This window comes from Apis laboriosa, unplaced genomic scaffold (assembly GCF_014066325.1).
Source record: "Apis laboriosa isolate Shangri-la unplaced genomic scaffold, ASM1406632v1 scaffold54_cov153, whole genome shotgun sequence".
NCBI classification, from domain to species: Eukaryota; Metazoa; Arthropoda; class Insecta; order Hymenoptera; family Apidae; genus Apis; species Apis laboriosa.
Window position 1 is genome coordinate 21,483 of NW_025223693.1, and position 144,179 is coordinate 165,661.

The following is a 144,179-nucleotide window of genomic DNA, read 5'->3' on the forward strand; positions in this document are numbered from 1 at the left end:
TATATATATCTAATTATAACAATTAAATCCAAATATATTATAATTTATATTATTCACTTGTACTTTTATATATATGTATCTACAAAAATTTGATATGAAAATGAAATATAGAATTTGAGAAAGAAACATTTTAATAAAAAAAAAAATAATATATGCAAATAGTTTTTGTACTTCAATGATATTTATCAATTCTATATAATATCATTAAATCATTTGATCGTTCTATTTAACGAATAATTCTCAAAGAATCTACGATTTAATCAACTTGTAATATGTTAATTTTGCAAAATGATGCTGCATTCGAGAGCTAGAAGAATATTGAATATTTTAAAAACATCAATGAAAATAAACCACAGTCAAATCTCCCTTCTCAAATCTCGATCGTCCATAATTGTAAGTGGAAATAAGAAAAATAATATTATAACCAGCCCAATATACATAAAAAAATCTAATCTACATAATATTAGGAATTGCGAATCACCCCATTTCGCCTTCAGAACGATTCATATATCCAATTCCAATCCCCTTTGTCGGAAACTTTTCCATTTTCGTATTAGCCACAGCGACGTTTTGTTTAAACACGGGTTAAGCCGGCGTCCCGTCGACTGGACGCCGCGGAAACTGTCTGGTTTCGAGGGAAAATACCGCGTGAAAACTTTTCCTCCCCCCTGTTGGACGAGAGAGAGAAAGAGAGCTGCCTCCTGGTTCGAGGAGACGAAAAGGTCGAATCTCTCTCTCTCTCCTCTCTCTCTCTCTCTCTCTCTCGTTCCTTCCTTACCCCGTGCAGGAGGGTTAGATGGAGCCGAGTAATGAGCTTCCCGGACCGCTTGTAACGAGCAAAAACTTATCGTCACTCTCCCTCCTGATTTACTCGACCTGCCACGTCGTTAGTTGTACTGCCTCCATCCACCCGATCCTCTTCGACAGTAACTGCGCTAGGCGTCCTAAAAAGCCTTCGACGCATTCTGGATCCGACAAGCATCGAGACGTCGATTCGTTCTTTGCTCTCTTTTTACGAGTTTTTTTTGCATTCCGGTTCTTTGAAAATACGCTACGTTTTTTCGACGGAAGATGGTATCGATGATCACGATTTTTGGACGAGCAATGGCAGGTGATTGATACTCTCGAGCGAGATCGAGCAGATTTTTGAGAGATCTTTCGTAAAGATGTTCTTAAATTGTGCATTTAAGAAAATTTTGTTTCAATTTATCAGAGTGAAATACTTAATAATTTTCAAAATTCTGCAAGCAGAAACTTTAAATTTTGTATTTTCTTAACTTCGCGTTTCACACATATTTACAATTAATCGTAAGATTTTTGAGTAGAGAAAATAAAAAAAAAATGTTTACAATTAAATCTTAGTATCATTAATTTCTTTGTAATCAACAATGAGATATTTCATTAGTCTTCGTTCTATCTAGGGTCGAGATATCTGGCGTTATGTTATCTTCGTTATACACACGAGATATCTTATTCCATTGCATGAATAACGTTTCATCGCGAGGCGAGGTCTATTCGAATCGAAAAATGCAAAAATGAGAACATATTTATTTTATCGTATCTAATCCTTCAAGAATGTTTCTCTTTTGAAGACTATATATGGATCATTTCGTTGATGATTCCACGAAAAGTCACTTTTTTCAAGGAGACCAACGTTCGAGATGTCAGCACAAGAATCTGACCCTGTTCCTTTCTCAGAAGTAGACATCGATAACCCTGTTACGAGAGGTCCTCGCGATGGCCTCGGCTATGCGATAGTTTCAACGGTTGGCTATTTATTGAACCAAGAAGTGAAACAATGATCGTAAATAACAGAACAGATAAGTTCCTATACTAATTGGTGACGGATGCTAAGCCGTGCAACTGCTTGTCCTACCAGGCAGTTTACGATGCTTTTATTACCGATAAAACGTTCCTTTTTTCGTGGAAAATCTTTCGTCGTAATAGTCGCTGAAATTCATTTATATTATCCTGTGATATAAACGAAAAATAAAAGAGGAAGATCAATTAGAAATGCGTGTAAGTAAGTGTGCATTCTTGGAAACGAGGATCGTGGAGTCGAGATAGCCTGGAAAGATTACTGATGAGAGTCAATAGGCGCATAGAGAAAGAAGTAGATAGGGAAAAGATCGAAGGAGGAACGTTAGGGATTTGGGACTCGAATCACGGGAATGCCTGTGAATGCCTCCCTTTCTCGCGAAGGGGAACAATGTTCATTAATAAAAAAGTCGGAACAGGGGATGCTCCTATTGGGTTTACGTCGTCGCGCCACTTTTTTACCCGGAACATCATTCACTCCCTGCCACAGAGCAATTCGGAAGAATATTTACGATCGCATGCTTTGCATTTTAAAGAAAAAAAATTTACGAACTTGAAAAGCAGATAATTTTGTAATAAATTATCGTATATCTGTTTTTGAATACTAAAGCTAAAGAAGTTTCGAATATTTAGAATACAGTGTAATGAATACAATTTAAATCGAATTAAAGCGAAGAATACGAAGAAAGAACTAGAAAAATTTAAAGATAGTTAGAATGTCTGATAAAGGAACATTTTTAAATTAATTCTAAAAAAAATAGGAAGATAATGAAAATTAAATACGATATCGAAGAATCTAAAATCAACATTGAGGACTAGTTAATTTCATATTTCAATCTTATCAATGAATAATCTTTATCAATGAAAAATCGGTCACGATTTTAAACTCTTGAAAAAAAGATTAAGAGTAATGATACAACAAGATAATACTTCACTATTGAAAGTAAAAAATTATAGGAATTAGTGATGATGTAATTAAGAAACTTATCGTTATATATACAGTTAAAAATGGACTTGAGAGCAGTAAGAAATATTTGTAAAAATATATTACAAGAAAAATTTATACGCTTCCAAGAAATAATACATTCTAGAACTGGTGTGAACGAAAATTCCACGTCACAATTAACGAAACGAATGCATTTTAAAATAAACGAAGATCGATAGAGCGTTGGGACAGGCGTGGCCCATATTCCCTTCCCTGGTTACTGGAAAAAATTAGTGGACCCCTCTTTCTTTAGCTCCATTCCATCTTTTTTGGAAACAGGCGTACGTCACGAGGCCGTGCACCCATGATCCGTGAGTTATTTAACTCGTTTGTCTTAATGAGAGTTATTTGATCCCTCGTGTCGAATTGGCGCTGCAGGAGACTCGTAACGCAATAAAGCAAAAAGCTAATGGCGCTCGTTACCGCATTGTTAGGTGATAAAGATCTACACAATGCATAAGGCTTCACGGACGCGCTCGTTTTCGAATGCGTTTCTGCCGTCGACACGTGTTCCCACTCTTCGTTACCCTAATTGCGTAAATTGAGCGCAATCTGTCAGGATGCATCGGGCGTCGCCCTCAAATCGTTTCTTGATAGTTTTGCCACGCTCCGCGCCACGGTTCACGGAACCGCTATCCTCCTTTCCGCAGTTCTGGATGGAAATGGAACGTCTCTCCACCGGCTGATTCCATTTAACAATAGAAATGTCTCGTGGATTCAATCAGCGGAGATTCTCGGGAAAATTTTGTACTTTGTTAACATTCTCGTTCTGAAATTTCGTGACACGCACATAAATATAACGAGAGAATCGAAAGTAAATATACACTTTCGAGGAAATCATTTGGTAAATATCATATTAGATTATAAATATAAATTGTAAATAAGTAAGGAAACAATGAAATACTATCTTTTTCAGAAATTTTTCGTATATAATTATAAATAAATAATTTTTTAATTAAGTGGTAAAATTATCAGTCTTCTCTAACTTAAATTCTTTTCTTCCTTTCATGCTTGATATTGCATTTCTTTTATCAAAACGGATAAAATTTTAATCTATGTTAAATATCATAAAAAAAAGTTTCATAATATACAAACAAGAATTTAATTTTGAAACAATTAAAAATTCAAATATCCCAAGCTTTTAAAAATTCCTCAATCATAATCCATGAAATGAAAATTAAATCTTTTAAATTTTTCTAAAAGTCACAGATATATATATATATATATATATTATTCAATCATGAATAATTCAAACGAGAGTGTACAACTCGTTATATTTCATATTTCTAAGAACTCATATATTCATATTCATTGGAATAAATTCTTGAAATCTTGAAAAAATATTAAATCATTCATTAAAAACGTTAAAAATACGATTCCTAGCCGAGATATCATATCTTTCAAAATTCGTTCAATCGTAACTCAAGAAAGGTCGATGCATACAAGTCCTTAAAGAATCAGAATTCGGATCAAGAAATGCAGCAAGATTCAAAGAGCGATCTTGAAGGGGGAGGGAGACGAGAACTAAAAGGACGGCGAAATAAATTTAGCGGCGACACACAGGCTACTTCTCGTTGGAGCGTATCGTCTTCTTCGTTCTAAAAGCTACCCGTAGTCGCGTCCAATTATGCCTGAAACCAGTTTAACCGAGGGTTGCAACGGCTGCCGACTGGTGGCTGATCGAGACGAGCGGAAGAGGCCGGTCCAAAAGCTTTCAAGATCATCGGGCGGACATCCCGCGGCGAATAGCTACTTCTGTAATGATTACATTAGCTTAGCGTAAATTATACGCGCCGCTGAACTCGTGGAAGAAGTAGGGAGAAAGAGGAGGAGGAGCCCGATTAGAAATGGCCGAGATAACAGGTTACTCGTTTTATCTGGCCGACCGATCCTGTCATGCTTCGCTGCGTTCTCGGTGGACGCTGTTGGATCCCGATGGGAGGAAACGATTTCACGTCGTGCATTCGAGTTGCGAGGCGACTGAGTGATAATGACATTGCTCCCGTCGATGTTGCGATATTTTTTTTCTTTTTTTTTCTATTTTATTTCCTCCAAGAGAGACGCGAGACTGATTTATTCCCTCGTTGCGGATTATTGGCTCTCCCTCCTGGTTGGAATTAGTCGCACATTCGAGGATATTTATCGGTGGAATGTAGAGTCGAGGAGTTATAGAATTTCTTAGATGTGCTGACATGGAAAAGAGGAGAACTGAAGGAAAGACAGAAGAGGAAGAAGAAATAAAAGAGAAGGAACGAAAGAGAAGGGATGGAACAAAAAGTGAAACCGAAAAAAAGATAAAATAGAAAACAGAGTAGGAAGAAAAACAGTCTGAGAGGGGGATAAAATAAACAAGAAAAAAACAAGAAAGAAACAATCTGGTGAAAAGTATATAAGTATTTCGATAAACAAGAGTAAATGTATAATTGTTTTTGAAATTGATTGACGTTCCTATATCATCGTATCTCTATATCGTGTTTTATTTGATATTTTAATTGAACGATCGTATAACTAAGAATGAATAGCAATTATGCTGGCTCAGTGCTATAAGACGGCATACGTAAACCTAGGGATTTCTGTGGAAAAATGGCACGAGAGAAATAAAACAGTAGTGAGGAACGAGGCGAAGTAAAAACGCATAGTAGAGAATAAACTGGAGCAGTTAAGTAGCGAGGGAGCGGAGCAGTAAAGGAATGAAAAATGAGGTCGAGCGAAACAGGAACAGGGAATAAAGAATAAAAGCGGTGAAGAACAGCGGTACCGTAAGCGGAAGAAAATAAAAAAAAAATTATGTAAAATGAAAAAAACAGCGGTGGATAAAAGAACGTATTAAAGCAATCTAGAAACGAAGTATCTTCTGATCTATAAAATTTGGTTAATTTAACAATCATTTTCGTACAATTCCTCGATAAAAATTCTAGGAAAAAAAGAATCTAAATATTTCAATTCCAATTGTAATATTTGAAAATTTCTGTTAAAAACAGACAGACAAAAACGATTCTATCTATGTTAACAATGAAAATATTTATTTCTTTCATTGTTTCAACAAATGAGCGAAAGTTAGTTTATTTTAAGAAATCAATAAAGTTTTTTAAAAAATTTTTGTTCGTTTCTGCGAATTTTTACCGTTTGTTTCCCTCAATTTTTATAATCCAAACCATTTTAACCACCTCGTTTTCCACGCTAAAAATTATCAGCCATTGTAAAAAGCAATGCATCGAGAACAATGCATTTCCATTACCAGGAAGATTGAATAACACGATTGTAGTTTTGATTGCGAGACATTAACTTACTTCACCGAGTCGTTGCCAAAATCATCTTTTCCTAAGATAAGACGGTTAATAATTAGTGGTTCATCCAATGGAGTCCCTTTTGCAAGAGGACGCCGGGCGTCCTGCCAAACGCATCTTTAGCCAATTCTCTCTTTCTCTCTCTCTCTCTCTCTTTCCCTCTCTCGTTAGACTTACAATCCGTTTGGCCAGGATGATTTCTCGCGATTCACGAATCCACTGGGTTGGGAGTGGGATCGATTAAAATACATGACTGCGATGAAAATGGGATGAAACGATGGCGGAAGCAGGGAAATCGTGCTAATGGAAACATTTCCGATGAGATCTCGTTGAACGTGGCTTGTCTTCCATCGAGGCGAGATTTATAATCCACTTTGGGGTTAATTATTCGTTTCCAACGGCGGAACATTGAATTATGTTTGAACCGCCAATGATCTCGCTGGTTTATATCTGACAGAGTAAATAGAATGTCGAATCTTTAATTGAAGTTGTGATCGAAACGTTCGATACGATTTTCGAATATAATATATTAACGTGACAGTTGATCTATGATGATCTAACAGAATAATAGAAAAACGTCCTGAAAATATGAATTGTGCGACAAAATTTATGAATGAAATTTAACTTTGAAGGGATTAATTTTTTATTTCAATATATTTTTACGTGTAATTTTAATAAAAGTAATCTGATTTTTGAATAAAAATTTTGTTATTTCAAATTTTTAAAATGTATATCGTTGGATAAAATATATTTAAACTGAATTGGAAGAAAAAATTTTAATAACTATGCATTAACCTAATTTTGTTTTATTACTTTCATCTTATTATCTGCAGATATTTATTCATTTATATAAAATTTTAATATATAAAATACACATTAAAATAAAAATAAATAAAATACACATATTAAAAGCACCAAAGTATTATTCAAAATATAATAAACACACTATATTTGAATTTGAAGAATAAAACATATTTCTATTTAAATGGCATTTCTTTAATCATATTCACAAAAATTTGATTTTATATAAAAATTTTATTTATTATAAATAAATTAATCTAAATTTTTTTAATATATTATAATATATTCTTTGAAAAATAATTAATTACATATAATGTATCATATATAAAACTGTAAAATTGCAAACACTAAATAGCTTTATTCTTAGAAACTTCGACTGAATGCTACTGATTCAAATAAAATCTATTGATTAAACTTTAATTTAAACATAAAGATGTATTCTCCAATAATGTTCGTATAGTAAAGTTCATAAATAATTCTCGAATATTAATCTACCAATTTCTTCAGTTTTTCAAGAAAAATCGATCCGTAATTATTATGTATTTAATATTCTTGAAAACCAATCCTTGTAAAAAAATATCGAACAATTTACGAACACCTATACAAGGTGAATAAAAATCTGCAGAAATTTTATTCCATTCTAAATAGCTATACATAATTATAAATAATTTAAACTTATATTGTGTTTCATTTCATTTCACTCAGAAAAATCTATTATACTATAAATATGAATTTATTAAATGCGAAAAGATTGTGCGATAATTTTAACTTTTTAAACTTTGCATTACAAATTACGAATACTGGATATACAAATAAATACGCGAATAGATGATTTCTAAAAAAAATTCAATTTCCACACCGGTCGTACTTTTATAGATACTTTTATAGATACTTTTATAGATACTTTTATAGATACTTTTATAGACGTAACGAGACATCGAAGTTCAACAATTCTCCACGTTAATGCACAGTCGCGACGGAAAGTCTCACACAACCAATCGCCGATACCTGTCCACCGTCTCTAATCTCCTATGCACCCCATAGTCCGATAATGGCGGGAGCGATGCACCTGTCGCTAGATTCGAATCGACGTACGCGTGACGCAACTCTCGATACCGTTCTCCCTCTAATTCTACGCGAGTTACCAATTTATAGCGTCGAGGTCCGGTCGTCTACGTGTACCTGAGCCGTGTCTACACGCGTCTAACACGCGTAGCTCATTAATCGAGAGGTCTGTCGCCGGCGATCCACCCACGGAGATGCCCTACCCAAACCCAGCCGTCCGTCCGTTTCTGTTTCCCGGTTGGCCGAACCGCTACGTTTCGTAACCGACTCCTTCGACTCCTTCCTTCGAAGCCCACTGTCGCCGTGGTAACGCAAACCGGCCGCGTGCACCGCGGTCGCCTCGTACACCGTTCTGTGGAATCGCAGAATGGAAAGCTCCAGGGAACGGAAACGGGTTGAGGAAACACATCCGTCTGCGTTTGAACGGGCCAGCTTTTGACGGTACGTACTGTCCTCTCAGACGTAGCGCAAATACGCGCACCTGGCCGGCCGGTCTACGTGCCCGTTTTCCTTTTCCGTGGAAAGTGAGGCCACCACACGATCTTACTCGAGATGACTCGCGACTGTCTGTCTGTCCGTATACTGTCGAGATCTGTTTCTATTCTGGCGGAAGCTTACGGTGAGAATAGTTATTATCTGCGTCCGTTGTTATTGGAAAGTTTGTTCGGAGTTTGGTGTTGAATGGAATTTTCGGGCTTGGATGACATCCACGAGTTTCGGATATTAAATATATTAAGTCTTTGAACTTATTGTACTTATGGGATGGGTATTAATGGTGTGAGATGTGGATTTAATAATTTATGAAATAGAAATTTACGTAGTTTTATTTAGGGAAAAGATTAAATTATCTAAATTATATATTTTTCAATGAAATGCATCCTTTTTTAGAAAAAAATTGGAAAAATATATATATATATATATAATAAAATACATATGTATAATATAATATAATTTTTGCTTATTTTTAAAAACGTTTTGAAATGATTAATAATTTAATATCTTTCATCTAGGATTGAACGAAATTTTCACGGAAGAAACCTTTCAATAATTAATCAAAAAATTTGATGGACATCGACGTAAAAAAATATCGTACAGTATCTTTCAAAATAAGGATATTGACTAATATTTCAAAACTTTAATCACGGGATATGAACTTCGTGAAAAATCTCCTACATCGAATAAACTTGTTATCGTAAAATTTTCTCGTATATATCCTTTCCACGCGCACTTAAACCCTAACTACACGAGAAAGTTATAGAAATATCGCAAAAGTGGAAGATACACTACACCCGTTAAGTGAATCACATCAAAGTTCCCCGCTCGAATCGAAGTCTGAGGGGGGGAGGGGAAGGGTAAGTTTCGCGCACGGAAGTGCATTAAAGCTGCTCATCGATTGTGGCAGTGAGTTACCACCCCGGTTGAAGATTATTAAACCTTTCCTCCGTACGCGATACGGAAGTTTCGCGTAAAGTCGTACGATTTCTCGTATGAAATTGGCGAAGGGCGACGACGGGGCGGGGGTTTAACAACCCCGGCTGCACCCGGCCACCGCTTTAAAACTTTAATGTTTCCTTAGCTCTTTGAATCGCTTTACAGTTTCATTCCCCCGGCAGCGAGAGGGTTCAAAGCTTTTGCGGGGAGTGAGGGGGAGGGGGATCCGCATTCAGATCCATTCTCGCGTCCGCGATCATCGTTTTCGCATTAAACCATTTAACTTCGTATCCGATCCCCTCCTCTCGCCTGTTTCACCGCTGCAACAAATATTTGCCGCGTGTAGTTTGCGTTGGACTTAGGAACCGGCGTGAATTCCATTAAAAGCGTCGTCGATGAGTTCATTCATGGGCGAGTTTGCGGATCCACTCGAGACACGTTCTAAACGAGCTTCGAGAGCGATTGGGTTATTCATTCGAATGGAAAAACATTGGTTAATGTATTCCCCTTGGCGAATAATTGTGAAATCATCTTGGAGGAATGCAGTAAATTTCGGTTCAATGTAAAAAGGTTTCAGAGTTAAAAAAGTCTGAATGAGGGAGAAATCTTTTTCTTGCGCAAATTTTATTATTGTTAATTTTTTTGATATTATTTTTTTATATATATTTTTTATATATATTCTAAAAATTTCTTTACATTTTTTATAGAAAAGTATATTTTGAAAAATATTTAGATGTATGTTTTAAATTATCTGAAATATATTATTAAAACAAGTTTTAAACCAAAAATTCTTGTTTCTTAAATTTAGAAAATATCAGAATATTTTTATGGTACGAAAATTTATTTTTCTTTTCTATTTTTCTTTTGAATATTTCAACAATGATTATGATTGAATCAAAGATTTTGTTTTATAATCTATATAATATTAATATATTAAAAAATATTTTTTTTGCCCCATATATGTTTATTCTAAATATGAAACATAAAATAATTAAAATAATTAAAATAATTAAAATTGTAAAAATATTATATAAACTTGACAAAATCTCGTATTATCATTTCCTAATTTTCTTCAAATTTAACAATTTATTTTAAAAAGTATAAATTCCTATTAATTTTCTTCGTTTCATCATTCCTCTTACAAAATCAGATTTTTTGAATAGAATCAGAATCCTCCAAAATCAGATGCATTGCATGCGACACGATTTCATTTCAACCTCGCTTCATCGCGAACATCTCGATTATCGGGTTTCCCACGAATCGCGAGAAGGCTCTGCGTCCCTATCCACGTCGATCGCAATTAATCCCAGGGCCAAAGGAAAAGATAAATAAATAGTCACGATCGAAGCGTGGCGAGGTTGAAGACGAGCTCTCACACGCGTGATTTACGCACAACAAATCTTCTATCCCATCGGAACGCGTAGGTCGTGGATCGGCCGAGGCGCAAAGCAAGAGGCGGTAATGGGCCCAGTGGCCGACGGAGGATAACAAATCATAAATACGCATAAGGCTGGTGAGGTTAAAAGTGTGCTTAAATCTCAAGCCAGAATAATGGACTTCCCGTTGGTATTAATAACGATCCACGTCTTCGTTGTTTCTAATGGATTTTTCTTTAAAAAAGAGAGAGGGAAAGAGAAGAGAAAAAAGAGAGGGGAGAAAAAAAAACACTGGTGAACAGGATTCTATCTAGAGATAAAACCACCTAGCTGTTTCTCTTTCTTTTTCTTATCGTCTTGGATGATGCACCGTCCCTCTTGAACTCTTGTCACGACTACACTGTTACCCACGGTACTTGGAGCTAGGAGGAGGAACACGTGGCTGGCGTCACTTTAAACAACTTCCTCGTCTCCCCTCGGCCGTGACGCGAGAGAAACGCATCTTCTTTGCGGCTTCTTAATGCCCTACGAGCCTCATAAAGGGTCTAATTGTTTCGAGGATTCGTCGAAAATGGGGCGGAAGCGGTGCTGTTAAATTGCTTCGAGGATTGTTTTCGATTTGCCCGTTTCCTGTATCGAAACGAAGAAAATCTCTCGGGAAGTAGAGTGACGATTGTGTTTGGGAGTTGTTAAATCAGAATTTTGACATATAATTTTCTAATCTGACGATAATTCGAAAGGAAACGAAGAATTTATGTGGAAAAGAAAGCTAATCGGTTCGCCTACGTTTTTGTTCATTAGCATCTACCTCGGTGTTACCTAGGTGGCACTATTGTAATTTCGATCAATTATCTTCTCGCTGCTATTTTCATCGATCTGCCTACACGTCTGTGACAACCTACATGCTTGTTACGCTGGAACACCCCCGATGATTTTCTCTTCACCCCCGAAATCTATCTGCCCACATGGTTGATAGTCTAAGGTGATTTGTGACGAATCGATCGTTATCAATAAACCCACTGGATTCCAAATTATATTTTTATTGATTGTTAATGGTTTATGAGACAATTAGAATCGAGAGAATAGGTCTATAATAAGAGTATTATTATAGAAAGAAATGGAAGAAGAAAATCGAAAAATTGTCGATTGTGATTGCTTTCTATCTTATTTCTCTTTTTGTCTTTCTCTTTTTTTTTCATCATTTCTCTTTCTCTTTTCATTCCAATCGCTGCTTATAACTTCAAAATTCAATTGCAGACTATTCGATGGTCTCCGAGGAATTTGTACTATAATTCTTTGCTTTTCTATCTTTCCAATTGAAACCTCAAGTCTAAAATAAAAATAAATATAAAATAAAATAAAAATAAAAATAAATATATAAAAATAAATATAATATATAAATATATATAAATATATTTATACAATTAATAATAAAATAATAAAAAAAATTTTAATTAATAAATCAATTAATAAATGCAATAACTTACGTTCATGATATTTCCACGCTTTATTTTAAATATCTTATCTTTCTAACCTAATAATCTACGTTTACATCAAATTAAAATTATTTACCATTTCTTTTCTTTCTGCTAAATTATATTATACCCTCATCTATTACATTTTTGTAATATAACAATATTTTATAATATTATTTTATATTATTACAAATATTTTATATTATTATATAAAATTACGATTAACTTTTGAAAAGCGAAGAGAAAAAAATTGATGCGAAAAAATCCGTAGAAATTTTATTTAACGATCTAACATCTGAATCCTCGTTAAGACAGCTTTAGGTGCACAACACAGGCAGATCAAGGTAACGCGATAAACCTTAACGACTATCAACGCCGCGTCACGATGCGAAAACACGCGAGAGCATACGTGCAAGCATTACTATTTCGTGTGCGTGGTCGCCGTTTCCTGACGCGTGCGCTCCCATGCCGTCCTGCTCCGGAACCCGGACACCGATGACGAGGTGTGGGATGAATGGGCGCGTTACGCTTCGCAGCCTTCGCACGTCAGGGACGTATATACTTATACGTATACAAATCCGTGATGATTTTATGGGGCACGAGTGACGCGACGATTACTTCGAGGCGGTACGCGATGACAGGCAGAATGCCGATGACTGATCGTGGGGGCCAGCAGACTTTTCATTCGTCCGTTAACGGATTACTTTACTGGAAGGAATGAGTTTGCGTACGTGGGATGATTGAAAGGGTGAGAGAGGAGTCGGAGGATCAAAAGGGTTTCGCGATTCATTTAAGTGGCTTGCCCTTAGGGCGTGTTTAAGTGCTGTTTCGGTGGATCAATGTTTGGGTTACGAGTTAGGGTATTTAGGTTTTGGTGAATTGAGAGGAATTTTCAGATATTTTAAGTCCTTAATGGAATTATATGAAAGATCAATAGATCGACCCTGTCCTGGAAATTTAAACTTGGTAAATTTTCCCACAAATTTTTCTTTCAAAGTCTCTCAAAACTGTAAGATTAAAAATAATTAAATATAAATATAAATCGAATGATAAGATAATCGATCCAAACGTTATAAAATTATTTATATATCATACCTTAATCATCCTTTCTTTCGCATAATCTTCATTAATATACTTACTTGTACACACTTCACAACACTTTAATTATAATATCCAAAATAATATATATAAAGTAAAATAATTTGACCGTGCAATCCATGATAACCAAAAATTATTTACCTCGGCAAATAATTCCCAAGAATTAATCATCCATATGCGTGTATAGGGGCCAGCGAAACCTTAGATCCGTGGTTGTCGCAACGTGCGGTCAGAAACCGCAAGCTCGAGGCGGATAAACGCCGACAACGAGACACTTCTTTTCCTCCGGGTGGCGCAAGAAAAGGAGGAGGAGGAGGAGGAGAAGGAGAAGAAGGAGGAGGGGGAGAACAGAATAGAGAAAAGAAAGAGCGAGCGACCCACGAAACGACCACTGGATATGAGTCACCCGTCGTCCCGGCTCATAATTACGCTCCAATTGTTGCCTCTCTGCCGCGAAAGAGGAAGGCGAGCTTCTCTCCTCGCGCGCGTTTTAATGCCGTCTGACCGCCCCCGCGGCCTGTCGCTCTGTTGTTCCCCGAGAAGTCAGCTTCTCTTCCCTCTTCTGGTGTACACGAATACGAGTGACCGTGTAGCAAAAATATTCCAGAGGATTGGTTAATAAGTCGAACGGGTAAAAGTTCGTTTCCTCGAGATCGATCTCGTTGCACGGCTGGTACCAAAGCTGAGGGAAAACCGGTAACGAGAAGAAATTTCAAAGCCGACAGTTATGTACGTAAACATCGCGAGTCGATCCATCCTTCAACTGTCGGAATGATTGATCAAGTGAATCTAGTCCGGCATGGTTCTTGCCACGGATATATATATATATATATATATATATATATACAAGACTTCAACCCGTTCCCCGTGCCTCGGGCCAAATCGATCGGCCCTTTATCTCCTTGATGGATCGTTGATGGAATCTCGGCGCAACGTCGAAAACCGCTTCTCGTTGTACGTGCACGATACGTAATACTGCTACTGCTTGTGTTTAGCAACATAGTACGTCGCGTATAGGTGGATTGATCGTAATAATCGGAATCCACTGGTGAACGTTGGCAATTTTGGATATTCGTTTAGAATCGAGTTTATTATAGGTAAAATGATTCATTAAATTAAATTTTGAAATGGAATAAGAGAAGAGAAATTTTATAGAAAAAATTATGAAAAAGTTTCCACTGTAATGAAATTATATTTTTCAAAATAAAATATCAATCTTCCTCCAACTTTCATTTGAAACGTTTTTCGCTGCAAATGATAATATTGAGAAAATCAAAATGTCAGAATCAAATGAAATATTCTGTACATATATCCTTTCATAAATCGTATTTTTTTTTAATTTTCCTGTATTCCATGTACCTGCTTGTTATTAAATAATTTTCAAATATATATAGAATATTTCTTTTATAGAGAATATCGAGCTGTACTGATCGATACATTAAAACATATATAATTCCGTTAAAAAAAATAATAATTAACCTTATAAAAGAATAATAATATCTTCTCTCAAATCGAATTTCTATCAGAAACGTTTTTTTATAAGTAATGATACATATTGATGATTAATAATAATGATACTTACAAATTCAAAATATCAAAATTAGATGAATCACCTATGCATACATTCAATTATCCTTCAATTAATTTTAATAAACACGAAGCTCTTTTAACGTAGAAATTAACGTAATCTTTCTGCATTAAATTCTCATTTCTTCGACAGAGATGAAAATTCTTGGGAATCCTCACTTCCAGGAGAACTTTTAAAAGAGAGCGTAACGGGTGATCCGGTTTCTACGAAAACCATTCCGTGTCCATTATCTATGGTATTGTTCTCGAGCGTCCAGTCTTGGGCGCGGCGATAAATCGCCACGTTCGGCAAAAAATACACCTTCTCTGGGTGGCCGCCACCCCTTTTGGAGGATTCCATCGTGGTCGCGAAGCCAGTAAATAAAATCGGCAAGCGCCACGGCGATTTACGGATACGGAGGCAGTAAAGGTTTCCGCTCGATCGGCCGTAAGCGCGGGTGCTCGATGTACCGATACACGATAACAGCGCTTGCTCGTCGTGGCATCGGCTCACCCGCCGTGAACACGCGCGCGTACACACTCTTTCCACGAGGCTTTATCGCCCTGTCGATGTCCCTTCCACAGGCTACATTTACGAGTCTTAACCCATTGTTCCTCGCGCAACTTCCTTGGCGATTTATTAAATATCTATAGTGTATTTTAACTCCGTATCTTGACCCTTGGTGTAGATGAAACATATATATATATATATATATATTGTAGTATATATTTAAGACGAATGAACGTTCGAGTGAACATTGATGGCTCGATTGAGATGTTTGGATAAGCAGTTGAAAAGGAGTTGGAGTAATAAAGGTTGTGGTTAAAATATTTACGAGCCATCGTCATTCGTACTCGATTCGTAGAATTGGAGAGTGGTTCACATTTCGAGTTCTTATCTGCTTTGTTTTGTGAGGATGGGAATCGCTGCAAATGTTTATTAGGGGAGGAGCTTGAAGCGTTAAAGATGCAAACATGAATTGTATATACTTGGGACTGGCGAAAGAAAAGTATACGAACCGAAATTTTAGATGGACGTGACTAGAAAAGTCTCTCGAAAATATCTATCTTATTTATTTGAAGTATGTCAGAATTGTAAAATAGACAATTATTCATCGAAACTATAAATAAGAACCATCCGAAAAAGATACATTTAACATTGTCGAGGATCAAGCAGAATATTTAAGAATTTCTTCGAGAAAAATATTCCAGAACCGAACCAACCCACATTTTATCACGACTGATCTACAATTCCTTCTACAAAAGAATCTTTTCATCCCCGAGTCACACTCCGTCCACCGAAAGCCAGCAAAACGATTCCACGTGTAATACACACCTCGAGAAAGAAGGACGCACGTCCATCCTCTCATTACCACGTTCTCGAGGTTGTCCTTTATCGGCGTCCAAGACTGTGTCCAGTCGACGGTGTGTTGCGTCTCGCAGAGTGGGCGAGAATTACAGGCATTGTGCACGCTGGTCGTTGCGGTAATGCGGTTCGCTGATTTATCGCGGAGCCAGGCCACAAGGAGGTGTAGCTAATTGTTCTTGCATGCAGATCCACACCGAGGCGCGCCCCTCTCGTCGCGACGCTTCGAAATTAATTGTACATCACCGCCCCTCGCGTCCTCACCTCCCCCTTTTCACCTTGGCCCACCATTTTTCCATTCCTCCTCCACGGTTCTGACGTCGTGCGCGTGGCACGATCTCTCGTCTGGATGCATTCTTCTCCTCCTCGAGGTTCCTCGCGAACCTCTCTTCTCGCCGTAATAAACTCGAGGTTCGTAATATCTTCCCACTGTCATTAGACACGCAAAGAAAATGTTTCGTTTCGCGCATTTTACGAGATTGTCGATTAGTCGAGCGTTCCACGGACGAGATCGTAACGAGATACGGATAATTGTTGGCCGCATAGATAAGATGAATGGGATTGGTCTTCGCGGATATTCCTCCCGTGGAATTCTCGGATTCTCTTGAAACGCAGCTGTTCCTCGGACAACCACGAACCGCGAAGAGGCCACGATTTACGGTGCTTAGGAACGAGTTAGAAATAGAATCGCCGAGGAATCTCGCCACGAGGTTGGCTACGTTCGACGATATTAATATTGGCCCCGGTGCTGGGAGGACGCCACTTCGAGAATTTCTCTTTTATTCCGTCACATTCGTCCACGGCCATCCTAGAGTTTACTAGTATCTCCGTTCTGTAATATGTTATATGTGTCTCTTCGTGTTTCTTCTTTTTAAAAATATTCATCATCGATAAGTGACTAATGATTGGTAGGTTGGAACAAAGTAAAGTTACCGTGTTCAATGTAATAAAAAATGAAGGATCAAAAGAATAGAATTATTTAATTATTTAATTTGAAAACATTGTGAATAAAGTTTAATTATTTTTCCAAAAATTTCCATTTAAGATCAATCTTCATATACTTAATGAATATGTAAATCATAATAGATTATATTAATTATATACAAAATTTGAAAAAAATTTAAAAAGTAAATTGCATAACGATAAAATCAAAACTTTTCACGTTAATGTATAAAGAATTGTGATTGACTATAAAATTATTATTCCATTAATCTCCTTAAAAAATCTTCTTTGATAGATTGATGACATAATTCCCTGACTTAATTTTAAGAATAGATTTTATTTCTTAAATGTGAATACGTACACTAAGTATCTCTGGCCACATCACGAATCAGCAAAATATAGATATATAAATATAACACTTATTGTTAGATGTTGTTCCTTTGTTGTAATATAACTTCTTGATATATTGTTCTAACTCAAAGAATACTATTGTTCGAAACTTACTTCCAAATACACACGACATAATAATTTAATGCATTAAATAATTTCTACAAGGATAATATTTAATCATGGAAATAACGATCTACAACGATTCAATGAATCTCTACACAACTATAGAAATTTCTCCAGAAAAATTAATGCACGCTGACTAACCACTTTTCAGAACCATTTCAACCGCCGCCGTTCATCGTTTTCGTGGATCACGGTTGAAAAAGAAATCAGTGAGTTCTCAGGATCCTCGGTGTCCCCGCCATTTTTCCTCGGCGCGTTCACGAACTCGTCGAGCACGACCGATGCAATTATCGCTAGGGCAAGGCGAAACCCACCAAGCCCGAGAAGAACGAGCAATTTGTTTCGGCGACAAAGCGCGGCGAAACCGCTTGGATTCGATCCAGAAGACCTCTCTCCCTCGAAATATTCCTTTGGATCTTTTCTTCTTCCACGTCCGCTTGTTTCGTTCGAAAGCCGCGCCGCGAGAAACGATGGCCCCTGTTTGTCAAGAGGCATCAGGGAGCAGGCGGCCGTTTGTCAAGGGGATTACATCCCCGGCCCCCTCCTGCCCAATCCGCCAACGAATATTAAAATTCCGACGTATCTCCGTCGCGCGTGGCATCACCACCGTTTTCTTCGCGCCATATCCTCCTCCGTCCACCCTTTCTCGCCACTCCTTCGACCCCTTCCCCTCTTCCGTCTCTCTTCAGGCCCTGCACGCAATAAACGGATCCGAATACGCAACCGAACACTCGGCCTTTCGTGGCTTTTTCCAACCTCCGTTCCGCTATACATGCGCGCGTTTCAGCCCGCTGTTGAATACGAGAGGCAGCTTTTGTTGAATGGAACGCAACGGTACAATGGAGTGGGCTTCAGCACCACCGTGTCGATTACGAGATTCATTCGCCTGAGCCGGCCTAGGGTTAATCGTTTAATTGCGTGAGCTCTATTTTTCCTCGGCTATTTCGCGTGTTGATGAATCGCGTCGGTGAATGGAAGGAAGGATTTTAGTTATGAGCATGTACACACGATTCACGGAGGTAGAAGTTTCATTAGGCGGACTGGAGGGGGAATAGGTATATTGTTCTGTATGTAGGTATATACCGTACAGAGAATTTAACACCTGTGATGTATATGTCTTGTACAATTATTTTGATTAACTTTTCATTCCGGTTTCCACTTTATTTGCATAATAACGTTGTACGAATTTCTGATAGAGTTTTCATTCAATTGTACGTGTATAATGATTTCGGATTAATGAGATTTAATGGAAATTTAATGTCTTGACATTATATTTTCGTTTAATCTTAATTTTTTTATTGCTTCAATTTCTAATACTCCGATATTTCTATTGTATATTAAATTTATCTAATATTTATCAAAAATATTAGAAAGATTTATTGGATTCAAATATTTTACAAGAAAATAAAATATTCTCATTTCTTGTATAAATGCATACAATTATCTGATTGAAGTACAATTTATTTATTTATTTGTATGCTTTTTAAATTAAATTTTATAAAAAGGAAATAGAAGTGTGAGCTACATGCGGTTCACGAACAATAATTTAGCCATAGTGGTTACTTATATAAGTTGAAATAACTAAATTCCTTGTACTTAACTAGTTGACATAAATGATGATTTAGATTTATGTCGATGCGTGTGTAAAATAATGATTATAGCAGACATACTGTTGTTATTTTTTATATTGCAAATACATCATACTGATTTAAAGATTGTCTTAAAGGAAATCATTGCATCCAGAATATTCTGAAACTTAACTTTCCTTCTTCTATTTTCTATTTTCATGAGTATAACAATTCTTTTCTAATAAAGATTAATATAATTCGAACGAATAATATAATATTTCACTGTCACAACTCTTTCTCAATCTCAACTTTTAAATATTATATTTTTATACAATTTCTTCTAACAAAGAATATTTCTAATCCACGAAACAAAAATATCCGTCAATTTTTTAATTAAACAAAAAAAGAAAGAAGAAAATAAGATGAAACTTCAATAATAACTGAATATTTCATAATATTTAATCAAATTAAGAGTGTGCAATCTAAATCTTCCTTCCAATTGTTTTCACCATAATCACTCCCTCGCCTCGCAGCTAAACTCGAAGAATTTCCAATTCAATCGTCGTCCGTCCCCATTACGTATTCCCGCAACAAACGTGCATCTCTCGCGCGGAATCCGCGGGAGCGGCCGCGGTAAAGCGCGCGCTGCTCTCCGTTTTTTCCCCCGGGACGAGTTAATTGACTGGACGCGATTCACGATGAATAAAACGAGGACGTCCAGTTTCTCTTCGCGCATGCCATTCGTCGATGGGGAAAAACGCCGTGAAGTCGAAGCACGCGCGTCTCTGCAACGCGACTCGGAATCAATCGGAGGCCAACCGAAAAGAGAAAAGAGCGGTGAAAATAAAGAGAGAGAAAAAAAGCCGAGGAGGAAACGGAATATCGTTGAAGAGATTCCAAGTTACGCCTTGAAATACCGATTATACGCAGGCCACGCGATTTTATCGAGCAGAACGGTCGACGGAATAATCGCGTTAAGTCGAAACGATTGAATAAACGCGAAATTGAAATGGATAGGAGAAGACGTCTAAAAAGAAATTTCTTCTCGATTATCTCTAGAAATATCTCACTCAGAAACCGAACTATGAAATGGAATTCACTTTTCAAAAAATAATTCATTTAAAGTATTGATAATTAATATTCAATTTTTTGAAAAAGTAATTAATCTTTAACTTTTATCGAGTTATCAATTATATAGAATTATTTAATTATTCATTTCCGAATTGCATCTTTGGTTATAAACATTTTAAATATTTGATTGGGCGAATGATTAGCACAATGATAAAGATTTCAATAAATATTTCAAAATTAAATTTTTTAAGAATAGTAAAGCAAAAATTGCTCGCAAAATTGAATCTATTTATTTTAGCAATAAAATGGAATAAAAAGAAATATTCAGAAAATTTATTTTTACTCTTCGAAATACTCTAAGATTAAACCGCAGTGAAGGCACTGCACATCAGAACTGACCCTGATCGTCGCATTACGTAATTGTAAACTCGCACGTGCGATACCTCGAAATCGAACGCAAAGGGAATATCGAACTCCTTTCCTTCTCATTTTATCAACGAGGGCAACCGGTTTCGCAATATTTCGTCGTATTTCGATACGAAATCTCGTGGAGTGAACTCGCGTTTGCCATTGGGGGATCTGGACCAAGAAACAAAAAAATTCTTTATCACATGTTTCCAATTCTGTGTTATGCGTAACTATAGCTCTTAAACTGTAACTATAGTCGCTTAACGATAATTCGCTAGATTTTGCACTCCTAAATCTTATCTGGATTGTAATAGGAGAACTTGTAACTCTAATTTTGATGAGCCAAAAAGGTTATCGTGGTTGAGTCATTGTTCTTAAGATAATTACACTTATAAAGAATGTATTTTTGATGTTTAATATTTTTTTTTTCTTGCTGAAAAATTTAATTACATATGTGATATTTATACGGATGATATTTTAAATTTCATTGATGAGAATGAGCGAAGGGGAGATTTTAATAGAATTATTTGATGCGTTTATCAAATTCGAATAATTATCGTCGTTACAGATAACGTCAATCCATTTGTATTAGCTAGATATAAGTATATTTTTAAATTAACCTATTTTCATTTCAGTTTTTAAAGTCGACGGAGATGTGCTTCAATTAGGACAGTCTGAAAGATAAAAGGTTATCTGCAGGATGAATCATTCATCAGTGTCTTTCTATATCGTTGATTCATGATGATGTTCTAAAAAATAATTAATTATTTTAACTCTGTTTTGTATGAATTACAAGATGACGTTTCTTCAAGAAGATATATTTTCCATTATTTTGTTTACTTTGTAGAAAAAATTTATTCATTAAAAAATGCAAACTTTCGTGGAAAGTTTTAAAATTTAAAATTCTTGTTAATCTCAAATAATAAAATTTCAAAATATTTTCCAATCAGAACGTAATTATAAACTTTACGAATTAAAATTTTTACAAATTGCAAGACTTAAAATTATTATAGCATTATTTAAAAATATTAGGCGAAAGATCACCGATTCTCACCGAATCGTCGAATCCTTTTATAAATTCTTCTCGACGACAATGAGAAACCTTCCCCCATATTTCATCAAACAATTTTCAGAATATTCCTTCGTTGCTCTCTATCTACTTTCTATCGCGCCATTTCCTGTGTAGGTTTCCAAGCCCAAGTGATTTGTAGCGGGAACATGTAGTATCTCGGCCTCATCGGGGAACAAACGTGCTTAAATGTAACTTCGCGGGCGTACTACATAAACGTCGTCGATACGGCCGCTTGGAATCGTTCCGTTTCTGCACGTGCGAGCGGTCGCTGTTATCGAGGCCCAATAACATTGAAACACCTTCGTGGAACCATTTATCGAACTGGTGGAGCGCACGCTTCTTGGATACTGGATCGGGAAGGGGTCGATTGTTGCCATCGGGGACAATAAGATTAGCAACTTCCTGAGATTACTCCGCGAGGAAAAAGTTGGAAATGGTTCTGATTGAAACTAGCTATGGTCCCTGAAACTTTCATTTCTTCTTCGGGGAAAGAATAACTTCGTGGTCGGCTCTCTTTTTCGCCGAGGATTATTCTTGTTTCTTTATGCCTCGAGATCCTCTTCGGCAGAGAACTTCTATTGCGGGGCAGGGAGGGGGGGAGTTTAAATCGAACTCGGGAAGTTTCGCGTTTTAAGAGGATTTTAAATATATCGAATGGGATATTTTATGCCTTGGTGTGTTGCTAAGATTGAAGCTTCCGCTTCGAGGACTTCGAATCTGGGTTATTAAACGAGTTCTTATATCTTCCGGGATGATAGACGCGGAAAGATTCGGATTTAATAAGTAATCGAAGTTTTCTGAGGGGAAATCGGAATGAAAGAAGAACTTTGAAACTTCTAATATATTAATAGTGTGTATTAAAATTGATAAGTACGTGGGGCAATTATTGAATTGCGAGATGGAGATTAAACTGCTCAATGTATAGAGATTTAAATTGTATCACAGATAAAATCGAAGATAATTTATGAAATGATTATCTATACAATTTTAAACATTAATATTTTTGGTTCTGTACGAACATGAGCTAAATTTCACTTTCGATATTAAGAATTAATTTAAAAACTTATAATAAGATAAAAATATTAGAAACTGTGATAATTATTACAAAAGAATATTCCTCGTCGATTTTATGTCACAGCAATCTGATTTTAATTTTCGAGATTTGAAGAAAATTTTTAAATATTAATCATATATTAAATCTGGCATAAATAATCATTTAAATGTAACTACATTCCTAATAATCTAATTTAAAATTAAAATAAAGAAATTAAAGGATTATAGGATAAATTTAGTTAGATTAAATATTATTTAATTATTATTATTTAGTTAGATTAAATTTAGTTAGATTATATTTCTAAACACTTCAACGATTTTATCATTTTTACAATATATTTGTTATTTGGAAATTATCAACAAGACAGAAAGAATTAGTATATTAAATATCTAAATACATGTAATATCATATTTACTAGATGAAGCAGAATACGGTACATATACTTATAAATCTAACAATAAATTCATTAAAAGTTTTTTGTAAATATCTCTAAAAAAAAGTAAAACTAGAAGAATATTCAAAATCATACTCTCGATAATATATTTTATGAAAATCAGCGAGAAGGATATTCTTTTATAAATATTTAATTATGAATTTTTTAGATGAAATCAAGAGATATGAAAGATTAACCTAAATCTAACCTAAATTAATCTAATAAATTTATGCTATGCATGTTCTTGGATGTTCAAATTTCTTCAATTTCTTCTCTATACGAATATACAATGAATCTGAACAAACAATTCAAGAAGATTCTTTCTCCCATCCTAAGAACCGCAACGAGACTTTTGATGCAAAGAGTGTCTGTGCTTAATTGCCCCTCGATACAAGTCCGGATCTTCACGAACGTTTGCATCTTCGTTTCTGTTCATTCGAAAGGAAGAGTGTCTCGTTGATCGTCGAGTGGTGGCGTCGAAAGAGGAGGAAAAAGGAATCGTTGCAACCGCGACTTTCGCCCTTTCGCGAAAACTTTAAAGCTCTTTTTCTCTCTCTCTTTCTCTCTCTTTCTCTCTCTCTCTCTCTCTCTCCTCATTCAAGAAGTGGAAAGTTCAAAAAGTCAATTAACCGTTCGTGCCGCTTTTTCCGTCGATCGAACAGTAATAAGTGGAAACGAGCGAAGTTGTGGAAGGAGAGAGAGATCTCGAGATAAATATAAAGCAGGGGACCAGAGACACCGGTTTCAACGACGTTTGATTTGGATTAATGAAGTCGCGCCAAGTCACTCAACGCAAACGCCACTGTGTATAGAATGTATAACATTCAACGTAGGCTGCTCTATTGAAAATGGGTCTCCCCGTTCTACGACAGGCCACCGTTCTCCTTTTGCTTCATGACCTGATTACTCGAGGCGACCGTGTTTCACAGCCCCTCACGCTTTTTGAAATGAATACTACTGAAGGGGATGATGTGTGTGTTGGAACAAGAATCCGTAATTGCAGTATAATACGATGGTTACGGTTTTTTAAAAAAGTGTCGGTCTACATTATTTCAATAATTTAAAATGAAATTTAAACCTATTTCAAAGGTCATTTCAAGATGAAAATCATTTTAATTTATGATTATTTAAAGTTCATTAAACTATCTCAAGATTATTTGGAAGATGTAAATGTTAAAAAAATGCTAGTACTGTAATTTTTTGATCACAGACTTTGGTTGGTTATATAATACCTCATCTATGAGATCAATTTCATTCAAACAAGTTTGGAGATCATCAAAATCCATCGTTTATCCATTCATCGTTCACCGACATATCAAGTTTTATCCAACTGTTTAAAAAAGGCGTTCAGAGATCAAAACAAGCTTACCACGTCGCAACCGTTATAAAGTTCAGAACAAGTTAATAAAAGAATCGTTTTCAAATCCTCTTAAAATCACGATACGTGATTTGAACGACATTGATACGGCAATATGTAACAGAGCCCCCAACGAAATTCTGTCGAAATTTCATATCCAATAAACGTGGACGGATCGGCGATGAATTATCGATACGGACCAGGGCGATATGAATTTTTCATTAATTCCCATCGTTCGCGGCCAGGCCTCTCGTTAGCTCTTTATGTGCTTATAATTAAAATTGATTGGCTTAAAAGAAGAAGCCGATATTAATCACACACGTTCGCGTTCGATAATTAAATACACAGGGCTCAAACGCCGCAAATTTCGATATCCACCCCCGGGGGCCTACCTCCGGGGCACGCGAACACTCGATGCATATTTTAGCAGTTACGTTACAAATACCGAAATTTCGCAAAAATAAAAGAGCCACCGTCCCTTCGTCCCGACTGTGGATATCGACGCGATTCATTCACGTCCACGCCAGCCGCTAATTAATAACCCGTTTTAATCATATGCCTGCGCCTATCATGCGCCTGCGCGAGATTTCATAGGTGAAAGAAGTGCACTATAGAGAAAAAAATTAAAAAATAAGTCTGATTTATAATTAAGCGCTTTCTAATTGAAAATAAAAGCGGTATTGAGAAAGAGAGAGAGAGAGAGAGAGAAAGATCGGTGTTGAATCGGGGATAGAGATGGATGCAGGACGAGGAATACTGTATGGATAGAGGGAGAAAGGAAAGAGAGTGATTGACGTTAAGTCGACCGGTTGACTCGATTATCGTTTCCCCGGTCATTAAGGAGAAATGTCATTTACTTTCGAGACCTGGAGCATCCTCCCGCGGATTAAGATAAGCGATTACGTCACGATAGACACCGTCACGCTTTCGAATAAATCAGCCGGTGTCGTTCGACGAAAAGCTGGACCGTTCAATTAAATTCCATTAAATCATTAATTTCCACGTTAGACTTCCCATTCATTTCGTTCCTCTTCTCGTTCCAACGTTTCGCAGGATAAGGGGAAACACTTCGATCGTTATCACTTTATCGATGATCATCGCGTCGACATCCCCCTCCCCCTCTCTTCTTTGTTCTTTTATTATCATTATGTCACGACTGCATGAATTCATCCCTCCCTGATTTAGTCGAGAAAGTTTCTGGAATGAACGTGGATCGTTGCACGCATCGTGCAACCTCCGGAAATTAACGAAGGCAATACGTAATATGCGCGCGGTAATTAATGTGCAACCTCCTTCGTTATTTTAAGTAATTTCATTATCCTTTCCTGTTTACGAGCGTATGGGTAGTAACGTGCCGCGGAACTTAAACTCATCGTCGGCGTCATTAACGGGGGGGAGGAGGGAGAGGGGGAGGGGGAGAGGGGGAGAAAAGATTTTGAGAATCACTGGGCTCCATTGCGTTGGATATATAACGCGAGCTTCTTCGCGCAGGCCGCCATCAATCGCGAAATTACGGTTAACGTGACCAGTTTCCATTCATCAGGGACGAGGCTGAGATCGATAACGACTACCATGGATCACGCTCTCTCGATTCAATTTCTCGCTCGTCTTCGCACGATGCCGCATCTTCCACGATATCGCGAAGCTCTTCTCTTGCTCTTCTTTCATTTTATTTAGAAATTTCTATTATATTTTATCCCGGTGCTGAAGAATTATTAAGTCTGGTGAGCGATACGATGTTGATGAGAGTTTTTGCACCGGTAATATCGTGATACGATTTTGTTTTAGAAACTCGATTTTTTTTTTACCTGAATGGAATGATTCGTAATAAAATAGAATTAAATTATTATCATTTCGAAATAATGCCTATGCCACGTAATCCACGTATAAAAATGTGTAAAACGAATTTAAAAATTTTTAGATATAAATAGTTTTATGTATATAAATGTCAGATTAATTATGAATGATGAGAAAGATATAAGGATATAATACAATTATTGGCTTATTTATTTTGCGAATATTATAAATATTTCAGAATCATATAATGGTTCAAAATGAAAAATAGAATGTAATTAATCTTGCAAACATACTGTAACAAAAAAATAATAAATATTGAAATTAAACAATAATATTTTCTTACATTATTTTTCTTGTCTTATTTATTAATAAAAATAGATCAAAGGTCCTGAAAACAGATTAGCTCTAGTTAATTCTTCTAAACAAATTAATTACGAAAATGTTTTATGATATTAAAAATACTATTCTAAAAATTAAACGATATAAATCGATTTGAGCGATATAAATCTATTAAATATTGTTCTTATTCGTCATTAACAAACAAAATTGCCAATTTGTTTTTCTGAAGAATGTTCTGAATGAATTTTAAAAATCATATAGATTAATATTAAAGAAGTTTTTTAATTGGAAAGACAAGATTTTCTTTTAAAAACTTAATTAAAATAATATCTAAAATATAAAAAATGATCCTTGTAGACATTGATCATCGAAAACAAATTTTTTTTAAAATGATATTATTAATCGATAGTCCAATATTTTAATAGAAAATCCATTAGACTTGGTGATTCATATTTCAATATTTCATTACAAAATATCCCGGTCCACGAAGGGGTCAAAGACCAATATTTATCTTTCGCATATCTATTAGCCCAAAAACTTATTAAAATTTAATCAATCACATTTCGAATTCAGTCGTTCCGCTAATATTAAATGAATTCAAATTAATATTTTACGGGATTTTGCACCAGATTAAAAACGAGACTCTAAAGCAAATTAAGTAGGATAGCACAGGAATCCCAGGTTGTCGTTCGATTTTTCTCTTTCTTCTCGCGGTTCCATTACGGTGATTGCCGAGGTTTTCCACCGGGCGAAGGATATAAAGTGAATTATGGGAATATCGCTAAACCATCCGCGTGCAAAAACCGCTTCGTCGAGAGGTAAATCGAGCGGCATCAATTAGAATTGATGGATGAAAAAGTGCTCGTCGATCGTGACCCGTCCCTCTCGCCTGTGTGTACAAGCCGCACGATGAAAGATGAGCCGCAACAAGAAGATCTCTCCGGTTGGATATTAATTGCCCCGTGTTTGCGGAATTTTCTATTCGCGGTTACATGAATCTCGCCTTGCGCGATGGATGGCACGATGGCGAATGCACAAACACCAAGCTTTCAGACCGGTTGGGTAAGAATCCGATGATTAAGAGTATATCTATGAATTTCTTGATTTTTTCTCGAGTTTTTTATATTTGACAAATTGGAATCGAGAGAGACGAGTGGTAATGATAATTCGATTTGTCTTGATTTATTAAAGGCTATCGTTAATGCAACGCTTCATTTACTATTTATTTGTCGAGTAATTTCTGTTAAAGTCTGATTCTGAATGAGAATTTTGAGAGAATTTTGTAAATATCTTCTTCCATCTAAATGTTTTAATTATTAATAATTATTATATTTTCCGTTGTATTAATATATCTATTATTATTTTAATATTTATAATGATAAAAGGATATATCAAATATTATCGTGATATCATTATTGAAAATCATTTTCGTGCTAAATTAATCATTATACATATATTCAATAATTACAATAATTATTTAAATTGTAATTTCTTAATAGAGAATCATTAGATTTCGTATCATTGGTAACATAATTTGAATTTTAATATTGGAAAATATTTAATATATTTTATTTTATTATCGAATATTTTCAACGAAAGAAAAAATATAAAACATTTTTACTGTTCAAATCAAAAATTAGAGATAATAAATAATCAAAAATATTTTAATAAATATGAAAGAAGAAAAAAAAGACAATTATACTTTTAATCCTATCCGTCTCACATACATTCGAAGATAGAAATGCTTGTATGCAAATCAAAAAATGGGAAACAAACATTAGAAGCAAACAGGAACCAAACTGCTAGATAATCTCAGCCTAGTCGGAAACTACTACAGAAGAAAAGGAAAAGAGAGACAAAAGGTCTCGATAAAGGAAGAAGGCGAATAAGAAGAAAATCCGGGCGTAAAGCGATGCTTTCCATCGCCTCCGACGATCCGGAAAACGGACAGCCATTGTGAGTTTGCGAACGAATTAAGGTCGGACAGATCTTCGCAAACGAGCAAGAAGACCGACATAGCCAACGTGTGCGAAAAAGAAGACTGGCAGTTGAAAGATGAAAAAAAAGAAAAAAAAGGAAAGAAAAACTATCGTCGGTATTGCACAAAGGGCCCGGTGTTGTTCCATGCATTGTGCAACAGCCCTACGTCCTAATACACGAGAAACCACAGGGCTGTCAAGAGAGCAAGTCTCTCTCCAGCCAGGAAGAGAGAACTGAATGAAAAAAAAAAGCCAATGGCATGGAATCATTCGTTACTCTGTGGAAGACGTCAAGGTACATGGACCATAGAGAGGGACAGAGAAAGAAAGGAAAGAAAAAAGAAAGAGAGTAAGGCAAGGGAGTCCGGTAGCCTGCAGCTGCCTGATAGAGCAGTCATCGCTGATGCGCGAAATCGACGAAATCCGCACCTGTGGAACAAATACACAGGTCCAGCCATCCCTTCTGACTGTGGGTGAACTTGGGGACACTCTACCATCAATGGGCGGCTCTTCTGGGACGAGCCAATGTGTAAATTCTATGTTCAATCAAGAAATATTTCCAAGAATTTTCGACAATACTTAAAAACGACATCAAATGCTAGGAATTATAGACTGAATGAACGAAATTCTATTCGAATATTTCTTTATATCAGGAGAATGCAGTTCAAAAAGAGTTGTTTCACATAAATCAAATATCACTCTCATACAAAAACTTTTTATCATTTTTTCTTACATTGCCATTTTTTAGAACATTATAACCCTATTTTTCACAATTTATACAAATTTAGATATCAACTTCTTGAAAGCTTATCCTCTGCCATTTCTAATGCGTTTTTTATTAGTTTTATTTTATTTATTAATAATTCAAGCTGTGTATCATTATTAATCGCAGTATCTCGATTGTTTTTAGTAATCAATTGCGTAAGATGTAATACTTGGTGTCCGAAGAATGTAATCTGATATAATTCTCTCGTTTTTGGAAATATTAAAAAATGTTTCAAATGAAAGCTGTGTGATTTCGAGGGAGGCATGCATTTTAGCTATCTAGTTTTTTATATATAGAAGGATTTATAAAAGGAAATGTTGTTTTTCTATATAGTAATGTACACTTTTTCTTACTCACGATGATGTATCTTGGAATTCTCTACAAAAAGGTACTAAGGCTTACATAGGAAAAAACTTATGGTTTCGAAAATAATTAAATTTAATTAAATATCTTTTAAAATAATGATTTTTTAATACATATGGCTGAGAGATTTTTTATAGAGAATATCGTGATACATCGGCCAATGCATTAAAAATCATATGATTCCATTTGAAGGAATAATATTGACGTTTAAAACTTTTTTATGAGTCCACCTACGAAAAAACAAAGATCACCAGAATATAGCCCTTTCGAAACCATTCAACTTTTATTCGAAACATTTTTTAATATAATGAAGAATAAGCGAGATATTTAAAAATAAACATTAGCATTGAAATTTTCTGAAGATAGAAAAATTTTTGTCCAAAAAGTCGACTTTGTATTAGGAGAACATGATACGATAGGAGGTCGATCGAAAAATTTTTCCAAGAAATGACGTCAAATTCTCGGAATCTCTAAAATTCTTGGAAATGACGTCGAATTCTCGGAATTTCTAAGATTCTTGGAACTGACGTCAAATTCTTGGAATTACAGACCGAATGTACGAAATTTTACACGAATATTTCTTCGTATCAGGAGAACATAATTTAAAAGGAGTTTTTTCACAATTATCGTATGTCTGTCGTTCTCCTGCTTAATTTTTTACCATTTTTTCTTAACGTTGCCATCTTTTTAGAACTCCATAACCCTTTTTTTCACAATTTATACAAATTTAGATATCCACTTCTTGAAAGCTTATCCTCTGCCATTTCTAATGCGTTTTTTATTAGTTTTTTTTTTATTTTTTAATAATTCAAGCTGTGTATCATTATTAATCGCAGTATCTCGATTGTTTTTAGTAATCAATTGCGTAAGATGTAATACCTGGTGTCCGAAGAATGTAATCTGATATAACTCTCTCGTTTTTGGAAATATTAAAAAATGTTTCGAGTGAAAGCTGTGTGATTTCGAGGGAGGCATGCCTTTTTGCTATCTAGTTTTTTATATATAGAAGGGAAAAGGATTTATAGAAGGAAATGTTGTTTTTCTATATAGTAATGTACACTTTTTATTACTCACGATGATGTATCTTGGAATTCTCTATAAAAAGGTACTAAGGCTTACATAGGAAAAAACTTATGGTTTCGAAAATAATTAAATTTAATTAAATATCTTTTAAAATAATGATTTTTTAATACATATGGCTGAGAGATTTTTTATAGAGAATATCGTGATACATCGGCCAATGCATTAAAAATCATATGATTCCATTTGAAGGAATAATATTGACGTTTAAAACTTTTTTATGAGTCCACCTACGAAAAAACAAAGATCACCAGAATATAGCCCTTTCGAAACCATTCAACTTTTATTCGAAACATTTTTTAATATAATGAAGAATAAGCGAGATATTTAAAAATAAACATTAGCATTGAAATTTTCTGAAGATAGAAAAATTTTTGTCCAAAAAGTCGACTTTGTATTAGGAGAACATGATACGATAGGAGGTCGATCGAAAAATTTTTCCAAGAAATGACGTCAAATTCTCGGAATCTCTAAAATTCTTGGAAATGACGTCGAATTCTCGGAATTTCTAAGATTCTTGGAACTGACGTCAAATTCTTGGAATTACAGACCGAATGTACGAAATTTTACGTACGAATATTTCTTCGTATCAGGAGAACATAATTTAAAAGGAGTTTTTTCACAATTATCGTATATCTGTCGTTCTCCTGCTTAATTTTTTACCATTTTTTCTTAACGTTGCCATCTTTTTAGATCTCTATAACCCTTTTTTTCACAATTTATACAAATTTAGGTATCCACTTCTTGAAAGCTTATCCTCAGCCATTTCTAATGCGTTTTTTATTAATTTTTTTGTTTATTTTTTAATAATTCAAGCTGTGTATCATTATTATTCGCAGTATCTCGATTGTTTTTAGTAATCAATTGCGTAAGATGTAATACCTGTTTTCCAAGGAATATAATATGTTATAATTCTTTTTTTTGTAAATATAAAAAGTTTTTTCCTTTGTTTTTAGGGACTTTCATTAAAAATTGTTAATTTTTAATTTTTTTGATGAGAGATTTATTTTTTTTTATACTTTTGAGTATATGTTAGGAGAATATGGTATAATTCTGAAATATATTTTTGTGAATAGATGTTTCTTGAAAATTTATGTATTCTAATGGTATTCGAATCGTGGATATATGTGTATACACACTATATATGTGTGTAATAATACTATTGATTATAATTATTCGAACGAATTTATATATAATTTTTATTGTTCAATTTTTTGAAGTTTTATGATTTATTTTTTGATGGAATAAATTTTTAATGTCATATATTAGTGATTCTTTTCCTAATAAATTATTATATTAAATTTAGCAATAACAATAATGTAGGTTTTATATGAAACACGTTGAATATGTAGAATATATGTATATATATTTATTATATGCTAAATTCCTAATTTGCAATTTTACTTTTGTTTTTTTTTTTTTTTATATATACAATTTCACTCTTATCGTTATATGTGGTAAGGACAATTTTGAACTATAATGTATTTGTGTTTTACCTATTTTTCGTAAAATATATTCCTAAATGATATTTAATACTTACAAAATAAAATTGTAAAAATTTTAGAATTAATTTCACATTCTTTCTACTTTCTTTCGACAAATGCATAATAAGATTAAATAATGATTGCTCTATATAAATTCAGATTTTTCAAAATAGATGAATTTTCTCGTACGATTTTTCATTACTGACAATGTAAAATTATTTGCTTCCTTCTTTTCAAATCTACCACTAATTTATCTTTTTCAATACATTGTCTGAAACAAAAAAAGTTCGAGTCATTCACTGTTACATTAAAATCGTTCAATCTTCCAAGCCTTTTTAAACCCTTCCAAATTCGAGCAACGATCATCTTGCCGAGAAGCTCGTAAGTCGAGAAAGTTGAATGGTCATCGCCAGCCGCATGCTTTCCACCCCTCTCTAAGAAGTATCTTCGAGAGGACTTGCCTTCCGTGGCAACCCCATCCGTCTATTAATCCGATCTTTTGTGCCCGCTATCGATCACGACTGCTCACAGTAGGGGGCATCCACGAAGCGTTCGACAGCGTTCTTTCCTCTGGTGTAGTTCGTGCAGGTATTTTCAGGTAAAGCCACACGCTGCGCCGGCGAAAGGGTACGCGACTTGTTTTCGACCATGGGAGCCACTCGTCGACGGAATATTAATTATGTTAATTACCAGCCCGATGAGACCGTTCAACGAGTGGAACGTGCTAAATGAGTTTCGTTAGTTACGATTGCTCTCCCTTATGGAGCCGATAACGCGTCGCCAGGACGTGGAACACGCGTGCTACATACCTGGATGTCCTCTTATTGTGCACCCCCGAACTGATTCAATCGGCCGGCCTGAATTTATGCACCGAAATTTTCTTGGGATGAGGATCCAACCCAATGAACATACGTAAACTGTCTCGAAAGGTGCTTATGCGTGCCTTTGGAACACGTGCGGCGATTAAAAAAATTCTGTGGAATAATTTTGTATATTTTATTGGGGAAATGAAGAAGAAACGATCGCTTGTACGTGCTCCCTGTAAATATTATTATAACGAGGAATGGATATCTTTATATTTATGACGTTATATAATTGGAGAAAGGAGAGAAAGGAGAAATTAATAACAATGTTAAACGAACGAACAATTTTATTAATTTTAAACAACCAAACAAATTTAAAAATCGATGGATATCGAAGATTTCAGCTTTAATTTTCATGCAAGTATGAAAAAACATTTAAGGGATGTCTCTGGTTTCGTTACTTCGATTCGTCCAAATCTCTGAAACTTAACGTCTATATCACGATTTTAATCCCTCGAAGCCTTTCTCGTGGCGAGTAAGAAGAGGAACGACAGCCAAGGTGCACGAGCAAAGATCAAGGAAGCACAGGATGATGCTCGCATTCCATGGTGGCCATGGAAACAAAAGGAGGCTTCCTCCTTTGTCTCACGAGGGCACACCCTCGTGTGCCGCGGCATTATTCGCCTGTGACTCGATATTATATCCATCGAGACGAGTATCGAAGCGAGCAGGGAGAAGAAGACCGCTCTTCTTCGACCTCTAATGGCACGTTGGTTTTCTGAAAGCGGGCGACGAGTCCTAGACGCTCCTCTAACCCGGCAATTTCGGTGCCCCACAATCTGCCAGATTGCATCCCGCCTAGAAGGCGAATTATCCCTCTCGTTCTCTCCTCCCGTGGCCTTTATCTGTATCGGTATATATCGAAAGAAAGGAGAGGAGAAAGGGCAAATAGAGAGAACTCCACCTTTTCCCGGCTGCCACTTTTGCGCCGTTTGTAATTCCGAAACGAGGCGTTTCTACCTTACACGATTTCCACGATGAATCTTTGCTGTTTGTGTGTGTGTATTCGTTGGTTAGAGTAGTCCTCCCTCTGCCTCTGTCTCCGGTATAATGACAGAGTTTCGTGGGTTTCCGTGAAGGAATGAAGCAACAGATCCTCGTTTGATGTGACGATGAACCCAAAGGATCAAACGATTGCAATTTTATATCCATCGAGTCGAAGAGGAGGGAGAAAGGAGGGAGAGGGGGGGCGTGGTCGGATCCTTTCGTTTAATTTTCATCTTCGTGTCCCTGGATCCATATAAAATTTGAGAAATAAGTTTCCTTCAGGGTTTTTTTCAATAATAATAATTCGTATACTGACTATTTCGATCTGCTCCGTTTAATAGTCTTTGGATATTTTATACGTATATAGGTACGGAAGATTCTTCCAGTAATACGCCATTTTACCAATTTGTTAGAATAAAATCCATCTCTTGCGCATCTTAGTATCTTCAATATGAAACAGAAAGGTCAAACAACGCTTGATGCTTTACTTTTGATCCATTGAAAACTTCAATCTTTCTATCTCTTTCTATCTCCCTGCTCTCCTTGAGAAACGGAAAAGAGATCCTTGCCGCGATTCCTGCGGGAAAAGAAAGAGAGTCTCTTTCGACTTGCCGGAAGAAAGGAAGGCAGGCCTTCTCGGCCAGAGCGAACGTTCTTCACAACAATCCGGACGAGAAGAAAAGAAAGGAAGGAAAGAAGGAAGGAAGGAAACGTCATTCGACGCGCATTCTTGGAACGCGTGCCCGGCAATTTTGCGGCTCGAGGATGCCTTCACAATTAGCGGTATCTACCGAACCGGCGCATTCTTCTTGCGGAAGAGTGTCCAGATCCCACGCGGCAACCCCTCAAGGCCATCCCTATCCTCCTCGCTCCTATCCGCGGTTTTGTCGTTAGGCATTAATTGAGCCCCGGTTCCGTGAGATTACAGAGGATCCTCTTCCTTCGTCCACAAGTATATATAGCAGTATATAGTATATATATATACCGAGAAACCGAATGAATTTCAGCCCGCGATGTCCCCTCTTGTCCCCCTTCCCAATTCTCTTTTTCTCGGCCGCGTTCCTCATTTTCTTCTTCCCTGGCAGAACTGCTCGGGAAGCAACCTGTTATTAAGGGACCCCGCCGATTAGATTGCGCTAATGGCGAACCGCTGTCTCCTCCGGAGAGAAGAAAGAATCGACCGGGCTCTCCTCCACTCTCGTCCCCCGTTTATCCCCGTCTCTTTTTTCCATCCCCACCTCCCAGTAAGATCCCGTGTTCCCAAGGACACGACACGCTTTAGATGGAGGTAAGGGAGGGAAAAAGAAGGAAAAAAGAGAAAAAGAAAATACGTGTATATATATATATCCACGAGACGGAGAAAAAAATTCGGTGTATCTCGCGACGAGGTGAGCTGCTCGTTTCTTTCCATCCTACGGATCAACGCGTAGTAGGTCGTGATTCCATTAAGGGAGGCTACCTTCGTTGATCCTTCGGTATCCTGTCGGAATCGTGGCGATTCCCTCCCGCGCTGGATTCGGCAACACTCTCTCTTTTAAGCGCCTCGTATTTCCCGTGGGAACGCGACAGACCCCCTCTCCTCCCTCCCTGCCGACAAAGGCACGAAAAACGTTTAATAAATAAATTGATCGGGTTTCTCCCTTCCAATTCCTCTTTCCTCTTTCCTCGTTTTTCCTTCTTTGCACGTGTTCTCCGTCCTCCTTTCGTAACCCCGAGCTTCCGTTCGAAAGGTAGACCGATTCCCCCCTTCCCCTCTCCCTTTCCGGAAACGCGACACCACGGAGACCTAAGCTCTCCAACTCACGTTTCATTAGCGAGCTAATACCCGGGCGACGTTTCTGCCTCCGGGAAATTATTTTTATTCGTATTGTTGTGTCGGGTACAATGGGGAGAGACCTGGTTGGTGGCTTCTGGGTATATATATATGTATGTATATATAAGGCATATGGCTCGAAAACGAAACGACGGTGAATTTTCGAGTACCCGATGTTTCACGCTCCCGGATCCTGGTTGATTGTGATGCAGTTTTAACGCACAGGATCTGGGTCGAGTCCCTGGTCGAGTTTCGCCTGGTTTGACCTACCGGTCGATTCGAAATCCGCATTGCGAATTTCGAGTTTCCGGGCTGGCCTAGAAACTCGTAAAGGGTTATTCTCAGGAAATTAAAGAGAGCAAAACGGAATATTCAAATGGATGTTATTTATTAAACTTTTTTATATTCGTAAAATAAATTTCGAATAATAATTTCTGATAATATTTAATTTTAGATATAGTTTTTAGATATAGTTATTGTCTGTAATTAATGCTATTAAAGTTCTCAAAATGATGGATTTCACACTTTTAACATCGAATTTTGATATATGTATAAAATGTTTTAATTAATTAATTTAATTGGTTAAATTGGAAAAGAATTTAATAACTTTCAAAATGTAATTATTCGATTGTAGATATAGAAAAATCGAATAAATTTAATTATTCTGCATTTAATAATTACAAAATATATAATCGATTTCATATTTTATATTATAAGAAAATTCATCATATCAAAAAATTATAATATATAATATATAATTTTATTGAAAGTTTTTATAAAGAGAATAGTTGGTTATATAATTGTATAACAATTTTTTTATCGAAAAATTTCTTTGACTAAAATCATTTCCTAAAATAAATTTTTTCACAGAGTGACAAAATATTAAAAACTACTAATATTAAAAACATTTTAAAATTAAAAATTTTGTTTTATTTCATACTACTACAAAGTTATATTTAAAAGAATAAAGAAACATTAAACGATATTTCGCTAAAAAAAATTTCTATAATTAACGAATGAATATTTTTGTAGAGTTCTTTTTAAATTATTCACAAGTATAAAATAAATTTAAAAATACGCATAAATTATTCCTAAATGAAAAAAATTCATTTAAAATATTTTCAAAAACATATAAAAATTCAAAGAAAACAAATTAAATGGGAAAATTTTTCCAGCCAGAGAACCAATTGATTAAACAAAATATTTGATTTTTTACACGCATATTTTTTTCACATTAAATAATCCCAACCTGTACACCAAACCTATTTCGATCCAAACGGTTGCAGAGAGGATTAAAAGAAAGGAACAAAAGGCTCGTCTCGAACCCCTCCCCTCCTTCTCTCTTCAATACAATTTCGCAATACGAAATCACCTTCCGGATTGTCGCGTTTCACAAACCGCATCCACCGAGCTCGCAAACTAACTGATTCGACTCGCCTCTCGAATATTCGCCATATGCTCGTTCCACTCGACTCTCTCTCTCTCTCTCTCCCCTCTCCCTCTCTCTGAAAAATTCTAAACCATCGCGGGACACACGGTTTCCCCGCGGCGATCGTGCCGACTCGTATCGAGGCGCACAATAACGATCTGGAAAATTAGGGTGTGCGCCACAGCCGGTTGATTTCGAAGGAAAGAAAATGAGAGAGAGAGAGAGAGAGAGACAAAAAAAAAAAGAAATAGCTAGTCGCGCGTTCATTACACGACCGTTTGCGAATCCGTTGCTCGCGATACACAGGACGGCGGGTTGGCAGCAGCGGGGTGACACAATTGTGAACGAGTGGCGAGTAACTCGAGTAGGCACTCGGCCGATCTCTCCCGCTGCGGGATACGCGGCCGCGCAACAGGCTTTATGCGCCCGTTGCACCACTTATGCAATCGTGAATGCACAGCCACCCCGCGAACGCGTTCCTCCGCATTTCAATGGGAGCCCAAGGCTGTGCCCGTGCGGCTATTCAACGCGATTCCACCGAACGGGAATAACGAGTCCTTCCTGCTGACTCGCCGATGCGTTTGTCTTTATCGGGTATGTGTGTAATAATGGACGGTGAAGGGAACTGTAGAGTGAATGGATGAGTTTTGTGATCGATCTGGTTTTAAATTGTTTTCGAGCAGTTCTCTCTTTTTTTTTTTTTTTTTGAGGAAATAAATATAGACGACGATGAACTTTAGTTTTTAAGAACTACTTTATTAAAAATAATAATATAATATAATAATATAATATATTTTTAAGAACTTATTTATTAAAAATAATAATATATTAATAATCGATATTGGTGTACACTTTATGATGAACATGAGTATAGATAAAATTCTACGTAAATAGTTGTAATCTTTTTTTGCAAATATTTCTAAAATTAAGATCAATCGTCCATTATGTATAAAAAATTGTTTAGAATGTTACTCTGTATAAGATATTTAAAAATCATGAATATCGGAAAAGGGATAGTTCTATAATTTCATTATTCTTTTTTCCGTACAAAATTTGAAAAAGAAAGTTTCAAATTGAGAAATTAATTTTGATTAATTAATCATCGATGAAGAGAAATATAATAAGAATTATAATAAGAGGAAAATTTAGATTTTATAAACGGATTAATTTGATTAAAACAAATAAGACTTCGAATGGTGATTTGGAAATAATTTTGCTTAATTAATTAATTGTTGAAATGCTTGAAAGGAATTTTGATCTTATGAATTGATCGATTTGAATTATTTTGACAGAGTTTTCAAAAATGTTGGAAAATAATTCTGATTCAGTTAGTCATCCAATTCTTTGAAGATAGAGTTAAATATACATATGTATAGATGGATAAAATAAATTTGAATAAATTTGGTTTTAAACGATTTTAAAAAAATTCTTCCTTTCTAAACAGAGTGTGTGATGAAAGAAGAAAAATTCTAAGCCTTCGAAATATTGGGAGATATTTTCAACAAAAGATAGCTCTTTCTACAAATTAGTCACCTAAATTCTTTTAGAAAGATGATTTTAAAGAAATTCTTTGTTCATAAAGTAAACTTCGAGGAGAAAAGGATCACTTCAAAGTCTCAAATACTGAAGATACTGTTTATTAAAGATGATTATACAAATTAGTTACTTATCATATTTTTCTTAGATTTTAAAATGTTTTGAAGAAATCCTTAATCTTTGAAAATAATAAAGAAGATTCTAAACAGACTATATATAATATAAAATACAGCCATATAAATTAGTTGCCAAAACCACTCTACCAAAATAGAATTAAACATATATATATTATCTGAGTTAATCTCGAAGGATAAGTAGGAATCACGGCACCATTTAACGACGGCGAATCGAAAACGAGGCAATGTCGTAACGCGTTTTCGTGTTTTCAGTGTCGAAAGACGGTTTCATTCGAACGAAAATAATCTTATTACCCATAAAAGCAACGTTTGATGCGATCATAAAGATCTCTTACGGAAGCCGTAAAAAAAAAATAAAAAAAGATAGAAAAGAGATCGAAACGACGATGAAAGGAAAACAAGAAATTTAGATCGAAGTCGATATCTTTTTCCGCCTTTGCACAATATGAGGAAGGGACGATAATGAAGAACGAACTCGTATCTCGAATTTATATCGACTTTTATACCGATTTTTTATTTTTTTCAGATTTTTCCTACGACTTATCGACTCCATTAAGAACTATTAGCAAGCTGAAACCAAAGTTGCCTCGAGAAAGAGAGACAGGTTCTCTCGAACGGTCAATGGGCTCTCGACTTTGCTTACCTGTTCGTCCAGTCCCGTCTTCGAGTGGATTCATTTGTTTTAGGACCAAAGAGGACGATGGAGATTCGGGCCGAGAGATAAAGGAGTCGATTCCCTGAGGTCTTCAGGATCTATCTTCGAATATTTCGAATTTGTTCCCCCGTGAAAGATGACTGTGCTCTTCTCTACGTATGAGAATCGATTCCATTCGATTTATTGTCAGCGAGTAATTAATATTCCTTTCAAGACAAAAAATTTACTATAAAAGATAATTTTGAAAGATAATTGATGTTAATTGATTTTACCAATATTTTTTCTATCATCTTTAAAGTAAATTATTGATGAGTTAAAATAAATAATTTTACTAATCGAATATTTTCTGATAATTCTGATTAATATTTTTTATTAATAATTAATACAAAAAACATTTTTCATAATGAAATGGAGATATTTGAAAAATTTGCAATGAAATAAAATAAATCATCGAACATAGCAAAGAAGATTGATAATGTCTTTAAATGTTCCTTTCTTCGATTCTTCGTAGTTTCAACGTATCCATCACTGTCTCCATTTGAGATTTAAGATATATTTATCCCATTTCACCACTCTTTTGCATCGTAACAGTGGCACACTTTGGATAAATATAATCAACGTACCAAGATCCAAATATCCCGTTAAATTAGCCATGCAATTCACATTTCATCTCTTTGTTCACTCAGAATAAAATAACACGTTCCATTTTCTCTCTTTTCCACAATTTCCAACGAGAAATATTCGTCTTCCCTCCCTCTTTTGATATCTCGAGGAAGCCCTCGAGACAACCGAGCTCCTCCACGTCCAGTTCCTTTTTCTCTTTTCTTTTTTCATTTCTTTTTTTTTTCTATTCTTTTCTTCCATCTTCCATTCTCTCCTTTTTCCCTTTTTAATCCGCCCTCGCGTGCCCCTCCTCCCCTCCTCCTTACAAGAAATGGGACAGGCTCGGATTTCACCGGTGGACTCCTCTCGAGGAAGGCTCGCGTCGTAACTCTAGACAGGCAGCGTCGATTTTTCCCCGGGAAAATTAATGGACCCGCTGACAACCCGCGTAAAAAAGAAGAAGAAAAAAAAAATACTCCCTCGTATATACATCGATTTTCTCGATGCGAGCTGTTCGCAATTTCGTCTCGCGCGGTGACTCGCGAGGAGTCGAGGAGTCTTTTTTCCTCCAGCTTCGTTTCTTGTCCCCGCTTGATCGATCGTTTGTCTCTGCTAAATCAAACTTCGTCGACCGGTTTCGGTTTCGGTTTGGGGAGGCAATGCGTGAATCGCAATGCGTTTCGAATTCTCGAATTTTAGAAAAGGAATTTGGATCCTTTGGGACAGGGTAGGGAGGTTATCGCTTACGCGGTCTGTCAATTAAGGCTATCTCTCCGCAGAAAATCGGCCACTTTGATCTCCAAGAGGAGTGATTTGCTTTCCTTTCGAGTGGAACGAGATATCCGGGGAAAGGACACAGAAATGGTTGATGGGAAATATTTCGGTGTAAAAAAATCTTTACTTTAAGATATTGTCGAAAGAGTAATCGAAACGGGTCTAAAATAATTTGTGGTCGCCTTAAGAAAATATATAAATCTACCTGTTTGTCTTTTATTTCTCGAAGGTCTGAGAACATCTACCTGTTCGTCAAACATTTATTTTCCCAAATTTTAAAAGATCTTCCATTCCCAGAATTCTTTTGTCCTTTAAATTTTAATTCCTTCTATTACGTGTTTCTCATTCTCTCTTTTCTAATAAAAGTTTATTAGAAATTCATTTTGATTAATTTCAAAGATCAAATCAAATTTTATCCTCGAAACTCTTTTTCTTTGTGATTAACAATAATTTTTATTTAATTTAATAATTTTTAGATCTTCCATTTCTAATAAAAATTCATACTGATTCTTTGATTTTGAAAGATGATCTAACACATCTTCATTTCTAAATTTTAAAATACATTTGATTTCTTTTCTTTCAATTTCGATAAATTTTAATTCGACTCAATAATTTCTCAATTCTGATAAAAAATCACCTTCCAATAATTCTACGATCCAATCGTAGAATTTCGCTGGTTAAGAAACGATGGAACGACCAGGAGGGTTGCGTTCTCAAGTTCCTGGCGGTATCCTGGCGAAACGGAACAAGATTTCCCTTACAAGATTTCCCTCTTAAGGGAAGCAACCTACAAAAACGAGCACTCTGGAAGACTCTCGTGGAAAAATCGCGAGCTGAACTGATTCTGGAAAGGTGTGCTCGTTGAAGAACGTGGAAGGCAGGAACGTTTCCCTCCTTTCTCATGCAATTCCTCGACGAGCGGATCCTTGGCGAGCAGATTTCTTCCCTTCTGACAAAACTTCAGACCAGGAATCTTTGTTCGTTCGCAAAAGTACGTGAGGAGGCAAGTCGTTAGCGCCATTGAGATTCGAAAACGAGCTTCTGTTCCGTGCCCGATCGCGTCACGTGCTCCGTGTGGAATTTCGTGGACGAGACGTGCACGACACGTGTTCGACGCTGCTGGACCCGCATCTCGTTTCGAGATCCACGGACACTTGAGGAACGGTTTGGAGAACATCAAAGAAGCCCTCATTGATGACACAGGGGAAACAAGGAGGAAATTTAGCGGAAGGCACGAAAATAAACTGAAAGGAATCACAGTACGTGGGTAAACAAAAATACAATGGCCAGTTGTTTATAGAGTCCCTAATTCGAACGAGAACAAGGATGAAGATGTAATAGCTATCCGTATTTATTAATAAAGAGTAGTTTTATTACGTTCATTTTCAATTATGTTGATACATTTTCATTATATTAAATTATTGCAGATACGAAATATAATGTATTTGTTGAAATTATATTTTTATGAATCATCTTCAATTTTATATATATATATATATATATATATATATATACTTATTATTTGTTGATGAAGAAATATTTAATTGATCATCTTCGATAGATTAAACGAACGTTCCTTTAATTTATCTTTTTTCCTTTCCACAGCTAATATCTTTGTTAAATTTCCCACCCAAAATATCATCGAAAACCAAATTCTCGTTCGAGCGGAAACAACCCCTATAAATATTCCGGATAATAAATACATATTTTCCTTACACTACATTTCCTCCACAGATAAAAGAGTTCCAAAATTTACGTATCGAGAAATCTTATTTTTCTCGATATAATAAAAAGCCATCGTAATATAAAATAATATAAATAAATAAACTTCGTCAAAAATCGACCTGCTCACCATTTCCTTTCATCCACGGGGAAAAACTGGATTCCGTGGGGAATGTGACCGGTGCGGACCCAGGACAGGGGCCTGGAAGGGCTGTATCATGCACCGGGTGACCCCCGCTGGGTGCTTCTGCTCGATGGTACCACGGCAGAAGAGGGGGTGTGGCACCCCTCGGGATCCTGCGGTCATCCCTACCCGTCGGCGGCCCTTAGAAGCGGTCGTGTACACGCACAGCGTGGCATTATGCAGGCCCCGTGTTCTACAGGCCGTTACGGAACCGCCCTGTAATGGGATAAAAATAACCGTGTTTATATAGGATTACGAGACGATCATCTTCCACTGGGCCGAGTTTCCACGGTGGGATGGGCAAGGCCTTGAAGTAGGAAGGGTGGAATTTTCATCGAGCCGATTCACTCTCTCCGTCTCCATTGTCTACGCCTCGTGAAGCAGTACGCGGTTAATAGATACGTGATAGAGAGATACGTGACGTTTTGGGTACGTGGAAAGATAGGTGATGTCGAAGAGTTCATTGATGTCAAAGGAATTCACCTTTTCTGGAAATTGTCCTTCTCTTTGTTTGAGAATATATATCGTGGAAGAAATGTGTTAAATTCGCATAATAGAATCAATAATCATTTAAAATTTAATAATTAAAGTATTCTTTTTTATTAAAAAAAATCACTATTTTGAGATTAATAGATTTGTTCAAATGGATCAATTAATCTTTTGCGAATAAATACTTTCTCGTCTCTGGTTTTTGATAGATCAAGAGAATATTTTCCGAAACAAAATCGAAAATAAATCTGTATATTAGAAATAAGGAAAAATATATATATCGTTTTGCAAAATATTATCACTAGAAATTGAATATTGTTTACATTAGAATTTAATTTGATTTGATTTAAAAAAATGGAAATTTATAATAGATTTATATATCTTCAAATTTTATACTTTTATATTATATATACTAAATAGACGCAATAGTTGTATTAGACAATAATAAATGTATATTACGCTAAAAAAAAGATTAAAAAAGAATACGAAAAACATAATACTTAACCTCTCGCGGCCCAATCACCCAATCAATCAATCCCCTCATCATTCATCGAAGGGAAGAAAAGGTTACATCGTGTGTTTGCCACGCTGCTAACGAGACAGCAAGCTCTGTCTCGAAATCGTGTCCGTCGATATTAACCATCCGGCTATATTTGATTACAGTCTCAGCTAATTGCGCGTCACCGTTCTCCTCCCATTCGCCGTTCTCTTTCTCACCCCCTCTACAAACCCGCCGATCAATCGGCTATCACGAGTCTACTGTTGAACGACGCTAGATAAACCTCGATCAGGGATCACGCGAAGAATCTGCGCGCGCGTGTGTATATATGTGTGTGTGTGTGTGTGTGTGTGTATGAGAGTAGAAATGATACATCAGGGTTGCAACACAGAGTCCACCCCCGTGTACCATGCGTGTTATTAAATTATTCTAGCGTAACCCGGTGAATCTACCGATGGATATCTACCCGCAGATATAAATTGATATCGACAACGTCGATTTCGAGCGGCAAGAGGATACAATTGGTGCGCCACGCCGGCTAAATACGCTCGCTCGCGTACCTCCGCAACGGGAGGTTAAATTCCTGTTATTAATGGATTTGTTTGCGGTGCCTACCACGCCGGTCAATATTTATTTACGCCGGGCGAATGTTAGCGTTGCGACGAACGCTCTGCCCAATTCGACGCGCGGATCAGAGAGGGACGAGAAGGCGAAATGGGAAGGATTGGACGACCTGGTTTAAAGAGGGCAGCAGAGTCACGGGAAATGGCAAAGATCGTAAATAAATGTGACGGCTGTATTTATTTGGGGGATAAAAAATAAATTTATGCATCGATAACGCGCGGCAGCGGTGAGAAAGAATTTTTTTGATTTCCTGAACCCTTTTTCTTTTTATTAAAGGTTTCGATCGTGAACCGGTGAGCCCCCAACAGGAAACGAACGTCGTACACCTTTCAAGTTGGGTTGACCTTTTAATGGGAGACGATGAAATTGTGCAGCTTTTTTTTTCATATTCGAATTTCGATTCTTTTTTTATTTGCTCGAAGTTTATGTAGCTTGGAGTATTAAGTGAGACTTGTAGAAACGAAATGATATTTGGTTATAGTTGTAGTGTAGTATTTAGTATTAAGCGATATCGGTATTAATATTGGATATCGTGTGCTCGTTCTCTAACAAAATGGAATAACCTGTTCTTATTTCAGGATCATGATATTAATTCGATATACAGTAATTATTTAAATCAAAACGTCAAGCTGTTCATTATATGGAGTCATAATAAACCTACACGTCTTGTAATTTAAATGCAGCCACGGTATTATATTAACTTCGTGTTTAGTACAAAGAAGAGCGATATTAATATATTCGGAATGTTTAAGTAATTATAAAATTTAATAGTATATATACACAACATTAAAATATCCACGTACGTACGCCCATTTTATTTATTTAACATATCGTATTTAATATGAAACGAAATTCCACAAAAATTTCACAAAATTAATTCTTTTATTCCTCAAAATCACAATACATCTCTATAGTATAATTAATAAATTTTCTATGCTTTCTCAAACTCTCAATTCAAATTAAAAAGTATACTTTCTACCTTGTATTTAAAGATTACAATCCAATTTATTTTCTCCAAGAAACAGAAGAAAAATCACGAAAATGAAAACGAACTTCAATTCTCGCATTCTTACATTTCAAAAATCTCAAAACATTTCGAGAAAATGCGAAATCAGATCCATTCAAATCGAAATCAACGCACCCACTCAAAATCAGCACGATCATCTCCTCAACCTCCAATCATCCAAAAAACAGTGAATCACGAAATCTCCCCTCCCCCCTCCAACAAACATTCTCATTATCCCCACCCACGAATCCCCATAAAACTCATACATACGAGGCCAACATTCACTCCTCCCAGAAGCGTCGATCCGTTTCTCTCGGCAGTTCGCGCGACACTCAGCACGGTTGGCTCGTCGAGGCTCTCCAGCATCCGCGCGCTCCCACCAACGTGGCCGGCTCGAGCGCACGGCTCGTCTCTCCGCCGCTACTGCCACCACCACAGCGGCCCTCCACCACCACCACCACCATCACCACCACCACCACCACAGTCGACGGCGTCTCCACCACCACTCTGAGCGAGCAGCGGAGGAGCCCAAGAGGCGAAGGGCCCCGAGGTTTCTGCGCTCGGAGTCAGTTGGCCGAAATGAGCCGCGCGCGTTGGGGCTCTCGGTGTTCGTTCCCTCGTTAAGGGTGGCAACGCGTACGGTGGCGTGCACCGCTTTTATCACCGTGAGATGTGCGGGGATCGAATGGAATACGCGAATCGCGCACCGCTCCGTCGAATTAACTGTATCTCGTACGAAAGTGACGGAGGTAGATAGTTTTCGAGATCGAGGAGAGAGATTACCACGGTGTCGAAGGAAAGAGATTGGAGGAAGGATAGGAGTGGAAGGGTGTTCGGAAGAAGGGAACCTCTTCTTGCCTCGATACTCGACGCAAGGTGAACTCGATCTTGAGGTTTCAGCTTTGATCGTTGCCAATCGATCAGTGTCAGTGCAGTGGGCTTCTTCTTCTTTTTCTTTTTTTTTTCTTTTTTTTCACTTGTGTCACTTGCGTGGAAACAGTGGTTTTGGAAACATTGAACAACATTTTGTGTGCTCCTCCGTTCCCAAGGTGCAAGCTGGATTTTCCTCGAGGAAGTTCTGCGATTTTCCTCTTTTTTTTTTTTTTGGATCTAAGTTTGCAAGTGAGTCCCGATCGTAGATTTTTATTAGAGCGCAATTTAATTTATTAGAGCGCGGCCAAGGTTTAATTAAAATTTGAACGAGGCCGTGGAAATTGAACGAATATTTCTCTAACGAACTGTGACGAGCGATTGGCGGTTCACAGTTCTCCTGTTACATCGATATTTTTCAGTCGAGGAGAATTTCATTACGTGTTTCTACATGTATATATTTATATATATATATTTTTTTTTTCTTTTTTTGCATGTAACGGGTGATTTCTTTTAATATAAGCAGAAGTAGTCACGGTTGACAGAGCATTTCGAAAAGCTTCGAAATTAGGAGACGGTCGCTTATCTGGCAAGCCGAACTCCCGCTGGGCCACGGCTTAAAGGTCCCCTGGAAAACCTATTTAAAAAGCCGCGGCATCCAGTGAAACTGTTTCCTCCGAGACCGTTCTTACGCTCCACTTGCCTCCCAGCCGTCTCTCGTTATTGCTATTCAAATTAAGTCACCGTGGCCCGCGGATAAAGCGATTCTCGTGTCGGTGATTTCGAGTCAAGAGTTTCGGTGTTGCATAGCAATTGGGAAAAAATTCTGCGAAAGTTCTCTCTGGCGATTTACTTGTTGCTTATCGCCAGTTCCGCTTATAGAGAAGTAGAGTTTGGTGAAATGGATAATTTAAATAAGTTGAATTGTATGATACTGAGCAAGAAAAAAAAACGAATAAATAATCGTCGGTGTATCTTTATCGATTCCATACTCGGTTGATCGAAAATAATTTATTTTAAAGCGTTCGTTATTATTTTTAGTTTGTACAAAATTTTTCACTCGACTAAAAGAATGTTGATATTATCATTGGAAAGGAAATAATTCTTGACGATGTTATTTAGAAAAACAGTTTTCGAGTATTTATTACCCTCGCCATGTGTTTAAAAACGAATAGTAATTCCCTTTTGACATTTAAAACATAATACATTATATTACAAACAACACGATCAACAATAACATATGTCAACCTTCATTTCACTTACATCGAATTCGAAGAAAAATTATCCTCTACAATCGTACAATCATTCCATCATGAATCCCTCAAACTTTCCAATTTACCAATCCACGATGAGTGAAAAAGATACGACGATGATAAAAACTCGAAAACACGTCGTCTTTTGTCGTCTTCTGACACGCTATCGCGTAACGTTCAATTTTAACTTTCGACCGATCCACTCCATAACTCGCAAGAAACTGCTGGTTTACGAAACGATACACCCCAATACGAATAAAATTGCCGACTCCCCGGGGGAAACCGGATGCTCCCGTTTCGAAAAATACGCGAAAGGAAATAGCGTGGCAGCAGACGAACGACTCTCGACCCCCGGCGGATCGTATAATCGTAAAGTGGCCGTCCATGGATGCGGCATCGAGCGGAGATTCGCAAACATTCGGCTTACCAGAATTACGTGGCCTGGATCGCGACGTTCGCTATAAGTTTTCACCGATTTACGCGAAACGTGTGCAAAGGGGGGAAGTTACGAGTTTCCTCGTAAATACACGCAATATGCAGAAGAGGGGTTCGGTGGTTTCTTAGCACTCCTTCTTGGCACGATTATTCGGGGTTCCTGATCTTCGTAGGAAATATGGGAATATGTACGGTTGGTTATAAAAGTTGAATGTGGAACGTTCGGGTTCATCGATCATGGTTGAAATACAAAGGAGTTAATTCATGGAATTTATCTTTGTAAATAAAACATTATGTTCATTCATACGCAGGATTGGAGTTAATGAATGAAAATTTAATCAATCGTTGACAGTCGATTTCGGAACGAGGTTATGTGCTCGTAAAAATTTCTAAATGAATTTTCGTAACCTTTAACGTGTAATTGATATTTTTGTAAAAATTGTAGGCTTTTTCATTGCTTTGTTATTGCTTTGTTATTTAATTTCAAGTTATCTCTATCGTTACGTACTTTTATCGTGACGATATTTCGATCGAAATGAATATTCTGACTGTCGATGAAATTATAAATTTTTCTTGTTGTAAATGTCACATATTTAAATTTTATTATTATTATTAAACGTGTATCGTATTATATACAGCCCTAGAGTAACTTCATCTTTAATTAATGATACACATTAATGGATAAATATTATCCTACATTTATTAAAATTCCATTAATTCCATAATAAATATTTAAACCTGTAATAAATAATAAATATTCCATTCATGAATGATTAAATTCATCATTCACTCCTTTTAAAATGCTTGCTTGATTCTAAGAATTTTCTAACAAATTAAAAATACACGAATAAACATTAAATATAAATATATTACTAATAGAATTTCTAAAATAAACGATTGAGAAATAGCAATATAAATTCAAACCAATAGAAAATGAAATTATATTATAATTCTTCAACATACTAACCATAATTTAAAAACGCAGAATATAAAAAAAATATCAAGAAAATTATTCTTTTCACAAACATCGTGAAAAATATTGCAAAATATTTCGATATCTAATACTTTCGAGGGTAATGCATTTTCCAGACATATACATATATATATCGAACCATCCACAACACAAGCACAAACACCGAGAAACCAACGCTCGCAAGAGCCCGAAGAATCTCTCTCGTCTCTCCCCTACTTCATGACTGGATGGAAGAACGATCGATAATTCACGGTCACAGTCGAATCGACCTGTGCAATTCATGAATAGAGGAACGATTGTCAACCGCGCGACCCCTTTCGTGTTTCGTCTGGCCGGTGGGAGAACGAAGGGAGCGAGGAATTGCCGCGATTTCGCCCTCTACGAATCGATAAACGCTTCGAAATTGCGTTCTGATCGTTTCTCTCGGCGTTGTTTGCGACGGCTTGTTAACCTTCCGATCGAATTCTGACGCCCGATCATAGACGCCGCTAACGAGGATCTATCGCGAGAGACGCGACTGCAATAATCGGGCCTCGATTTCGCGCCCTCCTTTTGTCTCTCTCTCTCTCTCTCTCTTTCTCCACCCCACCTCCTTTTGCCCGTGAATGCAATTAATTAATAAGCCGCGTATCTCTTCCCCTCTCTCTGGCCGGCCGGCCATTGATAGGCGGCCGTGCATTAATCGTCGCCGCGATACCGACACAATAATTACGCCTTTGTCTCCTTTGACGGGGGAACGATGCCCGCGGAAAACGATTCTCCCCAGAGTCGAATTATTTTTGTAAAAAAGTGCAAGAATGGATTTTATGGATGATGATGGTGATTCCGTTGAGGATGATACATACATTGTAGTTTGGGTGGACGTTTATTAATAATTGGGGCTTGGATATATCTTTTTATGTGAATGGATGAGTAATAAAATTGTGCGAGATGGATTCGTGGATTCTTGAATGGAAATTTGTCGGGAGAGTGTTGCTGTTGTAAATATGGGGTAAATATTGGGTCAGCGTATAAACGATTGCTGAGTTTAAAATAATCGAGGTTATCGTGATGAGGGAGATTAAAAAAAAGTAAGGCGATAGGGAATAATTGGAGGAAACGGAGGAAATTAATTAGACGGAGGAGTTATTATCAATGATTAATTCGTGTATTATATGTAAATCTTTCTGAGAAATTAAATACTAGTTATATATTTTCACGCTATATGAAACGAAGAATTTTTATTCAAACATTTCCAAGAATTTCCTTTCGAACAAACGTACAAACAATTTTAATCTTCAAACAGTCTCAACCGGAAGTACAAAATCGCAACAAACGTGTATCATATTTTTACCTAAATTAAACCATCATCTCCACCAACGAGTTTCCTCCTCTGCCTAATGCTCGAAAATGGCCGCCGCCCACGCCTCTAACTCTCGCTTCCCGCCGTTCTTTGACTCTTTCAAAAAAAAAAAAAAAAAAAAAGAATCACCCTCTCCGTCGAAACGTTACGAGCAAAACGATCGAGCAAATCGCTTGATATCGCGCTCGGCTCGCGAAATTCCATCGGCGCGACTTCGGGTCGGCGTTGAAAGAAGCTTCGGCGGAAGCGGTGGGACGAAAGCGAGAAGGCTGAAAAGCGTTGACATTCAAAGGGTCGCGTGTCGTGTTCACAGGAACGACGAGACGACGAGCAGAAATAAGAGGATCCATTGGTGGAGAGTGCTCGCGGTTCCCCGCCCGACTTCTTTATTTTCCGGTCGAACGAGTTGAAAAAGAAGAGCGACTCCTCCTCTCTCTTCATTCCACCGCGGAAGATCATTACTCTGCTCTGCGTAGGTCGGTTACTCGTTAATAACGTCTGTCAAAGTCGAATAACGGTGCGATTCGTTGGCGTTTAGTCAGCTTAATCGAGAGCTCGCGTTCGTAATCGAGACTTCCGATTTTTCTCGACCCTCTCCTCTTGTTTATCTGTTGGGATGAGCTCATGTGGCGCTCGAACGACCGCGTTATCCTCCAATAGACGTTTCCATACGAAAGAAAGTTTCTTTGATAATGAAAATTCCGTTTGACGTTGGCTCGATAAGGGGGGTGGCTGTGTAAGACGATCAGTCTACGGGAAACAGGCGGAAGCGAAGGAAAGGAATAATTCCTTTGGATAGTCTCGTGCCGTTTTTCGGAGACGAGGATCGTTAATCTTGCAGCGAGCTTTTTACGCCAGCTTTACGAGCTCGCGTGTATTCACTTGGCACGCTCGCTACGTATCCCGTAATTATCGAACCGGTGCGTGGTTTTTTGCGTAAATATAGATAGAGATTTCCGTGATTACCCAGCAGGTAATCGTAAATAATCGAGTCGATGCAGTCGACTTAGCGTAGATTATATGCGCATACAATTGAACTCGTTTTCTCCGTTCTTCTTTGTTTCATCATCGGCAAGTGTTCAAGCTCCCACAAAATTGGCAAACGAAATAAACTTGTTTACCAATACACAATTATTTATTTTATTCCTCTTCGCATATTTCGTTGTATATTATATTATTAAATGCAAAAAAGGACAATAACGATCATATCTTTGAAAGAATAAGAACCGATTTCATCAATTTTACAAATTCAAAACAATGAATTACAATTTAAAACTACATTATCTAAGTTAAATTTAGAATTACCACTAATTCACCATCATCTCTATCTACCTGCTTTCTCACACAACGCGATACCCATCGTTATATAATCCCTTGCCGCTTAACAAACTGAAACTCGAGGAATGCTCAAGAAGCGGGAAGAAACGTCGAAGAAAAACTGTTGCCATAGCGAGGAGGAGGAGGAGGAGAGGCAGGAAACGCGATGGGCACGTGATGGGAGTGCGTAAAGCCGGTCGTCAGGCCGCGTTTCGTTTCCCCTGGCCCGCTTTCCGTCGCGGGGCCCCCATTAAAAACTCGGCGATGCGGCCTTATCTCGGCCGACGGATCGATTTTCGGTATCGCGGTCTCGATCGGCTCGCAGGAAACGACGTTGCGTCCCCCCCCCCCCCAGGTGGAGGGAGCAGCGGTGGCGAACAGGGGCCCACCTGGCACGCGTTGCCCCTCCATCTGCTTTCTCACGGATCCTCTTCCTACCTGCTTGGAAACCTCGGCGTGCACGCGAGCGAAACACCAGTGTTCACGCTTCGACGAATAACCAACGGCGATGGATGCCTGTTGGTCGATTGGCGAGGGTTGTCGATCGATGGAGGATGGTTATTTTTCTTTTTTTTTTTTTTTTTTTTTTCTTATGGAGGTTCTTCTGGAGACTTCCGTGCGAGGAGGGAAAGGGAGGTCGGGGGTATAATGGATACAAATCGAATCGAACCGAGATCCATCGGATACAGGGAGATGATACAGGGTTGTAGATAAGGGGAGGAGGGTTGGCACGAGGGTTGGTATTTGTGGCAAATAACGCGTAAATCCGATGGATGGAAAGTTAACGCGTGGATAGTGGGAGATAAGGGAAGGTAGATTGGGGATTATGGTGAACGATAGGTGAGAAACGTACGAGGATGGGTTCGATTTATTTTGCTGGAAATTCTTGGCCTCTCCAAAGTTTGGCCCTCTTCTGTAATTATGTATTCCTGAAATTATGTTTGAGCAACACGTGGACCGTGTATAACCGTGGAAATATTATTATGTGAAATATCATTTGCATAGTAGTCAAGGTAATCGTGTTTCGGGACCGTCGAGACGAAATAATTAATAGAAATATCAACTCATAAGGGTCTGAAATTTTAATTACGATCGTATGAAGAAATTGGTAATATGCGCCTGAGACCACACGCATAGATACGTGCATAATTTATCGGGTATAAAAAATTTTATATTTATGTTACAGTCTTTCCCTTCTTGTTTCCCAATTTGTTTCTTAATACGCCCTCCTCTCCCTCCTCTCCCTGTCATGTCAGAGGCATGAATATGCAATTTAATAATTTATGGAAATTTATACTTCAAACATAAGATATATAATTATCGAAGGAACGAGATTTTTGAGATGACAGTATTCGCTTCAAAATTGTACAAACCGGTAAATTTTTTTTCAATTTTAATATATTAGAATAAAAAGTGATAAATTTCAAAAGGGAAATTTGTGTTTCTCTTTAACACAATTATTGCAAAAATCTAATTATAAGCAGAATACGATAATGTGATTAAAAATTAAATGTCAAAGAAACGAGTCTCTAAATAAACGATAACCAAACCCTCTTGCGAAACGAGATAAAGGAAAGGGGACGAAGCGGGTATCGCGTCGAAGCAATAAAACGCGAACAAGGGACAGCAAGAGAAACAACCCCGACGAGACATACATCACGAAACGTCCCAAAAATGTTGGTAGAACGTACACGCATACACACACATGCATCACGCGTATGCTTGGCATGCATGACGGCGAACGATCGACACGCGAGATTAGAGGGAAAGCGTATCGGGGAAACGAGTTTCTTCTGGCGCTAGGTCCACCACGTCAAGATCGCGCGACAGATAGACCGGTCCAGGGAAAACACGCTCAAAAGGGAAAAAAAGAAAAAAAGGAAAAGGAGAAAAATAACCTGTCCAGATCCTGAATTTTCGCTGGACCCGCCTCCTGCTATCGCGGAGGAGTTGCGTATTCATGGAAAACTGTCAAATAATTCTGCGACGCGATTCGAGAGAAGCGTTTGATCCTCTCCACGAGTAGCGAGCAGCTCGATGGCGTCGTTGACTCGCGCGCACACGTGGCCAACCGAGTATATTTTCAGCGACACACCATCGGTCCAGTCGCTCTTATTCGCGTGACGCGGCTTTAACGAAGCGATCAAAGAAGTTACGAAGGTGTGTTTCGGATTTAGAATTTGTAAATAGAAGAAACGAAAATGGTTTCTTTCATACTTTCGTATCGATTTTCGAATTAATGAATAAAGTAATGGGATATAGTGGAAACAATGTTTCATAAAGATAGTTTTAATAACAGAGATTTCTCTTTAGAGGGAATCCGAGTCGATCGCCATGATTACATTTTAATTATAATTATTTTTAGTAATAATTGGATATAGAAAGTTTATATCGAATATTTGGATTTTTGAAGGATTGCCACGATCATTTCTTGTTGCAATTATGTATACAGAAAATTTTATAATAATTATTTTTAAAGTCGTTTCTCAAGAGTTGCCACGATTATTTTTCGTTACAAGCTTATGCGTGTAGAATGTATGTTGCAATGAATGGATTTTCTGTAGCGATAGATACTGAAAAAAATATTATTCGTCGCTGGTCATACATATTAAATACTTTACGCCACGTTTTCTTTTCATATTTTAATATTTATTTAAATTTTCACTCCCTAGAAATAAAATATTATATTTACTTAACCTTATTAAAACAAGTTAGTTTTGCTATTATAAACGAGGGGTCGCGGCTCGAAGAAGGTCGGGAAATATTGCATAATATCATTTTCCCCTGAGCACACACAAGCACATATATTTTATCCCAGATACAAATGAACGATTGAACGTATTCATTACAAAAAAAAAAAAAAATAATCTACGTTCGAATTTACGCAGCTGTGAGCTCATAAATCTAAATATTAACTCGAAATTTCTTCGAATATCTGGAAAAAAGGAGAACGAACGAGAGAGAACTTATTCGCCAGATTTTCACCAAAGGAACTCCCTCCGTTTGATCATCCACTGAAAAATCCAAGACGCGGTTCCGCTCCACAACTTCTTCTTTCCTCCACGAGAACTTAAACGAGACCTTCTCCCATAAAAATTCACCTTTCCCCTCAACCGTTTTAAAAGTCACGGGCTTTAACCCCTCCTCATCGAGTCACTTTTGACGTGGTTCCTTCGTGGACCTCCTTTCACCACACGGAAACGGAACACTTCGCACGAAGTTGAGACGTAGACGCTTTCGACGCCACGGAAAATCGATGGATCGAAAGATCGTAATGGACGAGGTTACAAGAGGCTCGCAGCGGTGGCCAAGCTGCATTGGATACCCATAAATCGACCGAGCAGGCCACGTCCCACCGAATTGAATCCTCGTAGTAGTCGCAGGTAGCCGCAAATTTGTACACGTTGCGTCGAGGTTTCTCCTCTCTCGTGAACCACTCCTCTTCTGGCAACAAAGTAAAATAGTCATCGTCAATGCGTGTCGTCCCAAAGGTAAGGAAAAGAAGAAAGAGCTAAGAAGGTCGACTCTTGTGGTCTCTGTCAAAGGAAACTTGTATCTTCGGGATCGGTTCAGATCGAGGGAAGATAAGACGCATAGTGCGAACTTACAAGCTTGTTCTCTCGTATTTGATTTAACTAACTAACGGGCCCACTAGACCTTGTATCTCCAAGGATCTTCATTTGGAGGATTATCCTACGTGGTAGGTGAGCAAAGAAGAAGAATATTCTTATAGACGTAAAGTCTATAAAGATGCTCCGCAAACCCACATCCCTCTGCATGGGGGGTTGACATGTTTATTTCGCTGCGTAATCTTCTCGGATTACGTTTGAGGCGTACGTGGAGAGAGGGAAGGAATAGTTCGAGAGAGGGGAGGGTGGAGAATGAAAAGAAAAAGGAATGGAGGAAAGGATAGGGGGCGGAGGCAAGAAGCGCATACCTGGGATCGCACACGTGTGAGCTCGAGAGTTCTCTTGTTGTGAGGATCGTGTACACGAAACGAGTCCTTGAGAGAGGCGACTACGATCGATTTGTAGCGTGAGCCAAGGTGATGTTTGTTTTAGATCTATTCGTTGGTGAGGTATATTGATTAAGTAATTTTCGAATGGTAAAAGTTATGGAAGCTTGTATTTGAAATATTTGAATTAGCAGAAATTAAATATTATATAATATTTTCGATGATATAATTAGGGAGGAATTCCAATATTAAAAATTTCTTTGTATCCCTAAAACTTCTGTTTCGAGTAATTATAATCTCTCTTCCTTCGAGAGAAATTTCTACAAATTCGTTCCAAACAGCAAAGAATATTATTCAAGCCAATGAAGAATAATAGTGGAGAAATGGGTGTTTTCGAATGAAAGAAAATTATTCTCTAGAAAATTTATTACTCCATCCATCGCGTGAATACGCAGAGTGTGATCCACGGAACATACGTGGGTGGGAAAATTGGTCGAGGGATGATTTACCGAGAAATGTCTTTTTTATGGTGTTTGGAAGATTCGTCGGAAAGATACGAGGATGAAAAATAAGGTAGATCGATCTTTGTACCACGGAAAAAGAGAGAGAGAGAGAGTACATTTGGACGTTTATTGTGAAAGACGAAGTTTATCATTTTAATATACACCCTTTTTTTATCATAAAAAGGTTGCTCGTAAATCAAATCTTTCTCTTATCCGTTTCTTATCATTTCGAAAAATTTCTCGTAAATCATATTACCCAATGAAACACAACCCAATGTACGGTGTGTACAGCGGAAAACAGGAGTCTGTCTATCCCAAGAACAAAATACCAGGTTGCAAGAGAGTTGCACTCCTGATTAAGCCATTCGGCCCCATCCTCTCCTAAGCTTTCCTTCCTCGGTCTTCATCCACAGGATACTCGTATATTTTCCAAGCCAATTTCTGCAACCATCTAGCACATCCTTCTTTCTTTCCTCAAGGGGAAAATCGTGGAGAAACACGATCATTCGAACACGGCCTGTTATTCAAGTATTCAAGTATTCGTGGCTGCGTGAAACGCAAAATTCGTGACGCTGTTACTACGTAAATGCATGCAAATTTATTACGACCGGGGGCAGGATGCGTGCGTCGCAATTTACAACGCTGTAAGATAAAATGCGTAATATCCCTGGGCATTAGAAATGTGAAGGAGACGTGGTGGTATAACGCCGCGAGATTACACGGCGGAGAAGAGTCGAGATCGGTCGAGGAAGTTTCTAAATAACACGATGCACGATGGCGTTCCACGTTGTCGAATGAGGGGAGGATCGAGAGAAACAGAGATATAATTGCCCGGTGTTTCACGAATCCAGGGGTTGCAGCAGCTTTTTTTTTTTCTCCAGGGCCTCGATCGATCTGCGTGGATCCTGACACGCAAACCAGGATCAACGATTGATGGGATACGACGATATAATCGATCAAACGTGAAGATGTAAGGGAAGTTTGGATGATCGAGCAGAAGAGAATTAAAGCGTTAAGCTGATGCAAATAAAGCTCATCGTTAATTTTTTAGCGATTTTTATGCGATGTATCTCGCTGTCTCCTCTTTTTATCCTCCTTTCCTTGAATTCTATCCTCCTCTATATCTCTATGGATTAAAGGTTTGAAAAAATGTTGCACGTAATTTCCTCAAATCGAACATTTATCACGCTGTTGTAAAGATAAATAATTAAATTTATCTATTCCAAAGTGATCCTCCTTCTAACCTCTGCCTCATCATTAACATTACTCATTCCTGAACTTCGACCTCTACTTCTTCATCCTATCTTCCACGGCCTCTACCTGAATACTCTCTATTTTCTGACTTTTATAAAAGCCTTATATATTATTCTCGCTTTATTTTCAAAAATTATTTTCCATAATCGGAATATTCGCACGGTGCGTGGTCATAGACCAAAGCGATAATGCCTATGCTATAATTTCGTGCTTGTAACTCGTAAGATCGTTCAACTTCTAATTTTACTTCCTCTGGTAATAAAATTCCAAACTCGGAGTGTAAATTAACAGTAAATCCACCACAATATCCCCGAGATTACAGTTTCTCCTCGACGTCTCGACGAGTGAAAAAGGAAATTCTTAAGAATCACGGAGCCAATATTCGATTGCTCCGGTTATACGGGCTCATTCAATGCAAAATATCGGCGTCCGACTTGTATCGGTGGAGGTTTAACCAGGCTTAATTAAAGTCCAGATGAAACTTTACGAGCGGCGATAAAGCGGTACGCACACTTCCCTCCGTATTTGCACGAACGGTTTGGTGTGTACTCTCGCGGAGGGAACTAGTTTCGCGCGATCGTGTAGCTCGTCGAGCTCGAAGATGGAAATCAACGGGGAGAAACAAACGCGCGAGCGAGTACCACCGCGCACGCATGCCTGCCTGTGTATCGGTGGATTGAAACGCGACAAGCCGGATCGTTTGTCAATGTCGTCCTTCGGTGGGTCCTTTGTTGGTATCGCGGGTTTCGCGTTTGTAGGTGGTGCAAATTATTTCGTTGGAGATCGAAAGTGGCCTGCGTTTGGCCGCACGTGCCTCTGTCGGCGGTCCAAGTAATTATCCATGATGAATTTTCCCGTTGCGTTAAGAAATCGCTCGAAACTGGAACTAAAATTAGATCGAATCTTGGTTCAAATAGCGCAACGATCTTAATCTCGTGCAAGTTTTTAGAGATTAAAAATTATTCATCTTTTGGAAAAGGGGTTTCGAGTGCAATTTCAAATTGTTGGGAAATGGTCACTGCTAAAAATACAGAAATAGACGTATAATGTTACGCGCTGGATATAAATTTATAGCAAATCGTATTGTATCGAGAAATTTGTCTCGTGTATATAACACGAGGAAAACAATCTAACGTTTCAACTAAAGCGGATTTAATTCTTAAATTATAATTCCTGTGTTTATTATTTGTACGGAGAATCGGGACGTTATACGGGAGTCTATTGTAGATAATAATGTAAATAAACATTACTTTCTGTAAACATTAGTAATAGTCGAAAATATTATTGGTATATACGAAACTTTACGCAGTAGACATTTCCTATTACACGCAATAAGTTCACGTTAAGAACGCAGTAATATATTACATATCTTTGCATACTTTATTCCCATATAATTACTATATTCCTCGTTCATCGCATCCAAATCAACTTCTAGGAAGACGTAACGAATGCGATATCCTCAAATGGCAAATTAACAATTGATCGAGAGAGTTTAAAATAGCATCGAATCGACAGTGAGCTCGTTATCCGGGGAAAAGTCGATGAAAACACGGGTGGAACACAGGACAGCTAGGGAAGGTAGGCAGGGCAGGACGGAGAACGGTCTCGGAGATTCATGACGCGGAATAATCCACGGGACGAGGAGAGGAGGCTGTGGAATACCGCATTATGCGAGCGTATCGGCGCTCTTACACAGATTTCCCATCGACGCCAGAAAAGAGACAGAGAGAGAAAGAGAAAGAAAGAGAGAGAGAGAGAGAGAGAGAGAGAGAGAGAATTGGCCGGGTCTAATCCTCCAGGACGGAGGACTCAATTTATAAACGTGCCCAGTATTACCACTCAAAGGCTTAAAACACTCGACACCGAGCAGACGTCGTGATGCCTCGCACGGACGAACACATGGCATTTCACACTGCAATTGCCACGAATGCCTGCCCGCACAGGGTGCGCGTTAGTCGGGGATAAGCGCGAGAAACTCGAGTGCTATTCAACCCTGGTTGGCTGCCCTAGGAAAGCTCTCCTTTCTTTTCACGGGGACCTGTTTTCCAGAGGAGGGTCTTCCTCGCCACTTCACAAGCTGTCCGCTTTCCGTTTCGAGACCGTTCCGTGACGCAATACCCACGCCTCGTCGCTTATTCTTCCCCCTCCCCTCTGTCTTTTGATCCTCCTCGCCTTGAACTCTATCCTCCTTTGGTGTCGGATATGCGGAAAGACGGTTGCGCGCAAGACGGTGTAGGTAGATAGATGTTCGAGGTAAACGCGAGAGTGTGCGATTCAAAAGCGGTTTAAAAGCTTCGAAGGGCGACTTGGGTATCGCGTGACAACAGGTAGGGAGGGGGAGAATCGAGCGGAGCAGGATTCTCTGGAGTATTCAGCGGCTACCGGTTTACGAGTCGTCTCTTCTTCTGCGATGTTTCTATTTCGCCGAGGAAACAGAAACAGACTGTCTGTGGAGCTAGATCCACGCATGTTTACGATATACGTGCTATGTATACGAGAATTGTTATGTGGTGAGAAAGGCTATAGTGTTTTTTTTTTGGAGAGACTTCCAATCGAGAATTCGTTATTGATTGTTCGTGTCTCGCGAGAGCGCGCGAAATTTTGTCGATACTCTTGGGAGGGTGGATTCTATTAGGGTTTGTGGAGCTCGATGGCAGCGAAAGTAGACGGAAAATGTGGTTTTCTTGTACGGTTGAAGGGGAAAACAGGAGATATTTGGAGGTATTATTGATTTTAGTTAGATGATTTAACGGTTTCGTTATAATTAATAATTATAAAAATTATAACAGTTATCATAAAATTTGTGTGAAATGGAATTATTGGGATGTTATAAAATTTCATTAAAAACAGAATGTAAGATTTTATTTTTAATGAAAATTTTTAATATATAGAATATAATAGATTATTTTAACGAAGTATCATTTTATGAGAATTTTTAAAATTTCGATATTCTTTTTAATATATAAGTTTTAATATAACTTATCATTCTGTTTTAAAATATTGACATACGAAATTGCATTTAAAAGAATGAAATCTCGAAAGTTAATTTTCCTTTGAAAGGAATTTTCCAAAAGACAAAATTACTTCAATATATAATTCATTACAAATTACAAAGTTTTATTAAAATCTTTCAATTAACAAAATTTCCTTTTTAAGACATATATATATATATATATGAGAATTTTCAGAGTGACGATACATTCTTTACATTTTTACCAAGCAATCGAAGAAACGAATGGCACGAACCCAGATCAAAATCCACCCTCCAACATTCCAATTATCTCGGAACAGAATTTTTCACGTCAGGTTATCCATCTCTACCAGACGTATCACCATTAATAATTAAAGATCCTCGGTTATCGGGCAAAATTGGTTGCCAGGAACAGAGAAAGACACGAAATTCGAGGGGGCAAACGAATGGGAAAGACAGAGAGGAGAAAGGAGTTGGAATTACAGTCGGGTGGTTCCTCGATCGAGGAAGGCGCCACGAGGAAATTTCGCGTGCGGGAAAGTGGGCGGTGGAATATTTAAATGGCAAGGGTTGCCAACCGGCATCTAAGTGGCACTCTCGCCACTCCTAACCGTCTTTTACGCTTTCCGGTGGTAACAACGGAACCGCCGACCCACGTCGATGTCGTTTCCGCCCTCGCTATCGCGTGCCATGAAGAAATTTTCATATTTCCTTTTTTCTTTCTTTTTTTTTTTTTTTTTTGAGAAAATATGATATGTATAACCCTCGTATTTTTCGCGATGGAAACGCACCCTTCGAAGGGGTGGCTTCCAGCGAATCGACTCCGTTCGAAACCGTTAATTTTTTTCCAAACCCTTTTCTTCTATTTCTCTTTCATTTTTTTTTTTTTTTTTTTCCCCCTCATCTGAAGGATGTATACGGATTTTAAGAAGCTACAAAATTCAAAGCTGAGGTTGAATTTACGAGGAATTTACGAGGATTTCGAGACGAGAGGGTTCAAGAGTGGCTCTTTTGTTTCAATGACGAAATATTTTTGAATGAGGTGGAATTTAGCCGGGATTTTTCATCGCGAATCTCGAGGGGATAATAATAATAATAATGCGGAGAAGAAATAATATTTTCGGTATCGGTTGTACAAGAACTCGTGTATCTGATAATCTGGAAACGGAAGTTTTTATTCATTATTCAATAGCAAGTTTTTAGCCGATTTCACGATGTAATTTTGCGAATATGTAGGTACGTAGAGCGTGGAAATGGGAGAGCAAAGAGTCTAGAAGTCAGTCTTTTTATATGTTCTTTGTATATAATCCGTGAAAAAACTTGCTCGTTCATTTACGTTAATTAATCATGACTGACGGACTACGTGTACCAGCCGTACTCATGCAACGTTAATCCGTTTCCTTGAATACAGCGGAGCACGCTTCTTTAAAACATTCCGCAGAAACGGATAATGGATGCGCGCTGCTTTATTCATTCACGTGGAAACAATCGCATTAACCTTATCACGCAGATACACCCTGATACTATTTCTCTATTAGATGTTAAAAAGTATGAGAATTTATCTGTGAATAGCATACATTTCTTCAAAGTTTAAATTACTAAATCAATATTTCAGTCTGAAGAATGAAACTTTCGGATTTCAAAATTTTAAATTTAAAATTCAGATCTTTCAATTTTAAATCAATTTTAAATCCTTTTTTAATTCTCACTTTTTATTGTAATTAATTTTTAAAAAAAATTTTATCTTTCCGTTACAGGTGCGGTTCGCGACCATCGAAAATTTCACAGTGAAAAGTGTGGCCGTTTCCTTCCATACCTCTGTTCAACGGCGTAAAATGAACGAATGATCGACGAACGACGGTGACACCTAATCCGCGATGAGGCCGAAATCGTGTTCCCTGTTCCTGTTGTTCTGCGTGCTGATGCCGGGATTGGTATGCCCCTTCACATCCGGCGAAGGTGAGCAAACTTCCGCCTCCATAACGAGAAACACAGTTCTCTCCCGCTTTCTATCGATCCAAGAACCTGACTCGTGGCAGTCGGTGACGAACGAAGTTGTCGAGTACCACTTCTTTCGCCACGAGAAACGAATGCTCTTGCCTCGTAGATCGCTCGATAAGGAAAAATAACCGCCATTTTATTATTTCCAACTGATCCGACGCGTGCAATTAGCTGAGAGATAAGGAGTTACTAATGTTTGGCGTTAGATTTCGCCAAAAAAAATCTGAAATAGGTTTCCATTTCCAGAAATTATCCTCTTTTATTTATGGTATAGCATTAACTTGTTCACACTCTAAGCTTATTTATTCTTGATCTCAACTAACAATTTATTACCTAAATTATCTAATTTTTTGAGCGAATAGGTTTTTTAAAGAGTGATGTCAAGATATATATATATGACTTTCATCTCTTCTCCATTTAGTCACAATTTCGAAGATCTTCGGGTCTGATTTCGATTCGAGAAAATATTTCAAGGGATAGAATAAATAACAGAAGAAAGGATATCCATAAATTTTTCAAATAAATCAAAAGAATCTCCAATTCCATTCCATCATCATCATCTGCACTCAGATGATACAATTTCCTGATTCTCGTCCAAAGGGTACGTCACTAATCAACGTTCACGAAGGGGGGGAAATCGAACACGGGCATGCTTTTTGCGATTCCCAATGCACCAGAAAGAGAGAGAGAGAGAGAGAGTCTTTGGTCTTGTGTTCTATGTGCACGAGGCTAGTCACGAGCACGAGTCTCGTCGGGTTGGGTAAAAGGGAAAGGGTGAGCGGAGGGGAGCCCAAGCAGATCTAATTATACGGCAAGTCAGCGTCGTTGATTAGTGGTGGGCATAACCGGCCGGTTACGTTACACCAGCCGTTTTCGATGATGGATTACGCTCCCCTGGAGCTAGTTTTAAAGCGACCTTACGCGAAGGGGGGTGAAGGCTTGGCCTTTCTCGGTTTCTTCGCGCGCTCGCGAGACCACGTGGCCGACTAATTAGCGTCCTCGACATCAACCGGCCTCGTCATCGCTGCGCACAGGGGATGATGAATGGTGTGTGTGTGGTCGACGAAAAGGAGGAAAAAGGAAAAAGCGAAAAAAAAAAAAATCGTTACATATAATAACGATAGAAAGTTCACGGTACGGAGAAAATACAGGCTTGGAAAGGAGCGTAGCTCGAAGCGAGAGCCAATCGAGAGAGAGTGCAGAGAGAATTATTGCGTTCTTTAAATCTTCTTTCTCGAGAAACTTATTTCCCTCTAAGATGACAGTGTTTCAAATTAACATGTTCGCTAAAGTGTGCGTTGCGCTTTGGGCATTGGTAAAAAGAATTTTAAAATGTGGTGGGTGAATGATATGTAGTTTAAGGCAGAGGTCGTTGTATCTGTTTAACATCGAAAACCTGTCGGACCTGTTAAAATTAGTGTGTTTCGAAGATTTTTTTTTTTCTTTTTTTTCTTATTTCTGCGCTTTCAAAATTGTAATCGTAGTTCGTTCGCATTTATCTTCGCGTTTCATTATCGCAACTTTAGATTTTATATTTTAATTTATTATTGAAAATATTGATAAGTACTTTTTAGTGAGATTAATTTTCATTTTTATTGAGATAGAAATGTAAATGTAGAAACTCATTTATATTCATTATGTTACTTAACTATATTTATGTATTAATTGCCTTTAATCACGTTCACGTTGCTTTAACATTAAAATGAGATATTCATTAAACTAAATGATTTTGGAATATAGAAATTTATTCATTTTAACTAATTGTCGATTATCTTAATTGAAATTTGATATAGGAGTTAATTAAATTTGTTTTCTATAAATTTTACGATAATTTAGAATTGTTAACTATGTATGCATCTGTGTATGCATCAATTTTAAATTAAATTAATGATGAAATTAAAAAAAAAGTTCGGTATAGAAACGAAAAAGAAATAATTTTTAAATTTTTGGCTATCGGTATATGTTTTTAACAGGATGATCCTATGTTTTTATCAGGATAATTGATTGTATAAATAAAAATTCAAAATAAAATACGGAATAAAATTTGTTCATATAAGGTTTCATTTTCAAATAAATTTAAACATTTTCCAAACACAAAAATAAATAATTCTTGAAAACTTTTTCAAATAAAAAACAAAAAAATATATTCTATTTTTCGATTATTTTCACGTTTACAAAGAAATTATTAATTTCCATTTGAAAAATTCTCTAATTTTATTTATTCGAAAACAAATTTATTCCTTCCACGCAATTCTCTTTTTCGTTTTACTTCGAGCCATAGAATCTCTTGATCTCATTTATATTGAATTTTAGGCCATTCTGTAAAGACATAATTCGACAAATAATTAAAAATTTCACTTATCAAACTTTTCTCTTATCACCGTTTTATCTATCCTCCACAGTGAATCGCTTAATATCCCAAAATTAATCTCACACAATTTCCATCTCAAATATCTCCTCCGTTATCCTCAAATAACCGCAAAACTCGTGCCTAACAACTCGTCATCAACAACCGTACACATCTCTTCACCAACACACCGACCACACTTTTCTAACACGTAGAGTAATTACGCCTGCCGGGAGAGCAGGCACGGCCGTCCATTTTTCCCCCGTCGAACCGGGCGGAAAGGAGAGGCATCGCGATGCAAATTACACGCGTCGACATTTAACGACTCCGATTGTGTGCACGCGTGTGCAACTTTCCCGCGAACACCAGGTATCGTGGGTATCGTCGATGACGTGGAAGAAACCGGCGCCTAAGAAAATCGTTTTCCGTCCTCGCATCGGCCAACCTACCTGACCGAGTAGAGAGAGAGAGAGAGAGAGAGAGAGAGAGAGAGAGAGAGAGAGAGAGAGAGAGAGGCGACTCACGTGTGCAGGAACGCGCGTGTGAATAATTATCCCGACGATTTATCGCGACGTGATATCGTGTCATAATTCCAGCGAGTCGGCTGGCCGTTGTTCCGCCGCGCCGAGGAAAATATTAGCCTTGTTAATAATTAAACGAGAAGCTCGACGCCAAGCGTCGTTTCCCGCACAGGTCGACTCGCTTGAATCTTGCAACTCGCTCTATTCTTGTAACTTCGCGGTGTCGCCTATGCTCCTTCTATTTTTCAGAGGGGAACGTCCTCCTGTAGGAAATAAGAGGAGAATTTTAGATTACGGTACGCGAGAGAGCGGTCGGATATTTAGAGAGAGAGAGAGAGAGAGAGAGAGAGAGAGAGACTTCGAGTTGATTTCGAGATGATTTATACGATCGATGTGAGAGGATATCGGGTATATAAGATTCCGTGGAACGATTTAGAGAGTTTGCGCGTACATTGATTGCGATTGAATATTTATTTGGGAGGAGAGAAAGAGTTGGAGAGTTTTGTAGAAATGGGTGGAAGGAGCGTTGAATTCGATTTAATGAGTAAATGAATCTTGTTAAAGAGTATCCTGGAGAGTTTGTAATTAGATCGTTGCAAATGAAATGGTCGAATTCTTGATAAGGTTATTGGCGTTTATATCTTTGTTGAAGGGTAATAATTATATCAAAGTTTGGCTCGACAGGTGCGGTGCATCTTATCCATCGGGAAGTAAGGTTAAAATTATTACAATTATTCGATTATTGATTGATTTAATTGGTTGTTGTTAATAATTTTTTATTTATTCTTTTCTTAATATATATTGCAATTTTATATTTAATTTTAAAACTTGTATAAGAAATTATTTATATTTGATATTAATAGTTAAAGTATAGTTCATTCGACTATATGAATAATTGATTTTTCTTCATAAGATAATTGATAAAGTAATATTCACCTATGTTCAAGCTTTATAGTGATATATATGTATATATGTATATTGTAACAAATATTTTAAGAAACGATATTTTTAAATAATTTTATATACAGATTTTTATATATATAACATTATTATTTATAATACATATTGAAGTGATGAATTTTAAATAAATAAATATTTCTCATGTGCGAGAAAGAATTATAAAATTATTGAAAAAAATTATGGAAAGTGAGTCATCATATCACGATTTCATTCGTTATTAATATATTGTAGAAAGTCTTTTTATATTTTAAACAATTTTATTATCTACAAATATAATACAAATTAATACAAATAATCGAATTGATTGAATGAATGTATTATTAAATATATTTGAAGAAATAAAGAATAATCACAAAAAGAAAGTTAATAGGTTATAATTAATATTAAATGTGAATAAACGAATAAACAAATAAATTGAATAAACGAATTTAATTTGAATAAACGAAACGATTGCTTATAACAGAAAATGAATATCAAACATTTATTTCACCAAATAAGAGTTAATCTTGTAAGCTATTTCAAAGGATTTACATTTTCTGATTTGATACGAACTAGAAAATTCTTCCCACCTGGAGTATTAGCCATAAGAACAATGTATAAGAAACTAAGAAATCGTCGAAAGTAAGTTAATAGGTCAAAATTTATAATTAGAACATATATTTTCTCCTAATGAAGAGAAAAATAGAAAATATACATAAATCTTCAAATTTTCGAACATTCCCAATAATATAATTTCAACTGAAATAGATATTCTTTCTACGTGCAGTAAAAGTAACAAATAGAAAATAGGATAGTCTAGAAGGATGAGACTCGTGATCCGGAAAAATCAGCCATTCCAACCGAATTATCCCCGTAACAATATTACGAGGAAGGTCGCCAGATAATACAACATCCATCAAAATTACCGTAGTACCGTTTTCAAGGAGGTCAACCTTTCGAAACCAGGGAATCTACCGAATCTATCGACGTCTCCTCTCTTCCCACGTCTCCCCACGAGCCGGCTTTCGCCTCGTATCCGGTAGCGAGGGAAGAATTACGAGCGGAGAAAATACGAAGCCGATCCTACCTCGATTACCCACCTCGGAAAAAAAATATTTATTTCAACGCGCGAGAAAGCGTGAAATCGCGTCGCCGAATCTCTAGATTTACGATTAATAAATCCTCTCCCCTTCCCTCTCATCCACCCCCTCCCCCTCCCCTCCACACTTCCCTGCCCTCGATAAAAATGGTACACGTATCATTTCGAATTCTCCATCGTCCCTATCCATCCAAGATTTCGAATTCCATCCGTCCAAGGTGTTCCAAGGTGTAACAGTCATACTTCTCGCCCCGACCCCTCCACCGTGAGAACTTATTCACTCATCCGGGCCTTATTACGAGCGTACGATAAGTATCATAAGTAAATCTCGATCCCTGATGATCTTCGATCGCGCAGCGGTTAGGAGAAGAGGGACGAGGATGAAACGATGATAATAGAGAAGGGGAGATTGGGTAGATTGGTCAAAGGATAGGTGGGAGGTCGAGTGGATCTCGCGAAACTGCCCCGAGCAAAAATGCAAAAGCGAGTGCTGGTTGGCGGGTTGGCTCGAACGAGCAATTACCGTGGTTGGTTCCACGGTCGGAATGGGGCCCCTTCCCGGGGCCCCAAAGGTTGCGTTGGGGAACGGAGGCAGAGGAAGAGAGGAGGGGGGAGGGAAGAGGGAAGCTGTGGTAGAGTCGAGCGCGAGGAAGAAGAGAAAAAAAGAAAAGGAAACAGGGGAAAGAAGAGAAATGTAGGGAGAGAAGTGGAGATGGTGGGGGGAAAGACTCTTTAATCTTTCGTAGTCTCTCATCGGCACCACTGGCCGACCAGCGGTATATACCGGCCTCTGTTCCGCTCGTTGCAAGCCTCTCTCTCCGTTTCTGTCATTCTTTCACCCGCCGTGACGAAAGGTCGGGTCAGCTTTAATTATCGTAAATCAAACGAGAGAGTGGTGCGCGTGAGAGGAGGAGGAGGAGGAGGAGGAGGGGTTGTGCAAGCTCGCGCGCGCCGCGATTATTGTTGAAATCGCGGAGAACGACGAGTAAAAGAATGGACTGGTGTAGAACGCAGCGGCCTGTGGTAACCGGGATCGTGAAATATCGACCGATCGAATTACAACACAGACGATATTTTTCCCCTGCCCCCCTGAACTCTCGCTATCTTCGGTTGGCCAAAGAGTATCGGTTATAGCGGAGACGAGTTGCGAAATTTCTCGATCTTCCCCCTCGCATCACGTTCGAAAGTCGAATACATCCTTTCTGTCCGGTGATTCTTAATTGCGGCTTTCGACGGTATGAAAAGCGGCTTTGCTTGACCAGTATCTTGAGGAACGAGTTGAGTAAAACCCAGTTTTATGGTTAATCTTTGGAAAGCGAGGATCGCGGAGAACATAAGATATTTTTAGTCGATGGTTAATTCTTTTTAATTGGATTGTAAATTTCGTTTTACGTTTTGATAAATTGTCAGACACAACTCGATATCTTCGCGTCCGATTATGTTTTGTACGTTACTTTTTTTCTTCTTTTCATCCAAAACTTTATTGATATCTTTTCTTTTTTGTGCGAAAACAAATTTTGAATAAAATTATGAATATATTTTATATATCTATAAAATTTCTATTAGTTTGTCAGTTCTTTAAAATTCTTCACGTTTCTCTTAAATTATCTTCGTTCGTGTTCATCCTCATTTCTTAATTTTCTCTTTTAACTGGATTTTTATTGTAAATCGAGTCATAAATATACTATTTAAAATCATTCGACCAATATCAAACCAATCAAAACCGCCTTCTGAAAAGACTTTTAAAAAAAAATATTGATGAATTTTTCCACAACAAGAGGTCAACACGTAGGCGCACGTATAATCGAACGAGTGCCCACGACGAGTATGGAGCGCGAGTTTTCCCGCGCCTCGTTCGATCCCGCCTCGTCAGAGATTCGAATCTTCGGTGCCCGCAATTTCAATGCAAATCGGTACATGGGGCCCCATTGTGTCTCTCAAATGGAACGATGAATCCGCAAAAAAAGCTTGGCACGTGAAATTTTGTTCCAATTCTCTCTCTCTCAAGGAGAGATCGAGCCACAATGGACGATCGGCCGAAGGAATCGGCGTGACGCCGATTCGAGGGCGGCCGATTATCGATATCGAGAAGGAAAAGAAGGTGACTAGAGGGAAGGGGGGAGGAAAAGGAGAAGGGAAGCGTGCACACGCAGTCAAACAGTCGTATCTGATTCTGTTACTCGGTTAATTACACGCCTTGAACGTGGGCCTCGCTTCAATCGATTCGTGTAATGCGCATCATCGCCCTCCGCCACTTCCGGGAGGGGGGGACAGGGGGGGCCCCCGTTTAATATTCACCCTTCCGTACGAGCTGGCGCGTTTTTCGACTCGTTTCGTTGGTTTAATTCGCGCTGCTGTGCTCTTCGCCCTATCCCCCCGCCAGATTTTCGTCGAAAAATTTCGCGCGACGATTAAAACAATCGTGTAGGTGTGCGTGTGTGTGTGTGTGTGTGTGTGTGTGTGTGTATGAACGCGTGACGGATGAAATTCGATGAAGAATCGAGTTAAACGCGTCGACCACGAGCCGGGATGATAGGTTCGATCCGAGTGGAGGAAGCGGAGTTTTGATGAAGTGGAGGATTATCGAGGATTAATATGCAATGGAACGAAAGTGGCGAAGAATGAGAAAAATAAAAATCTCTAATTTTCGATCCAGTTAATAAATACATTAGTAAAGTAAATCGTTTCGTTTAAATCGATCGTTTAAATTATTAGAAACGAGAAAGTTTTATGAAATTAAAATGTCTCGATAGTTTTTCGAGATATCATAGGTGATATTTTTTTTATTTAAAAAAAATAAATCTGCATTGTTTATCCGCGAAAAAAATACAATGCACATCTGGACAATTCATCTCCATCCTTTAATATTTTTTTCTATTTTTCAATCGAAAAACAGATATGTTTTCGTTACGGTCACGAGTCATATAATACGTTTTAACAAAAACGATCGAATTTCTGCGGTGTGTATATGAAGATCTTTATGAATGATACATATGAATGATACACAATAGTACATTGAAATATATTCTGTACTAATGTACATATATACGAATCATACGAAACGATTGGGATAGATTTGGAGCGTGTTGTTGGATTTACTTCGATTAACATTTTCCATTTTTCGAATCTTTTGAGCTTAAATAAAAAAGCAGTAAAAAATGGCATACGGAATAATCAAATACGCCTAAAAATTTTTTCTTTCATTTTTTATTTCAACTGTATTAAAAACTGACTTGTGAGGTACAATTTAAAAAAAGAAAACATTAACAGACAACAATGAATCGATATATAGATTTGTCTAAATATCGAAAAACGTATGCGTAAAATGCAATATACGTATACATTGACTCGAAATATTACTCTTGTAGGAATATTTTCTCGTAGATAAGTCGTTCTCGAGTAGTAAGACATCTGAAAAGACGAAGGCCCCTTTCGAGTGACTCTTAACCCCGGATTATCCGAAACGATACTTATTCCAGCGTGGAGAAGTCAACACCAGGTGCGAGACAAATATTTTGAACGACTTTCGGCGAAAAAGGTGGCGAAAGGCTGTCGGTGGAGAATTAACGTTTCCCATGAATCGGTCCCTTAGAAGTTGAAAAGAGGAGGACTACTTCCGGTCTCGAGGGTGTACTGAAATATATAATAAGACGGCGCCCGGTCGCCTCGAGTCGCCATTGTATTCCACTCCATTCACGGTTCACGACCTTCGGGCCCCAAATAATACCAGTCAAGCCCTCTGTCGGTCGGGGTAGCCCGCTCCCAGGGGACTTTGTTCTATCGTCATTCCGTTTAACGAGAGATATACGTCGACGAGTGGACCCCGTCCGTTTCTTCATCGATCGCTATCGTAACGGACGAGCCGGAGAGTCTACGATCGATACCAGATCGAGGATGAGGACAGAGGGATAAGCGAAGGAAGGAGGAATCGATGGAAGGCAGTGTGCTCCTTTCCTCTCTCTGATCGTTGGAGAACGAGGTTCGAGGCTGAGATGAAATCAGGTTGAACCTCCCTCGATTCGTTCCGTTTGGACAGCCGCGCATTATCTCGGAACGGTGCGCGACAACAGCCCCGCATTGTATTCGGAATCGTGGTCAGAGGTCAGAGTTAAAGGGCGGTCAGTGTACCCGGAGGATAGAGACTTCTCAGGTGGCTGGGGAGCTGATTCGCAAGGGACGACAGTTTGTCTTCCCGCGATATTTTGAATGGAAATAGAAATTGTGATAAGTGAATTCTAGATGAAGGATATTTCAGACTGATGAAAGATATTTGCCGTGTGCGAGCTTAACCTTCCTTGTCGACCTTTGGGCTCTTAAATAGCTAGGAGGATCTTGAGATATTTATTTCGCGGTATTTTATATCGTGCGTTGAATTTTGGAATATAAAGATTCGAATAAGAAAGTTCGTTTAAATTATCTAATATAAATTTGTAATGATAAAATGTACAATAATAAATCACAGAAGTGATTTCATATACTTTACGCGAATTCTATTAATAAGTTGTGTTATCAAAAGTATAGACAATTTTTGTTTGATATGAAACATAACGATGAGAATATAATGAATTATACGTAAAATAATTATTTTATTAGCAGAATATTATTTTACAGAGACAAATTTTAATGCTTTATTACTTTTTATAAAAAATATTTCCAGATCAGAAATTTTAGAATTAATTTTACACCTTCAAAGAGATTTTTCCGTCGAAAAATATATACGTATACGCATATTTTCATTAAAATTAAATTTTTCAAAATAAATAGATTTCCTTGTAAAATATAAGTGTATAAAAACTTTCTAGATTGAACTATAATTTTCTTCTTAAATTCTCTAAGTCAAGATATTTCAACAATAACGAATATTCCCATTTATAAATAAATTTAAACCAAAGATTTTTTCTTAAATAATTCACATAAATAATCTCACAAACGCATACTACGACGAAAGATTTAAATAAATTTCTGTCTGGAAAATATTATCAAAAGCTTTTCAAAACCCGTGAAACCAATTATATTATTCTGTTATCGTTCAAAACTCGACACGACAATTTCCCCTGCTTCCTCTAATTTCCGGCAAAATAAACGAAATAAAATAAACTCTCCTGCATATAGAAGTTACATTCTGCGTGGAATAGTAGTAACGTTGATCACGCAATAAACGTGTAGCTTCCCGGGAACCGAACTTCCTGGAAATTCAATTTCCTCCTTTCGATTTTTCCCGGCAAATTAGCACCCTTCAACCTCCGCCGCCGGTGTCAAGGTGTCAACGAGGGTCGCCGGGCACCTTGATTTCGAGGCTCGTTAGGCGCGTCGAGGTTCACAAGAGGGATTCTCGCGTACGCGTACGCCACGGAAGAGGCGGAAGAGTCAAGCGGCGGGGTCAATGAAGCCCGGAGCACGAAGCGTTACTCTCTTTGGCCGGTGTTCGGCCTGCTAAAATAACAAGGCACGTGACGCGAGAAAACAAGGAAGCTCTTGTCTTTTCCTTCGTTTCTCCTCCTCCTTTCTTCGTTGTTCTCCGAGTTTGCCTTTTGGTCCTCTTTCCATCTTCCCTTACTCCTCTTGTTCGATTTGTGTATTATGTTGTTGTACACGTGGGAGGCTGAACAATTTATTGGATATTTTTCTCGAATATATTCGCTTTCTTGTTAACACGGCTGATCGTCCGGGGGGGGATTTCGTACGTCTTATTCACGGTGTTGCTGTTGGTTATTTCTGCACTTTGCATTATGGTAGGCAAATAGAATTGTTTATCGGAGAATGAAGTTGCTCGAGAGATTTATACTGCACTTAGCATTATAAATTATTGCGATATCGTGTGATGTGTAAGTGTCGTGCGAATATTTTGGATGAATAGGACGGATTAAGTAAACTTTTCGATCTATAATAATTATGACTTCGATATTTCTTTCCCATATTTTTATTTCCAAATTCGATAGTAGATAACTAAACTCATATCTAATACTACGATATTTATGTTAAGTTAATATCGATTTTGATTAATATTAATTCAAATTCTCTCAATATTCTTACGAATATCTTCTATTATCTTACGATCATAAGAAGCCAGTACTAAATAACCCCATCGATTAGTATGCAGATATTATACCAATTAGTATGTAAGTAGTACATTTTCTATCCACCGTAGTGTCATTCTTCCCATTCACTGTATTCCTGTAATTCCATTATATATCTTCCACCACAAAAAGCTGAGAACAATAATTAATGGACTCGACGAATAAACTAGACAATATTCTTTCCCAAAGTATCAAGCCTCGTATGAATGGAACACGTTTCCAAGGACGGAAGACATTGACCAGCGCCGCCTCGAAATAGAGTCGTCGCCGTTCAAGTCCTCATTGTTCGCCACTTTCACCGCCATAAATAACCCAGACCTAACACCCCTCCCGACACCTCTCGCCACACCTAATCCACAACCCGTACACCGTTCACCGCGAGTCGAAACAAAAATACACATCTCGAAATCTCACCCGCGCCCGATCATCATCCGGCATTTCTCTCTCTCTCTCTCTCTCTCTCCTTCTTCCGATCTTCTCGATCTCTGGCCAAGCACGTCCTCTAATCTGCATCCTCCTTCGCTTCCTCCTCCAATGCGCGCACGTTCCATCGCGTAGCCGTGCAAGAGGAGCCGTGGCGCAGGTACCTTTGTTAATTAAGAGGCGTCATGTGTGGTCCCCTCGGTCGTATCGGTACACGTTGAAACTGTACACGCTCGTGTCTCTGGCCGGCGTAATACGTGGTCAACCCACGGTAGTAGCCACGCGATATGTCTCTCTCGCGTGTATGTGTACACGTATATGCAACACGCGCGTGTACATAGGTGTACAGGGAACTCGTATCCAGCCAGGAGACACGGCCAACTATCCAGCTACACCGGCTAACGAGAGGCCTCGAGCGGAGGAGGCCTCGTGATTCGATGGATACACCGTTTCGTTCCGAATTATCGGAAACCGATGAACCCGATTTTCCCCTTGGAACAGTGGCACGAGGCTCGCGTGTCGCGTGACGTTGCTCAATTAAGTTCGTAATCTGCCTCCCCTTCTCTTGCTCCTTTTTCGTTCCTACACTTCTTTGCATGAAGAGAGAGAGAGAGAGAGAGAGAGAGAGAGGAGGGAGGATTGTTTAGACATATATTTGCCAGGAAGAGAAAAGTTGATGTTGGAGGTTTTGGGATAGATGTTGGAAATCTTGTCGCTTGATGGAGATTCTATGGGATAATGGTTGGTATTGTGACGCTTACGAGGTGAATAGGATACGTGTATGAATATATTTGAAAGTGAGGGATTGTAAAGAATCGTCAATATCCTTTGGAATCTTTTGAAGAATTATTTCGAAACGAGTGGAGGGAAGGATCTGTTTGATGAACAATAGAGAAAGTCGATAGAGAAAGATCGTATGAAATATCTTTTTCTGTTAATCAAGAAATCATTGTGACAATAAGAATTATTGTTTGTTATAATTTATTATTATTTACTAATAATTATTTTATTATATATTGTTAATAATAAAAGATTTAAATTACTTGTTCAGAGGATAATATAATGGATAATTGTAATATTAGTGAGTGATAAAATTGTGCATTAGTTATTTCTCCTTGAAGATATTAAATAATTACGAGTGTGTTCTGGCTTTCTTTGGGTGAGCACAATGAGTATATTTAGCTTTGATGAAATAAGAGAATACGTCACATGGCAATTTAAGATAGATAATTAGAGGAAAGATATCGTCCTATATTCGTTCCGAGCTCTCGATTCGAAGCTCTAGTAACTTTCTACCAGATTCAATCTCTATATCATGTAAAAAGAAATAAATTGAAACTAATAATTTTTAGAAATCCAATCAATTAAACCTGTTAATTCAAAATTTTATTTGTAATTTTTTCCTTTCGCTGAAACAAATTTGAAAATTCAATTCATTATCGATCTTTCTTAAAGAATTCGATCGTGAAAGACTAAGATTAGGGGGAAAAAATCAACTTGTATAAATTGGATATTTTGTTCAATATTATTTCATAAATTCAACATTATATAAAATTTAATTAAATAAATTTAATTATATAAAATTTAAATTTATATAAAATTTAAAAGTACGATAAATTTTTAATATATATTCTTCCTGTTCCAAGAAAATATTTATTACTCTGCTTTCATTTTTCAATAACGCAAGCATTCACGCAAGTTTATCACGCAACTCCCCTAATGAATAAAATTTCCTAATCATGCCTTCAAGTTTAAAACTTCATCAAAGAATTATTTATCCGCCATTAAATAAACCAAGAATTGAAAGCGTGAAGAATAATCCACGCGCAAAAGAAGCAAATATACGCGTAACACAGCTCGATTTCAAGCTTCCCCTTTATCATCCCCACCATCCCATTTCACCCAACTTCCTTTTTTCCTCGAGTTCGTGTTATATCGCTCGATTAAGCGCTCATCTGGTTACTTTAGTTTCTTTTTCTTTCTTTTTCTCTCTCTCCCCCTCCCCCCATCCCCTTCTCGTAGCCTCTCTCGCGATGTCGAGAGAAGGGAAAAAGAAGAAGCTTCGGCCCTCGAGGGGTAGAAGCGAGGGGGTGGCGCGAATTAGCGTGGTGTACGAGCGAGCAATCAAAGAAAAAAAGAGGGGGAGGGGGGAAAGGGATACGGTTGTGCTCGAAATGGCCAGCCTGGAATTTATACGAACTCGACCAGAGGAATTAGGCGGAGGAGGAGGAAGGGGGGAGAGATGGAAACGATTCCGCGGAACTTTATCGGGCAACCGATCAGCGGAATTATCGGAAATCGATGGAAATCCTCTTTTCGCCGGCTGTGTCTCCTCTTGGCTTCGCTCGATTGAGTCCCTTCTTTCTCTCTCTCTCTCTCTCTCTCTCTCTCTCTCTCTCTCTCTCTCTGGGTCTTCTTTCTCCACGTTCCACGTTGTCCATTCTTTTTTATGTCACGCTCGACTCTCGCCATCGTATGTTTGCGTACGTGTGCACACATTGGAAGGAAAAGGATGATTTTGACTCGGAGGAAAGAGAAAGAAAGGCGCGAAAAGAAAACATTGTGGACAGACGACGACGGATGTTCAGTTTGTTTTAATCCGTGGAAATCGATGTTTTCGGAATATTTGGAATAAATGGTTTGGAGAGATGATGAAAAGAACAGAAAAGGTTTGTATATATTTGATACAAAGATTCTTACAGGTGATTTAAAAATGAGTTTGATCTCGTATTTGAGGATATGATGTATTTTTATTTAAAGAAGAGAATTTGTCGATGATACGTTAAAATGGAATATTGTGAATGGAACAAGTTAGAGTTACGAAATAGGTTATTTCAATATACAGATTATCCGTTTTAATTGTTTAATCTTAGGATGCAGATAAATCCACAGCAAAGAATTTTTGCTCTTTTAAGAAGGGGATTCTGATCTAAACTATCATAAACACACACATATATATATATGAAGCTAATTATGTTGAAAAAGATAAAATTCTTATTCATCAAATTCGAATCCAATGCTTCAGTTTTATTTCATAATATAATTCAAGACAACTGATAATTTTAGTTAACTTTACATTTTAAAAAATGCAATGTTTCAATGTTTATATTTATTTCACTAATACTTTATAACAAGAATAATTAATATAATATTATAATATAAATTAAAACAAAAAACAGAGTAATAATTATAAAATATAGCTCGATGAAAAACTGCTCGTTTTCTATCTTTCGATACGATGAATTTCGCGTACAAATTTATCAATGATACGTGAATATTGATATAAAAAAAAAAAATCGAAAGAAAATAAGGGAAAAATCACGATGTATAAAAACGATATATTTTCTTTCGATCAATATTCCCAGAGTACTGTAATAAATGAGAGAAAAATCTGAACAATATGCGGTTTATTCCGAAGTAAAAATCGGAGATACAGAGATACAGAGGTTGTATGCGCTTTAGAAAACAATCGATTTTCACGATCAAATATATTCGAGAAGCGAATGAACGTACCGATATTGACCATACACCATTGGTGGGCCATTTGTGAAAAGATTGAACGAGGGGGACGGTAGGAAAGGCGATGTGTGAAAAGAAAACATCGGGAAATGGACGTACTTCATGGTGCACGATATTCGTTTTAATCGACCTAAACCCGCAGAAAATCGACGTTGCCAGCGTGGTGTCGATATGGCTGGTCGCGGTGGACCAAAGTGGCTAACGACGATTCTCCTACGAACCGATTCGCGTACAAGGGGGTGGAGGAGGGGTTTAAAAACTGGCCGTACCCCATCGGCCACTCGATCGGGATCCATTATCGAAAACCGATGAAAATTCTCTTTTAGCCGGCGCTTCGATTCGCCATGGTAAAAAATTTTTTCTCCCCCCTCCCCTTTCCCATCCCTTCACCTTTTCTCATTCTATCATTTATATATATATACTATATATACTATATATAGTATATATATATGTATGCACGAATGTCTTTTTTTTTATTCAACTCGTTCGTTCATTCGTCCGCCGACGCTTCTCATTTGCCCGTTGCTCGATTTCTATCTCCGCGGTCCGGATATTGGAGGTATCTGTTCGCCATCGGGTATAAATTCTGACAATTTTTTCGGCGCGAGAGATGGACTTTTGTTTTCTCGCTTTTTTTTTTTTTTTTTTTTCTTTTTTTCCTCTCCGCAATTCATTCGAATGCTTCTCGTGAACCGCGTGAAAAATAACGAACGTCGATAACGATAAAAAGCTGCTGCTCCAACGCGACGTCGATCACGATTTCCATTACGTAAGCCGCGTTCGATGTTATTCGATAATAATTTCTTTTTTTTTTTTTTCAATTATACTTGAATAACGTAACGAAAATAATTGATAATAATTATACACTTGATGTAATCAAAGTGACAGCTATTCGTTTATAATTTTCAACGAAAGATTGATTATAGACGGTTAATAAGATGATAAGATAAGGGATATGAATGGAGAACATGGAACTGGGCCAATAATTTTTATCACCCTAATTGTTCTCCTTGTATTCCTGCCCGTTGACAGAAGATCATTATATTTCAGAAATAATTACTTCGTATATTGATAGATTTTCTTATATTTAAAGGAATATATTAAAGTATGAAAGATTATTTACAAATTTCATTAATAGAATCTATAATCTAGATTGTGGATATATTAATGCAAAATAAAATTTATATAATTGTGATTAAAGAAATAGATTTAAATACGTACTATAATTTGACAAAAATTTAATTTAATTTATTTATTTCTTATATTAGAAAGTATATATTAGAAAGTATATTTTTGGATACATAAATATATCGAATGTATATGAAACTCGACTTCAAAACTACCATTCTCTTTTACCTCTTTTACGTTCTCCTTTCCAATTTCCTGCCCTCAAACAGGTATCGTTACAAATAATATTCTAAGTAAACTTATCAAAGTTCAACTCCAAATCTAATCCCTTCCCAATTATTTCCCACCAACGTGCCTTTTACAGCGCTACATCGAACCATCATTATTACGAGAAATCCAAGAGCGCGCACACCTCTTAATGAGAAACATATACCTTCCTATCCACCCCCTTCCCCCTCCAACCTATACGCGCCATATACGAGCGGTTCGTTTCATTATTATTTTTTTTTTTTTTTTTCCTTTTTTTCCCTCGAAAGCAGGAGCGAAAGAAGACCTGCTATATGGAATCCCGAACGATTATCTCGATGAAAATTGTGGCCCCCGGCCAAATGTCGCACGGGGATAAAGGTTTAACCGGCGGTTGGCGGAAAATGCATCGAACTCGCGTGCACCGGTGCGCCGCGTAAATCCGAAAATTCATTACTGCAGCGAAAAGCGGGCAAAAGCGGGGCCGATTGTCCGCGGCGAGCGAGCGGACCCGTTCCAAGCGAGCGAGACCGGGCAGGCATTAATGGGCCGGCGCCAGGATTTACAAGAGGATGGGGGGAGAGGGGGTGCGTACTCTGTCCATTGTTGACAAGCAAATATAGAATTTTCACGATTCCGATGGAACGAGCCCCGGGGCCGTTGAATAAAGCCCAGCGCGAAATTAATAACTCGATCGTAAATTACGATTATGCCGGGGGACGAGGAGGGGAGGGTGTGTGTGGGAAGGGATGTAGTACGTGTATTTAGAATTCGAATGACTGACTGCGCGTTCCAATCCTGATCCTGCCTTGATTGCCGCCTCTCCTCTTGCCACGCGTTAATGACGTTAATCCAATTCTATGAATTTATCACGAGCCGATAATAAGCGGCGCCGTTTGTTTCGATTCGGATTTCGGGATTACCCGTCCGACTTTTAACTCGATATCGGGAAATATCGGTAAAGATTTTATTGTGGGTTTGTAACAAATACGCGTATGATACAGATATTTTGTCGAATAGTAATTGGTGTACAGGTAATTCGTATATAATGGGTTTCTATATCAATGGTATATACACATTGATATTAATTTCACTTATTATATAATAATTGATTATATTTTAAATACGTAAGTAGCGAGAGGAATTCAATTTTTAATTCAATTCAAATAAGCAATGGCAATTTGTTGTAAAAATTGTAAAGAGAACATTTCTTTTATAAAATTTTAATAACAGTTCGCAAATACCACATTTGATATATATCCTGAACAATATACAGGACATAAAGCAGGGTATCCATTTCGTATTTGCGTATCGTATTACATCTTCTCCGTTGTACTCCGTCTATCATTCTACGATATTTTATATCTATTTCCAACGAGTATCGTTATCCTTCTCTACCACTTTTCGAATCGAATTTAAATAATTAATATAAAAAAATTACTCGATAATATATATATATTTTTTTCAGAAGGCGAGGATGCCGCAGAAGACGAGGATTCCTATCTCTTAGAAGAGGACGATGTGCCTTCGGCGACGATAGCCACTGACACAGAGCTGATCTCTGAAGCAGGCGGTCATCTACCCGTGTTCCTCACGGAGCCGGTCGATTCCTTCGTGGTGAAGAACAAACCAGCCACGTTACATTGCAAGGCCGCGCACGCGTTGCAGATCTATTTCCGGTGCAACGACGCGAGGGCTGAGGATTCTCAGCAACAGGACTTCGTGGACCCGCACACGGGTACCAGGATAGTCGATTGCGAGTTGAACGTAACGAGAGATCATATCGAAGAATATTTCGGCAGAGACAAGTTCAAATGCGAATGTATCGCCTGGTCTGGTTCGGGACAGATTAAGAGCCAACCAGCGACCGTTGATGTCGCTTGTAAGTATGACAATAATGCATTCGTTCCTGGAAATTGTTCTCTGTAGCATTAGTGGATAATCAGAATTAATTTGGAAATTTTTCACGGAAAGGAAAATAAATAAAATTGAAAAGACAGCTTTCTGATGAATATATTATATGAAAGAATTTCTCGTATACGATGTGACGTCAAAAATTATTCGAGCACGCTTTAATTACTTTGTGCTTAACACAACGTTTTTAAAAGCAACGCGAGACATCTCAATTCTTCCAAGAATTTCGTCGATAAATATTCGGCGGTGGACAGTTGTTTGCCCCTCTTGTCCGTACAGCCACGACTTTCGTCTTACTTCTGGCCCCTCGTAATTATCTTGATTCTCCTAAGGTCATTATTTAATTCCGACCCTTAATGCGAGGCAACACAATGATCGAGGCACCCACGGAGTTTCTAAGAGAATCAATTTAGGAAAGGACCGTTTGTCCGGTGCTTGCGCTTACGTAACTCTCTTTGGAATAACTACGCGAAAATAACTACGTGGATAAATCAATGTAATATCGATTCTCAATTAACTCGAGTAATAAATCGTGGATAATTTATGCAAATTAAAATTTTTGTAAATATTATTACAGAACTTAAATTGAAATTTGTTTTATCCCTTAGATGCTATTATACATGATGTTTGAATATTTTATATACATATATTTTCTTTTTTGTACATCACTTGTAATTTTTCTCAATTGCAAATTTAATAGATCATTATATTAAAATACTTATACATATTTATAGATTTCTTCAAAAATTTCACGAAAACCTTCTTTAATTATTTTTAATTGCTATTACTTTCAATTCGATATCTTTCTATTTTTATAACCTATGAGAAATTCTCGAATTAACTATTTCTCTCGCCTCGAGGAATTCCGTTAGTATCCTGTTTCTAAGAGCCATAAATCCCATTTTCCCAGACCTGAAGAAGCAATTCGAGTCCCCACCGTACTCGGTATCGGTGGAGGCGGGCCAGAGCACCGAACTCAGGTGTCTTCCTCCTGTGGGAGTGCCACCGCCGAGGGTGTACTGGCTGAGAAATAACGTTCCCGTCGACACAGAATCGGACACGCTTTTAGTGTCCAGCGAGGGACACCTTCTTGTTGGCCAAGCGAAACTCAGCCATCAGGCGAATTACACTTGCGTCGCGGAGAACATCGCGGCGAAGAGGCTCAGCGAGCCGGTCAGCTTGACAGTTTACGGTGAGTTTCTTGTTCAATCTTCTGTTGCCAAGTCGTGGACAAAATTAAATGGACGCTTATTAAGAATTAATTATGTTAAGAAATTCATTGTCCAGATACGAAAATAAATTTGAATTTTTCGATATAGAATATTTTTCGGGACATCGAAAGTTATATGTACATAAAATAATATAATAATAAATAATAAATATATATAAATATAAATAAATAATATATATAAATATATTATAAATAATATAAATAAATATATATAAATAAATAATATAAATAATAAATAGTACAAATAAAATAAATAAATATATATAAATAAATAATATAAATAATAAATAGTACAAATAAAATCATAAAATCAGTTCCTATAATTACTTATACGTATTTGTTTATATATTTGAACTTTAGATCGTGGACAAATTTAAGTAGACACGTAGAGAGTTTCGCGTTAACAGAAAAACAGTGTAAATAAACATTGAGATTATCTCCCAAATATATTTGGATCGTCAGTATTCGTAAAGCCTTCGTGTTGGAAACTTTAATATTATTAAACTAATGTCTAATAGAACAAGAAGTTTGTGCTCAGTTACGAAATCTAATTGTCTCTGATTGCAAAAATAATAAAAGTTATCGTTATATATATTAGGAAAATATAATGTTTTTAAAAATACTGTTCATAAAATTTATAAAAAATATTTAGAACATATAGTATTAATAATTCAGTGGTCGAGGATGAAAATGTAACACAAGTGTATATCTCGACGTAATCCAACATCACAACGAACGAAATATCGTTGAACAGCTACGATTAAATGTATCTTCAAGAATTTTAAGATGAAGATTAAAAGAGGCAAGTTTAAAGAACTGTGTAACTAGATGCAATTCATATATCACTAAAATACGAAAGAAGAAACGTTTAAATTTCACCAAAAAGTATATAAATAAGCCATTATCATTATGGAAACAAATAATTTGGACGAGAGTAAAAAATCCTTAAAAAAACAGTACAAATTTTTAAAAAAAGGCAAAAAGCGTAAAGAAATTAATAACAATTCAAATATAAGTACTATCCTTTTCGAAAAAGATATTAAACAATAATTATAAAAGAAATCATTTGGTTTAGTTTAAATAATGTTAATTTGTTTAAATCTTTAAATTCTCTACTTCATTTTCATTTAATAAATTCATTTCGAAATCTAAAATTTCGTCAAAGTTTTTTGGAAAATCGAAATGAATAAAAGAAACAAATATGAATATGAATAAACGATGGTGTATCCAAAAAATGAAATTCATATGATAGAAAAATATTCTTGAAGCAATAACTTTATTAAGTATCAAAATTAAAGTAACGATTCAACGATGGGAAAAAGTCCCCCTATCCTCTTTAAAAATAAAGAAAAAATAATTTGGTTTCAGTGAAGGGAGGATGGTCGGCATGGTCCGCGTGGTCGGAATGCCACTCGAGGTGCGCGAAAGGGGGTCAAAAGCGAACACGAACGTGCACGAATCCGGCCCCCATGAACGGTGGCCAAACCTGCATGGGTCCGTCTACTCAGAAGATGGACTGCAACATCGCCTGCCCGGGTAAGTGTCCGCCGTGAATTCATTATACACGACCCCTCTCCCAGGGGTCGATATTTTCAAACGAGGAAGCATCACGGCTCGTTAACGTTGATACGCCATTCCATTCTATTCCGCGGCCGAGGACAGAGACGTTTCTTGCACAGCTTCTCTTCTCCTCTCGTCTATTTCTAATCCGGTGGCGAAGAAAGATCGCCCCGTTCTCCCCGTCGTTCGATCGTGAACGTTCTTCTCAGGTTCTGGTAACAACCGATATTACCAAAGATATTACGCCATGAGAGGAGGGAAAGGGAAGAGGTTTCCTCGTTTGATTTACGAGCTTCTCTCTCTTTCCCTCTCACACGAGCGCTCACGATGTCGTCAACGTCTCCACGGGAGGCGATTCGACTCCGTTGAATCGTATTCACCTTTCGAAAGTAGCCTCGTGACGACAAAACGAGAAGAAGAAGAAGAAGGAGGAGGAGGAGGAGGAAGAGGAGGAGGCACCTGCACGCACGATGCGCGCGAGGTGTCGTATTGAAAATGGTCGGGGGGGCAATGTCCGAACGGGAAACGAGGCGGGGTATCGAGGAGAATCGACGAGTGAAATATTAACCCCCTTGTCTCCTCGTTGTTGTTGCACTCGCGGAATTTTGATATGGTTAGCTATTTTTAATGGTACTGTAGACGGAGATACGTGGAGAGACGTGAATGTAAATGATAGATAATTCGTACGTCGGCAATTTACTATATTTGCCTTTGTTGTTGAAAGCGAGAATGGAGCTAGACAAGGAGGTTAATCGGAAAGTATTATTGACCGTCGCTTATTATTGTGTGCGCACGTATCTCTCACTAACTGTGTTTGTCCCGCTTTCGATAATGCACCTATACTGTCTTTCTGTCTAACGCTCGCTTCGGAATAGCCGGAACTATGGAGGAGTTCACCAATACTCTAGGTAAGTGTGTACACGTAAATCCGCTTGAAAGTAGCAATGTAAATGAACAGAAAAGAAAAGAGAAAAGAAACGAATTTTATTCCATATTTTATTCCAATTATATTCGAGAATATCGAGAATACAGATCGTATATCATTCATATATATTTTTAATCATTAAACGGTTTCGTGAAAATTTGAATTTGAAATTGATTTTTGGAATTTACAAAGTTATTAATAAACAGAATATAATCGAGCGAATAGTCTCGAAAATTCCTTATCGAAAATTCCTTATCACGGACGATGTCGCGTCTCTTCCGTCGAAGAGAAGGAAGGAAGAAAAAGTAGAGAATGAAATATATATATATATACCGAAAGTGGAAAGAGCCATTTGTAAGTATCGTGTCGCAACTCGAGTCGGGACGGGATTGAACGCGTACACAACCGGGATCCGCTTTTTTTTTTCCACGAAGGTACGCCCGTACGAGTCAATTAAACGGGGACGAAGCGAGGAAGAATCTCGCGGCCGAATTGACGAGTACGGGTTTTCGAACAAGACTCGTGGGGATAGGAGACGAGTTACGAGACGACTGTCCCGTTTCCACGTGGCTTTTTACCGTCGCTTTAACGTCGATCCCTTCTCCCCCCCCCCCTCCCCCCCAAGTCCCCTTAACGACCCCGCGAAAGAAAGACGATCCTTCGAACCGTTCGCCTCTTTTTTCTTTTCCCGGGGAACGCAACAGTGGTGGACGGAGGATGGTCCAGATGGTCGGCATGGTCGGTGTGCGGCACAGACTGCACGCACACCAGGAGAAGATCCTGTGACGAGCCGCCACCCAGCCACGGTGGACGACCTTGCCAGGGGAGGGACACCAGCGTGGCGAATTGCACCGGCGGCATGTGCAACAGTAAGTCACGAGATCCTTTCCCATCCACTTGTCACGACTCTCTTCGACGCCCCATCGGGTCATACCCACGTGAAAAGGACACCTTGTTGTTATAGGTTGTTTAGGAAGGTGGATATCACCGTTTTTAGGGCGAATCGATGATAATAGATGGTAGACAGGGAAGTTTTTTCGTGGATCAGATGAGGGCAGAGAGAATGGGGGAAGAGAGGGGGGGAATGTTCGATAGGGAAGCTGGTTGAGTTGGACGTTAGAAGTTCGTTCGAGTTTCATCGAGTTTGACAAAGTCGGATAGCTTGTATCGAGTTGGAATAAATTGGATCGGCGTGTAATTAAATTTGATCAAGCGATACTTTGAGTGAGTTTTCTCGAGATAAATGTTCGAGCAGTTTTATGTTTGAAAAGAGGGAACATTTGTTTTTCTTTTTTTCTTGATAAATAGGCTTTTATTTATTACTTATTTTTTTTTTTTCTTTATCGCTTTCCATCCTCCTTAATTAATATGTATATATTAATTAATTAAATTAAATTATTTAATCAGATTGTACGATTTTATCGATTTCTTCCGTTTCTTTTTCAGATGGCAATACAAAAATGGGAGGCGCGCATTTGACCGAGGAAGGTAAGTTGAAACTCAACGAACTCATTTTTTCTATAATTCTATAACGTACGATACGAAAAAGAGAATCGTGGTATATAATAATTTATGTTCGCGTGGAAAATCATTGGTTTCCGTGGCGCGAAATTCGAAATAAAACACGGGGAATAGGCGCGAGGTGCAACCGGCCACGAAGAAAAAAAATAACTCGTCGCGCGACATTCTTAGATGGATTCTTCACGGCTTGTGAGCGCCATTTATATTCACTGTAGTGCTCGGCTCGCGATCAGATACGATTCAAATCGTTCGTCCCGCATCAGGAAAATAGAACAGAACGATCGTGAACGCCGCTCTGGGAACGATATCCATCGATTCAGATATATTAACGCGATGTCGGAAGGCGTCACGAGTTGTTTTAAAGGGTTTTCGCATTGTCGAACGATTGAAACGGAGAAAATAATTCCAATAGAATCGCCTATCTTCGTGCGATTAAAAAGAATCAATAATTTTTTTCTTTTTCTTTTTTTTTTTTTTGTTCTTTCGATTGATACGAAAATCTTTAGAATTAACTTTAGAATTAAAGTTCGATCCGAAGAGAAGAGACATTTTTCAGTCAAATTGAAATTTCACTTGAAATGAATGCCTCGTATATGATAAATTTAATTGAATATTATTAATGTACGTATAGATACTTTAATGAAATAAATCTCAAGTTCTACCATATTATATTTTATTCTTTGTCAGAATAATTAAACAAATAAGAAATTTGATCCAGAAAGTATACAACAATCAATTATCTATAAAGCAATTAAGTAGAAACTGTTTATACAAAAGACAAAATATTATATAAATAATCAAATTACACACGTTGAAACACGTGTCTTTCATTTTTGCCCAATTTAAAACCCTTCCTTAAACTCCTTCGTCCAACGTCTCTTCTGTTGTTGCTTCAATAATTGCTTTCCACGGTTTCAGCCCGAGGAAAAAAACGCCTTCTCATCTCAGCCAACCCCCCTCATCATCATTCCTCCGCTATTTACAGATCAAGTTTTCCACGCGAACGACCAAAGTACACAGCCGTTCCTCAGTATTTACTTTTAATTACGCGACCGGTTAATTATTGACGCTCGGCAGAGAACGATCGTCGAAGGGCCGAATCTCGGGCGAAACGGTCGCAACAATGAAGTGGCGGGTGGCCCGAGGGTGGCCTATACCGGATCCGTATAGATTCAGACAAAGAGGAGGCCCCCTCCCTCCCTCCCCTTCCACGTTAGCCGGTCGATTCTATCGACCTAACCACATCAAAGTTGCACGCGATACCGTTCGACATAGGTCTCTACTCACCTTCCCGTCCCCTCGAGTCGACGGGGGTGGGCCCGCTTTAATATCGAAGAAAATTATGTAATCGGTAGCCGTTACGCCTTCCGCGCCCTCCTCCCGCCCGTGGAAATTGATCGTGCATGCAAATAAAGTGCCATTATCCCGTGGCGGAGGCCTGAACGTGAGTACGTGGATAGTTGGGTCGAGGGGTTGGCCGGGCCAGAAACCACCCCTCGAGACTTCGATTTTCGCCGAAAGCCACGATAAGACGCGAGAATTGTTCCGAATAGAGCTCCAAACCTCTGATTTCAGTCAGGCTTGTTTTCAGGGAAATGGTTAAGAAGTACACGTGCTTCGAGGATCGCGCATAACGAAAATGATAGAGTTGTAGTAAATTATTCGATTTGATGGATTCTTTCAAACACTTTTTACAAACTTGTTGTTAAAAATTAATATATTCGCTTTTACTTCATCCACTTCGAACAAAGTGTATCCTGGAAATACGCTCCAATTTCGAATATTACAAACTTCGAGCTATAATAAAAGTAATCTTAACGAAATATCAATTCCATAGTAAAAGTAGAATTAAGGATTTTATAAAGTTCTTTCAAAGTAGTTTGCGAAGTTTTTGGAAAACGATAACAAGAAAAAAAAAAAATAAAATCGGAGCCAAGATCCTTTCGAAGGGGGATTGGGGATGAATTATAGGTTTCAGATACATTAGGTCGAGGTTATGAAGCGTTATCAATTGCCAGTAGAAGAAAATAAATCTCCGCGACCCCCTGCACCACTTTTCAACTTGCGTGAGGGGGTGGAACACGCGAGGCGGAGGAGAACGCGGCCTAACCCAAGCTAACGACGTGGAACTATTGCGTTTTAGGGAATACAATCTCCTTCGTATCCCTCTTTCTCTCCCCCTTTTTTCGTTCGTATGCGTTTTCGTCACCGCGATATATTGATGTTCGAAGCACGTGTCCCCGGGACAAGCGTGCGCCAAGCAGGCGCACATGATCCTGCGAACGAGGACCCGGCTCTCTCTCTTTCTCTCTCTCTCTCTCTCTCTCTCTCTGTCTCGAAAGTCACGTACCGGGGTTACAACCGAGAATGGCTTTGACATTCTAAAATTGGAAGAAGCTTAGGTACGTCAGACGTTGCTTTTTCATCCTTATACTGTTTGTCGAAAATCCTCTTGGCCAGACACCCTTGTGATCTTGAGCGTGACAATGAGGCATTGAAGGGTGGAAAGAATCAATTTTTATCGTCCTCCTCTTTTAAATTTTAGTGTGTTTAATCTCGAAGTGTTGGAAATGTTAAAAGTAACAAAGTATTTTTTAATTGATAAATATGTTTTTTTTTTGTACAAAATTATTGTTACGAATTGTTAGATTATAAATATGTGATGTGAAGATTATTATATATGAATATTGTATAAATTGTTATAGAGTTCTTCCTGGAGAGGAATTTTTATGGTAAGATTTCGTTACAGTCAATTTTTAAATCAATAGAATTGCTTTTTATTTTCTTTTTCTTAAATTATAGAAATTAAACCTGTTGTTCAAAAAATAATCCTTTGCTCTTAATGAGTTTTAGTTCAAGTTGGATATTTTTTGTAAAAAATTATTACGGTAGACTTCTTGCATTTTTATGACAGAATCTTTGATTTGCGATTTTAGTAATATTCAATTCTATTTTACATTTTGTATATATAATTCGATAATTATTATTCTTAGAAACGTTAGAGTAATAAAGTAATCCTTTTGATAAGCTTCAGTATTTTTTTTTATGATACATTCCTAAGAATTTCTAAAGTAGTATCTCCATTTGATTTATAATAAATCCAAATTAAAATCGATTGAAATTAAAAATCTTGTTGTACGAGAATGAAAAAATAAGAAATAAATCTTGTAATCGGTCCGTTTCGCGAATCGATATCCTCGAACTATTTACGATTTACGATTCCACGTCGTCGTCCGTCAGATCGAGCATTTACAAGCGGTCAAACCGCGGCAAGAGTTCGCGTCAAGGAGCACCAATGAATTCCCCCGTTACATAATTCATAAAACGCCGCTCGAATCTCGGTGAAACTTTGCATACACTGTAATTCAATCCCGATTTCACGAGAATCCTATATATATACATACAATGACGCAATGCACATCCCCTTCCTATAATATCCTGTCACAACTCGCCGATTATTTTTCGCGGTTTTAATCGCGTCCCACGTCTTCTTTGTTGCCTTAACTCGTGGTTCAACTGCTTCGCGTCCATCGAAGTTATTATTCCATTCCCAGCGTTGAACGCTCCTTTTTTCCCTCTTCCTTTATTTTACGGTGCCGTTTAAGAGGCACGACGAATAATGATCCGAATGTTTATCGCCAGAAAGCGCGGAATAAAACGCGTCACGCGGCTGTAAAACGATAAAACGAAGGGTGGGCGAAAGTGAGACGAGCTCCTGTCTGTCTCCCCTCTCGGCGTAAATGGAGAGGAAACTTAAAAACTCTCCTTCTTAGACGATGCTCGTAATATTTAGCGAGAAACGTTTAAAAACTTGTCCTCTTCTCTTCTCCCTTCGTCGACCAAAATCTTGGTCCACGCGTTTCGTCGTAAAAAAAAAAAAAAAAAAAAAGAAGAAAAAAGGGAAGAAATAGAAGAGGAAGAAAAGAGAGGCGAGAAGAAAGGAGAGGGAAGGAGAAGAAGATCGTATAAAAGTTGCCGCGTAAATTATTCATGAATGGTGGTCGGGGTCCGGCCCGTCCACGATGAGCACGCTTCGCGGATACGCGAGAATTACCGGCGCCATTTGCACGGTACGTCTTAAAACGAGTGGCGAGATCGTATCGCGGAGTGGCCCCTTAAAACGAGGAATTAACGCTCCGTGGTTACTGTAATCTCCGACAGGGCGATAATCTTTCGACGCGCGGTTTAACGCCATGCCGTAACAAAGTCTCTCGAATTAGCGGGTCATGCTTTTCTCGCTTCTGTTCTCGCGTGTTCGAGGGAAAAGATGTTTCCTCGAGGCGTGTGTGCATGAATTCGTGTTGACTCGTGTCTCGAAGGAAACGCGAAATGGTCGATTTGCGGGTGTTAAACGAGCGGATTTAATTAGGCACTAATTAATCGTGCTGTTTCTTCAGATGAATATTGTAGAATATTTTCTTTTCAATCTTTTCCCTTGAAATGTACCTCTTGGCATACATTCATAATTCATTTTTTAAGTCTGTTGAAATTTTTTATTCTAAAATTTCGAAAACGTGTCACGATGAATGTAAATATAATTATTACTTTTAAACTTTAAACTTTGTTTCATCAAGACAGAGATTTATGAATGGATCGAATGAAGTTTTTAAGGTTTTATTTCCCTGTACAACTATAAAAGTATCGTTTTGTCAAGTTTTTAAATTTTTTTAACGCTTTTAACGTAATTAAAGTAGCAGATATAAATTTTAAAACAGCAAAAGTCATTGAATGCAAACTACGTATATAATATTTATCTTTTTTTAACATCATATCTACATTATTAAAAAAAAATAATGATAATTAAAAAAGAAATCGTAAAATTGCGAAGAAAGATCAGAAAGGAACAGCGCACGTCTTCTAAGAAATTGGTACAAGGGAATGAGAAGGAAATAATTAGATTCTATAATAAAGTAATTAACATTCTGCAATACCTGTACCATCATCGTGTCGCGCGTCTTTCTGACCGGTTCACGAGACAGGAATAAAGAAAGGAAACACATCGTTTGATGTTCACAGCGAACCGGCAGATGGACGTGGCTCTCTACGTCGGCTTGACTGTCGCGTGTGTGGTAATCGGCGGCCTGGCATTTTTCTTAGCGAAACTTCTGAGGCGCAAAGGTCGGGACCATTCCCTTTACTCCATGGCCCGTAACGGTAAGCATTTTACAGATGGAAAAAAAAAAAAAAAAAGAGAGAGAAAGAAAACGCGCTGACTCTTCACGAACGAAGGAGCGAGACACGATGTTCCGTGACTAATAACGCTCCTATAATTAAACGCTTCGCGTTTCAGCCAAGCTTCGTGAAAAATGGACTCGTTCTTCGGCCCTTCGTCCTTGATAGATTCGATTAAAACGATACTATTTCGAAGTTTGAACGACGCCACGTGTTCGCTACTTTCATCCGTATGTTACAAAAATTTATCCTTTTATGGTATTCTATCAAGTAACGCGTATTAAAGAATAAAATATACTGTATCGTATATAATGGTCAAGCTACCATTTACGTTCTTGAATTTTTATTATACGTGAAAGTATTAATTCTTTTTTTGATGCAACTATTCATTGATACAGAATTTAGAATTGACGAATACTAAAAATTCTTAAAATATCTGTGAACCACATCCACTAACGACAATAACACAAGATATTTTTGTTTCGTGGACATTATCAGCGCGATATTCATGATACGAAAAATAATACTTTCACGAGCATAACAACAGTTCTATTACGTATTTCACGCGTTAACGAATCGTTGAATGAAAAATCCGATGAAAGTGGCGGACGTGGTTGTGAGCCTTGTGAAGTCGGAATAGTATCACAGCGGCGTCTGTCCGCAGCGCGCAGAGATACCCACGAGCCGTGGCTCGGCGGTGTGCGTTTCAGAATTCCAGCCGGAGTTCTTCCCGGACCAGGACAAGAAGCTGAGCCTTCAGCCGGACGTAACAGCGACGAGCGTGCCGGCCTGTTACGAGTATCCTTTCGACCCGAAGCTGTCGATGTCGAGATCCCTCTCCGAGCACCATTACGACGTGCCCCACCTGTCGATCGCCCCCCAACCGTCTCCAATGTCGCCAACGCCAAGCACGTCGACCCAGGAATCGTGCAGCGACAAGCAGATCCATTCAGATTGCGAGAACAGCGTCACTAGCTCCTATCCGTCCTCCGACTCGACTTACAACGTCGCCTCGGAGAGCGTCCGTCTGCCGAAGCTCGAGACCGGAAACGTTGCAGGGGCGGCGGTGAACACGCGTGGCGCGCTTCTGGTTCTCCCGGACGCGGGCATATCGATGTCGGTGCCCGAGGGAGCCGTGCCGAAGCCGCTCAGGGAGGAGCTCTACCTGGCGGTGCTGAACGAGGATCGGTTTAGGCCTCGATTACCCGGTAAGTGGTGCGTGCATTATTAATTGGCAACCGGCTGTCCGTGACGGTTCCGCTGGAACGAACGCCTCATCGACCCCTCGATTACGATTCAATTGACGCGGACACGGCCTCGATGGAGCGGTTTCCGGGTGTCTTTGCCCCCTCTCCTCGCGTTGCACGCCGTAGCATGTGTAATTAATGTATGCGAGAGGAAATCTCGTAAGGGGGAGGGGAAACGGATTCTACGATTCGATTTACAATTCTGAATACGGTGATTGACCGATCGGGAGGAAGAGACAATTATTTAGACTTAGCTAAACTTTAGCTAAGCTAGATTAGCTAAACTTTAGACCTTTGACCTTATCTCTCCGGTGAAATGTGTGAAAGCAATGCACGTTACCCCATTTGTTTCCCTTCAGACGGTATCACGCAACTGTCCGCGGTGGTTACGTGCGGCCCCTCGTCGGCTACCTTCAACAAGCCCGTGATCCTACAATTCGAGCACTGCGCGATGCTTCACCCGGCCACGTGGGAGCTCAGCGTCTGGGCCTGCGACGGGCTGAGCGTCGAGGATGGGACGGCGGTCGCCTCCTCCAAGGATCATCAATCGATCACGTGGAGCAGGGTGTTAACATTGGGTAACGAGACGATCAACACGCCGTTGTTCACCCAGCTGGACCACGCGGAGGCGTTCATCGTGACGGAACAGTTGAGGGGTTACGTGTTGGCCGGTCAGAGTTGCGAGAACGTGATCGCCACCAAGAGACTGCGAGTGGCGTTGTTCGCCAGCCAGGCTGGCCAATGTTGCGTCCGGGTTTACGCGGTGGAGGACACGAAGGCAGCCATGAAGGCGATAGTCGACAGGGAGTCGCAGATCAGAGGTTACCTGTTGGACAAACCGAGAACGCTGCTGTTCCAAGACAACGGAGAGTCGCTCTGCGTCAGCCTCGAAGAGGTTGGCAACGAGTGGCAGAGCAAATCGCCCACGGAACGGCAGGAGATCTCGTTCAGGGACATGTGGAACTGCCAGGAGAACACGAAGCACGTGACATTCGGATTGGACACAGCTTTCGGACCCACGAGCAGCAGAAGCTACAAGCTTCAGGTGTCGCAAGGGAACTCGGACACCAGGCAGGTGTTCAGGATCGTGTACGACGGCGCCAAGCAATTGATCTCATCCGGAAGCGTGACCAGACCGCTCAGAGAGGTGACCGTGGTCAGCAGCGGGCATGCCAACAACGCGACCACAGATTCCACCACCCTCAGACCGTTTCGGTTTACCAGGTCCCTGAGGAAACAGCTATGCCAGTGCCTGGATCCGCCTAACGCTCTCGGCAACGACTGGAGGATGCTCGCGCAAAGGCTTCAAGTCGACAGGTTAGCAATCTTCTCGAGATTTCCGCGTTTCCTCCGATTTCCTTGCACTACTATGGTAGCTGAATCGAATCTCTGCCCTACGGGGACAGAGATAGTTTCTTCCCTAATTCCACGTTAGGGTGTTTCCTCGAACGATTCGCGTCTCTCGAGAGTTGATTGCTCTTGACAGCCATTGATTTGTGCGGATCTTTTTCTTCTTTTTTCCTCAACTGCGAATACTTTAGATTTAATTGAATTTTGAGAATTTTATAAATATTATATCGAGTTGCAATTTTTAATAGTTATATAAAAAGATACTTCAATTTTTATGATTTTTTTATGATTATGTAATAAAGTCGCGTTGAGTAAACGAAAATTTTATTGAATTTCTGGTTTCGAGCTTTATAGCTAGATCTGGATTAGATTATATTACAACTTTTTAATAAATAATTTGTTGTCAATTAAAAGAAATCATCGAAATTGACATCCTATCAATAACTGTCCCTCGTTAATACAAAACACGCAAATTCCTTTTCTTGCAGGTACATCAATTATTTTGCAACCAAGTCCAGTCCCACGGAGCACATCCTGGATCTCTGGGAAGCGAAACACCACGAGCCAACAGCTGTGACCGATCTCCTGAATCATCTTCGAGTAATGGGCAGAACCGATGCCGCCACGATCCTCGAGGCCCAATTGGGCCCGTGGCTCTGAACGAGCGGAACCCAGCCGCCATGTGACGTTTCCTGTGGTGAGTGAAAGTCGTACGGAACGAACGAGTCGAGTGTACGAAAAGGAAATAGTGGTGAACCGAACGTTTGTTTCGACGCGGGGAACCCGGACGTTCCTCTTCGGACGAACTGATCGAAACACTGCCTTAATTTTCGCGGGGCATTATCCCGCTCGCTCCCCCTCTGTACATAGAAATTTCGTTTCTTTTCCTTTTTTATTTCGCTCCCTTTTTCTTGTAAGATGAACGTTGTTCGAGGCGACATTGTCGAGAGATCTCTATTGAGGAGATCGTATTGTAATAATCACGTGAAACGAAGTAAACACTAGAGACTGTGCATTTAGATGATTATATATGTGTAAATACGTGCTAAGAACTGGCGGAAGAGATACAAATGGATATATCCATTTAGACGGATGTTTATATAAATATAAATATATAAATAAATAAATATATATATATATATATATACATAGTTAAATAAAGAACATCGAGCAAGGAACGAACAAACGAAAACGAAGAATATTGTTCCATACGCGATACAAAAGCTACGAATAAGATAGCGGGAAAAAAAAAATATATATATATATATATATAAAATGGTAAGAAGAGAAAAGGAAGATGTTTTTATCGATTTGTTATACATATACGGATGCACGAGCATACACGCGAGTGGCCACTGGTTTCCTGGAAGGATGATCGTGCCAAAATTCTCACTCTCGGTTTCGAAACTCACGAACCCGTTTCCGTTAACGTTTGTATTCAGATGTTTGTTGAAAGAGAGAGAAAAAAAAAGCTAAATAAATAAATAATGATGAGAAAAAAAAATGTGGAGAAAGAAAAACGCGCCTGTGGTTTTTTTCGTGTGCACGTCGACAATACACTGTCCCGTGCCCGTTACCCTCGACCATGAACAGGAGGAGGGATAACGCGTGAACACGGGGTGGAAGTTCGATTCGCGTAGAACACCACTTCGATTCGCGGTAAAAATCGGATGACTTTTTTTAAATCGACGCAAGTTTATTTGGAAGAATTGTATATTTGTTACTTTCGACGAATAAAATATTCTTGTATACCTCGAGAGCGATTGCTCATTTTCATTTTTCACGTCCTTTTTATCGTTCCTCTCTCTTTCTCTCTCTCTCTCTTGTGTGAATAAAATAAAATTAGCATAGATAGATAGTTTGATTTTTAATTTAATTTTTTAACAGTCAATAAAGATTACGATAATACACACTGTTTGTTGACGTTTGATAAAATATATTTTTATTATATATATTTATTAAATTATTACCACATTTGTTATTATCATTGTTTTTGAAATTTCCTCACGCATTCATATTCGCTTGAAAATTAACAAAATTAGATGAAATACGATTTTTGATCATAAAATGCATTATTATAATTATCAGTATAAAGGATAATACAATTTTGTAAAAAAAATTATTAAAAGAAATTCAATATGTTTAAATTTTGATTCAGCACAAATATTAAGTATTGGATTATATATTAAATAAGCATGGAAGAAATAATTCTCAGGTAAGTACACAAAACAAGCTACCAAATATCTTCACCGAATAATCTCAAAGTATTAATTAATCTAAATATTTATTTATAAAATATAAACATATATTTCCATCTCCTCCAAAGAAAAAAAAAAACCAATAAACGTCCCTCATAAAATGAAGCTTTATAAGATTCGAGATATATCTCACACCGTGACCACAGACTTAGTATTAAATTTCCACGGTAACAGGATCATAATTATGAGCCGAACGTGTTCAGCTAATATTGCCAGGCCTTCGCGCGAAAGACTTCCCTAAATAAGAAACCCTCGAGGCAACGGGTAACACGATACGGGGAACAACGTCCTAATGTCCAACGAGACGCTGAAAGAATGTTGCCTTCACCGGTGTACACGGTGAGTCAGCATCGATCCCGCGGTACTCCCACATTTCTCGCGATCAAATCGTCGCCAAGTTTCCACGTTCCATTATAGTTTCGATTCCGTGATATCGAATAACTGTTTCAGGCGATGCGTGCGCTTAATACGGCCGCGAATTAGTTCGAAACCTTTTATCCGATCCCATCGTTCCCGGAATTACGAATTCGTGCTCGCCACGAAAATGGAGCAACAAACGTAAAACGTAGGTGTATTATCGCCACGATTTTCAACGAAATTACCGTTTTTTTCACTTGTAGATCAATGTAGATTATTTCGTTTTAAAATTTACAGGATATCGTTGGATTTTTAATAAAGGAATGGATCGATTGGGAAAAAAGTAAGGTATGAGAGAGAGAAAAAGAGAGAAAGAGAGACTTTGATTAAATTAATTTTTACAATATTTTGAAAAAAATTTTGAAAAAAATTTTGGAAAAAAATTTTTAAATTTAAAAGTATGTGAGTAAATGTGAGTTAATCGTTTTTTTAATATTTATATTTTATATTTATAATCTTGTTCCGTTAAAATATTTAAAAATTTCAGAAAAATAATTATATTCGTCGTGAAAATATATACGAGAGAGTTTGAAAGCGAATAGATTAATTTAAAAATAAGAATACAGGAAAGATTCTTCTTGTATAATAAATAATATTACATTATCTTTTGCAACATATAGTTTTTTTTAAATTCCTTATTTTTCCCTTATTGTGTATATTTTTCATAATAAAATATGGAGTTTAAAAAATCTTTGCAGATCTTTATGATTGAAAAACTCATAGGGAGTCGAGTTTTAAGAATTGCTTAAGAATTTTAGAATTTATGAAATCAAACTTACTTGTCGTGCAAAATAATTTCATTAATATAACTATATTTTAAAATGTTCTTTCTCTTTTTCTTTTCCACGTTCGAAAATCGAACAAGATCAGCAAAAGGAAGATTCAACATCAATCCTCGAACAACTTTATAAATCCGTGTCTTTCAATGAACACGTTCAAAGGCCGACAGCTGCAAGAGCTCGCTCGTAGGCGCGAACTCCTATATTTCAAGCGCACGGGAGTAAAGAAAATTGCATTTCCTTTGGTAATCGCTTCACGGAACACGATTTGTTGCACGGGCGCATGGCGCATAAATCTAAGTAAATACAGTTTCATGCCGGTTCTAGGTGCACGCAACGCGGCTCAATCAAGCCAGAAGGACGACGAGAGGCGATTCTAGCCGGCAACGATCTATCCGGACACGAAACGCCGTCTGTCACGATCTTTTACGTGAAAGACACAAGTGCAATGGCTGCCGCCAAATGCATTTTATCGACGTGTCGTCGATAATTTCCACGGGAAAGACTCTTTCTACTTTTCCTTTCCTCACACCCCTTTTGCAACTGCCTCCAACTACGACACAGACACAAAACACCGCTTCAATTTCCCTCGACGAGAAGGCGAGAATTGTTGGAGGAGAATATTTCTCGAGACTTTTTACGCCCATACCATTGACATCTCTCTCTCTCTCTCTCTCTCTCGAATAGAAGAGGTAGAAGTATCTACGCCGCGGAAAGAGACACGCGACAATGGACGTCGAACGTAGCAATTTTGAAATGTCGATACCAGTCACACGTATACCTTTTCCAGCCTAGCTACGAACATTGCTTTCTGCTTTTCTTAGTGGTACGACCTGCCATTTTTACGTCTCCTTGAAGGAATATGGAGTACTCTTTTCCTTGATAACCATCGATATTTGTTTGAGCTGAGTGATGTTATTTTGAGGACAATTGGAATTTTTTCCGGTTGAAGAGGATGCGATCCATTGTATGTTATTTAATCTAATTTATAATATTAAAATATTCTTTCCCTTTCGACTTTTTCTTTTTTCTTCGTTCGAAAAAATTAATATTATATATTGTTGGAAATTTTTATTGGTATATATATATATACGTATGTATATTTAATTGGAAATAATTTTACTAGATGTTGTCTGAGAAAGATTGGACGACTGGGTCAACGAGATAACCTTGATTATCTGAAATAAAGCAGTGTATTTCCGTTTGAATGAAACAAATTTACGTGGTATACAGAGAGAGACATACGTTTTTATGAATGATATTCTGAAACGATAGTCTGTTATTTGTATCCAATCGGTCGATTCGAAATTCGTAATCCGACTCGATGCGATAACTCGAGGTTACACAGATAAGACACTCATCTCAAAGCTATCTGTCGATGACAGGCCAATTGAAGGAACGATACTCCGCTAGACGAGCTATCTCAATCTATCTATAGAATATCTCACAAAAATATTTCGTAATTCTCGAGTTTCGAAAAATAAAAATATACAAAATACTAAAAAAAAGAAAAGAGAGAAATAAAATTGTCAACACTCGAACAAAACGAGAGTTACAAACTTTATGAAAACATCAAAAGGGAATGGTCTCTCGTTTCCTACCTCGAAACGTATCCGTCATAAAGAGCAGAAAAGAGGTACCATCGTAGGAATCTCGTCGCGCGATATTTAATTTAAATTCCAGCGTGGAAAAGAGCGTCCGACCATGTGACTCATCGGTCGTGGCTCATAGGTACGTTCATATATACATATATATATATATACAAAAAACATCGAAGTGAGAGAAAAAGAAGGGAAGAAACGTGGAAAAAGAAAAGAAATAGAAGGAAATAAAGAGAAAAGGAAGAAGAAGGGCGAAAACGTGAGTCAGTTTCTCACGGAGCGAGAGATGTCGGCCTCGTCTGAAGGATCTGTGGAGAACAACTATTACGGCGGATCTTTGAAAAAAGAAAAAAAAAAAAAAAAGAAAGAAAAAAAAGGGCCGGAACCGGGCCCCGGAGTGGAAAGCCGCGCCTACTAGAAAATTAAAAAGCCCACCACTTGATCTCTCCGTTCGCGGAACGTGGAGGTCTCGATCCTCTTCTTCTTCGACTTGCGGCGAACACGGTGTGTTGTTCGAGCCACGACGCTGCGTTGCGTAAACGTAACGGAATGCGCACAAGTGTTCTTCAAGTGCTCCAGCATGTTGCCGCACGGAGGAAAGTCTAAGTGCCATAAAAATAGCTCGACAGAGGAACGGTTACTTCTCCCCCTCCCTCCTCCCCCCTCCCGTGCGAAACGAGCGTCGCGTCGCGAGAGATGAACCGCCTTTTACTATTCGCGCAATCGCGACACTGGACACCTCGGTATGCCTAATACTCATTGATATGCGTCTACCGACAACCGTGTCTCGATTACGCTGTTTGGAGGTAGAGGTTCCCAATGTTTTCCAATATATCCCCATATATCGTCACTTCCTCACTCTTCCATAATATTTCCCCCGTTTTGCAAGCTTTTTCGAATTTTTGAGAATTTTTGGATCTTTTGCTTTTCACAATCTTTTCCTTACTTTCATGGATCTTTAGACTTTGCTTGCAATTTTTTGGATCTCTGCACCTTTTCGCTTCGAACAATCTTCAATTCTTTTTGGATTCATTTGCTTTTCCGTGAATCTTTTAGATTTCTGATTTAATTGTGGATTTAATTTGGATTTAATTTTTATTCCTACATAGATATTTAAATCTTTCTACTTTTGTATACATCTTGGATTTAATTGAGTCTGTTGGATCTTTTTGAATCTCTTTGCTTCTCCAGATCATTCTTCAACTTTTGGATCTTTGAATTCTTTTGCCCTTTCTCAAATTCTTTTCGGATAACATTCCCACAGTATTGGCAACCACTGACCAAGAATGTACCGCCGTAGTTTCCATGCGGTGTCGGCATTAAGCGGTCGGATTTTCTAAATGCCCGTCATTACGTGCCACGTCGAATAGCGCGGATTTTCTAACGATCACGAAAATAGGCTCGTTTCGCTTCTCTATTTGAGAGAGGCACTCACGAAGGCTCACCTGGCTTAAACGGAACGTCCTACCTATAATGGGTGATCGGCCAACTGAACGGACTAGTTTCGAATCGACGAAAAGTAAAGTCGTTCCGAGTGTGAATTTAATGCGACCGCTTGAAGACATGGCTCGACAATTCGCCGCGATATCTCGATCGGCCGCCACACTTTCAATATCTATCATGAATCCAATGATTCGTTCCTTTCCACTCGGTTTTATTGTCGAGTGGCAAGAAATAATAAGTAGTTGGGCTCGAAACTGAAACTTTCCAGTTATAATAATTTAAAACGATAAATTAAAATTTTTTATTTCAGTTTTATTTCCGAATTATTTGATATCTAGTAAATAATTCTCGTCTTCTATTAACGGCGATGAATAAGCCGTTTGTAGCAACATTTTGATATCTAGAAATCGGATTGTAAGGATTGTTTGCAAATAAACCACATTTGTAATTCTATGATTTGCTTCTGACGGTGGTATAGTAGTATAATTTATAATACCAGAGTATGTATCTCTGTCCGATTATCATTGGAAACAAGAAGATTAACCATATTTTGATACAAAGTTTCCTCGTTAGATTTAAAGTATACTCATTCCAGAACATAATTGAATAAATCCTTATTTATAAAATTCTCGCTCATATCTCATCAAAACTAAGGGAAAAAATTCTATTCAAATATTTTACGACAATTTTAAATCGTTCCAAAAATTCATTATTTTCATCATTTCCACTCTCCAATAATCCAATCCTTCCAATCGTCGGTCAATTCACGATTTCCAATGATGTAAATTATTATAATAAGTTATAATAACGCGGCGTAAAGATTACGATACTCGCCGTTTATATTTCTCATCCATCCACTTATCGGCATGTCGAATCGTCATTAAGGGCCGGCCCAGTTCGTTTCTCTTCTCGCCGACAAGGTGTCGCGGAATTTTTGTTGCGCGGTCACGTTCCGTGTTCTTGTCACGGGTTTTCTTGTCTCTGGGCGTTGGAGTAGACACACGCGTGACATGGTAACGCGAGAAAGCCCCGGCGATACAGGATGACGGACGATTTCAGTCCTGTCTGCTCGGACTACGAGTTTTCCTCGGTATAGCGTTGTATTATGCGACCCGTACGTAGAATTTTCTATCCTAAGGAGACTATCCTATTGGAGAAACTGATCCTTCGACTTTTATCCGCCGACCTATTTTCTTTCGATAGGAAGATAAATCACCGCGGAGGTGAGCGGAATAAATGGGAGTTTAGAGATACGCGTTGATAGAAATAATTGGAGGATTGTACGGAGCCGGAGGAGTTATCGATCAACGATAATTAATACTTTGCAGTTTCTATGCAATTAGATGAATGTTAATATATTGTACATTTTTTTTTTCTTTTTTTTCAGAGTTTGTTATTCAAATGCGTACGTACGAGAGATTGGTTTGGAAATAACCGTGGAATTTAATAAGACCGGTTGTACTACTTTCATTTAAATAGTTTGTTGGGATGGATTCTTGATTTATGATGTTGGAATCTCTTTTGTTTTCTCTTTATTCAAATTAATAGAGAATGAGAAAATGTGTACGTATATAATGAGTAAAATGCAAATGTAAAGAATAAGAATGTAAGTAAATGTATCTAGAAAGAAATGTGAATACAATTTAAATACAAAAACAAATGTATTAAAACGAAGAATTAAATTGTATTTTAGATCATAAATGTAACAAACATTAAAACTTAAATTCTTCCATATTCCTAATTTCTCTCTTCATCTTTCAAATTTCGAAAATTTCGACAAAATTTCCTTTCGCTCAATACTTGTATTTTTCACATTTCACAAGAATCTTGATGCATCAATCATCATCGATACAAATCCATTTTCTACATCTCCTCCATTATTCCTCACATCTCCAATTCCCCATCCCCTCGAATCCCCCTCCCCCAAAAACCTAACAAACCTAATTTCCTCTTCGTTAACCCACGTTACACGAATCTCGTCCAACCAGCAAGAAACCCAAGAATCTTCCTCGGTCGATAAAACAACGATTCGAATTACCGGCTCGAGCATTCGTTACTCCACCACGGAATGAAATCGGATTCGAATGCATTCTAATTGATCCCTCGCCCCGTAACAAGGCGTCTCCCCTCACCCGTTTTTCTTTCCTCTGTTGACGACGTTTTACACGCGTTGTACGGGCGCCTCGTGCTCGCACACAGCTCGCGGCAAGACAAGACGAGGGACCACGAGAGACGTGGTACACGAGAACATGCTCAAGGAGGTGTAAAATCGGCGGCGGAGAAACGATGAAAGTGAAGGAACATTCCAACGGCGTCGTTTCTCCGAGGCGATTCCCGACCGCCCGCTGTCGTAATGCATGACAAACAATGCCGATAACCTATAATCTTCGTGGCCCGTTAACGTCTCCTTCGTAAAGAGGGAGAAAGAGCGGGAAATGATGTGGAGGGTGAGCGTGCCGCGTTATTTTCCAACGATTCGCTACGCGTCGACATTTTGATTTTACGCTCGTGGAAATCAGGAGATTGAACTAGCCGTGTGTACTCGCGTTTCAAAACATTGAACTAGAAGAATGTTTCATTTTTTCAATTGCTTCATTACTTTATTTAAAAATCGTACGAAAAAAATCGTTGAGAAATGATTAAATTTCATGTTCTTTCGTTTCTTCTTAATTTTTTTATCTATTCAATTAAATGAAATTCTTAAAATTATCTATAATCTCTCTCTGTCTCTCGAATAAAAAAAAGGAACATCAAAAAAGAGTTAGTTATCGCAATCACGTCGATGAATAAAACTGCATCCTGCAGCTGTTCTCGATTAGCGAGGAGAAGAAGAAGCACAGATCTGCATATCTCAGCGTAAGAGGATTAAAAAGCAGAACACTTTTATCATTATTTTCGTTCAATAAGGAAGGGAAAAAAAAAAACGAAACCAAAGCGAGATATTAAAGCGTGAATTCCGTTAAGGCTGTTGAATGGTCAACAAATGCGACAAGACAGCGTCACGAGGGAATGTACCGTAACACCTTGTGTGGCGCCGATCTCCCGGACGTATATTTCGCATGTACGAAGAATTGTTTCTCCCGTCGAAGTCCAACCATTTCCAAGTTCCGTCGTTGTGCCACTATTTCAGTTTCGCATCGTAAGTTGCAGTAACCCATTCGGCGCCAGCCATCCGGATTGCCACTATCTGAGAGTGAACTACTCTCGAATAGTTTTGACTGAGTACATAACTATATTCTTCGACTATGGTTCTTGAGCAATCGCTTCTAGAAATGTGTATTGTTGCTCTTACTTCGTGCCATGTTTCGAAAGATTTATTTTGAATTATTGTCACTTTTTGTTTCAGATGTACAAAGTATTAATATATTTGAAGGATCGACTTTAGAAGTCAAAACAAACAGAAAAGTTGATTGAAATTGTGATGAAGCGAGACGACACGAGGAGTTAGAACTTAAATTGTTTTTAATTTGATAAATAAGCTTCGATCAATATTTTTATTTTGATTTTTAGAATTGAGTTTTTAAAGGTATTGGATTAATTACTTCATATGATTAAAGAAAAAATCGTAATAGAATATTAAATTAGTAATCATGAATATTTATTTCTGTGTTATATAAACTTGTACAAATTAAAATATAAATTTACTTGACACATGTATCACAAAAATCTTTGCAACTCATAGAATTTACTATTAAGTGTTCTCTAAACTTTACTATTTTCGGAATATCGATAGATTATTTGTTATATTATTTATAAAAATACACCGTCATAAGATTAAACATTAAATTTATCAATTTAACATTATCCTTACTAGCTTATCGAACAGAGTTTCTCAAAATGGTCTCGTTAATCATCGACGATCACGATCCATTTCCCGGGAGAGAAAATTCTAACCGACGATTAGAGAGCTGGGACCGTTTGTCTAGAAAACTGAACGGAACTAGAAAACTTGACGTTCCGTTTACTCGGTGTTTCTGTGTGTGTGGTGGCCACCAGTGGCCTGTCTCGTTCGTAATATACGAACGAACGAGAGAAGAAAATTGAAGAAACGCCGCGGGCCTCGTGCACGTACTTACACCGTAATACCACGGTGGAGGAACGGATTGAACAAGACGAGAGGACGAAGTTGGCCGACAATCGTCTTTTGTGGGGACGGTAGCCGAGTAGTCGTCGTGAAATCGATTTCATATACAATGCCATTCCATTCTTGATGTAATAAGACGCCGGTGTATATCTGTACGATATTGTGCTCTCTCGATCGACGAACGATTGTAACGTTACTAGTGTACAGGGTGTTAATACATTCGTCGAATATCTTCGAGAGATATCAGAGTCAAAACGAACACAGAAATATCGATTGGAAATCTTATCTATTAAATTATTTTATGTAATGTCGAACCAAGTATATCACGGATCATTTTATTATAACTTTCAAAAGTGATTCTTAATACAGAAGTTGAGATATTTTCTGAATATTTTTCTGAATTAATTTTAAATATATACGAGACGAAGAAGTGATGAACTCAGCGATGCACTCAAACAGTCTTTTATATTAAGTAAATTGATTGTAATAATTCTTGTATTTATTTTGACATGTAGAATCGATCATTTAAAGGTGTCACGGGAATATTATTATAACACCCTGTATAGCGTGAAACTCGAAGAGGAGCACGCACGATCCTTGAAAGTATTACTCGACGGCTCGTCAAGACGGTGTGTCTCTCCGGCTACTGGGAGTGGTAATCTCCTGTTCCTCGTATTTACACGTATCCTCCCTGCCAGCCGGGGGATTTACTAAATGCGACGTTTTCCGTGTACCGGCTAAGCCGAAGATCGCGTCAAGCGTTTCTCATTCGGATGGGGACTCGTTCGAACGGGACCAGTTTGTATAATACCTGTGAAACGGTTCATGAAGAGGAGATTATGTACGAATAAGGTGATACGCAGTTGATTGGGTGTCCGTATTATTGATGTAGGTGGCGAAGATTCGTAGAATTTGTCGTTTGAATATCTTTATTCAGTTTTAGTTTAAAAGAGAAACGATCTGCGACAAATTTTGATTCACAATATATTATGAGATATTTTATTCATCCATTTAATTTGTAATATAATAAAGAAAAAATTTCAAAGTTTCTAACAATTTTACATCTTATCTTAAATGGCCTATCTTTTTACATAGGATCATCTTCCTGAATCAGCTTGTACACTCTCTATGTATATATATATATATACTACATGTACATCGTCCTAACGCAATATCGAACGAGATCCACTATCCGCTCCACTTACACGCCATTAATCCCAACACCGTTTCCCCTTTGGAACACGGTCCAAGGGACGAAACTCCACCACCCACGCCCGGTCCCATTCGAATCCAGCAATAACCAAGGACCCAACTTAATACGAAACTTCGGATCTCCTGACGATCTTACACACTCGAACATTCGAGAAAGAAGTTTCGATCGGAATTTCATCGTTCGGATCTTTCGATTGATCGAACGATCCCATCCCCCTCTTCCCTCCCCCCCCCCCCTATCCATCTTCGTTGGAGAACACAGAAACACGTTTCCCCACCTATCCTCCTACCGTGCATACATATGTATCCGGTGTTCCGAGCATTGTCAAGACCGGCCCCGAGGGCAGTAGATAAAGAGCAAGACGGATACTCGGTTCTCGAACTTGCCAGCTGCCTTTTGCCCACGCGAATTTGGTGACTCACTTTAGAGACTCCACGGTTCCCTCCTCGTGTGTACATAGCGTATATACCTACGCGCTCGTGTCACTCGAATGAATGCTCGTGCTCGTGTGTATTATATAGTGCCACAGTAGACAGGAACGTAGAGGGGAAAGTCGAATGAAAGAGAATAGGCGGGGGAGGAGGAGGAGGAGGAGGGTATCATATTGTATGCTTGAGGCCTCGGTTCCGATAAGATCCTGAAAACGGTTTGATAGACGATTCCGCGCTCTCCTTTTCCATCCTCGTTCTCTCCCTCCCCGCTCTTTCGCCTCTCCTCTTTCCGTATGTTAGGTAAGGTTCGCGGTGCGCGAACTCCTCTCCTCTCCTCCTCTTCGTCCTCCTCCTCCTCCCCCGATCGTTTCTCTCCGCCCGATACATTGTTTGACCGACGACGGAGTTATTCATATGTATGAGCGCCGGGAGAGAGAGAGGTAATGGGATGCCGGCATGGACGGATTAATAAAAATGTTTGTCATGCTTCTTTAACGGAGGCACATCGAGCGGCAATGATCGAGAACAAGAAATAAACGAGCTCTACGCGGAGCCGAGCCGTGATTATCCTCTGGCTACGAAGGAATTTAACGATCCGCTCGTCGTGAACGTACGGGCTACGACCTGTCCGATCCCCGGACCGAATGGATGAGAGGGGAAGGGGGTGGAACGAGGGGGAGCGAATCGATGCGCTTTGGAAATTTCTATCTGTCCCGAGACTTCCGGAAGCCGTGCCTGGAATCCCATTTAAAGCGAAGGCACGGCTCGTCGAGTTTTTGAAGAAATTTCAATACTTTTGGAAATTTAATTGACGAGGGATGATTTCATTTATCCCTGAATATGGTAAACTTGTACTTGTGAGTAAATAAGATTAATATCATGTGAAAATGATGAATATTGTCGATGAACTGTTGAAATCTTTAAAATCTTTGAGGTAATCAAACGTTGGACAGATTTTTCTCATTTATGATGAATGAATTCTGATAATTATGGTAGTTATTTAAAGAATGGTATGATGATTTCAGATCTTATTATTATTATTAGTGTATATAGAGGAAAGAGTATGAATGTGGGATACTCATTTTATTTTTTGGTATAGAAAGTTTCAGAATAATGAAAAAATTTTTCTTTTATAAATGCTGTTATTTTTGAGAAAAATAAAGGAAACTGTATTGAAAATATTAATTTATGAAAAATTTTACAAATAATAGTGTGAAATATAATAAAATAACCACAATTAGACAAATAATTATTCTTCAAATATTTTATTAGTATATATATATATATATATATATATATTATCATTGTACTATAATTTAAACACTTTTTCCTCTATCTTGTACAAAATATTTTAGCTCGAATCCGTAAAGATCATTGATCAAAATAAACTACAAAATAGTGGACATCTCTTTTCATGCCCGTATATGTCACCAATGTGTACATTAAGTGACTAATCGCTAGAACGATCAAGATTCCAAATATACATTTCTAGACCAATATTTTCTAATAATCCTCAAACAGAAAATATTCGATCGTACAACCCTTAGCCAATCTAATACCCTGGTCCCAGATGAATGCACGCATTTCTTTTACACTGTAACACATTTATCTCGATGTTTAATCCTCGTGTCTGCTCGCTCCAATTGCGACAGTATCTCAACCCGGAGGGCGGCAGAAGGAGGACACACAACTGGACCCGGTGTCGTGCTCGAACGCGTTTTAATACCCTTACAATCGTCCTCCTTTGTTGGCCACATCGACACGTCGCCGTATCAAGATCTATTTCGCCCTGGCAAACGCACCCCTTTAAATGGTAGCATCTCGTTTAACCCTAGCGCGCATCCCTCGCGCTATGACCGCCCCTCCCTTTACATATTTCACTCTCCCTTCCCATTGAACGGATCCTCGAAAGTCCACCTATCCTTTCTACCAATTTTCACACGTGTTTCCTTTATTCATCTCGAACAGGGAGAGAGAGAGAGAGAGAGAGAGAGAGAGAGAGAGAGAGAGAATTGGCGTGTCTCTTTCGAATAGCGATTGTCACATTGCGACATTGGAATGAAACAAAGGAAGAAGCGGTGAAAAAAAAAAAAAAAATAAAAAGAGAGATTGTCGAGGGAAAAATGCGCATCCAGTTTTGCAGAAATGCGGGAAGAGAAGGGAGTATAGAAGGGAGATGACGTTTCAGGGCGGAGAATGTATTCGAGGGTGACTTGACGGCGTGGCGAGGAGGGGGATGGACGCATTGTGCTCTCTGGAACTTTGCTCTCTCCGCAATACAATAAAATCCTCTTTGCGCGGCGCGTCATTGTTTAACGGCTGATTGACGTTGATCGAGGGGCACGCATCGGCTCCCTTCAACGCGAGACTCCGGAAAAAAGTGTCGCCCCATGGAATCTCGCGCCACTGCTCCCGTTAACGGACGTCGAGACGGGCGAATATTAGACGATCGGGAAATTTTCTGTCACCATCGGGACGAACCATCGTTCTCCCGATGAATTTTTACGCGAGACGAACGTCATATATCTTCCAAATACGTATTGGAAAAATAATACTTTTCGAGAAGAAGTTGTGTGAATATACGTATGGTTGCCGAATCTGTCCGATTCCATGTAATTCTGTTACATCCGAGTGATTTCAATCGGCATCAAATATCTTATCAATTCTTATTATTGTCTTGGAAGTTTTCATAAATTTCGAATTATCATATTTCATTTCATTTCATTCACTTAATATTTCTTTTTCTTACTTTCAATCTTGGTTACTTCTTGCTTGGTTATTTCTTCACGTTATATTATATTAGCTTTGTATTTTCTCAAGCTTTTTACTGCATAATACAAAATAATATAATATAATCATAATATAATATATCATAATAATAATAATAAACAATCTATTATAACTTTAACTTAATATATAGAAAATAGGAACGATCTCAACGTCAATATTAGCAATTCGAGTTGATTCTATCCATATGTAAAAGTTTTATCTATGGAAGATAAAACTTTTACATTTCGAACGTATCGGAAACAGATCCCCGGTTCGAAACAAGATTCCCTGACTTCAACCGACTCTTTGACATTCGTCGGCGTCACGAGCATTGTGCGGGAACCTAGTGACGCGTGACACGTCCCTGGAGGGCCGGGGGCGCCGCTAAATAGAACGCCCATTAGTAACGAATACCGCGAGGAATCCCCTCGTGTGCGCCTCTCGTATACATAATGCGGCGACTTTGGCCAGGGCCGGTCCCCTCCGGGAACGATACGTGGTCGCGATAATTTTCTGTTAGCCGGCAGAGGGTGAGGATTTTCGTGAAAGACGCACATGTTCAATATAACTGGGTGCAATGAGATTAATCGGAGAATTTAAAATGGTAAACTTTTTTATTAATTCATTTATTAAAAAATTGAGGGCACCAGTGTATAGCTCGTTCGAAATCATTCAACTTTTATTAGAAGCATTTTCTAAAATTACGAAGAATAAATCTACATACAATAATATAAGTAAGTACAAATCCAAATGTAACTAAATTAATTGTTAATTAAAAAATATGTATTATTAATTGTAAATTATATTCAATAAATGTTATTTTTCAATAAATAAATGAGTTTTTTTATTTAAAAAATATTTATTCCTAAGCCTACATTCCTTCCAATCCTTTAGACTTAAGTAAATTAAATATAAAAATATTAAGTATTAAAAAAATAAGTATATTTTTTAAGTATTACATTATATTAATTAAATTAATATAATATAATTAATTAATTATATTATATTATTTTAATGTATTATATATATATAAGTACAAGTACAAATGTAACTAAATCAATTGTTAATTAAAAAATATGTATCAATAAATGTAAATTATATTCAATAAACGATATTTTTCAATACTAAATTGTGTTTTTTATTTAAAAAACATTTATACCTGATCCTATATTCCTACCAATCCTTTAGATTTAAGTAAAATGTTAAAAAATGATTAAAAAATGTAAAAATTTCGCAAGGTAAGTATAAACGGTAAGTATAAGGTAAGTATAACATTTATTTAAAAAAGTTTTTCGAAATTTTCGAAATTTTAAAACGCTGGCGTCAAAATTTCGGTTTGTTTACAAACATTGGTCTGTTTATTTACATTTTCAATGTTTATTTACATTCTCGGTTTGTTTATTTACATTTTCAATGTTTATTTACATAAAATTTTCGAAAATTTTGGTTCCTTTATAAACATTGGTGTGTTTATTTACATTTTCAATGTTTATTTACATTCTCGGTTTGTTTATTTACGTTTCCAATGTTTATTTACATTTTCGGTTTGTTTATTTACATTTCCAATGTTTATTTACATAAAATTTTCGAAAATTTCGATTTATTTATAAAAATTGGTCTGTTTATTTACATTTTCAATGTTTATTTACATTCTCGGTTTGTTTATTTACGTTTCCAATGTTTATTTACATTCTCAGTTTGTTTATTTACATTTCCAATGTTTATTTACATAAAATTTTCGAAAATTTTGGTTCCTTTATGAACATTGGTCTGTTTATTTACATTTCCAATGTTTATTTACATTCTCGGTTTGTTTATTTACGTTTCCAATGTTTATTTACACAAAATTTCGGTTTGTTTATAAACATTGGTCTGTTTATTTACATTTTCAATGTTTATTTACATTCTCAGTTTGTTTATTTACATTTTCAATGTTTATTTACATAAAATTTTCGAAAATTTTGGTTCCTTTATAAACATTGGTCTATTTATTTACATTTCCAATGTTTATTTACATTCTCGGTTTGTTTATTTACATTTTCAATGTTTATTTACATTCTCGGTTTGTTTATTTACATTTTCAATGTTTATTTACAAAAATTTTGGAATGTTTTTAGAATTTATTTGAAGAATACTTACCTCTACTTACCTTTTATTACTTACCTTTTTACAGCTATGTAATTAATTGTTTTTCAACAGTTTTCTTAATTCTAAAGGGTTAAGGAATATAGAAACACAGGAATATACAGGACTAAGGATTGTGGATAATAGGAGCATGGGAACAGAGGAATATTCAGGATGGAAAAATATGGATGAAGGAGTATAGGAACATAGGAATATTCAGGATGGAAAAATATGGATAAAAGGAGTATAGGAACATAGGAATATTCAGAATTAAGGAATATGAATAACTGGAGTATAGGAACACAGGAATATTCAGGACTATTCAGGAGAAATATGGATAATAGGAGTGTAGGAACACAGGAATATTCAGGATTAAAGAACATGGATAATTGGAATATAGAAACTCAGGAATATTCAGGATGGAGAAATATGGATAATAGAATATAGGAACATAGGAATATTCAGGATTCAGGAATAAGGAAAATAGAAATACATATATTATACTTATCTTTTTACTGCTACCTCCTATTTTTTATAGTTGTCCTTTGTGGCATTAAAAATCATGAAATTTACAAAATATTAGAAACATTTATCATTTATCATTTTTATCATTTAAGTATTTATGACACATAATTTCAATAATTTCTCATCTTGGTACAATTCTTCTTTCATCTAAGTTGATAGAAATAAACTTGATAATATTTTTGAAAAAAATGAACTGAATTTCTTTGAATCTTCGGAAAAGATGTCCAAATACTGAAAATTTCAAAATAATAGAACTAATGAACATTAATCCCATATTTAAGTTCACATACTTATATTTTTTAGCATTCTTCCTATTGTTGTCATTGATTAATACAAATAGATAATTTCTTCAAATAGAAGTGTATATTTTTTAATATTTCAGCAGATGTAACTTGGAATTCTCCATAAAATAGTATTAAGGCATACATAGCAAAAAACTTATGATTTAGAAAATAAATAAATTTAATTAAATATCTCTTAAACTAATGGTTTTTTGCTATACATGATTTGGAGCTCTTTTATAAAGAATATCGTGACAAATCGACTGATATATTAAAAATTATACGATTCCATTTAAAGAAATAAAATTGGCGTTGATAATCTTTTTATGAGTCCACCTACAAAAAAAATAAGATTACCAGAATATAGCACTTTGGAAACCATTCAACTTTTATTCCAAGCATTTTTTAATATTATGAAGAATAAACGAGATATTTAATAAAAAGTATTGAGTACGAAATTTCTTGAGCGATAGAAAAATTTTTGTCCAAAAATTCGACTTTGTATTAGGAGAACATGATACGATAGGAGGTCGATCGAAAAATTTTTCCTAGAAATGACATCAAATTCTCGGAACCTCTAAAATTCTTGGAAATGACGTCCAATTCTAAGAATTTTGGAAATTCTTGGAACTGGCGTCAAATTCTTGGAAATTTCCAAATGTTCGAACGATCGAATCTTTTGGCCAAAAATTCTATTTTGTATTAGGAGAACATGATACGGTAGGAGGTCGATCGAAAAATTTTTCCTAGAAATGACGTCAAATTCTCGGAATCTCTAAAATTCTTGGAAATGACGTCCAATTCTAAGAATTTTGGAAATTCTTGGAACTGGCGTCAAATTCTTAGAAATTTCCAAATGTTCGAACGATTGAATCTTTTGGCCAAAAATTCAGTTTTGTATTAGGAGAACATAATAAGATAAGAGATCGATCGACAAATTTTTCCAAGAAATAATGTGAAATTCTTGGAATCTTTGACGTTGTTTGTAATATCTTCCAATTCTCTGAATTTTTAAATTTCTTTGAAGTGAAATTCTTGGAATTCTTTTCGAATTAATGTTTGATTGAACGAAATATTTATCCAATTTCATTTTGTTTTAGAAGAATATAATTTATTAGGAGTTTTTTTCTAATTCTCATTTATTTACCATTTCCTGTTTAATTTTTTATCTTTTCTTTTTCGTGCTTTAAAGTATTTTTTTTATAATTTACATAAATTTAGATATTTACTTTTTATATATTTACCTTATGTTATGTATACTATCTTTTTTAGTGCGTCTTTAATTATTATTTTAATTATTAGATATTTCGTAAGTACTGTGGACTCTATAATAAATTTAATAATCATCTTTTAATCTAATAGTTTTTTTATATTAATTTTTTTATATTTTTTAATGGAGAATATCAAGTATCGTTTATTAGTGTACTGGAAAACATATTTAAAAATTTTATAGTTTAATTATTTAGAACATTAAACATTCATGATTAAATAGAAATCGCAGAGATTTTTAAAATTTTTCGTTTACAATTTTATCATTTTCAGTATATAATTATACGAGATTTAAATTCAGAGAAAAGAAGAATACAAAAATATATAGAGAAAAAAAAAATATAGAGAATTATATTTACCATTATATCATCCCAATATTTTTATCCCAATATTCCACATGATGAATTCGGAATCTTCTCGGTCCATCCATAAAAAGATTGCAATACCATTTAACGCAGTGGTTCTCAAGCTGATTTCTTCTCTGCCGTATTTATTTGACGATACCTATTTATTCTAATATAAAAAAAAAAAACTTAAAGATAAAACTGTTCATTCTACGATAATAAAACGACGATTAATTCCTCTTTTAATTTTTTTTTATTGTCTGTCACAAATTACATGAATATTTCAAAAATTACAAAAAAAGATCAAAATCTTCGAAAAAACTTATTCTTCTCCCTTCTTAATTCTTCGAAGGACGCTTTACTCAGTCGTTCGTTCAAAATCGTTCGTCACCGGCGATCACAGTGCGATCCGCTGTGCCTTATCCGGAAGAAGAATACTTTCTCCGGTCACGCGGCAATCACTGGAGGCTCCCCCCACCTCGTTCTAGTACTCTGGGACCTTGATCATGATTTCGGGGCCGCGACAAATTGAAAATTACCCTTCCGCGCGTATTCTCCTCCGTCGAAAGAAACATGGAACAAGAAAGGGAACAGTTAAAGGAAACAGTAATGACTTTGAGATGATTGTAAGAAGGAAGTTGTCTTTTTGACATCCTCTAAATTATCTTCACACTTGACACCATTAATTCAAACATAAATTAGTCTCAAAGCTAACGCTTTATATCCAGCGTAAACAAACCAGTTTACTTAATCCATGACTAATTGTGTTAACTGACCGACAAATACGCCCCTTTATGCTTTAACTTCTGTTTTACAAGCCACGATATCAGGAGAAAATATCAGATACCTAATTGAAAAAGTTTTATCCTCTTGTAATGAAAAAAGATATACAATAACATTAACTGTTGAAATTTTGATTATTGAAACAAGATTAAATACGTATGATATATATCTAACACGTTCAATTAAAATGAATTGAAGAAGCATTTCCAAAAAGATCTGTAAATTTAACATCGAGAATTTTATTCTTTCTATTATAGAATAAAGTTTTTCACAATTTTTCTCCCCAATTAAACAAAATAAGAATAGTATCGTCGTAGATGATGACACATTCTATCATTTCGTATCGATTAAGAATCGGGGATATCGATAATTAATATACCTTCTGTTCAATAAAGAGAGACGATTAACAGCGCCACTTTCTCGTCGATTAATATCCCCTGTCCGCGTTGTTTCCATTAAGCCGGCGAGTTTAAGCCGTGGCCGGCAACGTGGCACGATCTACGGCCGACCGATGACAAGTGAAATTCCCGCCAAGCGGAATATCTCCTCGCGCGGAAACCGGGCGGTATAATAATAACATAGGAATCGTTATCCGCCAATTGAGATATCAATCCTGATAATCGTTTAATCGCGATATATCGATATAGATCGTTGTACCCGCGCCGCGCAGCACGCGGTCGCTTGCGAAACGACCGAGCAACGTGCAATTATGAATTTTCACGGATTAACATTAAAGCTCTCCTTGCCGCGGCTGGTTTCGATTACGAGTACGAGTAATCGGCGACCGGTTCTCAAGTGTTCGCGGCACGATGACCGGCTTTTAGATCGATGGATAAAAATTTGGATGGAAATTTGTATAATTGATTGGAGATAATTTCTTCGATTTAAATCTGACGAAGGTATATTAATTTTAATTTAAATTTAACGAATCTCTTCTGTATCTTCTATTCATCTTTTGATATTTTTGCGATACAGTATGATATTAACGATCAATCCAAAGTCGTCCAAAATCAATTATGATAAATATATTCGTTGTATATCTGTCTAAATTGTTCTTGATTATTTATTACACGTATAACCATTACAATGGTTAAATTTTTTACAGCAACTTATCCAAAGTATGACAAAATATTTCGTAAAATTAGAGGCTCGTCGATGAAAAATAAAGAAAAAGATCTGTATAAAAAAACGTTCGAAGGGGAGAGAGATTTTCGTGAAAAGATAGGTAAAATTCGGTCGCGGCCCCTGGTCCAGTTCACCTGAAATTGGCAGCTCGGCCCAACGAGGGTGCTAATTTTCGAGGGTCGGCTCCGCGGCCCTGTAATTAATGGGGTTTGTCATCCGAGTAAAAAAGCCCCGTGGGTGTAGCCCCGCCACGTTCAGCGATCGTTGATTGGTATCGGTAATTGGCCTGATTGTCCGCTGGCCCAATTAATTTAATTACGTTTAATTGCGTGTCGAGCCGCTCTTCCGAGCCCGTTCCAACTCTTTTCCTTCTCCGCCACCTTTCCTCCATTTCCGCCCAACAAACTCTTACGCTCTCCCCTTTTATCTCCTAGAGAACGAGGCCGACGTAGGCGGCCGTCTATCCTCCCGATCGGATTCCATTCAATTTCGCCAATCGGCCGATAAAATTCGCTCGGGCGAAAAATACGGGGGCCCCCGATTCCGGTTTTACGTGGGCAGCCACCAACGACGCGAAGCGCGCGCCTTTATGCCCCGTTTACAACGTGCCCGGCGTTTACACTCCGTGTGAGAGAGAGAGAGAGAGAGAGAGAGAGAGAGAGAGGAAGGAGGTTTTGGAAGGGAGGGGAGGAAAGGAATCGCAGTTTATGTCGAGGCGGGCCGCCCTCTTCGCTCGTTCGGCCGACGACATTTATGCAAATCGCGACTTAGGGGGGCACGCGGGAGAAACGCCGTTAGAAACGTCGCCACAGCCTCTACCGGCCGGGTAATGCTATGCAAATCTCGGCTAGTTTACGAAAGTTCGTTACCACGCGCCAACCCTCCCCCCTCGGGTAAACGGAGCCGGCGGAACGTATTTCGACGAAAAATTATGCGGCTCCCGTTTCCACGCACTTTGAGATCAAGTCGGCCGTCGTGAGGGGGAAGTAAAGGATGACGAATGACGAGTTAGTTGTAGTCCCGATGTTTTCATTCTTCCTTTTGTTTCGTAAATAGATTTCTAGAGGAGTGGAATCGAAACAGTTATGGAATTAGATAAATTAGAAAAATTGATGAATCAATATTTTCAGTTATCTATTGTTATTATTGTTCTAGGCTTCTTTTTTTTTGTAATAAATAATATCGTCTTTTTCAAAATCAGAGAGAAAGAAATATGAAATATTAAATTTTTTAACTATAATATATCAAAACGAATATTTTAAAATTTCTGAAGCATATTTCAAGAAATATAATTTTCTAATCTAAAAAATGAATGTTAGATTTTAAATTAAAAAAAGGAAGGATAAAATCTAAATTATCTAAAGATTAGAATTTATTATAGGAAATCATATGTATACGTACGATATTAATATTTTAATATTTTCCTTTCGTCAACGTGTTGGCCCAATTTCCCTTTGTTTCCCCAAACTCCGTTAGAAACTATCGTTTCATCGACGTTTCCCTTTTGCCTATGCTCCCATCTCCCTCGATCGTGAATTGTGGTTACACGACGGTGTTATTAGCAGGGACCTGTTAATGAATTAATCTTATCTGAGAGGTTATTAAGCTGGAGAAATGGGATGGCTGGGTGCAGTTTATGGCGTGACATAATAATTTCTAAATCCCTGCATCTTCCACCGGCGTTCTTAGGATTCTTGGACGGCCGTACGCGCGAGGATATTTTTCATCGACGTTACTTCTAACATTAACTTAATTACCATCCACAATATGCCCGGCCGAACGTTAACATGTTTACGGTTGCCAGGAAATAGTGGCAATTAAAACGAAGGAGAATGTTATTATCCGTGGAAAACATTCTTACAACGTTCTTCGTTTTAAAACATATATATCCTTCGAGTTCTATGAACCGAAGGGGGAATATCTTCGCGAAGATTAAAGCCCGAGGCGAAGTTAAGTCCCCTCTAATGCCGTGCCGACTGTCAACACTCCATAGTCATTCTCGTTTTACGTAACCCTGAGCAAATGTAGACAGGTTCCTCCGGTTGTCTAGCACCGTGTGACAATCTGTCGTCGTACAATGTTGCTACCTGGCTAGTTTCAAAAATAAAATTTCTCCCAAAGATCTAAGTGGAACAGTCTAATTTCGTTTCTCTTTTCTTTTTGTTAAATCATTTATCATTCTCTATAGAGATTAACGATCTTGATAACAGGTTAAAAAAATTCTGTAAATGACGATTTTTATAAAAATTTACACATTTAGATGAAGAATCGTGGTGTTACAAATAACTTTCCTGTTATTGTTATTTTTTATATATCATTACTTTCTCGTTTTTTATTTTATTACCTTCGTTATACTTTCACACGAGCTTCAAGTCAAGTTTTCCTTTCCGCAATACTTTCAATTTTTTTTAATCTTCCTTCCAAAGTTTTATTTAGATCTTGATGTTACATGATGATCTCGTTAGACCAAGAGCAGTTCACTTTCATCCTTTATTACACTCTTTCGTTCTCTTCGTTTCCTTCTCTTCCTTTTTTTTTTCTTTTATTACTCTCACTTATTAATTCTAATTTAAAATTTTCACGCTCACAATATCATCATTTTCTTATGATCATCAAGCGTCAATAAGTTTATTACCCACTCTTCACACTCTCCCTCGTATTAAAAATTTTAACCGTTCTCCATCACAGTCTCCGATTTGTTCCCAATTTAATTCCGAGAAAAACTCGACGATCCGCTCTCGCGAGATAAAAAAAAAAAAAAAAAGGAGAATAAAAAACCCATTCGCCATCAGGAATCGGCTCGAAAGTATCCACATGCCGACAGGCAGTCGGCACTGCAATTTCCGGTTTGGTATTTTCGGATCGATCCTCTCGCAACCCCTTTTCCGCGCCTTCTCTCCGCCGAAAGTCACCCTCCGAATTCTGTCCCCCCTTTCGAATTCACCCGCGTGCCATCACCCGACGAAGACAGACCCACGCGTATCCGACGTAGCCGCGACAAGGAGGGGGAAACCACCGCGCGAACCGAACTCGAATCTCCCACGAAGCGATCGCAACTGTGGAACAGGGACAAGGCATAAAGGGCCGACTTCCAAATGGATATTAATAGTCGTGCTCACGAACTGCGGCTCACGGTTCTTTCTCTCTTTCTCCCCGATCGTCGCTGATTACGCCGTTACAGCTGTTATCCTTGATTAAAGTCCCCGTGGCGAGCGGGCAAAAACGAGCTCTCTCTCGAATTCCTTCTCCTCTCTCTCTCTCTCTCTTTCACTCCCATTTATATAAATTCGAGCACGGTAGCGCCACGAGAAAACGGGCCCGGTGGGCCCCGTAAACAAAGCTGCCTTCGCCAACCACCGGAACCGGTTTACCGGTTGCCCTAATGTCGCTTAATAGACGAGCGTGCGCGCGGCTGGCGTGTGTTGTTACAACGCGAACCACGATACAGCGTCTCGGGGATCCGCCAAAGCGGGTAATCGGCCACGATACAGCCGCGAAAGCGCATCGAGATCCTCCGCTTCCGGTATCCGACCGCATGCACCGGTGTAGGCGAACCGGCGCACAATTAGCCGGCAAAGGGAGCAATAAAAGTATCGTTAATCTTCACGAAGGCGCTTCCAACCATGCGACAATCCCGCCGGGACGAGATAAACCTGTGGAGAATTCCTGGGAACGAGGCAGGGTGTATATGTACCTAGAAGGAGTGGAAAATGTTAAAGTGAAATTAATTTTAATCTTGTGTTAATTATTTATTTACTTTTTTTTTTTTTGGTTTAACATTTAAACCAAAAAGGGAAACCAAGAAAGGAAAGGAAATTTAAGTGAAAATCAATATTTTCAGTGAAGAATCTTGAATCAATTTTTTCAAAACGAATCGAGGAAAAAATTAAATAATCAATAATAAAACTTAAAGAATATAATAACAATATATTTTTCATTATTTCTTTGCAATTCCATATCCTATTAGTTCTTAATCTTAAATAAATTTAACTTTTAATTATTAATTTAATTAAAAAAATGGAAGGAAATAAAAGTGCAATAAGAAGCTTTTGGAATAATAGATTTTCAAAATATAAAATTTTTTTTCGAAAAAAATGTAATTTCGAATATTGAATTTGATAAATATAGAGGCGAAGGAATATAAATGTTAAATTTATAAATTTAAAATTTATAAGATTCTACTAAGAGATAAAAAGGAACAAGTATCTTACGTATACAGTAGACCATACTTTCTTTATAAAGGTGAAATTTGCAGAAAATAAGAGAATAAGAATCGAAGTAGAATTTGGGAATTTTTTTAGATTCTTAAAGATCGTTTTTCTTTCTGGATCGCGTCTCTGTCAAGATGGATCACAGGTGGAATAATGGATTTAGCAAGGTAGTGCTCTGGCAGTGTTGCGTCCCGGTATTTATCGTCACCAGAATGGAGTGAGGGGAATTTTATTTGTCCCTCGACAAGAGGCTTTGTTAAGATTGATCGTCGTCAAGGTAATGGATTATTTAGGTAAATTATTACCTCGTCAAAAGGAGACGGATGGATAACAAACAACATTAAAGCAAAAAAGTATAACTTCGATTATCCGAAAGTATCAGTATGGAAAATTAAAACACTGAATTACTATATTACGTGAAAATATATTAATCACGTAAAATTTTTAAATTATTCCAAAATAAATTCATTCTTCAAAATTTTTAATAACTTCGTATCCAATACTAGTAAATTTATTGATAATATTAATAATATTGTTTAATTAAACGCTGCGATATTTCGGCTAACCAATATCCAAACAATCAATATTCCTCAACAATAATTGTTGTCGAAGAAAGAAACACACGCGCGCGCATTACAATAAATATGAAAAGGGGGGGGAAAAAGGGTGTAGAAGCAACGAAACGAATTTTTCTTTTTTTTTTTTTTTTTTTGCTCTCCCTTTTCCACCATTGTTTTGAGCAATTTGAGAGCTATCCGTTTTTTTTTCTACGGGAGGGAGGGGTTGTTTGTCGAGTCAGCGGGACAGGGGTGCGAGGGTGGCGATTCGGAATCCAGGGAAATGTTGTTCGATCGTCAGCTACAACGGATCGTCACCGAGGGAACATTCCGACACGGTCGCAATTGCGCCCGTTCGCGGATTACAAGGAAAATCACGGCCCCCAGGCCCTGGCCAGATTCTGTTGCGAAAGCAAACACGCGTTTCTGTTATTCTATCAACTGCGAACCACCGGCCCATATGTATAAGCAGGGATGCCCGATATTTTATTGACCCTTTTCGAGCTTAAATACACAATGGGCGAAAACAAGTAGATGTGTCTCGACCAGAGAAGCGACTCAACCGATATTGTGCGTGGAATTATTAAACAGAGAAATGAGAGGGCGGAGGAGAGAAAAACAGAGCTCTTGTTTTGATCGATGGTGTATCGTTATAAGTTCTTTTCTCCATAATTAATATTTCCACGCCAATGTGTTTTAATTCGATCTTGCATCGAATCGTTTATAAAAAAAGAATATTTCGTACGTAAATTTGGTTATTTATTTATGTGTAATATTAAAAAGAAGAATTTCGCTTTTTATTCCTCTCATAAGCGATTTTACTGTAAAAGAACAAACTACCTATCAAGAGAATCGTTTACGATTAGAATTCTATTAGTTTAAAATGTTTTTAAAATTTGTAAATATCTATCAAAATAAAATTATAATAAAACACATATTCTTCTTTTATTTTTTCAATTCAATTTTTTAATTTATAATTTCACGTATTTATAATAATTAATCTAGAATAAATAATAAAAGAATTAACGGAAAATTCGTTATATATAGGTAGAATGAGGAAAATGCTTTAAAAATTTTTACCGATAATGTCTACATACGTGTCTACTTCGTTTATTTTTATCCATTTTACGATCACTACGTCCATTTTTGATGGTAATTCATTCCTGTTGACGTTTCAATAGTATATTGTTGTAAAATCAAAAACATTTCACGCGTGGAAAATGGACAATTTGCATGGTAACGCGAAAGAAATTTTATAAAAAAGACACGAGAAAAAGAGCACGAGCGTGATTATTCATGCGGCTTACAAGAACACAGATTAGCGAGCCATTCACAAGAACGCGCGGATTACAACAGCCGGAGGTACGACAGATACACGTGACCACGAAGAATGGGCGCATCATAATTCAAGTTAACAATACCGGAGGCGAAATTGCGGTGACGTAATAAATAATACTGGATTACAATACCTGGGGACACTGAAAAAAAGACTATTCACGGGGATTAAAGGATTTGAATTAGAAACTCATCATGGACTGGATTACCGTGATAACTAAAATCATGGATATACACCGAAATCAATTTGGAATAAATGTACAAACACGTATTTATATACTCGTGGGATAAATTCCTCCGTGAATAATAGCATATGGCAAAATCTATTGATTAGACAATTAAATAAACTGATGATAAAATAAATGTAATACTATAATATTTACCATTATTGATATTTGATCCTCTTTTCCGTTTATTTGTCAATTAATTAATTACTCAAAACTTTATTTGTTTCGATCATTACTCTCTTCGATCCCTCTCTCCAATTATTTCCAACGATCCAGAAATTATTCTTGTAAAAATTTACAAGAAAACTATTAAAATTCATAAAATCATTTTCTCAAACCATTAATTTCATCATCGAATAATCTGCAAAAAGATAATTCTCAATATAAACATCATTCATTCAAACCTCTCTTCATTCTCCTCTTCAAATATTATCCAAGATAATTCAAAACTTGCGGCCAAGTTCTGCCTTCCGTCCTCAAGGAGAGGAAACAATTCGATATGCATACGCGGAACCGTTTCCCGGAACTATTATCGGGTGCAGAGTGGTGGTTCGAGAGCGGCCATTACAAATTCAAAGGCAATTGGCCGGCCAGGCTGCAAATACCTGGATGGTAAGTTCTAACTGGTCCCGAACAAATGATAACGAAAATTCCATTACGCTTCTTGGACTGGAGAAGGCGGACTGCAGAGGAAACCCGGCTTTCACACACACATACACGGGTTCTCGAGCAAAAAGTATGAGAGAGGGGGGGAGGGGGCCGCGAGGTAAAGGCCGCTAACGAGGCCTCCGGGCGATTAACATCGGCATTTTAACTACGGCGGGGCCTTGGTTGATTTAACGGGGCCCCTACTCCTACGCGTAATCGCCACGGTAAACGAAGATCCTCCACTGATGAAGCGCTCACTTCCGTTATCATGGCTGTGAATCGAGAGGATGGGGAGATGGAGAGGGGAGGATGTCGAAATTTTGGGCACGGTTCGAATAATCGAAAGGGAAGATCGATAGATATTGGATAAAGGATTAGGATCTCTTCGGAGGAGAGAATTGAACGTGTTTGTTGGTGATCGTAACGTGGGCTGGAATTGGGCACGTGGAATTCAGATGGATATCTTGTGGCGAGAAACATTTTGAAATTTTAGTGAATTGTTGCGAAACTCTTGTACTTTATAGATTTTTTTTTTTTTTTTTATGTTCTTTCTTTTCTATACAAATTGCTCTGCTTTTGAATGACGGAATTTATTACTATTGATGTAACTGGAAATGAATTGTATTTAATTTTCAACAATTTTCTATAAATTGTTTCTTATAATTATTTTACAAGATAAATTTTATATCACTAGAGATATGTTTGTATGTGATTTATGTGATTGAATTAGATTTGGATTGGGTCCAACATCGTATAAGTGGAAATTACGATGCATGTTCTTCGAATAGAGATTTATTCCAATCTTTCTTACTTTCTATTGACAATTTTGAATTGAGTCCAAATGGTTCTGGTAAAAATTTATATAAAATATAGATTGTGATATTCGATAATTCAATCAGAGATTTTGTATTAAGTGTCTAGCCAAAAAAAAGATTAAGAATATATTGCAGGAATATTTTTCAATAAATTTTCATACAAAATAATAGTTTTTCTAAATAACGAAATCAAATCACGATGAAATTTATATTTCGCGACAAAATGATAATACATTCTACGACTTTTAATCTTTCTCGAGATATATTCGAATTTTATATGTATATCTATATAAAGTATTTATTTATTAATAATATAAAAGATCAATGTAACTGCAGTTTACATTTTTATCTATAAATTTGTTTATATAAAAAATAATTGTTATTCGAGTTTCCTATTCGAAGAAAAATAAACTTGAATCTTCGAAAAACTTCCTTTTTATCGTTAGTAGGTTAAGTGACGAGAGATATAATTCGATTCTATATTCTAACTTCAGCGCCATCGGGTACACAATGCTTCTGAATAGAGTTCCCACGAAATGGAAACCAGTCTCCACTGGATGTGATATTCCATTTCATTCAAGAACGGCATCGTTTCAAAAGTAAGAATGTCTACGTGCGGTGGAAGAAAACAGGTCCCGGTTTCCACCCTTGGCCAAATTAAATTTGTCCCCAATTCGGCTGTTTCCGTTCCACGGCCGTCCAGGGACGCCTTCGAGTGCCAATTTAGCGGCATCTGGCCGCGGTCTGCTTTTCTTTAAGAGGTCGATCGAACGTGCCAGGCTTCATTCACGCGCTCTCGCCTTAACGCCTTCCTTTATGGCAAGGTAAACCTCCTTCCTTTTTGATTAACATTTTCTGTATACCTGTATCTCCAATGCATAAAATCCCCGTTTTTCAGAGAGCGAGAAAAAAGAAGAAGATGATAGAAATATTTCTATAATTATTTCCGATGAACGTTCCATGATAAAAGTTAAATAAAATAATTTTATAGAGCAGTGTTTCCCAACTTTATATATATATAAATTTTTCGTGAAAATAATTTAAAAGTAATCTTTAATTATTTGAAAAACTTTTTAAAATTATATATCAATCGAATATCAACTTTTTTAAAGAAAAATATTATCATATCGTAAAAAGGAGACTTTATTCTACAGAATCTTATCTGTAAAATCATTTAAATTTATAAAATATTTTATAACGAAACCTGTCTTTTATTTTATTTTTCAATAGGATTTTTCTTTTAAAATGAATTTTTCCAAAATTAAATTATTTCAAAGATCGATAATTTCATCGACAAGTTTATTTATCTTGAATAATTTTTACTCCATTCGAATCGAATCACCAAGCATGATTTTCCCTAAATTCTTTGCACTTATATTTATAATTTCACGAGCTTGGTCTCAAAATTCAGAAGGAATTTCTACGAATCATCCTACGAATCACGAACTTTACCTCGAACCCGAGGTTACACCGAAATAAAGATGGAAACTTTAACTCTAAGATACGAACTATCAAACGATAAGACACGAAACGTGCCCCAGAATCGCAAATATCCCACTCCCCTATCCCCCTAGTTTCCCCTAGAAACGAAAACTTCCAGCCCCGCTATTAACCAATAGAGCGCCTACGGGGGGAAGCGAAACGTGGAATCGGTTAATCCCCGCGAATCAAGTATCAATTCTGTCCACGATAAGGGAGAAATTAGCCTCCTCCGGGGGCTCTCGATCTCCCTTCGATCTAGCAAAAGAAGCGACGACTCACCCCGGCCAAACGACGTTATCGTTCCTAATTCGGTCTCAACGCAGCCGCGGGATTCCGTCCCCCGTAATTTCTCCACGATTTTCACCGAGGAGAGGATTTCTCTCTCGCGGAGAAGAGACGTTCCGTTTGACATTAAGGTCTTCCCCCCCTCCTCCTATAGCGGAAGAAGAGAAGAGACGTCGTTGCCCCCTTCCCCTCTCCTTTCGCCCCCTCTCGCAGAAAGAGAAATAAGGGAAATTCGTTTACTCCTCGAAGAGGAGCGCGCGCGCGCATAAATCTCGACGCGTCGTCGTGACTCATCTCGCCACCCCAATGAAACTTTCCGCGTGTCTCTTCTCTCTCTCTCTCTCTCTCTCTCTCTCTCTCTCTGTTTCCCCTTTTCTTCCTTTTTCTTTCGCACGCGGCCATTAAACCGTGATCGCGATGGGTCAGCAAGAAAAGTCGACGAAACGTGAAGGAACTGCTTTCTATCTGTCACTCTCCAACTCGAACTGGGCGACGGTTAATGGCACGTGGATCGGGCGGAAAAGCGGCCACGCACCACGTATGACGCATATCCTCGCCTCGACGGGTAAGGGAGGAGGCAGCTATGGATCGTAAAATCGTAGAATGGATCGTAAAGGATCGTAGCGATCGAATATCGATTCAGGGGAATTATAATAAGCGAGTGAATTATTCGCACGATCGGATGGAAATGTATATGAGCACGTGTGGCGGGCGAATTGACCATTGTCTGGTGGATGCGTGTAATCGCGACTTGTACAAGGAGATCGTAAAGATTATTTAGATCCGTGTAGAGATCGAGAGATCTCGATCATTGGGATGAGTTTGGAATTTTTTTTTTTTTTATATATCATCGGATCGTACTTGAGATTTTTATCTTACAACGAGAGGAATCATTTATTTTTAAGGCGAAGATAAAATCTAATTCATCGTAAAATGGATACCTTTAGATTTTGGGCGTCGATTTAATAATCCACTCGTAATAATAAACGATTTACCAATGTAATATTAAATTAATATCTTTTGTAAATCTCTCTCACAGACATAGATATAAAAAAACGCATGAATCTCGACGCAATCCTTAGCAATCCTTAAGCAATCCCAGAATCCAAAGACTCTCTCTCTCACGAGAGCTCGGTTCGAAGAAAGGAGGAACTTATAAACATCTGTTAATCGAACTCTCTCCAAACGAACGAGAAACCAAAGGTTACGTCTGGCCAACCCGCGACTTCGCCACGGCCTCCTCGCGAAATGTCGATTATCATGGAAATACCGGGGCCGAGTAACATTCTAATGCCTGAATAATAGCCCTGTCATGTTCCTCCATGAGCCCGGGTTGGAAAGGTTGCGGGCAATAATTCCGACCGGCAAACACCCGGAGCACACTCGGTCGCAAACGAGAGAGAGAGAGAGAGAGAGAGAGAGAGCTATAATATTTAGAGGACGAGCCGAGGATTCCTCCAGGGCGTGTATCTCGTTGCATTCTAGACGGACTACCGGGGGTATCTGCCACGCACGATGGCGCCGTAAAGTAGGCTACCGGAGTTGGAGAAGGCCTCGCGCTCGCGAGGAGACCTACCAGGCATTTGCATTATTGCAAATTTATGACTACACTCCCCCCCCCCCTCCCTTTCTCTCTCCCAGTTGCCACCGACACCGGTGGCTCGGCTCTCCGTTTCAGAAATGTATTATGCATTATCTTTCCAGCACGTAGATCAACGTTAGTCGAAGTTTCTGAAACCGACCACTTCCTACCGGTCACGACCCCCCAATCCTCGGTCCCTTTTACACGGACCCGGTTAAATCTCGCTACTTACCCCGCCCACGTCTATTTCCATTTCGAAAACCGCGAAAAAGTTCGGATGAAGTTGGAGAGGAGAGCGCAGAAGCGCTGTTGCTATAATCGCGAGGGCAAGTGGAGATTTAATTCGAGGAGATGATTCGCGAGTGGTCTTCCTTGAAAGCGTAAATTGAATTTAAGTTGTTATAAATCGAGCGGTTTAGGTAGTTTTCGCGGAATAAGGAATATTTTTCATACGTTTCTTTTTAATTGATTTATGGATCATTTTAAATCGCGGGAGAAGGAATTTGTCTGTAGCAAATTTCTCGATATTTTTGATCAAGAAGATGTATATTTCTTTGCAACGAATATTTGTTTGTGATATAAAATAAAAGAGAAGACTTGATAAAGAGAGATATTGATCCGAAAAAGTATCGATAGTTTCGAAATTAGCGTACTAATTTTTTTGATACGAATTTTAAATTAACGTTCGTCCATTTTTAAAAATCAATAGTTAAGATTGAATTACTTTTAAATATTTTTATAAATTGCTTCGAATCTTAATCAAATCTTTGAACAACGGTAAGGTGTTTTGCGCCCAGCTGCGATCAGATTATTTCAAGTCGCGTATCGTGTTACGTATGATAATTGAGACGCGTACATATATAGTTGAGATATTAAAGCGCTGTCTAATAAACAATTCGAAATCGTCGCAATGATTCGTCGAATCGAGACATCAAATATTCAATGAGGCCACCGCACGAAACGTAACATTATGCGTGACGTTGAACGCCGGATTTGCATGATCCCAACAATCTTTCAATTGTTCATACTGAATCGAATATCATCCTTATATAAAACAATTACTCCTCCCTTCGTATCCAAACATATTAATCTTAATCTTCCTTGCTTAAATTGCTAATGCTAAGATGCTCTGATAATGTTAACAAAAAAATTAAAATATAAATTAATTTTTACGAATTGAAATCGAAATAAATTTGAAGCTTTGTTTTATTAGTTATTGACGATTATAAAGAACGTTCAAAATTAAGAAATTATCCTATATTCCTCGTTTAAAAATTTAATCATCGACGATAATTTCCAAATATGAATTTTTTATATAATAAATACAAGGAACAGTTAATAAAAAAAGGAAAAAGATTGGAATATCCGAAGAAAATTCCTCTTCACTCTGTATATTTCTTGGAAAAGCTTGTGACGCAATCCACCATAGAATAGGAAACCCCCATGACGTGTACATTCACGTGCATTGAACGTGCTTAGGAGGAGTTGGCAGAAGAAATCCGAGCGGTGAAAGACAGAAACCTTACCCAAACAATAAATCTAATAATGTAATAGAACACCTGTTCCACTTTCATTTCCCCCTACCACTTTCCCTCCAATTCTCAAAACTTCTTCCATTCGTCGATAACGATCTTTTTAATTCTTCGTTTATTTCAACCCCTCCCCCTTAAAATTTCTCTCATCCCTCCACGCATACAATTTTCAAGAAGAAACCACCGGCCAAGCAGCTATCCTTGCTGGATAAAATATTACAGGGTTGAAAGCTTCGAGAGAAATTTCCTCCCGGAATTTCCTGCCGGAATTCGCCGCCGCAAAGTAACCGGCCCGGACAGTTGGCGCGCACAAAGTCGCCTTTGTGGAAGCTGGATCCCAGCGTCGAATTGCCGGAGTGTTTCGTCGACGAGATTTCATCCGCGCGCACCGGGATCGAAGCTGCGCAGCCTTTCTAAATCAGCGCAATAATTCATCAGGCGCGCGCGCGCTCACTCGTGCACGCGGCCGCGCTGGTTCCAGGAATGCGGTGACTAAAGCCGAGGGCATCCCGTATTCGCGGGACCCTGGCAAGTTGACAAGCCAATCCGCTCCGGGTGCCAAGGCGCCGTGTTCCTATTTGTACCAAAACAAAACGTATCCACGTGCCGCCCGGATAGAGAATATCCCGACGATCGAATAGCGGAATCCGCGTCCAATCGTGTGTTCCACGATTTTAGGCACAATTGTAATTTCCTTCTAACCCATTGCGAATTGTATTTTAATGGTGTCGAGAAGAAATTTCATTTTTGATATATATATATATATATATATATATATTTCTTTATGAATTTGTTATTATTTAACGGTAAGTTTTATGTAATCTTTTCTTCTTCTCATTTTATCACTTCCATTATTTCTTTGTCAATTTTAATAAAAATTCGAAGAAATGAAGATATTGGTAGAACTTGTTATAAAAAAATATATTTTTCTTAAATATATACGATAGATCGAATGGGCAAGATTTTTAATAATAACATGGCGCGCGTTATTATCGGTTAGAATTAACAAAATAATACAAACGTTTAATTAAAATCAATATCGTATTACGATAATAATTCCCGCTTATACGACTTACAATCAGTCGAATAACGAAAGTTACTTTGTAATTACTTTTCAAAAAATAATACATTACACGGAAGATAAAACTATCTTCACCTTCGTAAAAAAAAAAATATTAATTCGCGTGACTTGACAGTTCCCAGAAACAATTACAACAAATTGGCTACGTACTTAAGAAGCAATTTAACGCCTGAATCAGTACCTCTCAGAGAAGAAAACTACCCAAAATCCTACAACTTCTCCCAAACGACCTGTCCGTTACGTCTTTCGACAACACTCTCTAATTATCCGCGGCAAAATTCCAACTAATCCGTCCCTCTAATACATCCATCCACGCGCATGTGTACCCCAACCCTTCGAAAAATCTCTTATTAGCCCAATTGACGATTCCCGGCTCAACGCGCAGACGATGGAGCGTGCAATCCGGCCGATTTTCATTAACGAAAGCAACTCGATTATCGGCTCGGATTGCCGGCACTTTCGATTCGAGGAGAGCCGACATCTCGGAGCAGTCCAATTAAGATTTCTCCAAGGAGAGCGGCCAACCCTCTCCGCCACCCCTTACGGGGCAATCTCTGCCGGTCGATCTCTGCCGGTCGGCATCGAAAGAAAGACAGACGAAGGAAAGTAGGGAGCGAGCGAGAGCAAGGATAAACGAATCAGGAAATACCCTTCGCCGGAGTAAATCTGTCGTCGAGGGCAAGCGTTTATCGCCGAGGATATAGAAATCGTGCGTCGACGTGAATTCGATAAATATAGAAACCGTCCAAGGTTTTACACCAGATGTAACGTTTCTGCTTCCGTTTTTCCTCTTCGCCGCTTCGAATCAACACCCCTTGTCGCTTTTTTTCTCCCTTCTTCTTCTTCTCCCAACACATTTCTGTTCGAGAGAATTTTTTTTTAAAGTCTTTATAAGTCCCTCTCTCTCTCTCTCTCTCTCTCTCTTGGCCGATTTCACCGGCGGCTCGAGCTGGTGAATTTAATTGGAAGATGGCGGAAAATGGCTCGCTAAGAGCCGGAAAATCGCGGCTATTTATAGATGGGTCGAGACGGTGCGGGGAAATCGCTCCACCAAAGCGATCCATTATTAGATAAGCCTCGCTTCCGAGTGCCTATTCGACGATCGAATGTTAAACGAACCAGGCTCCTTGCTCGATCCGCGAAATTCTCTGCCGACTCTTCTCGCCGTGGGATATTTCACGAGCGTTTCGAATTTTCTTATTGGAAGAAATTATAATCGTTTCGAATTAAAATCTTCTCGACTTTTTTCCCTCGATTAATCCTTTTAATACGTTCCATCGTAAGATTATATGTACGAGTAATATTGCAGTAAACAATTATTACGGTGTATCCAATAATGTACAGGGTTACAGGATATCGGAAGATTGAGAAAAAAAAAAGTAAGTTCTTCGTCCAGATCCTGTTAATGTACTTGTCGGACTTTATTAATAAAAGTCAGATTAAAGGTCTGGCGAGTAAAGAAAGGATCGCTATAAACTCTCTCTTTACTTTGTTAATAATCAAACGTAATATCTTCACGGTATAATCTTTTCTTTTATTACACGGTAATTTCAATCACTATATATATATATATACGACTTTTCTAACTTCCTTAAGGAGTAAATTTCACACAAATCTTTCCTTAATTTTTCACGAGAATAAAATAATCCTGAGAATTCCCTTTTTTTCTCCTTTCAAAAAAATATACGAAATGTTTCTCAAACATCTTTACGCACAAACTTAACGCGCACTTCGTATAAACGCACGGCGACGTATACGTCCTTTCAACGATAAAATGTACCTTATTTATACATTCCTTTTCTTCCATTCAAAATCTCTCTGTCCTTTAATTAGTACATATTTTACAAACTTCGCATGGGCGTTATAAACAACTCCCTATTCCCCCCTCCTCCTCCTCCGACAATAAACCGTGCCCCATTCATACGTTCTTCTTTTCATCGTCGCGCGCACGAGCCGAAATAAATTCTCATAAGCGCAATCAGCCAGCGCGGAATACCGCGTACATACCCGTTTCGCTCGGGTACCCGAGTCTCGATCTCTCGATCCTCGGTGGAAAAAACGAGCACCTCGATGCTCCTCGTTTCCCCGTAACTCCCGCAATATGTCTCTCTTTATGATGTACATAGAACGAGGGGAATAATTTGAGCGCTCGAAAACGAGCCACGGGGACAGTCATACAGCCTCTAATGTAAGACTCCCGTGCATCGACCTTTTTCCCTTCTCCCACTCTCCCCTCCCCCTCCCCCTTTTTCTCCCCCGCCGATCTCACCTCGGAGAGGGAAGAAGTAGGAAAGAAGGAAGGGAAGAAAAGAAGGAAGGAAGGAAGGAAGGAAGGAAGGAAGGAAGGAAGGAGTCGCGTGGCCGGTTCGGGAATTTTCGAGCGATAGCAGGGGAGGAGGGACGGAGAAATGCCTCAATAAAGTCGGAATGCATGTAGGTCACGGCGAGGCGAGGCGGACGTCACATTTCCCTGATCTACGGGCTGGCACCGATTCAACAATGGTCGCGCGGCGAACTCCGGAATTAAATTTCGCCCTCTCTTCGTACCCCTCCCCGTCTTCGTTTGACCGTGGAATTGGTTGCATTCCAGCCGGCGTAGAAGCCCGCCCCGATACACGGTGCCCGTTCCGCGAATCGAATCGGCACCGATGGCCATTTGCATGAAAGGTCCCACACCTCGTTGTCCCGGTAACGTACGGGTGAACTAGCTAGCTTGAGAAAAAGTAGTGTCAGGAGTGTCTTCTGAATTATTATTCTCTCGAGCAATCTGCGTTCTCGATATTTCTTTCGATTCTTCTTTCGACGAAATTATAAACAATACGATTTTTCACCATTTCGAAATTATTTCCAATCGTTCGAAATTCAACAAGCAAATCGAAGGAGAAGAAGGATCCTGTCCCGGTCCCTTCTTACGAGCGGTCGGTCGTTCCTCGGGCGCATAAATATCGTCTTTCATCAGGAAACGCGGGATTTTTCATCGCTCGATGATGCGCGCCGCTGCCTCTCGCCTCGATCGCTCGCCACGTAAATATAGACGCGCCCGTACAGATATATCTGGTCGTGGCGGCACTCCGCTCTTCTAACTCGTTCCTCCGGCCCCGTCGCATCGCCGACCGATAAAAATACCCTTAGGTTAACCGACAGAGTCCTTTCCACGCAGGACGAGAGATCGATTCCGTTCCTTCCCTCTTTCTCTTCTTCCATCTTCCTGGATCCGTTGGATACGGTGGTGACCCAACACGGAGGAGACGACACCTACAACACCCGATCCACCGTGGTCGACCGTGGTGTTTGCTTATTTTCTCGTAAGAACCGGTCGTTTGTCACCGGTTGCGCCTATTTATATCAGCTCGCCGCAACGTCTCCAACCGGTGACAAATGCGCCCGGTCCGCGTATTTCCGAGCCGCGTTCACGCTCCGTCTCTGTCGCATATATTAGAAAGGGATTCGCTCCGTTTCCGTTCACGGACCTGAACTCGAATCGGGCACCGCAGCAATTCTTATCTCAACGGTTGCTGTCCTTCGAAGGATTAACCCTTTGGAGAAGAGCGATCGATTATTCCCTTTGCAATTTATACTTTCGTGTCTCGATCCAGTCTTTCGTGTTCGCGTCTTTGTTTTCAACTGCTTGAGAGATGGGATGGCCCGTGTACCGTCGTGTTTGCAGTGAAAACAACGTTGGGTCGTGTGTCATTTGCTTCGTTCCTCGGCTATTCGCTCGGTTAGACACTTGAGATCGGGAGGGGGGACGATTATTATTATGTTAAGGGAAGGGGTTAAAGAACCCGGAAATTTACGAAATTATTACGAAACTTTGCGTATGAATAAGTGGGGCGGGGAATTGTTCGTGCCAAGAAATACGCGAGGGATATCGCGTTGACGCTTAAATAAATTTGAGAGGGAAGATCCACGATGTTGTACACGTTGTAAATGTTTCTCTACGGATAATAGAACTCTTGGCAGAAAGTATTTTCGATGCCTGTCTCTTCATATAACATTCTTAATACGCGTGTTTACTAAAGTTTTTATCACTAGCTCGAACAAAGAAATTTCTTCCAAAACTTTTTCTTTAAACATCATCATCCGGTAAATTGGTCCAATTTTTGATCGAACGTTTTCTGTACGCTTCGTTAAATATATTCTTTTCCAAGCAAGAAATAGAAATTATCGCTGCATTGTCTTATATTTTATATATATAACTTTATCTTGTCCAAGGTTTTGTCCACGTTTTCTCGTTCCCACTATTTTCCCTCTTATCGAACTAACAGGTTGCCAAGAGAGGCTCTCTGAAAAGTAGGGGAGCGCGGATTAATTTACGCGTTGACGACGACGCCCAGACTTGGTATCTCTCCATCCAGAAATTTTCAGAGCCAGATATTAAAACTTCCCCGCGAGACGAATCTCCGGCCGAAGTTCCGGCCGAGCCTTCTTAATCCCTGATCTTCCTCGCGAAATCTTCTTTCTCTCGGCCCGAGCCCAGCACGCCGAGGGAAATTTATTCCCCGACAGATGTCTCGAGTGAGACGGCAGAGTCATCCTCGCCCTCCCTGACAACCACGGACGGAACCACGGGCCGTCTTCCAGACGGTGTTTCGTGTGGGCCACGCCCCCCGCCTTCCGGTGCCGATTACTTTTCCGTTCCGAGGGCCCCGTTAACGAGGAGGCTGGATCCTCCTCATCGAGGATTAATCCTCTCATCAAAGCACGCTTTTGTACCAGGCCGCCGGTTAATCGTGGACACACGCTCAACACGATTCTGGATCGGCCCCGTTTAAGCCACGAAATAGAGCGAGGCGACATTCCTTCGTATTATCCGCCTTGACGATCCTCCTATTACGTTTCTCTCCGTTTCAACAGGCCCGACCTATCCGGCCGGCTCATCATCCGCTTCCGGGGCTCCCCTCCTCGTCGAGCAATTACAAATATTTCGCCTCTCTAATAACCGTGGAAAGGGGGAAAGGGGAGGGGAAATCGTTGCGGCTCTGGAATCGTTCTCCCTTATAGGATACGATTCTATTTATAATAGATTCGAATGTAAGAATTGATTTACGAATTTTTCCACTTCCTGGAAAACTTTTGTATTATTTTGTATTTTATTTCATACTCATATTTTTTAATTTATTGTTCCTCGAAGCACGATTCTGCATTCCGTTTATTCCAAATTAACTTAATGTAAATTGAAACGTTCAATTCCTGAAATATCGTCAGTACTTAAACAAGAGAGAAACAGGACGTATAATCTGTTCCTCTGGAGCGTAAAAAGCCTAAAATAAACCCACTGTTCGCTCAAATTCCAGGGAACCGTACCACGATTCTACGATTTCGTAACTTTGGCTCAATACAGTTTCTACGAAGTGTACCCTACACACCAAAAACTCGAGTCCACAAATAGTAACACATTTAGGAACACCGAAGAAGGAAGAACTTCCTTTTACGTGAATTCCGTGTACCAACGCGTAGAAAAACCGTTCCACGCCCAATCCTCGCCACGCTCCTCCGCAGCCAAGAATCGCGAGGAAGCGACGGCCTTGGACGGCTTACATACGAAAAGGTGGACAGCGTACATTTGGAAGGCATTAACGCGTCACTCGGTGAATCCGACAGCGGCGACGAAACGCCGCTCATTAAAATTCCATCGGGAGTCCCCCGTGTGGAGGGTTGACATCTCTTTACGAGTTCCTTTCGTGTGTGCGTGTGTCGGTTGTGCACGAGCCACATCTGCCGCATAGATGGAGGAGGGAACAAAGAAGAAGAGGAAGATCCTTGTTCCTTGGTGTGACGGGGAAACGTCATGTCTAAACAGTGGCGGACACTTATCGGCCTCGCGTACACGGGCGTCGAAATAATTAGATGTTGCGGTGGAAGCGTTCCGTTCGGTTCACAACTCTTTTGGGCGGGGAAGGACAGGAAAGTTAGAAGTTTTAACGGTCTCGTCGACGGTTTTAATAGAGAATGGGTGCACGTTCATTAACGGCCGGGCTTTCTTTAATTAAAAACCTCGAAAACTCGAGGGAGGAGATGCCCTAAACATTCTCGTGAAAAAAAAGAGTAATTACCGGTCGAGAGGGATAAGGTTTGCGTCAGGGATTTTCACTCGCTCTCCAAACTATTACCTCTCCCCTGTACTTCTTTCGTCTCTCATCCGTGCTGCGGATATAGGAAACAAAGGATCCGGATGGCGATAAAACGATTGTAACGATAAAAAGAAGAGGAAGAGAAAGGGGAGGGGGAAGAAGAACGATAAGGGAGGTAGTTTTTCGCTACGATTCAGGGGGAGACGGAGGAAGAAACGACAGAGGAAGAGACGAAGGCGCGCAATATCCCGAAGGCGATGCCTCACCGCGAAATCCCGCGCGACCCGTGGCGACGTTCATAAGCCACCCTTTATCGTCCACCCCTTCGAGTAGGGCGAGACAGCCACGAACCTCGTTCCGGCCACGATTTATCGCCAATATCCAGAAAGAAATGGTAGTTCGCTTCGTTGAAAATCGCGACATCTAACCACGGTATCTAAAACATCTCTCCATCCTCACAGGAACAAGATGGAGGGGAGGGCGTTAATTTCGAGGTAGTTGAAGCGTTTAAGAGAGGACGGGGCATATTTCTGGCGGGAATTGCGGGCTTAAGACCGGCCCTGCCGTGCATATCAAACACCTCGAGCATCCTCTCCCCCTTCGGTCTCACCTTCCACCCCTCCACTTTCCGCGGAGGGTGCAACTTCCCCTCAGCTCGCTAGTGGGTGGGATTAGCCGATATTACGTGGGTTTGACGGCACGCCACGAGTGGAGGAGGCTCGTAAAATAAACGGGCGAGGAGGCCTGCGAGCCAGATGGCCCCTCGGGCCACGTCTACGGTCCCCGACTTCCGCGAGAGGCGAAAAGCACCGCCGATCTCCCGTTTCCCTGTATTATAAGATTATTAAGACACGCGGGGCGACGTTGTATTAAGAAGTAAGGGGGTTGGATCCTTTCTTTGGACTTGGGTATCATTGTTTCTCCGGGACGACTGGTTAACGACTGGAAATATTGCGAGGCGGGGACGGTGTAAAAATATTTCTCCGTTAAGGGGGTGGATCCGCGTATGGATATTGCGAGGAATATTATGCGTAACGGACGGAGCGACTCGAAGATCTCGACGGTTACGAGCAATTTTGGATGCCTCTGCTTTTTTCGAACGTTTATGGGCTCAGCGTATACACGTATAACGCTCTTCCCATGCGGCTAGAATATTGGACGTTTGTCTGATGATTTACCGCAATCGTGATTAAAAGATTTCTTCCTCTTCTTTATAATAAATAAAATAATATTAATAATAAATTTTTGATCCAATAAAATCGTAAAAGACGTTTGCAATGGAGTGGAGTATTTCCTCGTGTATGCGTTGGGATATTGTGAATAATCGAGACATCATAAATAATATAGATAATTAATTCATCATACGATACAACTTTCCAATTTCTTTTTCTAAATTAACATCAAGATAATCGAGCAATAATGAAAATATATAAATCATACGACGCAAAGAGAGCACTTGTAATGGATCATTGATAGAAAAATATCCTCCTATTTCTCTATTCAGAAAATCCATTAAAACATGGACGCGTAATTAAAATGAAATCGAAGCGCAACACACGCTAGCTCGCGTAGGAGCATTCGAATCGAGAGTGCAAAAGTCACGTAAAGTCTTTACGAATATAGGAAAAGGGAAAAGCATCGAAGAATAAACGCAACGTATCGAAACCTGCAAGAGTTTAAATCGCGGTTCAACATCGTGCAAAGAAAGTTCGAGAAGAAAGGGGAGAAGAAAGCGCGGGTGGCGAGGGCTCGAAAGGTCGCCGGTTGAAGGGGAGGCCTGGCTTTCTTCGGCTATTATCGATATTCATAATCCGAAGCTGGACACGTCCGTGAAACGCTGGCCTCATGCGGTGCCCCAGAACGGATTCATCCCTTGGCAAAAAGATAGGCCAAAGAAAGAGAGAGAGAGAGAGAGAGAGAGGAGAGGAAGAAGAATTAGGGAGAGGCAACAAAACGAAGAAAAGGGGGCCCGGCGGAGAGAATGACGAACAGAGGGAGCCAGGGAACGGACCGCGGGGGCCTAACCGCAAAAGGGGCAAATCGACGGGTAAATACGTTGTTGACTCTGCGGAGAGGAGGCCGAAAGCCAAATGGAATTCGGTCCGGTGATTTAGTGGGCGGTCTTCGGAGACCGCCGGCCGCCACCACGCGCGCTTCTTCTCTCCGCGCCGCATCGTTTCTCCTTCAACCCTTTCCACCACCGAATCCGTCCCTGCTCGTTCCCCGAGCCGCACAGTCTGCGGCGTTCATCACTGTTCCCGCTGAGCGGAGGAGGAGGGGGAAGAAGAAGAAGGAGAAGAAGAAGGAGAAGAAGAAGAAGAGGAGGAGAATGAAGGGGAATGGAGGGAAGAGAGAGAGAGAGAGGAGATCGGGAAGATGCAATCGGCTACCGTGTGGACACGCGTGCGTGCCGATTCTGAGCCCGAAACGGTCCAACTTGGCCCAGGGACTGGCTGGTTTCACTTGTATTCAATTTACAGAGAAAGATTTTTATGTTTTCTTTTCTTTTTTTTTTTTTTTCCTTCTTCGTTTTTTCCCCCCTTTTTTACCTCGATTCTCGCTTTTTGTTTCCTGCGCATCGTTCGTTCTTTTTTTTTTGTTTCTTTTTGCGTTTCATCCTACCGAGAAGGGATCCTCGTTAAATACCAGATGCGCCATTTTTATCGGGGTTTTATTGCATCCACGAACGATAAATTTTTGGGAATTAAAGTGGCGAACCACCGATGCACGGTGACCACGCGTCCGCGCGTTTCTGTCCGATTTAATCGGTTGGATATGTTTAGTTGCTTCGTACCGATCTTAAATAGCTCCTCGAGGATTGTTCGATGGGATTGGTGTCGTGATACGATGTTGTTAGAGGAAACGGTTTCTCGTTGTTTTCAGACCTATCATTTGCAGGATTGCTAGATTTCTTGGTATCTGTATTGGTATTTCAACTTTTGACCGATAATTTTGCCGGTCTGATAGTTAATGGTTATTACAGACCTATACAATGTAATCCGATTTTTCAACGCGAATAATTCCTCTGATATTTTCTAACTTCGTCTAGAAGCGATCATTAAACGATAATAAAACCGCTTCTATATTTATCAAAATTGAATTGATTTCCCAATAAACCATCCTTTCGAAATAAAATCGAATAATAACACTCTTCCGATTACTCGAAATTTTATATCGTCATTTTTAATCGATCGAGTTCGATCACGAAATTTGAAACAGAATTATAAAAAATAACACGGCATTAAAATCGTCTGGACCGCGACAGCCTCGAATCCATCATCCTATCCTACGATAAAGAGATCATCGAGTGGAAAAAAGAACGATAAACCCACCCACGAATCCATCCACTCGATTCCAAGAAGAAGAAAAAAAAGAAATACCCACGACACACGACGCGAATCCCATATTTCACGTCTTATAATTCATTATCCACTCCCCTAGAGTCGAAACAATTAACAAGCAACGTTTATTCCCCTCCGTTTACCAAGGGCCACACGGCTCTCCTTCAGCTTCACTGGGTCACGAAGTGGTCGGGGCCGAAAAGTTGGCATCGGTTTCTTGTGGGATCGTGCAATCTTCAGGGAAGCGAACCAATTAGTGTTTTGCTCGGCTAATGAATCGTCATCCGGACGGTTGGTGCCCCCGTGCAGCGTTGCAAGTTAAGGTTAGAGACGGTGGTATGCCCGGCACGCTCGGAGAACCGGGTCCGCGAACGAGTCCGAGCACAAAGGCCGAGCAACCTCGGCGAAGAAGTGGGTTATTAATTATCAGTGCTACCTCTGCTCTCTCCCCTCCCGGTTCTGAGCTTCTTCCTCCCTTCTTCCCCGCAACAGTCGGCCAGACAACAACGGCCGGCCTGCCGGTGTACCTTCTTCTGCCTTTGCCCGATGGCCTCCGACTGTTGCGGCTCGTTTGGAACTGCATCCATTGGAACGAGATACATATATATATATATATACATATAAAATAGAGTTCGACCAAGCCAATGGATTTTGTATGAGTTTTGCGAAACGAAAGATAACGGGATTGGGTTGTTCCTTTGTGTGTTTGAAAGTGTTTGTTGCTACGGAGTACCGTTCCGTCATTTGTATTCTAGGAAGTTGAGGCTGGATAGGGTTTGACATGGTTAAGGCTGCTTTGATTCGAGATTCTTTGTGCGTGAATATACGAGATTGTAGGTTTTTGTATTGGCTATCGAATCGTCGTAATAGCCGTTTTATATCAAAGTCGCGTAGCATTCGTGTAATTGTGAAGTAATAGTAGAATGTCATCTTTAAACGTAATATTGAACATTTGAAATTTTTGGTCTGGAGTGGTGCAGATTTTCATACGAAATTATTAAATATTAAAAAATTATACGGTACAATTAATGCAATTTCTCATTTCTCTTTGCTAATTCTTTACAATTTTGTTTTATTTATTTAATCGTCGAATGGAATATTTAATTAATATGTCTATCTAGAAATAAGCAGGAGATCGTACATTAACTTATGATAACAAAAGACAAAAAGGAAAAAACGATGCATGCACTGAATGTGTAACTACAATAAGATTTTTAAACAACTAACAAAAAATTCATCAATCGTGCCACAAAGAAATTATTATAAATTATCTAGACAATGTTTCATCTAAAATACATAACGAAGAATAGAGAATGTTCAACGAGTTTTGTTTCTATACACTATAATAATTTTTAGAAGGAGAATTTACGAACCTATTCCATCCTATTGTCTTTTATTAATTTGCTGCGCTTGCACGGATAATAAAAGTCCCCGTAACTCGACGCGGAGTGCGACGAGGGCGATAAGGAGAACAGAAGAGCAGAAGTGTGGAGCGATCTCGGACGATGGCCGAGATCCGTGGAGCGGAATACGACAGTGTCCAGATGGGCAGATTATCGTCTTTCTGCATCGCGATCGCGTCAGATTTTTGTTGTACTCGTGTGTGGAATTAGCCACACCGAAGGCAACTCGAGTGGAATCCCATCCACACAGGCATACTCAGGAGGAAAATTTGCTTCTTATTCGAAGCAGGGAGAATACACGAGGAATTCGTCGGAGACGAGCATTCTTTCAACTCGGCCGCGGGAAGATTAAAAGTTGGAGGACGAGGCGGAAGACGAAGAAAAAGAACGAGATCTAATAGTCCGGTCTCCAATCGCCATTTCCTCGTTCCGACTGGATTTACGTCTTCTTTGTTGCCGCTCGATCGAATGAGAATGATGGTGGAAAAAAAAAAAAAAAAGAAAGAAAAGGAAGAAAAACCGTTAAATGCTTGGCGAACTGGTTTCGCGAGCAAACGTAATGGAAAATTGAATGAAGGTATCCACTTTTATCTCTTTTATTCTTCTTGGAACAACTATTGTCTGGAAGAATTCGAGCGATTCGATTAATTCAATAATTATTAGGAAGGCACGTTTAAAAGAATTGATGGGTTCGATAATATTATACAGAAGGTTATTTCGTTATTTAAAATCTCTATATTAACAAATTATATATAGTATAATTATATATATATAGTAACAAATTCGATTGGAATAATGAAACGTGATTTCTATGATGATATAAAGTATGTTGACGCGTTATGGGAATGGACAGCAATGAAATTGTTTAAGTCGTCGAATATCGAGCGACGTTTTACGAATTGTGACGAATTAAAAATTCGTTTTACCAAATATATATATATATATATATATATATATATAATATATCTATAATTTCTATATAATGTATCTACATTTTTTTACCAATCTCCAATTATTTTTTAGATTTCATATAAATATAAGAATTTCATAAGCATTGAATGCCAATTAACTACAAAATTGCGAAAAATCCTTTCTTCGAAAATGTACATCCTCGAAAGAAAAAAAATTCCACGACGCACACGTTTGCGTCACTACTCTCGAGCATGTTAACACATATTTCGTTTCTGAGAAAGTTTCTGAGAACTGGAATAATCCAGAATGGAATACACGAATTTCACGAAGCAATGCCGTTTCAATATTAATTCTCTGAAACGAAATCTCCTCTCGATACACGTTCCTCTCCAACAATAATCCGATCTACGTCCTCGCATATATATATATATATATATATATTTCAGCCTTTTACACAAGAAATAAACCCAACGAGCCATTAAATGTATCATAATATCCAAACAATACCACAGCCGCGGTGATTCGAAGGATTGTAAACTTTATGAGATACACGAATAACCTCTGGGCCATCCTCCATCCGTCGTTTCGTTTAAAATCGAAAGAACTGACTATTAATGGGCCACATGACCATAGCGTAGCACAGCGCAACAATATGATAGCGCTAGTAAAATGGCGATGGGCAAAACGGGTCGAGGATCGCGCGCCATCCTCCGACGTAACCCAATGTTCCCTCGGCCGTAAAATTTACGAGTACTCGTGGTACTTTCTTGCACCGACCTACGCCATGATGTACGGCGGACACGATGACACGTCGCGGTATTACGAGCAACGTATGTTAAACGTCCAAGAATCGACCGAATAGCGTCCGTCAGCTGTCTATCGGAGAAGGAGCGTGTCCAAAGCGCGTTAGAACTCCTTAGTACATCCGGCCGTTTCACGCGAGTGAAACAAACGAGACGAGACGGAGAGAGAGAGAGAGAGAGAGAGAAAACGAATGATCGACACACGAAATCCATTATCATACGATCGAATCTTTCCGATCACGTCCCATCGACGCTGGAAACAGCCGACATTTACGACTGGTTAAACATATTGTAATGTCTGGCTGCGGACAAATGCAAATCTGGGCTTCCTGTTTCCAGGAACGGCACCGATATCCGCGAAGCATGGGAATCTTCGATAAAGAATTCCTCGTTGCTGACACAAACCCTCTCGTGATTTCCACGCACGCCTTTCGCTGGAATTTTCCTTCTTCTTTTTTTTTTTTTTTTGCGGAAAAGGATGCTGCAAAACAGGAAGTAATATCTTAATTCTATTTATAAGACAGAAAAAGTGCGTGTACCTGTTCTATTCGAGATAATTTATCGCTTAACTTCGTTGTTTCGAAAGGAACTATAAAAAGAAGAATTGTTTGACGTTTGACGAATTGAGTTACGTGTAAAATAGATAATTTTTCAATTTACAATTCTGTAACGAAAAAGGATACATAGATTATGCAATAATATCTGTTTATTTGAAAAATATTAATTTATTAATTCGAAACTATTAATTATTAACTCTCAAATCAATCAAAAGAAAAGGATGCTGCAAAACAGGAAATAATATCTTAATTTTATTTATAAGATAGAAAAAGTGCGTGTACCTGTTCTATTCGAGATAATTTAACTTTCGAAAGGAACTGTAAAAGGAAAAATTGCGAGTAACGTTACGCGTAAAGATTAAGATAATTTTTCAATTTACAATTCTGATGAAAAATTTATTAATTCGAAACTATTAATAATTATTAACTCTCGAATCAACCAAAAGTTTCGAAAACCATGATTTAAGAATCTCAGATTTCCAGATTACACGATTAAACGAATGATATCAAAATCGATAACTATAGATATATATATAAAAACCCCAATTATCTTTGTCTAAAATTTGATGATATTATATTATATACATCGGCTAAAATAAATTTCATCAGCTCTAACCTTACACCGCTATTCCTCGATGCTAAAAGCGTGCCACAAACAGTTAAGATTAAGAACAGATAAGAAACATTGTTCCAATCTTTAAAGGAATCACGGCGAAGGGAACGCCTGAAGATAGAATTAGCGGTCGTTGAAAATAGAGAAAAAGGACGAAGGAGAGAGAGAGAGAGAGAGAGAGAGATCCACATCGTTATTCCAACACTTTCCCCCATCGATCTATCTAATACCTTCCAGTTAACCGATCTTGCATCTCGCTTCTACGGCTCCTTTCCGTAACGCCTCGGAATACCGCATGAAAGACAAGCGAGCTCTCTGTTTACGATCGTTCGGAACGGCAAGATAGAGATAGCCACCTCGAAGCACAATCCAAGCCCGGTTCCCCGGTCACGGGTCTACGAACATTTCGTTAACGCGTTATCTCGCGTGGCCCATCGATTTCTTCGTCTCCGAGTGGAGAGAATCGAAATAACGCGAGATGCTTCTTGGGAGAGATGAATGAAGCTGTCTAACATTATGCAATAAGGCCATGATCAAAGTCGTAATTAATGTTCGATCTTTCAATACATTGGATTTATCTAAATCGATATCGAAAAAATATCAATACGATTTAGTTTGTAGAAAATCTTTTGGATAATAAAAATGGAATGTGAATCAATCACAAATAACGAGAAGATAAATTTGTAAAGTTTTTAACAACAAGATGATAAATGTTTTCATCAAAGTTACAATGGAATGAAACGAAATTAAATTAAATTAAGTTTTATCACATACGATATTGCTAATAATAAAACATTCCTTTCTATTTCTTATATTTAGAACTTGTAATCTCGTTTCATATATGAAATATCTTTGATTCGTCTAGAATCAAAAGATCGAGATCACAATTGTTGCTATTGCAAAAATTAAATCCAATAAACTAGAAATCTACGGAACCATAACCGTAAAGACAGACGAAATAATAAAATGGAAAGTAAAATCTAAGCGAAGAGGCAGAGCAAAGTGCCTCTTAAGAATCGAAGAAACCAGACATCTCTCTCCCATTCCCGTTCAAAGAGTGAATCAAGAGCGATTAATATCTGCTTGGCCACAAATGGCGGATGTCCGTTTTCGCCTTTGGGCGTCAATGTAGAAACCGTTCGAACGATATTTACGATCGTTCCGCCCGCGGCACCGACGAGTCCGACTTGCTTTCTTACTCACAATGTAATAAGCCGCGTTTCAGCCCGGTGTACGCGCGTTTACGAGGCGTCGTCGGCCAAGTTTTACCTCGTAAACGTGGGCGGCACCACGTGGAGAGCTGATCCGTGGACACGAATTTACGCCCATTGTTCGGCCATCTCGCCACTTTTCTGCCTCCTCGCCGC

General features: G+C 38.4%; 1 protein-coding gene across 2 annotated transcripts; it reads left to right on the plus strand.

Moving 5' to 3' along the window:
• Positions 1 to 46,445: 46,445 nt before the first annotated feature.
• LOC122717640 (netrin receptor UNC5C-like) lies at positions 46,446 to 95,629 on the plus strand. 2 transcript variants are annotated; one of them, XM_043941884.1, is made up of 11 exons: positions 46,446 to 46,937; positions 62,446 to 62,647; positions 80,457 to 80,870; positions 81,813 to 82,094; positions 83,502 to 83,669; positions 85,323 to 85,487; positions 86,065 to 86,106; positions 91,156 to 91,293; positions 92,022 to 92,519; positions 92,918 to 93,875; positions 94,397 to 95,629. In XM_043941884.1, the coding sequence occupies exons 2-11, from the start codon at positions 62,566 to 62,568 to the stop codon at positions 94,566 to 94,568; spliced, it is 2,919 nt and encodes a 972-aa protein (XP_043797819.1). In that variant the 5' UTR covers positions 46,446 to 46,937; positions 62,446 to 62,565; the 3' UTR covers positions 94,569 to 95,629. The 2 variants fall into 2 exon arrangements, with proteins under 2 accessions (XP_043797819.1, XP_043797820.1); XM_043941885.1 differs by lacking the exon at positions 85,323 to 85,487.
• The last annotated feature ends 48,550 nt before the right edge of the window (positions 95,630 to 144,179 follow it).

Excerpts from the sequence above, each read along its gene's own strand:
- LOC122717640 (XM_043941884.1), top strand. The coding sequence starts at position 62,566 with ATGAGGCCGAAATCGTGTTCCCTGTTCCTGTTGTTCTGCGTGCTGATG. Across the intron at positions 82,095-83,501 it reads GGTCAGCTTGACAGTTTACG|TGAAGGGAGGATGGTCGGCA; the intron begins GTGAGTTTCTTG and ends ATTTGGTTTCAG. Across the intron at positions 83,670-85,322 it reads CTGCAACATCGCCTGCCCGG|TGGTGGACGGAGGATGGTCC; the intron begins GTAAGTGTCCGC and ends GGAACGCAACAG.